General features: G+C 44.3%; 2 protein-coding genes and 1 long non-coding RNA gene across 6 annotated transcripts in view; 1 reads left to right on the forward strand and 2 right to left on the reverse strand.

The window, feature by feature from the left end:
- Positions 1-17,615: 17,615 nt before the first annotated feature.
- gas1a (growth arrest-specific 1a) lies at positions 17,616-20,031 on the reverse strand. The gene has a single exon (XM_061261076.1). The coding sequence runs from the start codon at positions 19,312-19,314 to the stop codon at positions 18,529-18,531; it is 786 nt and encodes a 261-aa protein (XP_061117060.1). The 5' UTR covers positions 19,315-20,031; the 3' UTR covers positions 17,616-18,528.
- A 1,534-nt stretch (positions 20,032-21,565) lies between these two features.
- Positions 21,566-93,023, reverse strand: LOC133141291 (uncharacterized). 4 transcript variants are annotated; one of them, XR_009710070.1, is made up of 3 exons: positions 92,884-93,023; positions 84,374-84,592; positions 21,566-21,637 (listed from the first exon to the last, which is right to left on the reverse strand). It is a non-coding gene; the product is annotated as an uncharacterized LOC133141291 (long non-coding RNA). The 4 variants fall into 4 exon arrangements; XR_009710068.1 differs by lacking the exon at positions 21,566-21,637 and adding an exon at positions 24,517-24,670; XR_009710071.1 differs by lacking the exon at positions 21,566-21,637 and adding an exon at positions 52,565-52,692.
- Positions 93,024-102,709: 9,686 nt separating this feature from the next.
- dapk1 (death-associated protein kinase 1) overlaps positions 102,710-144,179 on the forward strand; it is a 66,745-nt gene continuing 25,275 nt past the window's right edge. Inside the window, exons 1-11 of the mRNA XM_061260499.1 lie at positions 102,710-103,231; positions 103,547-103,721; positions 133,646-133,867; positions 136,166-136,304; positions 137,717-137,846; positions 138,901-138,949; positions 139,046-139,072; positions 141,182-141,334; positions 142,059-142,104; positions 142,222-142,311; positions 143,155-143,247. Coding sequence (XP_061116483.1) covers positions 103,660-103,721; positions 133,646-133,867; positions 136,166-136,304; positions 137,717-137,846; positions 138,901-138,949; positions 139,046-139,072; positions 141,182-141,334; positions 142,059-142,104; positions 142,222-142,311; positions 143,155-143,247 — 1,011 coding nt within the window. The 5' untranslated portion in view covers positions 102,710-103,231; positions 103,547-103,659. The remainder of the gene's footprint in view (positions 103,232-103,546; positions 103,722-133,645; positions 133,868-136,165; positions 136,305-137,716; positions 137,847-138,900; positions 138,950-139,045; positions 139,073-141,181; positions 141,335-142,058; positions 142,105-142,221; positions 142,312-143,154; positions 143,248-144,179) is intronic.

Raw genomic sequence — 144,179 nt, forward strand, 5'->3', positions numbered from 1 at the left:
ACATTAATTATGCTGCTAATTATGCAGTTTTCCTCTGATGAAGGAAACGCCAGTAAGATGTATTTAACTCAGAACTACACCAGACTGGGATACAGTGAGTGGGAGAATAGGCTCTATTTGAATAGCATTTAGGGGGGCGTGGACAGTGGAGAAAAATATGGTCAAATACATGCTTGTTTTTGATTCAAATATTTTTCCTGTGCTCGATAGATCTTGCCTGGTGCACTTGAGGCAACCAAGAGGACGAGAAGGCAGGGGTTTGTACTTTTTGAGAATACTTTATAGGTTTCCAATACCAGACAAGCTCAGTAAAGCATAGAAAAGTATTTGTATCTAAAATTATGACGTATTTGGACCAGGTCTGGAGCGGAGAGGTGCTCTTAGGAGCAGAAGCTCGGCTGTATTTTGGTTAGTGGCCAAACTGTAGGGCCTGTAATGGCTGCTGTGGAGGTGGGAGGGACGGGCGGCCCCAGAGGACCGTGGGTACTCGGAGGAATTGGGCTGATTCTCTGCAGCTGTTGTGGGAACAGCACATTCCTGTGCTCTACCTGTCTAGTGTTTCAGGGGCTGTGAATGAAAGGCTTTCTGTTGAAGAGAGCAGCTGCCTCTCCCCCCATCGCTGCGGTTAGACCAGCACCCTATGTCCCTCTGTCCCCTACGCCACGGCCCTTACTGCTCCCCTCTACACAAACTGTCTATTTTACACCATGACTCTTACTGTTCCCCTCAACACAAACTGTCTATTTTACACCACGGCCCTTACTGTTCCACTCAACACAAACTGTCTATTTTACACCATGACTCTTACTGTTCCACTCAACACAAACTGTCTATTTTACACCATGACTCTTACTGTTCCACTCAACACAAACTGTCTATTTTACACCATGACTCTTACTGTTCCACTCAACACAAACTGTCTATTTTACACCATGACTCTTACTGTTCCACTCAACACAAACTGTCCATTTTACACCATGACTCTTACTGTTCCACTCAACACAAACTGTCCATTTTACACCATGACTCTTACTGTTCCACTCAATACAAACTGTCTATTTTACACCATGACTCTTACTGTTCCACTCAATACAAACTGTCTATTTTACACACCATGACTCTTACTGTTCCACTCAACACAAACTGTCTATTTTACACCATGACTCTTACTGTTCCACTCAACACAAACTGTCCATTTTACACCATGACTCTTACTGTTCCACTCAACACAAACTGTCCATTTTACACCATGACTCTTACTGTTCCACTCAATACAAACTGTCTATTTTACACCATGACTCTTACTGTTCCACTCAATACAAACTGTCTATTTTACACACCATGACTCTTACTGTTCCACTCAACACAAACTGTCCATTTTACACCATGACTCTTACTGTTCCACTCAACACAAACTGTCCATTTTACACCATGACTCTTACTGTTCCACTCAATACAAACTGTCTATTTTACACCATGACTCTTACTGTTCCACTCAATACAAACTGTCTATTTTACACACCATGACTCTTACTGTTCCACTCAACACAAACTGTCTATTTTACACCATGACTCCTACTGTTCCACTCAACACAAACTGTCCATTTTACACCATGACTCTTACTGTTCCACTCAACACAAACTGTCCATTTTACACCATGACTCTTATTGTTCCACTCAATACAAACTGTCTATTTTACACCATGACTCTTACTGTTCCACTCAATACAAACTGTCTATTTTACACACCATGACTCTTACTGTTCCACTCAACACAAACTGTCTATTTTACACCATGACTCTTACTGTTCCACTCAACACAAACTGTCTATTTTACACCATGACTCTTACTGTTCCACTCAACACAAACTGTCTATTTTACACCATGACTCTTACTGTTCCACTCAACACAAACTGTCCATTTTACACCATGACTCTTACTGTTCCACTCAACACAAACTGTCCATTTTACACCATGACTCTTACTGTTCCACTCAATACAAACTGTCTATTTTACACCATGACTCTTACTGTTCCACTCAATACAAACTGTCTATTTTACACACCATGACTCTTACTGTTCCACTCAACACAAACTGTCTATTTTACACCATGACTCTTACTGTTCCACTCAACACAAACTGTCCATTTTACACCATGACTCTTACTGTTCCACTCAACACAAACTGTCCATTTTACACCATGACTCTTACTGTTCCACTCAACACAAACTGCAAGCCTGCGTGTGTACGCTCCTGTGTGTGTGCGCGCACTCCTGTGTTTGTGTGTGTGTGCGTGTGTATTTGTGGGTGTGTGCATTCTTGAGTGTGTGTGTGTTTGTGTGTGTGTGTGTGTGTGTGTGTGTGGGTGCGTGTGTGAGTGTATGTGCGTGTGTGTGTATGTGTGAGTGTGTGTGTGCGTGTGGGTGTGTGTGTGCGGGTGTGTGTGTGTGTGTGTGTGTGTGGGTGTGTGTGTGCGTGTGCGTGCGTGTGTGTGAGTGTGTGTGGGTGTGTGGGTGTGTGTGAGTGTGTGTGTGTGTGTATGTGTGTGTGAATGCGTGTGTGTTTGTGGGTGTGTGTGTGAGTGTGTGTGTGTATGTATGTGTGTGTGTGTGTGTGTGTGTGTTCTGAGAGTATACACTTGGAACTGGAACACTGGTGAGCACAGGTCGGCAACCCTGCACTGTAATCTGGACGAACCCTAAATCCCCACAAAACGAGAAACCCTCTTCCCTTTCCCTTCTCCCCCACAATCCCCCACTTCTTACCTTCTCCTTCCCCCTTCCCCCCTTCCCTCTGCTGCTGCAGGCTGGGCAGGGCTGTCCCTCAGCCTGTCCCTGCCTCCTAGGCCCAGCCCCTCCCCGGCCATGTCCACCGGCCTCTGCACTCTGATTTACAGCTGCCCCGGCTTCCACGCTTCCGCTGGAGAAAGCACTTTCCCGCAGTGTTCCCCTTTAATATGCCTCAGTACAATACACACTCAGTGTATACCTGTACACCAGCTGCTGAATGCAAATATTTAATGAGCCAATCAGGTGGAAGCAACTAAATTCATAAAAGCATACAGACATGGTCAAGAGGTTCAGCTGTTTTACATACTAAATGCCAGAATGGGGAAGAAATGTGACTTTGACTGGAATGATTGGAATGATTGTTGGTGCCAGACACAACCAAAAATATCCAGTGAGCAGCAGTTCTTGCAGGCAGAAACACCTTGTTAATGAGAGAGGTCAGTGGCCTGACTGGTCAAAGCTGACAGGAGGGTGACAGTAACGTAAATAACCACGCATTACAACAGTGGTATGCAGAAGAGCATCTCAGAGGACTTAATAAGTCTAAAAAATAAGTCTAATAAATACCTAATAAAGTGCTCACTGAGTGTATAAACATGGACTTCTTAACTAAATTATGGGTTAAGTGGAATGAGTCAGTTTGTACACCAGCTCATTTGTGACAAATCCACTTTAACAGTATCCCCTCTAATGGGAAAAACATCATGTGTAATGAATCTCATCATCTTTAAGTGTTTCACATTCGCTTAACTCCTTAAGCATGCCCAGGGTTTACTACATTCATTCCTTTTATTCACGGTGAAATTTTCAATCACTATGGTAACAAGATATACTTAATGAAAGCATTAAAACATACCCCTCTATCTGTATAATCTATTTTAAGATGCCATTTCTTTACCGACAACATCATTATTGTAACATGTGGGTGGTAAAACTACGGTGGGGGGACCTCATCTTCTCTGCATTTTGGAAATCCACATGCTCCCAAGAAATAAGGTAATGTCAGTGTCCTTTTCACAAAAAGGATCCAGCAGACCAAATGCATCATAGTTTCTCATTCTAAAAATGTGCTAACACAGAGAATGGTCAAAAAAGTTCTCTGGAGAAATTGTACAAATATGCAAACATACATTATTAATTTGAGCCTTTTTTTGCTGGGAAATTTTTTGTGGAAGTGAAGTTCTAAATTGCTGAGAGTGTATGAATGCAGTTCTGTATCACCATCATGTACGTCCTTTACTTTTGCAACTATTGCAATATTTCTTAATATTTCAGTAAAAAGGAAGTACTCTGTGTTTCCTCTTCTCTTGTTTTGTTAATCATGCTCTTCCTTTACAGCAGATTGAAGTGAACGAGCTTATCAGAGCTTAAACCAACAAAGTACCATTTGTGTTCACAGCGAGCTCAGTGTATACTCTGTCTGAGAGCATGAACTGCCTTGTTTGAGTGGGGCTCTCTGCCTTTCGTTCATGTTTGCCTTTGGGATTTATGCGTAGCCGTTTACCCGCAGACACCGCGGGAGGACGCTGGAGAATTACAGGCCGGACCGGCGCGAGCTTAACTAAGTGTGGGGTTTTCTCGGCTGATTACACAGACTAAACACAATATGAAAAATGCTCCCATGGAGATGCTGCTGCACACTACACCAGCTCTACTGAACTCCACATCCTGCACTATACCAGCTCTACTCAACTCCACATCCTGCACTATACCAGCCCTACTCAACTCCACGTCCTGCACTATACCAGCCCTACTCAACTCCACATCCTGCACTATACCAGCTCTAATCAACTCCACATCCTGCAATATACCAGCCCTACTCAACTCCACATCCTGCACTATACCAGCCCTACTCAACTCCACATCCTGCACTATACCAGCTCTACTCAACTCCACATCCTGCACTATACCAGCTCTACTCAACTCCACATCCTGCACTATACCAGCTCTACTCAACTCCACATCCTGCACTATACCAGTTCTACTCAACTCCACATCCTGCACTATACCAGCCCTACTCAACTCCACATCCTGCACTATACCAGCTCTACTCAACTCCACATCCTGCACTATACCAGCTCTACTCAACTCCACATCCTGCACTATACCAGTTCTACTCAACTCCACATCCTGCACTATACCAGCCCTACTCAACTCCACATCCTGCACTATACCAGCTCTAATCAACTCCACATCCTGCAATATACCAGCCCTACTCAACTCCACATCCTGCACTATACCAGCCCTACTCAACTCCACATCCTGCACTATACCAGCTCTACTCAACTCCACATCCTGCACTATACCAGCTCTACTCAACTCCACGTCCTGCACTATACCAGCTGGAGTAGAGCTGGTATAGTGCTGACAGTGCGACCCCCAGGACATGGAGTTGAGTAACGCTGTTCTCCAGGCCATCAAACATCAACAAAAATGACTCCACTGTGCACTCAGTGAATATCCATTTCAAACGTCAGGTATCTCTTGGTAAAATAAGAGATGACTTATGAAATCAATCAAGAAATTAAACAAAAAGAGCCATGGATTAAATGTTTAATTAGAGGGTGTTTTTGACAAGTTTCTTGACATTGATATTACGGAAATCCAAGGTAAAAAGTAAAGTGTTGCTGTATAGCACATGCAAAACCATTTGTGTTAAAGGGCTGCTAAGCACTCGATTTCAACACTTTGTTTTCCTGAGTGTAATTAACAAGTCCTTGCTAAGTCATTTCCAAGCAGATGTCAAGAAAGATTCTGCTGTGAATAGTGTTTAAAAATTGTGGCTTTTTCTTGGTGGGACATACTATGGCCATTGATCAAAATGTGTTAAGCTGAATAGGCCTATTTCGTATGAGACTTGACAAAATATTATAATAGATCTCAAATAAGTGATGTATTGTGGTTCTCTAATATTACTAAACAAAAATCAATTTAATCTTGCTTGCATTATGGAAAAAAAAAACTCAGGCATACCCACCCACACACACAAACACAGCCACATATATTTAGATATGATTTATTGAGAATCTTATTAATAACCATAAAATCTCCTCGCCTCTATAATAAACAAGTCTCTCACTCTTTTTTTGGTTTGTTATTTTGCCCCTTTCTTGTCCAGCACAATGGCTTTCATCCCACTGCTTCATATTCATTAATTACACTGAAGGTCCATTTGTGCTCCGCTTACAAAAGCCACTTAAACTCACACACCCATTTAACATATTTATGACCCCCTCGTCCGTCTTTTCCGCTCCGGGAGACTGTACAGCCATCCACAGACCTGGGCATCCCAGCATGCCGTCCTGGATGAAAGAGCGTAGCATAAAGGAGGAAGTGAATGTGTGAAGAATGAATTCCTCCGAGACAACAACTGGGTGCAATTTGGCCCCTGGCCCTGGGGTCATGTTAATAGAGTGAAGCCCCCGGCCCCTATTGAGTGAATGGGAGGCTATTAACTCTTAACAACTCCCAAAATCAGGTTCATTATTTATTTTGTTAAAGGCGTTTGCTCCTATACCCCGCACCCCCAAAGAGTAGTTGGGCTCCGTGCTTTCTTTTTTTGTTGTTGTTGTTCGTCATCGCCTGTACTGAGGAATCCGTCAGATATCTTTGATAAAATAAATACTTTTTTATCTAATTTGAGGCTTCAGTAATGTTTTGAAAATGTAGCCGTTCACAAGCTGGTATCCATGCTGTTGAAAACAGAGCTATGTGCAGTTAGTTACGGACCTGTGTTTAAACTATTCATTGAAATAATCACAAATTAAGCTTTTCAAATGCCCAATTTGTACAGGGCACTAATAGCATCGCTATTTTCTGGATCTGAGCAGAAAGTGAGACGCAGTTCAATCAAGTGAAACCAGAGACAAACGCAGCTCCTGAAAAAGGATGCATGAAATGGGTGATTACCATAACTTAAAATGCAGGGCATGGCCTGCTAGATCATATGTACAGTATATAGACTTTACAGGAACATTATTGTAATCTTAAATTTCACTCCTTAGTATAGGGTCCATGCTCAACCTCTGTCCAACACACAAATATATACTATAGGCTACTTTTAGAATGGAACTAATAATATCTGATATGTAGAACTTAAATGAAGAATACTACCAGGAAGGAGAAAGCATGCGGTACACTTCCTCATCTGTGTGCACATATGTTCCTTTTATGAGCTGCGTAGCCCATTTGGCTTTACATCGGTACACAACCCAAAACACGAAGGAGAGTCTACAGGTTATACACCACTAAACTGTAGCAACATTCAGCAGACGGCTTCACAAATATGCCCTGAAGCCATGTTGGAAAGGTTTCTTTGAAAATAGTGGCCAAATAATGAAAGAGAGATGTCCACTTGTCCATCTCAGTTACAACGTTTTACAAAAGACATAGATAGCAAGATGCCATTGTTTTTGTGTTAGTTTAATACATTCTAAATCCTAAACCAGTGATGGTGTGCTTTGATGTCTGTCCCTTCCTTCTGTGTTCAGGACCAAAATGTATGTGTGTATCTGTGTGTATATGTGTGTGTGTGTGTGTATTTGTGAGTGTGAGTGCATAAATGCAAGCACACTTGTGCGTATGAGTGTATGCACATACATGTGCGTTTGTGTGAGCATGTGAGTGTGTTTGTGTGTGTGTGTGCACACGGACATGTATGTGTGTGTGTGTGTGTGTGTGTGTGTGTGTGTGATTGTGCGTGTCTGTGTGTGTGTATGTGTGTGTGAGTGTGTGTGTGTGTGTGTGTTCTTTAAATGACTGAGCCTTTTTTCTCCACCACAGCCGTTTGTCCTTTAGAAATCAGAACACACACTCAGCTAAATGCGACATCCAGGTGAGCGACTGACCACATCCTCCATTTCATTATCCGCAAACCACCACCACTGACGAAGCTCCGCCAGGCCTGCCTGAGCAACCGAACAGCATTCACACAGTCTGCTCACAGCGCTGGACTGAACAGCATTCACACAGTCTGCACACAGCGCTGGACTGAACAGCATTCACACAGTCTGCACACAGCGCTGGACTGAACAGCATTCACACAGTCTGCACACAGCGCTGGACTGAACAGCATTCACACAGTCTGCACACAGCGCTGGACTGAACAGCATTCACACAGTCTGCACATAGCTCTCGACTGAACAGCATTCACACAGTCTGCACACAGCGCTGGACTGAACAGCATTCACACAGTCTGCACACAGCGCTGGACTGAACAGCATTCACACAGTCTGCTCACAGCGCTGGACTGAACAGCATTCACACAGTCTGCACACAGCTCTGGAGTGAACAGCATTCACACAGTCTGCACACAGCGCTGGACTGAACAGCATTCACACAGTCTGCTCACAGCGCTGGACTGAACAGCATTCACACAGTCTGCACACAGCGCTGGACTGAACAGCATTCACACAGTCTGCACACAGCGCTGGACTGAACAGCATTCACACAGTCTGCTCACAGCGCTGGACTGAACAGCATTCACACAGTCTGCACACAGCGCTGGAGTGAACAGCATTCACACAGTCTGCACACAGCGCTGGACTGAACAGCATTCACACAGTCTGCTCACTGCGCTGGACTGAACAGCATTCACAAAGTCTGCACACAGCGCTGGACTGAACAGCATTCACACAGTCTGCACACAGCGCTGGACTGAACAGCATTCACACAGTCTGCACACAGCTCTGGAGTGAACAGCATTCACACAGTCTGCACACAGCGCTGGACTGAACAGCATTCACACAGTCTGCACACAGCTCTGGACTGAAAAGCATTCACACAGTCTGCACACAGCTGTGGAGTGAACAGCATTCACACAGTCTGCACACAGCTCTGGAGCGGAGGAGGGTTATCAGTACGGAGCTGGGTTATGTGTCTTTAAGACGGGTCCTGGTGAAAGGGCCGCAGCGCGGGGCGAGCCTCTCTTCTGGGTCAGCGCTGGCATTGAGGCTCTAACGGGCCGCCACGGCGCATTACAGCACACAGCTGCCACAGCAGCGTGGAAATGAAGCTATGCCCCGTGTCAGAGGGCTTTGTCTTCTCCCCTCCTCTCTCTCTCCCTCTCTCTCTCTCTCTCCCCCTTTCCCTCGCTCTCCTCTTTCTTTTTCCCGCTCTTCTTTTCTCTGGGAAGTGCACATCCAGGAGGAAGGAGAGAGACAGAAAGACAGAGACAGAGAGAGAGGGAGAGAGAGTGAGAGAGAAAGAGTGACAGAGAGACGGAGAGAGAGAAAGTAAGAGAGAGAGAAAGTGAGAGAGAGAGAGAGAGACAGAGAGAGAGAGAGAGAGAGAGAGAGAGAGAGAGCAGCTCCAGTATTCAGTGTTGGTAAATAGAACTGAAGGTCAATGGTTTTCGCAAAGGAATCTTTGTTCTGTCCCCCTACCCCCAATCCCCCCTAACCCCCCTAACCCCCTCGTCTTTGAAAGGAGAACCTACTCTTCACTCCTGCTCAGTTCCACCCTACACCCCCCACATTATCACCAGGCTGGGGACATTGGCTGACCAAACTCACACACACACACACACACACACACACACACGTACACACATAACACTGAACACAACTCTCTGCACGTTACATACATGCACATGCACATACACACACACACACACACATAACACTGAACACAACTCTCTGGACAATACATATACACACATACACACACACACACCTGCACACATACAGGCATATCCGGACACAGAAACACACACACACACACACACACACACACACACACACCTGCACACAGGCACACATGCACACACACAAACATGCACATACCTGTGCACACACTCGCAGGAACACAGTCCCCCAGTCCTCCAATCCCCCAGTCCTCCAGTCCCCCATTCCTCTAGTCCCCTAGCCCCCCAGTCCTCCAGTCCCCTAGTCCCCCAGTCCTCCAGTCCTCCATTCCCCTAGTCCCCCAGTCCTCCAATCCTCCAGTCCCCTAGTCCCCCAGTCCCCCAGTCCTCCAGTCCTCCATTCCCCTAGTCCCCCAGTCCTCCAATCCTCCAGTCCCCTAGTCCCCCAGTCCTCCAGTCCCCCAATCCCCCAGTCCTCCAGTCCTCCAGTCCTCCATTCCTCCAGTCCCCTAGTCCCCCAGTCCTCCAGTCCTCCAGTCCCCCAGTCCTCCAGTCCTCCAGTCCTCCAGTCCCCTAGTCCCCCAGTCCTCCAGTCCTCCAATCCCCCAGTCCTCCAGTCCCCTAGTCCTCCAGTCTTCTGGTCTGGCTGCACTCAGCCTCCCCCAGGGCCCTGCTGCTATGCAGGCTGTCAGATGAATTATATGGCTGTTGCTGTAGAGAGGCCCTGCCTTCACATCGCTAAACCTTTCTCTCTTATCATCTTTTCTGTCCTGTTCTGTGTGAAAATATGCTTCTGCACCGCTGGTCCGTCCACCATTTTCCTCACCAAGCCCTGAGTATCAACCTTGTTAACTTGCCCTGTGGTAATTCAAACAGCAGTTTGAAAATAATTGTATTTTACTGAGAGAAAGATTCACGTTAAAAAGTTTACAGTGCGTAACATGAACAGCATAAGTGACCAAATCCTCTCAGCATATCTCTTTGGAAGTTAACTTATTCATTTCAGGAAAGTGCACAGAATAAAAAAAATAGTGATCTGATCTGGATCTGATAATCTGCAATACCAAACAAACAGAATATTAAATGGTGAAATCCATTCTAAAGAAGTTCTTAGAAAACCATGGAAAATATCTGCCTTGGCCTAGTATATCTGATGCTATTAGCAAGACCTGATCTCTGATCTGATCTGCACTTATCGCACTTGTGTTTAATTATTTTACTATTCGTGGTGCTCCAGCTGCCAAAACTGTGGTCACTTAGTCCGTTTATCTGATCATATGATGGTTATTAACTTGATGGTTCAAGTTTTTAATCTATTTGATCACTCCAAACTTCCCTCTGAGGTCTTCAGCACACTGATTTGACCTATTTGCCATGTATACTAGACTTCATGTTCATGGCAAGACAACCCATTGTTTTTGTACCTCATCTGACTTGTTCTGTAGTTGTTCTAAAGACCTTTAATATGCACCTATTGTATGTTGTTTATATCTGCTTATTAAATGTAATGTAATCTCATATAATGTAATGTCATTCCACTTGACGCCAGAAAAGGTTATGCACATTACATGTTTATTTTAGTTGTGCAGCACTAGCTCATGACAGTGTAATGTTTTGATTCGGTGTAAACAGTACCAACCCTACTTTCATTTTCTAATGCATGCTGTGAAGGAGTAGCCTTCACTGTAGATGGGTCATGTGTTTTTAATTTTAAAATGCCTATTATAAACTGGTAATCACCACTTTCATAAACTGACTGATTAAGAGTGTGCATGGGGTCTTGCAGGTCTTTGATTGGTTGGAATGTTCCCAGGTGCATCTCATTGTAGGCCTGTTTAAGATCGGCTGTGTTGATTAATGGGGGTTTGTTATTAGGTTCAGGCGGTATGGTAGCCAAGCATTTAGCAACCAAAATGTGTCCAAGTAATTTAAATTACTGTGTAAGTTTCACTGCCTGAATTTCTGGCTGCAAATAAACTTTAATATATTTTTCAGATCATTTCAAAAACTTTGAGTTGTCCAAAGCATTGGCCAGCTTCTTGACAGTACACAACTTACATTTGACAGAGATGGGTGCACAATATGATATCTATCACATGTTTTTTTTTTTGAGCCATGTTATGAAAACTTTAAAGGCCAATATACAGTTATTGACAACTTCAGGAAATATCAAGCTATGTAAATGGAAAATTTAAATAAAAAATGAAGAAGGAATGTGTGGAGCAACCAAATAATGTGTGCTATAAAGTCCCCTAAACTGATTTAAAAAATAATAAAATAAAAATGTTGACAATAATTCACTGAAACATTCTGGATGTGAGTGAGCCTGCTCAGTTTTATAATCCACTGATTGCCACTGAAAGACTGAAAGGCACTCTGCCAAAGAGCAGACCTTGCTTTTCCATGTACTGGGCTTACTGACCAGATGAAATGAAAACTTTGACCCACACACTGACCACAAATGGCAGACTGTGTGCTGATGGAGTTTACCCACTGAGGTTAAACCCAACAACCATCTGACCAGTAAATCTAAAGTGATCCTCCAGGCAAGGTTATTAAATTTTACATAAACCCATCCCAGCGCAGTGTGACCAATAACAGACCGCTTTGTTGACGTTCTACACGTCCAACCAAAACTTGTTTCAGGGAAAAGTGATGTATCATGTTTCCTGGTGGTGACGCAATATATATCCATGCCAAGCTGTCTTGAGAACTTGAGAGAGTTCTTTTATCTTGAATTGAGTACTTACAGCACATTATGAATGGTGATATGTCATGGAAAACTGTAATGATCTAACCTGTATAACATACCTGATTATACCTTTGGCCTACACATCCACATGCACATTTTTAAATACAATAAAAGAAGAACACCCATCCCAAATTCAGCAGTACAAAGTAAGCACAGCTACAACAATTTTGCAGATGGCAAATAACTGCAACTCTTTCAAATCAACCTGCAAGGGAGTTCTCTGCATTGTGGGGAACAAAACGGAGAATATAGAATGAACACAGACCACAGCTGGAATGTAAATCCAAAAAGAGTTATTTATGGTTTGTACTGCTGACTTTATTTCATCAGTCAGTGTTGACTTACTTATTTCACTAAATGTGTTGATGTGACACACTTTTATTACAAAATATAAACAAAATGGCAGGGATAGATGTTTAGTACTTCATGAGAGCAAAATGTTTCCCTGGAAGCATATGCTGTTTTCGGTATAAGTTTCATTGCAAATATCATAGCACGTCTGGGGCACACAGTTTGAAAAATGGCTGCTGCATTACTTTAGGTATGGCCCTCTTTGTGCAGTTTAATCCTGCTCTCTTTCAGGGTCCAAACAGCCAGACCCCAGCTGCTATAAATGGATTAAGAACCCTTTTCTCGTTTCAAAGGGTTGTGAACTCAACAAAGGTTGGATGTGATGAAATCAAAGTGGCAGCTTGGTCAGAAAAAAAAAAACGATTCGGATTTTGAAAGTCTTCAAGCGTAGACTCTGAGAATAAAAAACAAAGAGATAACTTGATTACTGAAAGCATTATCAATTCAGTGGACATCCTTAATTCAAAAACATGTGTGAAGAGTTAAGTGTTGATGAATGAGTGGCAAAAAAGAAGCAAATACTTGTTTCAATAAATACATTTAGAGTAGATACCCAGCCAAAATGTCAGGAAAAGTTGTTTTGAACTGAAAATGGCACAAACAAAAATATATATCCACTTCAGAATAACTAAACAAAGGCATGACCGAGCACCACAGGGGCTGTTCAGTCACCCACCTCTCTAACCAAATACCTTATGTTAACTTTAAAGGATTATTTTAAAATCCTTTCAAATGAGCTTTCCATTTCAATGCCTATTCCTTGGTCACAGCCATTCCAACTGTCCGACCGTTTCTTCATCACTCACCACATTACAGGTCTGATTTCCATGGTCTTAACACAAACAGGCCATGCGATGCGTGGGGGTGTGCCACACTAAACATACGGCACGTAACTGCGTTTCTGCTCCCTGTAAGGGCTAGCGTAGGCGCTTGGGCCTTTTGCCAGGGCTTGGTGAAAAAAGGGTGGGTCATTTCTCCAGGAGACGTGTGGGGAAGGTGAGGCGCTTTGCAGCCACAAAAGGGTCCCTTTTCCAAGGTCACAAACAAAATGTAAAAATTAATATCCAAGAATTCCCGCTGCCCTTTTTTGGCTCAGGTGGAGACAGGAGAGATAACGGCAGAGTCCTCTGACGATGTGAGTCTAGAGGAAAGTGCCACCTTCATCAGCCAATGGGAAATTAACAACTTCCCAGCTAGTGAAGTTGCGAGGAGTCAAGATAGAGCTGCCACCAAAAAAAACCCCAGAAGACTCACTCTAGAGAGGACATCTTTACAAATGCAACGGAAGAGTAGTATGACAGTCACACAACAGTTTACAGTAGACGCCTTTATTATGGCTAGATAGGTAACTAACTCTTTGAGGTCTGTCAGTGTATTCTGCTAAAACAATATTATTAATTGATAAACTGTGAAACTTATGGAGAAAAATTGAAATATTCCAAACTCTACATTCCATTTCTTGTTGGTTGAGAGCAAAACAGTTCCAAAATAGTAATGGTGTTATTACAACAAGCTTTCTTATGAGGCAAGAGTTCCCAAATAGAAAGAGGAAAAGCAGAAAGGATTAGTGAGAGAATATTTAAGTTCTGGCCCAGGATTTGTGTTTCTAGGCCAAGGCTTACTGGAAGAGAACGAAGAGGAGCAAGATGACAAGATAATGTGAGGAACATCCAAAGATGCTATTTTGAGCACTGTGATGAAAGGAGCATTGCTTAAAGACTGTAAAACTGCGTTGTAGCCATTTAGTTGATCTGATTGCACTGATCGATGTTTAAAAGTTTCACTCGATGTCAGCCCTGTGGATGCCCTTTTGTTTGATCTTCGTGCTGTACTGTTTGTGAGAGCCATCGCCTCTCAATGTTGCCATGGAGACGGGAACACTTTCTAATTCAATCAGTTGTTCCTTAGTTTCTTAAACTTTTAAGAGAGAAGGAAATAAATGTATGTGTGTGTACAGAGAGAGAGAGAGAGAGAGAGAGGGGGGGGGGGGGAGTATTTATTTGCTTTTAAACACTTGCCCAAGTAGAACCTCAGACCCAAAACCTTAAAAGGCCCTGCCCGAGGACAATAGCAAAGGATTTTCCCTTCGGTATATGAAATACGCAACTCTCCAGAAATTCATAAAAATGCATGTCCAGCTCTGTCCAATGAAAGCCTTTATTGAGGGCACATGAGTGGAGGAATTATGATGTGCTTGTTTTAATGAAAACCTCCTGCCGAGAAGCACCCTGCAGATTTTCCATATTTCGGCACGGGGAATGTTTGCTGCTTGTCCCCCAGCGCCAGGAAATAATTGAAAACATTTCAGGGAAAAAAAAAAAACTTTCATTTCTTTATAATTTCTTACAATAATAAAAAAATAATGGCAAAACAAATGTGCAAATTTGACTGAAATACTCAGTGTTTCTCACTCACGGCGCGTGTACATTATATACACTCCGTGAGCACTTTATTAGGTATTTATTAGACTTATTTTTTAGACTTATTTAGTCTTCTGCTATTGTAGCCTATCCAATTAGAGGTTTCCTGCATTGTGTGTTCAGAGATGCTCTTCTGTATACCACTGTTGTAATGTGTGGTTATTTGCGTTACTGTCACCTTCCTGTCAGCTTCAACCAGTCTGGCCATTCTCCTCTGACCTCTCTCATTAACAACGCGTTTCTGCATGCAGAACTGCTGCTCATTGGATGTTTTTCATTTTTGCACCATCCTCTGCACTGATACTTAAACCACCCTGTCTGTCACCAATAATTATTCCATGGTCAAAGTCTCTTAGATCACATTTCTTCCCCATTCTGACATTTGGGCTAAACAACAGCTGAACATCTTGACTGCATTTTTTCTGTAAGAATTTAGTTTCTGCACACATGATTGGCTGATTAAATATTTGCATTAACATGCTGATGTACAGGTCTACCCAATAAATTGTTCACGAAGTGTATATACGCACACACAGACATTACTCAGACTGGTACAAAACGACAGCTATGTGCGTCTTGTAGTAGCATTGCAACAAGCGCACCACAAACTTAACGAGGAGACAACGGGGCTCTTTCCCACATCATTCCCCGCAGCTCTCCACAGAAGAGGTGTCAGTGGAACTGAAAGAATGAAGTGTCTCCGCATTGTGCGGCTGAACCATTATGTGATTTACATCTCCATGACAAAAGTGCCACTCGACTTCCCCTGCGACTCATTCAGCTGGAGGACCCTTGTGCCACCTCTAATAAAACACAGCCGCAATCGCTGTTTCGAAGCCTTGCAGTGGAGAGACCGCAAAACATGCATTTAACAGCACATAGAATTGCACATACTTTGTGCAAACACATGCAGTTGAGAATAAAATACAATTATTTAATCTCAAAATCACAAATACACTTAGCGTGTGACTTGACAGATTCATATTATCCCCATATCATGGAATTACTTTTTTTCTGTGGGTTCCAAGTTGCAACCCAGTAGCTATTATTACTATTATTATTATTATTATTAGTAGTACTAGTAATAATAATAATAATAATAATAATAATAATAATAATAATAATCATCGTCATCATTATAATAATAATAATAATAATAATAATAATAATAATAATAATAACAATAATAATAATAACAATAAGTCATGACAGTTCATTCTTGCAATAAGTGCCGCGACCATGTGGATTTATTTTGTAATCGATAAGCAAGAGAGAATGCTTTTGTGATTAAGTGGTCAATGACGCTTGAATCCTATTCTGTGGTCTGTTTACTGTATAGTCAACTGTTCTGTGTTCAATGAACTGCCCCGTTGTTCGCCGGCTTTGTACCGCAGCCTTTTAACTTTTGTCCCTTGACGTAATTTCAAAGACGATGAAACTTTCAATGAACAATAGAAACGGACAAAAAAAATTTGATCGATGATCTAAATGATCGCGTAGGCCTACTAAATGAAAAAATATGAATGTAGTATGTAGCCTCAAAGCTACATTCCAGTCGGGCAACCTGTTGGTGACTGCGTCAATTAATAAAAAACGTAATCCTAACTACACATATTCGTTATGTTATCTATAGCAATACTAAGGTTAAATCTTCCCACAGATCGATCATCCCTTAATTATTTTCATCATTTATCTAAAGATGCTATTTCAATATGGATAGGACGTTATCGGACTGTATTGCATGTATTTGGATAAGATTATAACCGCCAAATTTGCATAAGGGTGATTGATGTACACTTTCAATTGTTGACTATTTGCAGGGAACTCATCCAAAGGGAATATTCCGGGTTGATTTATTAAAGACAGATGTGTTTGACAAGAGCCTGCAAAATCTTGAGCAAGTCTTGAGTTTATTGCTGCAGTTAATTGACAGTCCGACTGCCAGTTTCGACTCCTTTCAATACGTTAAGCATAATGCCCTCGTTCCTAAATGAGCCATTCTGCTCACCCAACGTAAATATTCTACCACTGAAGCAATTTGACCTTATTGGTTCTTCATCAACAAACTCATTTTAGACATTCTGCTGAAAATTCACCACGTATAAATAACCCTCATAACTACTGGCAACAATTTGGCAGGCCTCACTTTCCTCTTAAAAGGAATCACTCGTTTTTCGTATCATTCGGTTCAATCACTATCCAGATTTCCAAACATCGGTGCTTGTACAACTAAATAAACATATTCACTCAACAGAAGCAGATTCCTATAAGTGGTCGCTACCGCAACCCCTCCCCTTTTAGATTTACTTTGAGCAAACCGAGGCTTAATTGTGGCGGTGGCGCAGCCCAAGGCTGAAAAGTAAACACGATGAATAAAAGATAAATAAACTTGTCTATCTTGGCGCGATTTAAGCCCAAATCCCCCGAGCAATAAGCGCTCCCCTTTGTGTTAATGTTTAAAAAGATATCCAAATGTCAGAGTTTATTCCTTCAGCAAACATCTCTATTTACAAGGTCAAGTGTAGCGGCACTCTAGGGTTCTTAAGAGCGTAATTATTTACATAAAGGTCTTAGAACACACAGTACTAGCTGTGGTTCAGAGGTCTGGAACACTATCGATAGTCTACTTAAAAGAAGAAGAAAACCAATAACAAACGAGAGGCAAATGAAAGGCAGTTCTTGGTTTAAAATGGACACAAATAACACGAAGTCATGAACGATTTTTACTATCAATCTCTTTTATGCCTTCCTTAAAAAATACACCATCGAGGCAGCTATACAGTAGATTTAGACATTTCTACACAGTGAATAATTCATCTTAGATATAATACAATTAAAAGATTCTCTGAAAATCTATATAATACACTGTACAATATTTTTAAAAAGAAAAAAAATACATACAACTAATTTCCCTTTAAAACTGGAATTCTCACGACTGAGCAATATATAGAAACTCCGGATGTGAACATAACCTTTGTAAATAAATTACTTTTAGATGCATTTGTCCCGTTATGTACAAGTGTAGGCTACTCGCAATGAATTCCAGCATTAAATAGACTTTGTGGAGATGCTGTATCAGTCATCCTGATAACGGCAACAACACTAAACACTAGTTAATTGTTGGCAGTGCACAGCTTTTTGTTTAAAACTAGCATTGTTCAATCCAAGGAACACAATAAAACGTGTGAATATGCATTATGGAACTTTAGAATAAACGGGATTTCTGTTAAACGCAAATGCTGGCAATTCAGACTACAACAAAGCGTGTGATAAGCTATTAACGTAGCATATGTTTTAAGGCAATAGTGTTACAAAGCTTAGGTATTTGGTAGCCGTTGTTACTTCACTTTTAGACCATTCACAGTCAGAATAAATACTGAAATCTACTGACCATAGAAATGGATAACCTCGACCAAAGTAGAAACTGAAAAAATTGCATAGATGAAATCACAGCGTATAAAACGGAACAACCTTCAGGAAAAAAACTCATTTTAAAAACTCAAGTGTCATGCAAAGACATGTATATACTCTTTGGAGTCGAAAGCATTCAACTGCTGTTGCGTGGCTGGTGACAAAGGTTTATAAAAGGCGCTTATCTGACAATAGTCCGGGTAGATGATTAGCTCGAAAATTAGAGAAGAGGCACGAGAACCAAAATGGATGCCACCACAGTCAAAACACACTGGGCTCTTACAAGCCGACCTGCGCTACCCACATTGGAATATCGTGGTGTTGTCTCGAACTCCTCGTAGTAATCGGGATCTTCTTCTGAATCCGAAAATCCACTACCATCATCGTAAGAGTCAAAACAAAGAGTTTTCATGCTTATTTTTATATATTCGCAGATGGTCCTTTCTGTTCCATCACAGACGCAAGTATCCAAGAGTTGTGCTTTTGGAATCGTGCGCAAATTTGCGATTACATTCCGACAGCTTTCCGTGCACCTTATCCCACTGAACAGTTTTCCACAATGAATTAAATAGTCTCGCATTGCACTGCTGCATTGTGAGTCACTCTCGCACTGGCGTCGGGCTTCTGTGCAGCCCATAGTGCTAGTCCTGGGCATACAAGGCTCGATGGCACGTTTTGTACTTCTGCAAATGGGATCCGTGTCACAGTCGCAGTCCTCCAAAGCTGGACCGTTTTTAGTTAGGTTGAGTTGCACGAGCGACGAGATGCAATGACTGGGACACGACTTTTTATCCCCGTGGATTACAGGTCCACATGCGTACTGATACTGTCCGTATGCGTAATAGCATTCTGGCTCGACTTGACACTTCATTATTGCCTGCCAGCATATTAGCCGACGGCCGTGCGAAGGCGAAGCAATTGAGATATAGCCAAAAAGTACCAGCATACAACCAAAAGGCCAGACCAATTGACGGAGGCACTGTACCAAGCCGGTAAATCTTGCCATTATGATGGCTACAAATACACGAGAAGAACTGTCAGATCAGAACATATGGATTCTATAAACCTTCCATATTTTGGTCACAGAAAATACATTTTTAAAGTAAAAATCCCACTTGCTGTATAAAAATTCTGAGATAAATACAGCCAGTTCTTGGATTAGCTACTCCCCTTACTCCGATGTGCAACCTGTTGTCGTTGGATAAACAAGATGGTTTATTTCGTTTTGGAGTTTCCTACGGTCTGTGCTCCTGTGAAACTTCTACACGTCACGTCAGTTGACTAATAGGCTCCAGAAACTCTGCTGTTGTCCATGAATTCTGACCGAAACAAAAAAAATGCAAAAAATAAATAAATAAAAGTAGTTATAAGCAGTCCTTATGGGGTTGGAAAACTCTGTATGTAGCTTGTCATATCCCTCTCTTCTGAGTTTTGGCTCAGTAGCCAGCCCCGTGTTGTAGACTACAGGCAAGCGGTTCCCCCACTGTTCTTGAGTTTGCGGTCCAAATCCAGCGGCTCCGTTCGTGCTCCTTCACTTCCAGCAAAGAAAACTACGACCTTTTCACGTCCGTTTTCGGGTTATCAAGAGCCGAACACTGAAGAAATATATTCGCACCATGCTCTAATCATCCTTCATTAGGTATGCATACGGACGCAAACAAATACGGCAGAAAACTGCATCGCTTCTTATACGCATACTGCCTCCTCCGTCTTCTCGCTCACTTGCTCTTCTTTACTCTAAGTCGAAGTTTAGCGGTCTCTCATTGGTTAGGGCAGTTGTTGTTGTAAATCTCTACGTCGACCATGGGCGGGGGTGGAGCGAAAAATCAGGAATCGGCAAAAAAGAAGCTGTAGGCTGCCATCCTGAATGAGGGACGCGGGATTTCGGTGGAGCAGAAAACATGATGCTTATTATCTATGTTCCGAAGCATTGCTTAGACTGAATACATGTTAACGTACAATAAATTAATTGCAAGTTATGTAGATAATATCAAATGCTCATTTTTTGGCTAACAACGTTTTAATTTTAGTTCTAAAAAAGTTGCGTGCGCAATGTCCGCTAGGGGCGCTCTGACGTTGCTTTCACAGTGCCAGAACCAGGAGGAGGACAAGTGCGGAGATTATGTTTTTTGATCTTTTGAACGTTGTAGAATTGTGCCCTGAAAGGTAGCTTTTGGAAAGTTGTTAAACTGTGTTGTGCACTGGCAGATCTTTAATCATGTCTACAGCTCAGTTTGTAGCAACAAACAAACCAAGTACAGACAGGACCATTGTTAGATAGATTAGACACTGTTTTGAACCACATAATAGTATTTTCCATGGATTAACTGTTAGGAAGACTGCATTTGGTTGCCCCCAACCAGGTTTAAAAAATGTTTTCTCATGTTTTATACATATTACATAATAGAGAATTTTAGGAGAAACCTCAAACAGCTATCGATATTGCTGTTCGCTCTCATGACGAGTGCCAACTTTTCTCAAGGCATCTGCGTAAAAATTCCCTTTAGAGTATAAAAAATGTAATCAATTTTCCATGTGTGTATGGGTTGTGGGAACATCCCCGGGCCACGGCTGTTGTTTGAATGCACTCTGTGTCGTCAGGGCCAAGAGCTCTCCGCAGACCGGGCAGTCGGACGCTCCGCGGCTGGGCTCCGCTCTTGGCACCTGGTCCACCAGATGTCCAGAGGGCTTTGTGCATTGTGAGGTTGGCTGTGAGCACAGATATCCAGCCTTGAAAAATCACTCACAACACTCCGCAGGCCCTTTTCTGTGGGCATGCCTGTTTTATTTAAAAGAGCAGGACTCACGCGCTTGACATAATGTTCCCCGATTAAGGTTTAATACAAGACATTGAGTTTTAATCCAGAAAATACGCGGTTGGATTTGGTTTGATGAAGGCGTGCGACAGCCAAACACTGCCGCTGGATTAAAACTTTCATTTTGGGAGTATATCTACATACATTTCAGTATATGTGTGCAAGTCTTTCATAGTTTAAACTCTTTTGCATCCTGTGTCTCTTTGGACATGTAATTTTCTCTCCCTGGATGAGCTGGTGGCCTGGAATGGAAATGTTGATTTCTCACAAATTAGAGGCTAAATTAACAGAGATGGACCTATATCAGGTGCCTGTCCCTACAACATCCTGTTCTCAGTCCTACCTCACCTCTTAAGTGGTCAGATTTTGTACACATCACACTAGAAAGTAAGAAGAGTGGCATGATTTTGCAAGCATTTTTTCTTTTCAATGGTACCCTTACCCTAAGTCTTGATGATCACAAAGAATGGAAGCATCATGGAAAATAAATGCCAGCAGTGCTTGTCCAAGATCCTGATTTTAAAAAGAAAGAAAAAAAATCGGAATTAAACTCATGTGTAAAACGATATAGCGCAAGCTCGCATATGAATGTGTTCCTCAGATTAGTTCCGACTCCAGAGACAGTGGATGAATGGGGAAAGGGCACAAAGGGGCTTGTGTTACTATGGAATTTATCTTTAAGCCAGCCTTTGAGCCAAGGCTAAAAACAATACACTCAATGTCAGTCAGGGATGGGCAAATTTGACATTGTTGGCAGTTTGCTGACATCACAGCAGACATTACGTGATGAATGCTGGGAAACCCTATCCTCCTGATGGGAGTCGGGTGGCATTGCCGAGGCAACCAGAACAAACAGACTGTGATTAACTGCTAAAAAATGAACTTCTTCTGTCGTCTTTGTTTGAAGTGCCAGTGTAGGATGGTACCACTGTGTGTGTGTGTGTGTTAGGTAAAGTGAATTTAATTGATTAATGATGAGAATGGGTTGAAAGGAAACATAATTTACCAGTGCAGCATTGAAGAGGAAACTACACTCAGTGATCACTTTATTAGGTAGACCTGTACACCAGTTTGTAAATGCAACTATTTCATCAGCAACTATTTAATATGGTAGCAACTAAATTCATAAAAGCATGCAGATTGTTGGTGCCAGACAGGGTGGTTTGAGTATCTCAGGAACTGCTGATCTCCTGGAATTTTTACATACAACAGTCTCTAGAGATTGCAGAGAATGGTTTGAAAACAAAAAACATCCAGTGAGCAGCAGTTCTGTGGGCAGAAATGGGATGTTAATTAGAGAGGTCAGAGGAGAAGGGCCAGACTGGTCAAAGCTGATAGGAAGGGGACAGTAATGTAAATTTGCTGACACATAGTTTTACAATGGCATTGTTAGCATATACATTTGGCTGGCTCAAGAATTATTGGCACCCTTAATAAAAATTGAGAAAAAAGGCTGCATAAAATATGTGCAAACACACAGGACAACTACATGATTCTATTTCAATACATTTACTCTTGTGTTCTTCTGAAAACCACAACTGCCAAAATGATTGGCACCCATAAAACGTATTGTAAATCAAATCAAATTAATCAAGGTGAAATCGGCAATACAATTTTACTTTAATTCAGTTAATCTCTGTCCATGGGAACTATATTGTGTTATTCCATCACTTCCTGTTTCACTGGAGTATAAAAAATGAGGTAACAAGCATGCAAAATCCGTTTGTCAACCGTCAGCATGGGAAAAGCCAAAAAACTGTCAACCCAGAAGAAATAGATGGTCATTGTAATGGGTACAAAAAATACATCCCACTTAACACTCAAGGGCAATAATAACAGGTATAAAAAGCATATGGAATGGTTGGAAACTTGACGAGTAGAGGATGCAAGTGCATATTATCCCCAGGTATGGCAAGGAAGATGCTGAGGAGGGCCATAAGTAACCCAAGGATCACAGTTTAAGAATTGCAGATTGGTTGTATCTCGGGGTCACCAGAAATACTATAAAACAGCACCTCCATACCAGCAAACTCTGGGTGGCAGAAAGACAGCCCTTACTGAGCACACTAAACAAAACCAAGCCTCTTGAGTTTGCCAAACCACATTGTAAGTATGACCAAAAGAGAGTACTATGGTCAGATGAGAACAAAACTGAATGTTTTGGCCATACACACCATCAACATCTGGTTGTCTCTGCTAGGATGCTGGGTCTTGGTTGTAGGTAGATTGTCCAATAGGACAAGTACTCCAAGCATAAATCACAATCCACACAGAAATGGTAAAGTAAAAACAACAGCCATGTTCTGCAATGGCCATGTCAGTCTCCAGACTTAGATCCCATGAAAAGCATGAGGTCTGAACTGAAGAGGGAGGTATCCCAAGAATATTAATGATTCTGAAAAGTTATGCCTGGAGGAATGCTTGGAAAAAATCCCTCCAAATGTGTTCTCTAATCTTATCAGAAATTAAAGGAAAAGACTCATGGCTGTCATCTTTGCCAGGGGTTAATACTTTTTTATACAAAAATTGTGCAACCTGTTTTTGGGAAAGATATTTTTTATCAGAAAAATGTAAGACTTTGGTTGATTCCATTAAATCATTGATAAACCACACTACTTTACGCATGTTGGAAAAGAAAACCTATGTCAAGAACTGTTTTATTCTTTTAATTTACAGCACTTCTTGTGCATATTTATTGAGATAAATAGAATATAATTCTGGAGCCCACTGCACATATACCCTTACTTTATATGAATCAGATTTTTTCCCCCAAGTTCATTAATGACTTTAACTCGGCTTGAACAATGCCTTTTGAAATATGTTTAAGTATACATACTTATGGCATTCCTGTATATATGTGTGTAGTGGAGTAGGTTGTCAGTACCAGCAAAGCATACTTCAGCTATCACCTGTCCATTCCCACTAGTTTAAAACTGAAAAAAGTAACACTTTTGTTAAGATTGGTAAAAAAATATATAACATAGCCTAAACTATTTTCCTTGGCAGTGCAAACATAGTTAATAGGTAAACCAGATGTGCAAAACAAAAGTGCTGCATGCCATTACTTTCATGGTGAAATGGAACGCAGTTGTGCTTTTAAAAAAAACATTTAGTGAAAAGACAATTGGCTTCTGTGAGGTTATATTTACCCATACCAAAGTGTTGAATGTATCATAGAGGAATTATGAGTGATAAAGATTTCATATGATCTGTTTATTCTCTAGTTGTCTTTAGTGAGAAAAGCCTTTCTGTTTTGTTCAGATAATTTGTTCTAAGGATGAGGATAGGTTTGATAAAAACATATATTTTTATTTTTACATTCTCTTTGTTTGAAGGAAACACATGTCACAACAGTAAAAAGCAAAGACACACACTTTGGAAGGATTGGCTCTTCTTGTTAACAGTTTTTGCAGGTTATGGGAAATCGCTGGGAAGGGAGGGGGGAGGGGTGGTCAGCATGGATTTTGTTGTTTAAAAAGGAAATATCCAAACACAGCAAATGAGCAAACAGAAGCAATCCATTTACATCACTTCCTCTCTGGGCTTCTGGAAGAGAGATGAGAGATGCAGGAACACGATAAGTTAATTGAAATGGAATTAACAAAGATTTTGGATTGATTTCCTTCCGATGTTTTTCTCATATCTGCATCTTGCATTCTTCCCTTCGGCCCACCCCACCCCCAAAGCTATTTATTTTGTTCTTGTTTTGTGTGTTAGGAATTCCAGTTTTACCACAAACTATATCTGCTAACGGCACATATACAGGGGCGGAAAGGAGCTTTCTGATCACACAACCTTGCTGGAGGGACTCCTGACACTTAACGTGTTTGGGCAGCACAAGGTGCTTGACTGGGACCTGAAAGGTTGGTGGTTCAATCTCCAGTGTCAGCGCAATGAGATGAGTGCAGCTGTTGGGTCCTTGAGTAAAGGCCCTTAACCCTATGTTGGACAAAATATAAGAATATAAGAATCAGCTACAAAACTGTAACTATGTTTGAAGTCACTCATCCGAACAGATCAATTTGGGGAGCCGAGTCCACTTTGACACATTCTCACCGGACACATGCAGGAACAAACAAAAAAATCCCACAACATATCATGTTCTCGTTGCTTCAGGCCTGTTGGTGCAGTGAGGTCTCTCACCTCTTTTCTGCATGATCGCTCTGAAGGCTTTCAGGAGGAATGACACAGACATGCAGAACGATGATGAGCACGTCTTTGTTCGCCTAGCCTCTGACTCTGTTATTCATGGCCTACAGCTGTCGAACAAGAACCTCCCTCTCCTCAGACCCTGTAACCAAAATCAGCTCCTCCTCTTCAAACCAACCCCAGATCACCTGGGGAGCTGCTTCAGGGGGCAAGGTTCACAAAGTCAGGGAAGACCCACTAAGGCACACATAGTCCGCACAACCCTCATGATATGCAAGGTTCAAACTACCCAGTAAACAACTGGTGAACAACTAGTCACACGCACCACAATATTTTACCATGAGGAGAATCTAATTTGGAAAATGTGGTCACCGGAGCAGTGTGAATGTGAACCCCAGGGATTTAAGATACAAGCCACTGCTAATACCCCGTCTCTAAAAGAAAACCATAAACCAGTGTGTTTCTGTGTTTGTCTATGAAGTGTGGAGACGAAGTACAGGGCTATAATAACGGGCCCTCTAATCTGAGCCTGGAAATGCCAGCCCCTCCGATCCAGATCCAAGTCATAATGGGCGCCAGATTTGGGCTGGGGGGGGGCAGTGAAATGACGCTGTTGAGACATTCCTTCATCAAAGCACTGTCGCCACTGGAGAACTCAGAGCGCAGGAGATACTGTGTCAGAGCCAGCATGATTACATTAGCTATGCAGGGCTGTTGTGTGTATTTTCTGCCCTTTCCAGCTTTCCCATCATCACCATTTCCCAATTTCTCATCAACACTTTACAAAGTAGCATTATAAAAAAAATAGGTACAAAAATGTGCCAATAAAGGTACAAGCATTTGTCAATGGGGTGAAATCCCACAACATAGGCCCCTAGCTAGCAATACATAGTCATTTATAGCTTTTTTGCTTGTAAAAGGTAGTTGTTAGTACCCACATTAGCTATTGTGCTATCAGGGTACATTTTGGAAATCTGTTCCTTAAAGAAGAAAAATGTCCCTCCATTGTACCTTTATTTCTGAGATATTGATATTGACATGATTACTTTCTTTTCCAGACAGTAGTGGGAGTAAACTATACATGAGAAATATTTTTGTCTTTATTCCCTTTTCTTGTGGAGTTTTGTGGAATATTGATGTTATGAATAGTCTTGTGTGTGCATATCTTATTCTGATTATTACATTAATCCTGATTCTTTCTTTCGATACAGTATGTAATAACAACGCTTGTAACAGAATGACCTTCAGAATACATAGAAAGCACAATTAGCAGTTCACACAAATGATTGTATCATTTGAGGTACATTAAATATGAGGAGAACGTAGCCAATTAATGGTGCTATTGCATAGTTGCATAGAAAAACAATACAGTAGCTTATATAAACAAATGCATTTATACATTTGAGTAATACAGCACACAGTTATAGACACTGCATTCTCAGAGAGAAAACGTTGTTCACAGGCAGTATTAAAATGTCCGGGATGGAAAAGACAGCGACTGTACAGCCACGATGCTGGAAAAGAGAATTACGAGGGATTTCGACACGTTTTAACTACTGGGGCAAAAACATTCTTTGAGCTTTTCCCAGATCAAGTCACGGACGTGTTTTCCACAGTTCTGGTGTCCTGAGGGTCATGCTATCAACTTTTCACGCTTGTCACTCTTTGTTAGGAGACAGCTGTGACCGTGTGCAGCAGCTGCTGTGCAGGCAGTGTGGCTCTACGGGGCCGATGAAGCTGTTAAAGTCATAACGCCAGGGATGTGTACGGCGGAGGAGGAGGGTGTACGCTACACCCAGGTCAGTTCGTTTTGTGGCTCTCACCTTTAAAAGGAATGTTAGATAGCACAAGTCTTACGTTACTTTTTCCCCTCAGTTCTATGAAACTTAAACCTCCAAACACTGAGGGCCAGTTTCACAGATGCAGATTAAGTAGGGACTAAGTTCTATTTTGTGTGCAGACTCTCAATACAAAACTCAAGCTTAATCTGTGTTTGAGAAACCCACAAAAATTGCTTAAATATTCAGAAACGTCAACACATTACTGGAGAGGAACCTTTTGGTCTTACCCTATCCCTGCTCTTTGGTGCAGGTATAAATCATGCTCCCAATTGTAAATGGTAAATGGTTGGCATTCATATAGCGCCTTTATCCAAAGTGCTGTACAATTGATGCTTCTCATTCACCCATTCATACACACACTTACACACACCGACGGCGATTGGCTGCCATGCAAGGCGCCGACCAGCTCGTCGGGAGCATTTTGGGGGTTAGGTGTCTTGCTCAGGGACACTTCTACACAGCCCGGGCAGGGGATCGAACCGGCAACCCTCCGACTGTCAGACGACTGCTCTTACTGCCTGAGCCATGTCGCCCCCAATTGTGAAGTCACTGGAAGGCGATGCCACATGCTTATCACCGTGGTGATACTGCGAAAGAGGAACGTGGGAGATGAGAAATAGAAGTCATTTTACATTCATCATGGCTTATCTCAGCAGCCCTCTCTGGGGTGGGGAGGTGGGAGGGAGAGAGGGTATCAGGCACAACATTTTCATGCCGCAGATACAGGGGGCCTGGAATGGCGGACATTTTGTGGTTTGTCGCCTCAAACAGCTGTTCTGGAGCGGGACAGGCAAGGATGACAACACTCCCCAGAGTTTGTGGGCGTGTGGGAGCCCCCGCTGTTAAACCGCCAGCTGCGTGAGTCCTGCCCTCATGACGGACGCGGGGGCAGAAAGGAGGGGCACATGAGGCCGTTCGAATCCTGTATGTGTTTACTCACCAGATAGTGGCACACCAGCTATTATAACACAAGTGCCTATTTATACAGGCCCGAGGCTCCTCCATACCTTCATACCACTGCAAATGGGCAAATACTGAGCACACATGGACATGCCAATGAAGACATAACCGGATATATGACCTAAATCCCCCCTGGACATTATTATTTATTAACATTTATTTAGGGTAAGTGGACTGAGCTTGTGTGCTCTTTTGCAGCCATGCCCTGTTAATACCCCCCACCCCCAAGTAGCCTAATCTGCATGTCTTTGGACATGTAGCAGAGAAAGAAGGAATCTAACAACACCCGGAACAAAATGAACAGCAGTAAATTCCAGTTCACGTCGTGGATGTGTGTGGTAACGCCTGCATGTCTTAAGTGGGTAAGCAGGTCCCCCATCCGATTTTGAATATCCTCTCCATCTGTGATAGTCAGTTCAGTGAAACTTCTGGATATACTATCATACAGTATGCTATGTTTTTAATCTCACATTTACAGAGGTCTCGTAAGGGTCAGATTTTAAAAGGCAACAGCATACTGAAATCTCAATCTCCTTCCATTTTTGAATGGAGAGAAGTAACAGCCATTTTGTTTCTTCCATTGATCACACATTTTGGCCTATGCTGTTAGACTAAGTTTAACTTCACATAATAGATTCTGCCACTGGTGTTAATAAGGCATTTACACATGTGCACACACACTGGGTGAAAATGATAGGAGAGGAAGAGTGAAAGAGGGAGAGACAGAAATAGTTAAAATAGTCAGTTTGGCCAGAATGGCTAGATGCAGCCAAATGTCAGCTAAACTCACTGGCAAATGCAGTTCTTTTTCTGCTTCATTAATTAATTTGAAGGGTTTGTTTTGGTTGAGCGAGTGAAAATATTCAAACCTGTTTCGAAACATAAACACACCTGTCAGGCCCACTCAAATGCCAGCCTGAGCCGTGAATGTAGTTCTGAGACCAGCCAGTGCTCTAGAAGCTCCCAGGAACAAAAACCCTGATTGGCAGTTTCTGTGGCCCAGAATCACCCAGTAACGAAAACCCTGATTGGCTGTTTCTGTGTTGCTCACACATTCTCCTGCCACACATGACAGCAGTAAGGGGGCCACAGTGTACTTCCTGTACTAATGCTGTCATATCTGTATAATTCTGATTGCACAGGTTTCACAGAGGCCTCCAGTGCCCCACTTCCAATTAAGGCCTGAGAACGTAAAAACAGAGAACTCAAACGAAACAAAACACCCCCAAATTGTTCAGACCCCCATTCAGCGCTTGGACAGCCTGCTACGGCAGCAGTAGGTTGTGGAGCGAGGGGAGAGGGGGGGGGGGGGGGGGGGGGCGTGGGGATTGGGGGGCAGGGAGAGCCATGCGAAACCTTGGCATGCTCCCCACGTTTGGCACGTCCTCAGAACTCCCGTCCTGTTATGAGGCCACTTCACACGAGAGTAAACTGTGTATTTTAAAAAGCCGCCATTGTGGGCCGAGCTCTGGCTTGGAGAGCTTGTTAGAATAACTAGATGACACAATGGTTTCTTTTTTAAATAAACAGATGTGGGTAGGTTGTTAAAACTTTGCCCTTTTTCCCCCGTGCGTGTGCGTGTGCGTGTGTGTGTGTGTGCACGTGTGTATGTGTGTGTGTGTTTCCCTCTCCTCTCTCTGGCTGAGAGCCGGTCTCGCTCGCCACAGCAGCTGTTGAGCACAAGCGACCCTCTGTGCGGCTGGGCGGCTGAGATGAGATGTGTCTGCTCGCCCTCTTAATCGCTCTCCGCACAGCGGCTCTCCGAGGACTTCGGCTCTCGAAGAGACGACATCACCTCACCTCCAGACCCCTCCCGCCCCACCTTCCCCCAACGGTACTCCCCAACCAAGCACATATCCAGGGTGGCCTCTTAGTAAAGCAATGGAACATTCTGGAAAAAAACATGCCAGATAAAGTAAGCTATATATTTTGCCTCTGACCAAAAGAAAACATAGTGTGTTGAGATTCCTCGGCTACACATTTATGTGTATTTTTCTAATTCCACTCATCATTTGTGAACATGTTTTTGCCCAGAGGGAGAAATAAATTAACGGTATTCTACACTATGCAAAATAAGTGAGAAAAAGTTAAATAAAACAGTTAACTCTGAAACAGTCACGCTTTATAAGCATCTGTATCTAGCGTTTCTGCAGTCTGTTTTTCATTAAATAAACCAAGTTTTATTATGTTATGATTTTAATATTAACAAAGCAGCTCTTACATCTCTTCAGTGGGTAACGCTGATCATGGATTGGACCAATCAGAGGGGCCAAACGCACAGCTTTGGGTGTGTCTGAATAAGGCTGGTTAAGATGGGTATGCACGGGTGTTATGGGTGCAAATATAGCCCTGTGCATTCCAAAGAGCCTGGCAGTTGTTAACATAATCTAAGCTGTCCTACGCTGGCAATAGACATGCATCGGTGGAGGCACGGTCCTGTAAGAATAAAAACTGTTATTTTTCAAGCCATACATTTCCCACAATTCTGATTTGTGGGCTTGTAATTTGGGGAGAGAAGAAGTGTTTGGTGGGATGTTGTTTTTGTATGAACCAGGAGACGTTTCTAAAAGGTTTTTCCTGGACTCCCGTGTGATTCTGTAAAGCTGCTAAACACAAGTGGGGAGAAATAGAGCTAAGGAAAAACAACTGCGAGTGATAGCACAGCGTAATAATGTTGTACACTCTCCAAAAAAATGGTTCCAAGAGGAACCCTGCGATTCCATAGGAGAACCCTATCCAGTTCAAGGGTTCTTTATCAGGCAAAATTGTTCTTTGACTGGGAGCTTTCGCACTTCACACATATGATAGAGGCTTCCAAACTAAAAAGACATAAGCCAAAGAATATTTTTTTCTGATGGTGTAGATTGACAATGGGACCAGTTTAATAGTGTATGGACATGCATCTCTGCTGTTAACAATGTGAAATGACACACTGGTCTGCCCTGCCGTAGGTCGACCAAAACATTGTGCGTGACCGTAGACGTGAGGTCAACCTGCAAACCGTGGTGATATTGTACGGAAAGGGCCAGTGATCTAACCAAGACTCAAAGGGTAAGCATTGTAAAGACGAATGGTTTTAGCTCAGACAGAGGTATTAACAGTGAAAAATGATACAATGAAAACAGTCCTTAGGCAGGCCAAGGTAAAAGCCTGTATTTGCCAAAGAACCTGACAGATACTGAGGGAAGCTACATAAAATCCAGAATTTTTTGTGGTTGTATATTGAGGTTTTGGATTGATTGATTAGATTTTTTTTTTTTCAAGCAAGACTGTATGCGTGTCTTCGCCATGAGATAACTGAAACTCAGCGTTTTGCTAATAAGCATAACAGTATGTCAAAAGTGATACCTCTTGCCTCAGGCCTCTCTATACTCAGTCTAACCAAAGATCAGATGTAACTTGGAATAACAACTTTAAACAGGTGTTTTTCATGATCAGTCCAACATTATTTATGAATTTAACAAATGCTGAGCTCATATTTTCCTGCAGAAAAGACACAATGTAAGGTTTACTTGTGTTTGCTGCACTGCAGTGTTCATTTGTTTGCTGTTTTTACTCATTTTTCATGACAAGTAAATTGGGAGAGTTAATATGTCCTCTGTGATGAGATCACTTTAACTGTTCTGTTGATGCTGCCCCTCAGTATAGCGTAATGTCATGAAGTGAAACATTTCGCCTGAGGTTTGGATTGGTGCCAAACCATACAGTAACTTGCCCTTACAACAAAAATAAACAGTTGTTAACTTTTTCTATCATTTTACGTTCATTCAAATTCAGATGAATCAACGCTGCGCCCTAACATGAATACTATGAAAAGTTACAGTGAATCAAAATCCATTTAGCAAACAATCTGCTTCAAAATCTTTGGCTTGCATTATGTTTTGCTGCCTTTACCTTGGTTAGGCCCAAAGATTGTAAACAAGCGGGCCTTGTACAAACACGCGCATTAACTTACGAGTTGCAGAGCTTGTTTTGATTCGTTTTAAACTGCGCAGAGCAATTGGACCACAGAGGCCCGGGACTAGCTGCTGTTCTGGGTGCAGACCTCCAACATCCCACAAGGCTTTGTGACTGAGTGGCTCTGTAGGTCTTATTTTATCACAGCCTGCCGAGCATGCCTATCCCCTGCAAGTCTGTCAAAATGAAAGGTTGGCCGTGGGGCCCTTAAGTAAAACCCTGTGCACTCCCCCCTGGCCCCCGTGACAAATACGCCGTCAAACACGTAATTATTGTGACTCCAACAGATTTATTTGGCTAAACGCGGGGTCTCAGCTTACGCCATTAATGGGGCTCCATTAAGCAGCGGTGATTGCACCGATCGCTCTGTGGCTGGGCACTGCCCTCCCGAATACAACACTAATCACCATCGTGTTTGCTTTGGTCCTAGGACTTTTCTAAAAGCAAGGTTTTGCCATTATATTTTAACTTTCGGCGACATTGGGAAGGGGTGCAGGGTGCTTGTTCTTGCCTGACCAGACTAAAATATGCTCTGAAAAGAAAGAAATGTAGAAAAATTAATTTGTGAAGGTGAAGTAAAAGTAAATAAAGTACAAAAAAATACAAATAAACCACAATTTGCATAACTTAGAAACTGCATGTAGCTATATTATTGTCAATAAAAACTCTTTGAAACTTTCACTTATTAGACACAATATAACAACCCACCTCCATCCATCCTTCCCCCAGTCTAAGTCTATGTTTTTTTAGCATTTGTTCCCCAAACAAAATGCGAGCTTTTTTCGCAGTGAGATAGGAGTGTGGTCAATGCTTGTGAAGCGGAGCCTTGCTCTCCCCGTTCCTGCATTGTGCAGATGAAGAAAGAGAAAGCAGAGCGCGGCCATGTTGTGATTTTACAGCCTGCAGGCCTGAAATATGAGGTAATTATGAGCAGCCAGCCCCGGAGACTCACGAGTGCATTTCCAGTGACATAAATCTCGCTAAGGCAGATCTTAAGCCCGGCCTTTCTGCGTTTCTACTTCGTTAGGGAATTAATTGTCGTTCGGACAGCTTATTAATGCAAGATGTTGGCCTCCGCTCGCTTTCAGAGGGAAGGGATCCCTTGAAACGCGTCCAGGAAGCCCCTTTTCACAGAACACACGGCCGAAGTTGAAACTCGCTCATGAATGTTAAACAATAAGTGGCTCCATGCTGGTATTTTGCAATAATGCATCCCAGCGGTGTGGGCTTTCAGCGGTGATAGCGGGGTTATAACTCCAGCCCGTGCGCAGGGCCCCCGCATGTCTGCGGCTCCATGAATCACTCTTTGCCTAAAGGTCACTCTCAGGTAATCCATCAGGAAGCGAGAGTAAATCAGGAGGCTCCATTGAAAAGACATACCTCAGTCCCTCCCATAAGCCCTCGGTTCACTTCGAGGTTACAGCGCAGCGGCAAAGAATTTATGTCGCGGGAAAAGTTTTTTTTTGTTTGTTTGTTTTTGTTCCGTTTTTTGTCTTAAAGCGTAATTGAAATGGCTGATTATTTTGCGGTCACGGATAACCGTCGGGGGCGCACAGAGGTCTTTGTCCTGGGGAGGGACACACAGCATCCTTCGCTCTGAGGCGAGAGGAAGGAGATAGAAGTGGAGGAAGTCCTGTGACACCCCCCCAAAATCACTCGCAGCACCAAGTCACTTGGGAAGGGGGGGGGGGTTATGTTAAGTCACTGCCTCTCTTTGTAGCCGAGATTTACTATCAGCGGCAGTGGCGACCCAGCTGTGAGTCTGTTCTTTGGCAGTTGGGCCACCGTATAATTTAGCGAAGAAGGAAAGGGGGATCTATCTATCTGCCCATGGACTCGGTTAGACTGGCGCAAGCGGAAACGCGAAGAACAGCGCATTGTGTGATTGTAGAGGGGCAGTTTATTCACAGTCCAATCCGGAATAAATTACACAGAATATTGCCTTTTTTATTTGTTTTTGGGAAGGGGGGTGGGGAGTCTTGGGGTTTACTCAAAGCAGCCAAGTTGATAAAATGTGTGTGTGTGTGTGTGTGTGTGTGTGTGTGTGTGTGCGCGTGAGTGTGTGTTTGTGTGTGTTTGTGTATGTGTGTGTGTGTGTGTGTGTGTGTGTGTGCGCGTGAGTGTGTGTTTGTGTGTGTGTACGTGCGTGACTGCGTGTGTGTGTGTGTTTTGGGGGAGGGGGTTGTCAAAGGTTACTAAGGTTACTAAGGTTTGAATGATTGTAGTGTATTTGTTCTTAATGCAAGGCTACATGTTGCAGATGTTTTTACCAATCAAATTAACAAGCATATGAATTTCTGTTTACAATAGCAGTGCATGCTTCTCCCCATGTGTTCTCAATTAATCAAGGAGAAACCAATCAACCTGATTACTTATATATAGATGAAAACATATCCTAGATATGCCCAGCAAATAAACGTTCCTAATAATGTATTGCTCTCTGCGTAAGTGTGCCTGAAGATAGCCACTGTTGGCTCTTTTGTTCCTTATTTTGACTTTCCTTCAAGAGTTAATTTTCTAAAATGCTTTTGGGCACCTGGCATTTTCAAGCATTTCTCAATAATTTACCTCTTTCGTTCTTTCCTTTTCTTTTTTCTTTCTTTCCTTTCGCCGTACATCTATTCTGTGACAGCAAAATGTTAAGATCAGTCTAAAAAATGTTTATGCTTCTTTGAACACAGAAAGGCTGGCAATGTCACCTTCATTTTGCATCGATTTTAAATGGACACATCCTACACTAATCTTTATGGGACAAACTTTCCTGTTCTGGCAGACCCTGGTAGACCCCCTCTGACCCCCGAGAGCTGTCTCTGTGACAACAAATATTAAACTCTCGTCTCAAGAGACGCTTAAATACATTTTTAAATCCCCTCTGCCTCTATAGGCAGTTAACTAGCGAGCTAGCTGCCAGGCACTGAACACAACTATTAATCACCCCAACCCTGTACACCTTACTTGACAGTTATTTTTTGAGCAGGGGGATTGTCTCACAGTGGTAAAGTAGGCGGTGGGGGGGTCATTTGTGCTGACATATTTTGTTTATAACAATTAATTAACTGCATGAATGGCAAACATCAACATCAAAAATACAGGAAGAATCTAGTTAGAAGAATGTAAAATTCTGTCATAAGTGTAATGAAGTCATAGTGCTGGAGGAAAACTGAATTTTGTGCCTGAGAGAACCATCTGCCATCTGCACGGGTAAAGGCCCAGACAGGAACCAGCCTGAGATTTTCCCCTTCTGGATGCTTGGTAATTGGGTTTTGTTTTCAGTTTCTCAAATCTTTTCTTCTTCTTCGTAAAGCTTTTAAAGGACAACAAGTTCCTCCACAGGTCTCCCCAGGCTTGCTGTTTTTATACTGGCGTGCTGTCATTTTTATATTGCGAAAAAATGTTTTATCTGCTAATTTGGTTAGATTTAGAAGTCACACCTGAAACAACAAATACAGACACACACAGACACATACACACACATGCTCACATAGACACTCACAGACACATACACACACACACACATGCACACACATGCACACACACACACAAACACACACACACACACTCACTCACTCACTCACTCACTCACACTCTCACTCACTCACACACACACACACACACACACACACACACACGCTCACACAGCAGAGCAGCATAGCGCACGTGTGTCTTGCCATGTTTGTACACAGTGACTCGTGTCATGTGGTAATGACCCGCGCATCCGAGTGTATGTGGTGAAAATAACCCCAGCCGCAGCGTAAACACAGACTCAATGTAACCATTTCAGAGGTAGCCTGAGGATGCTCAGATGTTGCAGTGCAGAGCGCCCATGCCAAATTCATTCACTGTAGAAGGCATTCATGGACTTCCAAACTTGGTAAATAGTTGCAAAATAGGGCCAATGTAAGAGGTTGCCAAAGTCTCCCCACAGAGTTTCCCAGCTTTCCCTGCTGTTGTTTTGGTCTTGTTGTTAATGGCAACAGCTTTTAAACAAACACGCACCCACGACCCCCCACCCCCCCTCCCTGCACACACACACACACACACACACACACACACAAACACACACCAGTACATACTGTATGTACATTAGTTCAACAGCTCCAGTCATCAGAAGAGATGAGGGATAAATTCCCTGGTGATCTGGGAGCTGTTAGAGGCATCACCCTTGCTGAAAAAACAGCTCAACAGCTCAACAGCTGGTAGCTGGTTGACCAGTTCAGACCAGCTACCAGCACTAGCTGTTTGACCAGCTCATATCCAGATAGACCAGCTTTATGACCAGCTTGGCCATGCCAGCTAGACCAGCTTGAAAATTGAGCTGGTCAAGCTGGCATAGCTGGATGTTACAGCGGGGACCTGCTGACAGAGATTTTCATACCTACCTGGCCCTGAGGAGAAGGCCCATAACCTAACCACAAACCCCACATTATCACCCCACTGGAGGAAGAACGTACAGGTGGGCAAAACCCTGGGTTACATCTGAATGTCAGCACCACTTCCCCTTCCATTAAAATCATGTAAACACTGCAGGAAGCATGCCATAGCAAGGGTTTTAATCTTATAATGATACAGCCTCGCCTCACTGGCAATATTTCTGTCTTATTTAGCAAAAATAATATAAATAATAGTAACAGAAATAAGATTTTAAGTGAAGAAATGTGAGTAATATACTAGCTTCGATTGGCTTATTTCTTGGTTTTGGCAGTGAATGGGTATAGGTGCCTTCATGTTGCTCTCACATAGATATTGCATTCTTCCAGGGCTGGCAAGTAAACAGGATGTACATTAGCTTTCACTCTCCTCTGGCCATGGACCAATTGCTTGCTACTGTGAAGACCAAGAAGACTCCACCAAGTGCCGAACAGCCTTATGGGGAAGAAAATGTTTTGCCATTTGAGAAGACAGGAGAAGAGGTCATCCCAGGTCATCCCATCTACATTATGATCTCAAAGAACATCTGTGCCAAGGTCAGGTTGTGAGTTACACAAACCGTACCGCCAATCATCAACACTCATGTCTGAAACATCACCCTAAATGGATTATTTGCCCCGCTCACCTGTCAGGCCATAACCTAATTGGATTATGGGAGGGAAACACGCCCGCATAAAAGCCACATTGTCTGCGATGCTGGCACAGCCCTGGGGTTTTTATGTGCTCGTGGGCAGAGCCAAACCGGCTGGGCACACACAGTACCAGCGATCAGCCGAGCGATCAGCCGAGCCCAAGCCTGAAACACTGGCAGGGGACGGCCATTTCAGGCTCTCCATCAAACACTTGCTGGTGCGCTAAAAGAAACAGGGAAAACCCTTGTGTTTCAACCCCCGCCCCCCCCCCCTTTTTCACAGCAGTGCTGAAGACACGCAGTGAAATGTTCAGGGTGAAATTAACTCTTACAGTCTGTCCACTGAGGTCCATAAGTATTTGGACAGCGGCTGAAATTTAAAAGGGCCGTAATTCCTATACACGATAGGGATGTAGTGTACATACCCTCAAATTAAAGCTGACAAAATTTTTAAATTTGATGGCACGACACATCCATATGGAGTGAATTGTGAATTAATTACAGTTCTTTAAATTTGTGTCACAGTCCACATACTTATGGACCTCGCTGCATGAGTTGAATTAACACTGGACGTTTCACAGTGTAAATTAGGATTTTATTCTGAGCTGTTAGGTGCATTACTGCAACAAGGACATGTTCTTTAGCTTGCCTGCCCATCCAATCCCATAATGTGTGGTTTTTGTGCTGAAATTTTATCCGAAGGTCCACAGGCATGTGTAAGCTATGTGGCCCATGTCAGCCCTGCTCTCAACCTCTTCAACATTCCTTTTAATATATCTGACAGGGCCATGTGGTCTCTATTGTAGGCACAAAGCAAAAGTATAATCTGCATTTTTCATACTTCTTAGCTGTGCATGAAATATGGGAGGGGGCAGTTTAGCTGTCGCTTCTCCTCAATCCTCCATACTCCTTTCTGCCCGGCGACAGGCCGCTCCGAATCCAATCGATACGGGCCGCCGGCGACGTAACGTGAGACGCGAGCCGGCGGGTGGTCACTCGTCAGCAGCCGGGCCTCTCGGTGGAGCTATCCAATCAACGTCCCCAGTGACATATCCCCCCCGCGCACCCACTCCCTTAAAAGAGCACTGGCCACCTGCAGAGGATGATATAGATATCACTTTAAAAACTTGCACTGGGGTGGGGCTGCATGCTGAAAAATTGCCAAGAAACCTTTCGCGGTTATTTTTGGATTGTTCATGAGCAATCAACGTTTATCAAAGACAATGCTGGTGGCCGAGCTTTAAGTAACATTTGTCCTCAATTTTAGCTCTCAAGTAGACTCATGTTCATTTTTCTTCTTCAAAAACACTTCCAAAAATCAACAAATTCAACCAATCTCTGTTTTGCAGACTTGCAGAAAATATTACCATCAACAAAAGACATTTCATTCTGAGACAAAGTTAACAAAAGATGTTGATTGAATCCAGGTTAGTCCATCTTTCACATTGAAATTTTGATTGTTAACTTGTGTTGCCTTCCATACTGGAAAAAATTGCAATCAGTCTGATTATATGTGTCCTTGAGCATTGAAAAAAAAAAATGTACTACTGATTCCTGCACAGTATTTTGATCATTTAAATATAATGGCCATAGAAATAAACCATTGGATTATAGTTATTTCTGCTTTCAACTGCACCTCCAAGGGAACTCAACCTAGGGCTATCAAAATATGATTAACTCTTTGTAAGATGTGAGATCACAAATAAGTGATTCTTGACTGAACCTTCAAATGCTGATGTCATAATCTCTGCTGGTAGTCGAAAACAACTTAGTTCTAGAAGACTAACTTGGGGTTTTGAAGAAAAGATTAAAAAACCCTACTCTTCAAATGGTCAAGGAAGACTGTGACATTTTCTCATAGTGATATCAAAGCTTATTGGGAATAGACAGTCAATCAGATTGAACAGCTTAGTTCCGGCATGTCACCAAATGTATTGATACGTCAAAGTCTAGTCTCTCAACTCTATTTTACCATCACTGGAGCTATGCAGGAAGTTATGGACTCGTACTGAAGCTGTGCCAAGAATAGCCTTCTATTTTGTCACTCAGTATAGGATTTCATTGCACTGTGTTTTCAACCAAATAGTTGCTAGACATTTATCCTTTTTCATACATTCAGTTATAAATACAGTTGGGTTCCTGTATGTTTGAAACGTATCTGTTAGCAAAGGACATTCCAATTAATATTCGCACCTGAACATTCGAATGCTGATGTCACAATCACCACCGATGATTGAAAGTAATGTAGTTCTAGAACAATGACAATGAAAAAAAAGCACATTCCAAAAAACCTTCTCTACACATGGTTACTAGTTTGGGTACATGCCATTCACCCTCTGGATATTGTCTCTAGAATGTTTGGGTGGTCCTTGGTACATGATTTGAATTAGCCCGATGCTAACTGAGATCTCAGACAGGGGCATCCAACAGGCAGTGCTGTTACCTCCGGCTGTCAGTGTGAGACGTGTTAATTTGGTAAGTGTACAGCCTTACTGATATGTCAGTTTGTACATGGATAAAATAGTGTGGAAATGGAAAGAATCTCTTATGCGGCATTTATGGTGGCAGGTGGTTGGAGTGTGGTCTGACTTTCAAAGAAATCTTGCGGTAAAAATAAAAATGCTAGTTTTAAGTTGACAGCAGACAGAATTGTGTTCAGACTTCATCTGCTGCCCAGTGGTGTCAAACTTAATTCCCAGTGGGCCGCAGTGTCTGCAGGTTTATGTGGTTTCCTTTCAATCAGCAGTCAATTAAGGCCTGGAGAACAAGGTGTGTGGATTCTTTAGCCAGTCAATGACTTTAATGAACCACGGGTGAGACTGCGTCCAGGTGTTCGTGGGACAAGGCGGACGCGGGTGTTCGAGACGAGCAGGGGAGGCCTCGGCGGGAGACAGAGGCTTATGACCCCCGCTGCTGGCATTTAGAGGTGCTTCACATTGTTGGCCTCTGGACTGGACCTTTTCACCCAGGAATGTGCTGTGGATCTGCGGGGACTTGTTTGGGCTTTTACTGGTGCTGTGCTACTCCTGAGTAACGGAGGCCTGTAGGTTTTAATGGGGCTGCCGTGGGTGCAACATTTCACATGGACACACAGACATGCACGCACACACACACACACACACACACACATGCACGTCCATGCACACACACTCACACACATTTACAGAGGCACATGCATGCACGTGCATGCACACACACACACACACACACACACACACATAGGCACATGCATGCATGCACACACACACACACACACACACACACACACACACACACAGATACACACACCCATCTGTGCTTTCACAAAGGGAGACCAGATGTCCCTATATCATTGTCCCATTATGGATCTTGTTGTAGTTGGAAGATATGAATAAACCTCAACATTACTAAGAGCCTCTATCCTTCAGTGAAAAAAATGGTGTTACATCATCCACATGCAACAACAGAAATAATGGGGCAAATAGATCTCAGAAATTACACGAATCTATCACACGGTAAACAGAATGTGGAGACCACGTTAGATGGCATCTGCATTAGCCCGCAGTCCGGATGTCCAATCGGAGTCGGTCGTGAAACCAGAGACAGTCTCAGCACACAGACTTCGGATTACTTGGCAGCTTCCTAGGTCCTGAAACGCAGGCCCGGGATCTGGTCCCATCTGTGATAACACTGGAACAATCTGGGCCTTCTTTCGCTGCTCGTGGTCAGACATAGTTTCTGTCACGATTGCCCCTGGAAGGGAGATAGATGCGAATACCAGCCATGATCTGGGACGGGCCTATCTGTCAACATTGGACTATCTCAACTCGCAGGCCAGATGACTGGATAATGTCAGGCTCCCACCCGCCCCCACCTCCCCCAAACGCTACCCACCCCTATGGCAGCCTGATCTGCCTGTCGACGGAGAGGTCGTCCACTGCCAATTCTCAATTACTGGAAGGGCCCTCTGCTCCTAGCAACCGCCAAAGAGGCTATTTTTACACAGGGGTCTGCAGAGCAGGACCCAGCACTCATCAACAAACCACGGTGCTTATCTGCTAATGCTTCTCATGCCAAAGCCTGCCGTTTGAGTGGTGATTTTCTTCTGCATTTTGGTGATCGTCGCTGGAGATTAGCTTGTATCAGGGTAAAATGCGTTTGAACTTGAGCGCAATGGAAAACAAAATAATGGATATCATTCTCAACCCAAAGTTGTTTCTTCGTGAAGTGAAGTCAACCTGAGGGAATTGAGAGCTGTCATTTATAGTATAATTAATCTGGATTTTGTACATATCTGCCCCACATTAACCCTGTGAAGAGTAGGTTTTTTTGTGTGGAATGTTTTGTTATAAATTCTAAGCAAGTGTTCTAGAACTTGATTGTGTTCACAACTCCATTGTGTTCTAGAACTCCATTGCTCCATTGCTTCAGTTAAGAACATTGTAAAGGGTTTCATATGCAGCTCCCTGGCAGATGGCTGGGGTTAAAAACCCTCTTCAAATAAAAAGGCCCTTCTTTCTATCATAGGTTTAGATTGCCTGTTTTAAATATCACGTTTATGTACAATGTATTCTGTTTCAGCCATAAAATTGAATCACACCTTGTTAGTCCCACACCAATGAACTCAAACCAGGTGTCACCAAAATCTGTCCATTTTTTTTTAACACAAAACCTGCATTGCTGCCCGTGGTAACTAATATGCATAAAGGAACATTTCTATAACAATACCAGACATAAATATAGAAGCTATGTTGACCATACATACTCATTTTAGTCAGTGTTTTAGTCCAGTGCTGTAGTCAGTGTTTTAGTCACATTGCTGTTGTCACATTGTGTTAGTCAATGAGTTTTAGTGAATGTGTATTAGCTACAGTGCTTAAATCAAAGTGCTTTTAAGTCACAGTGCTGTAGCCACAGTGTTTTCATCAATGTATATTAGTCACAGTGTTTTAGTCACATTACTGTAGTCACAGTGTTTTCATCAATGTATATTAGTCACAGGGTTTTAGTCACATTACTGTAGTCACAGTGTTTTAGTCACATTACTGTAGTCACAGTGTTTTAGGTCAGGTCATTGCGGTCCATTTTGCCCACTCCAGTCAGAGGTCACCATGACCTCAGAGTGCTGCGATTAGCCCAGAGCTCTCAGCTGCTGTCCTCTCCTCTTGATCTGGCCACTCGAGAGGACGTCTGGCAGAAGGCCCCAGACTTTCAGCAGTTCATCCATCCATTGTTCTCTTATCATGAAAGCATATCCAGAGGTTGAGTAAAGCTCTTCAGGGGCAGGGGAGGTGGGGGCACGGGGGGAAAGTGCTAGGAATCTTTGCTTTGAACTTGAGATAAGATGGCTGCCACATGGTCACCATGTGTCTCCGTATGAGGATTAGGGAGAGACAGAATGTGCCTTATATAGTTAATATGAAGTGGGTGTGCCGGCTTCTAAAGCCAGCAACACTCACATGAGCTAACATTTCTAACATGATGTCACTTCTATGGTATGTGACATTGTGTTGGAGCTAAAATTTAAAATGAAAAGCCTGAAAAAAATTAAATGCTCAGTGAAGCCACCATTTCTACAGGAAATAAAGCACAGAAACAACCACAAGAGCATTGCACTGCAAAAACCAACAAATAATACAATATCAACAAGTATTTCCATACTTATATTGAGACTTAAAATCTTATTTCCTCTAAATAAGGAAAGGCAGTTTGAGTCATTTCAAGATTCGGCAACGGGATGAGGACATTTCACTTGTCAAGCAAACAGTAACTGATAGCAAGCTAATATTTTCTGCTCAAGAGCAAAAAAAAAAGATCTTAAGTCTTATTACAAGATTAATGCTTCATAAAACAGTAATTTTTTGCAGTGCAGACACACTGAATCGTAACAATCTTTGGCAACACAGCGCACGAATGTCCTCATAATGTTTGTCCTGCTAAAACACACACATTTGGACACACATGTTTCCAGTCAGTATATCAAGAAGGAACCCTGGTGCGTGACCCTTCGTGGCATGCCAGTGGTTCCGGCGATCTGACGCAGTTCTGGGTGCATGATATACAGATCTCAGCCTACCTGACAGGAGCAGCTGTGTGTCGTGAGGGATAAGCCAGGCCAATCCCAGAATTCCTCAAAGGCCTCTCACTGCCCTCAGCATTTCTGTCAACACTCAATATGATATTCTAATTTTGTCCGGACGTTATTGGGTTGGGCAGAATTACTCCGCATTCCAACACCAGAGTTTTTTTCCCCCGGTGGTGTTTGGCATATGTGCGTGCCGGGGGGGGGGGGGGGGGGGGGTGGGGGAGGGGGGTTTGGAATGGGTGGGCGGGGGCACATGCCCACCTGGAGGGCAGCTTGGTAACAAGGTCCTCCTGAGAGAAATCCATTTCCCTTGGAGCTCTTCCCAGAATGCAGTTCTACAGGGAATAGAGCAGCATTTCCGAAAAAGAGGGAAGAAGCAAACGGATACACAACGCAAATTGCAATTCCAGAATGCCTGGCTGGAAGTGGGAAATCCGTAAAAATCCACGGAGGCTGTACCACTTCACCTCGGACCGATTTTATTTTCCCAGTATCAAGGAAGGCAGTTAATTTTGTGAACATGACAACACAGGTTTTCCTGTGGGTGGGGGGGGGGGGGGGTAGAGAATGCAAAGCAATCACAGGGCTGCCTTATCTCCTCTGATATATTATCTCGGAGAAGGCAGGAATAGCTGAAATTGTGGAGGATTGCTTCAGATGTTGTTGTCTCTGGCGTATTAACTCCAGATGTTACACTGACGGCTGTGACGAGACCTCTGGGGTTTGGGGTTTGGGGGGGGTTGGGGGGGTGGATTAGTGTTACACATTTTGGGAGATGACGACCTTTTGCACCCATAAGAGAGGCTAAGAGAGGTCTGGCATGGTTCACCACACCCCAGGGTCTGAGTGCACTCTGGCAGGGTGAAATCCCTCCGCATCCCGGGAATATCCGCAGGAATAATATCTCCGGGATCCGTGTTTTTAAATCTAAACCACATATAAACAAACATGGTTTAAAAAAAACAACAAAAAAAAACATGCAGCAGACATTGTCTCCTAGCGCAATGAGCAGAGAGACTAGTTTTAGAAACTAGTTTCTTTATCGCACATGCGAGCCATATGATTCTGCGGCTCCATGCTCTCTTACACAGCAGATAAGAGATGTCACTGGATGTATAGATTGATGTTGTATAGATTGATGTCACTGGGCGTATAGATTGATGTCACTGGATGTATAGATTGATGTTGTATAGATTGATGTCACTGGGCGTATAGATTGATGTCACTGGATGTATAGATTGATGTTGTATAGATTGATGTCACTGGGCGTATAGATTGATGTTGTATAGATTGATGTCACTGGGCGTATAGATTGATGTCACTGGGCGTATAGTTTGATGTCACTGGGCGTATAGTTTGATGTCACTGGGTGTATAGATTGATGTCACTGGGCGTATAGATTGATGTCACTGGGCGTATGGATTGATGTCACTGGGCATATGGATTGATGTCACTGGCCGTATAGATTGATGTCACTGGGTGTATAGATTGATGTCACTGGGTGTATGGATTGATGTCACTGGCTGTAAAGATTGATGTCACTGGGCGTATAGATTGATGTCACTGGGTGTAGATACCCCTCCGAGGAATCGCCACCTTAACGTGGTGGAGGGGTTTGTGCGTCCCGGTGATCCTGGGAGCTAGGTTGTCGGGGGCACTGTTAGCCCCCAGTAGGGTCTCCCAAGGCAAATTGGTCCCGGGGGAGGGGCCGGACTAAGAGCGATTCAAAGACTCCCATGACACGGCCACACAAAGACCCAGTTACCTCGCCCGGAAAAGGGAAACCGGGGCCCCCTGCTGGAGCCAGACCCGGGAGGGGAGCTCGTCGGCGAGCGTCTGGTGGCCGGGCCTTATCCCATGGGGCCCGGCCGGGCACAGCCCGAACTGGTCACGTGGGGTCGCCGCCCTGTGGGCTCACCACCTGCAGGGGTCGGCATCGGAGTCGGGTGCTTTGCCCAACGGGCAGTAGGCAAAGGCGGGGATCCGGGCGTGCTGATCCTCGGCGTCGTAGACTGGTTCTGGGGACGTGGAACGTCACCTCTCTGGTGGGGAAGGAACCGGAGCTAGTGCGGGAGGCGGAGCGGTACCAACTAGATATAGTTGGGCTCACCTCCACGCACAGTACTGGTTCCGGAACCAAACTCCTGGAGAGGGGCTGGACTCTGTTCTTTTCTGGAGTTGCTCAAGGTGAGAGGCGCCGGGCGGGTGTGGGGATACTCACAAGCCACCGGCTGAGCGCCACTGTGTTGGAGTTCCACCCGGGGAACGAGAGGGTCGCTTCTCTGCGACTACGTGTCGCTGGGGGGAAGGCTCTGACTGTCATTTGTGCGTATGCACCAAATGGCAGTTCAGAGTATCCGGCCTTCTTGGAGTCACTGGGTGGCATCCTGGAAAGGGTGCCACCCGGAGACTCCATAGTTCTGCTGGGCGACTTCAACGCTCACGTGGGCAATGACGGAGAAACCTGGAGGGGGGTGATTGGGAGGAACGGCCTGCCTGATCTGAACCCAAGCGGTGTTTTGTTATTGGACTTCTGTGCTGGCCATGGATTGTCGATAACAAACACCATGTTCGAGCATAGGGTAGCTCATAAGTGTACTTGGTACCAGAGCACCTTAGGCCAAAGATCGATGATCGACTTTGTGGTCGTATCATCAGACCTGCGGCCGTATGTCTTGGACACTCGGGTGAAGAGAGGAGCAGAGCTGTCAACTGATCACCACCTGGTGGTGAGTTGGATCAAGTGGCCGGGGAGGCTGCCTGACAGACCCGGTAAACCCAAACGTGTAGTGAGGGTGAACTGGGAACGTCTGGCGGAGGCCCCTGTTCGCGAGGTCTTCAACTCCCACCTCCGGAAGAACTTCTCACGCATCCCGGGGGAAGCTGGGGACATGGAGTCCGAGTGGGCCATGTTCAAAGCCTCCATTGCAGAGGCGGCAAGCAGGAGCTGTGGCCAGAAGGTCATCGGTGCCTGTCGGGGCGGCAACCCAAGAACCCGCTGGTGGACACCAGCGGTGAGGGAGGCCGTCAAGCTGAAGAAGGAGGCCTTTCGGGCTTGGCTGGCCCGGGGGTCTCCTGAAGCAGCAGACAGGTACCGGGTGGCCAGAAGGGCTGCAGCTTCGGCAGTCGCTGAAGCAAAAACCCGGGTATGGGAGGAGTTCGGGGAGGCTATGGAGAAGGACTTTCGGTTGGCCTCGAGGAAGTTCTGGCAAACCATCCGACGACTCAGAAAGGGAAAGCAGGGCTTGTCTCAGGCTGTTTTCAGCAGGGGAGGAGAACTGCTGACCCGGACTGGGGATATTGTCGGGCGGTGGAAAGAGCACTTCGAGGAGCTCCTGAACCCGAACAACACGTCCTCTGTGGAAGAGGCAGAGCCTGAAGACTCGGGGGAATCTGCACCTATATCCCTGGCGGAAGTTGCTGAGGTAGTCAAAAAGCTCCTCAGTGGCAAGTCGCCGGGTGTAGATGAGATTCGCCCTGAGATGCTGAAGGCTCTGGACATTGTTGGGCTGTCTTGGCTGACACGCCTCTTCAGTGTCGCGTGGAGATCGGGGACAGTACCTGTAGAGTGGCAGACCGGGGTGGTGGTCCCCATTTTCAAGAAGGGGGACCGGAGGGTGTGCTCCAATTACCGGGGTATCACACTCCTCAGCCTCCCTGGGAAAGCTTACTCTAGGGTACTGGAAAGGAGGCTCCGACCGACGGTCGAACCTCGGATTCAGGAGGAGCAATGTGGCTTCCGTCCTGGCCGTGGAACAGTGGACCAGCTCTTTACCTTGGCAGGGTTGCTGGCGGGGTCATGGGAGTTTGCCCATCCAGTCCACATGTGCTTTGTGGACTTGGAGAAGGCTTTCGACCGTGTCCCCCGGGGAACCCTGTGGGGTGTACTGCGGGAGTATGGGGTACCGGGGCCGTTGTTACGAGCCATCAGGTCCCTGTATAACCAAAGTGAGAGCTGTGTCCGCATTCTCGGCACAAAGTCAAGCACGTTTCCGGTGGGTGTTGGACTCCGCCAAGGTTGCCCCTTGTCACCGGTCCTGTTTGTGGTATTCATGGACAGGATCTCAAGGCGCAGCCGAGGTGAGGAGAGTGTCCGGTTTGGTGACCTCAGAATCGCATCTCTGCTTTTTGCGGATGATGTGGTTCTGCTGGCTTCATCGGACCGTGACCTTCAGCACGCACTGGAGCGGTTTGCAGCCGAGTGTGAAGCAGCCGGGATGAGAGTCAGCACCTCCAAGTCCGAGGCCATGGTTCTCTGCCGGAAAACGGTGGATTGCTCCCTCCGGGTTGGGAACGAGTCTTTGCCCCAAGTGAAGGAGTTCAAGTATCTCGGGGTCTTGTTCACGAGTGAGGGTAGAAGGGAGCGTGAGATCGACAGGCGGATCGGTGCAGCGTCAGCAGTAATGCGGGCGTTGCACCGGACCGTTGTGGTGAAGAAGGAGCTGAGCCGGAAGGCGAAGCTCTCGATTTACTGGTCGATCTACGTCCCAACCCTCACCTATGGTCACGAGCTTTGGGTAGTGACCGAAAGAACGAGATCGCGTATACAAGCGGCCGAAATGAGCTTCCTCCGTAGGGTGGCCGGGCTCAGCCTTAGAGATAGGGTGAGGAGCTCGGACATCCGGAGGGAGCTCGGAGTAGAGCCGCTGCTCCTTCGCATCGAAAGGAGCCAATTGAGGTGGTTCGGGCATCTCATCAGGATGCCTCCCGGGCGCCTCCCTTTGGAGGTTTTCCGGGCTCGTCCAACTGGGCGGAGACCCCGAGGGAGACCCAGAGCCCGCTGGAGAGATTATATATCTCTCCTGGCCAGGGAACGCCTCGGGATCCCCCAGGAGGAGCTAGAATGCATTGCTGGGGAGAGGGACGCCTGGAATACCCGGCTTTGCCTACTGCCCCCGCGACCCGACTCCGGATAAGCGGGTGACGATGGATGGATGGATGGATGGATGGATGGGTGTAGATAGATTGATGTCACTGGGCGTATGGATTGATGTCAGATTGATATCACTGGCCGTACAGATTGATGTCACTGGGCGTATGAAACATAGCAAAACTTTGATCGAAACAGAAACAGTGGCACATTGAACACATTGCTCCTATGACGTCTGAGAAGTTGTTCTCTGGGCTTCAAAGCATTGGCCTACGTCATTATTGATTCAGGCTACACCTCCAGAACACCCAACCCAACCCAACAGGAGCAAACAGACCTCAAAACATGTTGCAAAACACTGTTGTGAGGGAACATATCGTAAACTGTAGCAAACCGTAGCAAAACTATTTCCAAAAGAACATGCTCCAGATACCATTCTATCAATCGGCCAATCAGTCACCCAGAAGGCCAGCCCAGGGCAGTCTGGTGACTGAAAGGAAGTGGCCGAGGTGAGCACAGCTTTCCCACACAGCAGCTGGCAGACTCTGAGTCGGGAGCTCTGCAGCTCTGTGAGAAGGCCTCGTTGTTAGCGTTAGCGTGGTATTTGTTAGCGAAGGGGCAAAAGAAGGCCAGCCGCTATAGGAAGACATCCCTCACGCGGGGTAATTAGCAGAGGCAGGCAGAGGCCACTGGCTGTTTATTAATAGAGCTTATTTTCCAGCAGCGCGTCTGCCTGAGCACAGGCCTCCAGAACACAGGCCCGACGGTGACAGTTATTAACGACATTAGCGCTTTCTTTCCGAGCTTGGTTTCAGCGTTCCCTGAACGGGCTCCCTCTCTGTCCATGAGTAGCTTTCATGAACACATTGAAACTCAAACTAAAAAATTAAAATACACTTCTGTTTACACTTTCAAGTAAACAGATCCTTTTTGTTTTGTTTTTTTGCTGTGATATGTAGAAGCTTGTTGATGCAATCCCTTGTCAGACGAATTCCCCAATAAACAAAAAGTGTAAAATAAAATATTAATAAAAGGTAAATTAAGGGACTTTTCAAAACCATTTTCACAGTAACAAATGGTGGAAAGTGTTTTTACTTTCACCCATTAAACAACCAACTTGTTTAAGCATGGTTATGAAGATACTTCAATAAAACATTAACAGATGATTCCATTTTTCCATGTTCACTATCACGGTTATAATTATAGTTGCCGATGCAGGGCCAAATCCACTCAAAAGGTATTTTCAGTCCAATAAAGTCAAAAGGTGAAGTAAACCCATTATTAAATGTTTAAATTCTTTCTTCTACAATGCTGACAAAAATGCTAATTCTATACGGAAATGTCTGGTATGTGCATTATAACACAACTCTTCTGAAAAGCCTTGTTAAGGTTTTGCAGTTTCTGGGCTATTTTTGTAGAGACCATATGGGACTAATTAAACCTGAACTTTTGGCATAAGACCCCTGCATATTTCATATTCTACCCGTAAAAGGACCCATTTAAGAAGAAAATTAATATTTCAAATCACCTACTTTGCCCTCCTGAATTCACTTGGAGTGGATAAAGACTGAATTGTACTACATGCAATTTCGAGAGGGGCATACATGTTATCATGCGTATATGAATCAAGATCAACTGTGCTGAAGTATGACTAAATAAAGGCGAAATAAAGTTATAACAAAACATGCCATAAAGAAAACAATCAGTTGGAATAGAGCTCAATTAGAATATGCAGTTAAAAATGAATATTGCTCATTTAATTCATTAAATTATTACTGATATTTACTTGATTGATTTTACAGACCACTAGATGGATTAATGTTTGTAGAAATGCATTTTTTGACCCTCCAAAAATCTTACATTATTCAATTTTATGTGTTAAAGAAACTTTCCTTCATTTTCACAAACCATTTTATTAATCTGGACATGTTCGACCGTAGTTTATTTAATAACGCTTCATAAAAGTAAAGTATACTTCTAACAACTCTTTTTATTTACATTTTTAAATGTTTTTCCTTACTGTGTGCCAATTACAGAGAGGCCAGTTTTGGGGAACGAACTATGAGCATGTGTGTGTGTGTGTGTGTGTGTTATAAGCAGACAGTGTGTGTGTGTGTGTGTGTGTGTGTGTGTGTGTGTGAGAATGCGTGTGTGTATGCGCTCACATGTGTGTGTGCTTGTGCGTGTGTGTATGCTCAAACCAGTGGCACACTACCAAAAGCATTAATTTCGAGGTGTAACCCACTGCCAAGTTACGAGCATGATTTATGCATTAGAAATTCTCTGTTCCGTTTCAAGAGAAAATAAATATTCTAACAGTGAAAGCTCAAGCTCAAGAATGATAAAACACAGTACAGTACAAATGAGTAAATTATATTTTAATTACTGCAAAACTGACTAAGTTGTAGTCATATTAACATCACTTTTATTTTTTAAATCATCTGTTGTGGTCAAGACATTTCGTCTCACAAATACCAGACATTGAGGCTACTGGCACTCCGTCAACTGGCTCCCATTTTGCAAAGGCATTTCTACATTACCATAGAAACGCATCATTTCTCCAAGCATACAAAATGCACATCATTGATCTCTGCTACTCCATTCTCCCTAAAATGACAAAAACAGCACAGTGGAGGCAGCCAAAATCATTGAAAATTTCTCCCCATTTGTTGATTTTCCCATGGAGCTGGTGATTGTTCCACCATTACGTGGTTTAAGTTCAGATTCAGGGTTAAGCGCAGGCCTGCAATCCCAAAGTGGGCAAATTAATGAGCTAGTGGTCTGAGCCCGAGCCCTTGAGATGGCTTATCGTTCCCCGTGGCCTCAAGTATGTGTTGGCATGGCAGATTTGAATCACTGATGTCTGTCATATTTCCCTTGAAATGTGAGCATATGGGCAGTCTCTCATAACAGACCCGGCCCTCACATTTGCAGAAGTCCCTCGATTAGGATCTTAAGAGCTTTCAGAATTCCACTCACTAGCAGAAGACTTGCTGGGAAACTCACTTTAAAGCAAGAGAAATGGAATAAAATAATTCATTCGAAGATAAGCGCTCCGTATAAACATGAATATTAAACGCAATCTCCGGATAAATCTTCTTCCCTCCCTGACTCTGACATCTGAAACCACTTCCACGACGGCCCAAGCCCTTTTCAGTACCCTTGCCGAACGGCCGCATTTGACTGGTGTTAGGGCGTGTGAGAGCACGATGGACAGAGCCAAAGAACCGACCCTGACCCAGGTCAGCCTGGCAGAATACTGTGATAACTGCAATGTACTTTTAATCATTTACAATGTACATTTTAGTCATCTAACGGATTCCCATTCACATCACAACACGTTCTGATGTAGACAAGAGATATCCATTATTATAGTTATGGAAAAATACCGATCATAGATCATTGCATTTATATAGCACTTTATAGCCACTATACTTTTATATTCAAAGAACTGTAATCATACAACCCATTCTAAACACCATAATCTTGAGTATCATTAGTATATGCTCATCAGACGATGTTGAAAAATTCTTGGCATCTTCAGTATGCCAGCAGGACTGTTTGCCACAGTTCTTGTCTCAGGTATGTGTGTCTGCAGTTAACTTCTCACTTCAAGGAACATCTGTTTCTGCTTTGAGGCCTAAAATTCATGGGGTTTCATAGGAGGCAAACTGGCTTCTCCTTGTCACTTCTGATTTTGGGCCAGCTCTTCAGGAAACATGCGGATATGGCTGTCACTTCCCAAATTTCCCATGGGCCCATAATTCTCCAGGCCCCCAAGAAGAGTCACAATGAAGTCCCGCCCCTTTTCTTAAGCCCCACCTTCTGGGTGTCTGCTCCTCCATTATTCACAGAGCTCACAAACACAGGAAAACTGTATGGGTTCTGTTCAGACCTAGGTCAAAATCAAGCACTAATGTCATTCATTATTTTGGATTCAAATACTTTTCTGTGCTCACCTAATCTTGCCTGGAGCAACTGAGCCAACAATGAGGACCAGAAGGCAAGGTTTACACTTTACAGTATTTCATAGGTATCCAATACACCAGACCAGTATTTCACCCAGGTCTAGTTCTGTTAAACTGGGTGTAGAATTGCTGAGTTTTGGATTATTACTTACACATCTGTCAGCATATTTAATTTCCCATCTGGGCAATTAATACTAATATTAAGAACAGAAGAACAGACCGTTCAGCCCATCAATAATAACAATAATAATAATAATAATAGTTTTTTGTTGCTGTTTCCAGATCTTCTAAACCAGGTTGCAGTCACAGCCGTTCAGTGTGGAAATGAACAGACGGGTGAGCGTGGCATTGAGAGAGAGCGCAGCGTGGCTTTGATGTCCCACGCCTGTAACCTAACCCAACCAGCAGCTGCTCGCCCGCATTGTATGTAGATTTGCGTGCAGTGCATTCTGGGCCGGCTCGGGGTAGGCCGTGTTGACTATGATGGAGTGGGTCGGGGCGGCCTTGGATATGGGAGCGGCTCATAGTGGGGACATTCAGACTTGTGTATCAATTTGGAATGGGGGGGGGGACCTGACTCCTTCAGCTGTGGTAATGGCTCTTTGTCCCTCAGGAAATACCTGCCTCCATCGAGGAGGGGTGCAGGACACCCCTGGACAGACAGGCCATTGTTCCAGTAGGCAAGGTGCATAGGGGCAGCCTGAGGAGAGGAAATACAAGTGCATCTGAGACAGAGGACGAGCCAGAAGAGAAGGAACAGGAGGAGGATGAGGAAGAGGAAGAGGAGGAGGAAGTGTGTGAATGAGTGCGGCCCTGCCTGGTGTAATGTCGGGCATAAAGGAGGAGAAGGGAAGAAGATTACAGCGCTGTGTGTTCTCAGGAACTGTATGCACACACACTCATACACTCATACATACACAAACACACTCACATACACACACGAACGCACGCACGCACACTCAGATACACCCACACAAACGCACACAGACACTCACACTCACACTCACACTCACACACACATAGATTGCACCTGGAATACTTGCCCTTATGTAATTGATAGTGTTGATGATAATAATAATAGTAATAATACTAATACATGAAATGTATAATGTGCCGTTCTTTTAAAATAAAATCTCAAGCCGCTACATGAGAAGAAAAGATATAAAATGTACACACAGAATAAAAAGACAGTGTGTTACCATTGGGATTTCATGAGAGAAATCAATATCACTGCTTCAATAAATCTAGTCGATGGTTTTAAAAGACCTGTAATATTTATGTAAAAAGCTTTCCAAAACATCTTTGTACATTTGATCTACATGCTCAAGTTTGTCTTTTAACTAGGTATTCCAGTGAATCTTTAATGATGTCCCAAAAGCGTTCAATGTCTAAAATCTGAAAGTCCTCTGCCTTGAAAAAAACAGGAAACTGTAAATCTACCTTCCAGACTGTCGACAATGTATAAAAAGAAAGAAGCAGCACTTGACCTCCAGACAAAAAGTAAAATTACTTGTGATGTCTTGTACCGGTGATCTAGGCTGTCCAATTTAGCTGTTATAACCTAACTGTTGGTTTTGTAAACGATACATCCTAATTAGGGCTCTGATTATTACAAATTGTGCTTGCACCTGCAATTGATGTCGCTGGTGACATGATGTTAATGAATTGCGTGCCTGTGAGCTTGTGATCTGTGGGCTGACTGATGTTTTAAAGAGACGTCTGCGTTAAAGCCATGTCGTTTGGGTAAAACAGCCATGTTGGATAATGAGAGGGTTGATGTGGCTGAGGACAGGGGGTGAGAGAAACAGCTGCTAAACCACACATTCTGTCAGCCATTTACAGCACCATACGCTTGTCAGCAGAAGACATTATTTAGACAGAGTGGTCTTTAATTTCACAGTTTTCTTCCCAAAAAGTGAAATGAAGACTGCAACTGATTCAGTTTGTTGGGGGTTGGGGCCCACTATTTCCGTTTGGTCACCCACTTTTGCACCCACTCATGACTGATACAACTTGTTCAAAGCTGGTTTAGGGGAAGAAGCTAGCACAGAAAAGCGCCTCTCGCTTTGTGCCAGTGCCTGTGTTGCGAAGGCTGAAGCTGATCTCCAGGCGGTGATTGGTAAAAGAGAAAATGGCGGAAAGGGTGGGACCCTCACAGCGTGAGTCTGTGGAAGAGGGATGGCTCAGGATGTGAGTCTGAGAGGCAGGTTCTCTGCCCCAGGCCAAACGCGATCCCCTCCTCTTCCTCTTCCTCTTCTGCTGCTGACAGCTGGTGGGGAAGGGGGGCTGCAGCTGGCGTGAGTGTGTGTGTGTGTGTGTGTGTGAGAGAGTGTGTGTGTGTGTGTGTGTGTGAGTGTGAGTGTGTGTGTGTGTGTGTGTGTGTGTGTGAGTGTGTGAGAGAGTGTGTGTGTGTGTGTGTGTGTGTGTGAGTGTGTGTGTGTGTGTGTGTGAGTGTGTGTGAGAGTGTGTGTGTGTGTGTGTGTGAGTGTGTGTGTGTGTGTGTGAGTGTGTGTGTGTGTGTGAGTGTGTGAGTGTGTGTGTGAGAGTGTGTGAGTGTGTGTGTGTGTGTGTGAGAGAGTGTGTGTGTGTGTGTGTGTGTGAGAGTGTGTGTGAGAGTGTGTGTGTGAGAGTGTGTGTGTGTGTGTGTGTGAGTGTGTGTGTGTGAGAGTGCGTGTGTGTGTGTGTGTGAGTGTGTGTGTGTGTGTGTGAGAATGTGAGTGTGAGTGTGAGTGTGTGTGTGTGTGTGTGTGCATGAATGTGAGTGTGAGTGTGTGTATAAATGTGAGTGCGTGTTTGTGTATGTGTGTATGTGTGAGTGAGTGTGCATGAATGTGTGTGTGTGTGTGTGTGTGTGTGTGTGTGTTTTAGAGAACAGATTTCTCAAGTTCTAGAAATGGTATGAGATAAGGAATGAAGAGAAAACAATAAACCCCCAAAAAATCCCCTCTCTATAAATGTTAGTTTTAGATTAAATCACTGCTTCTGATTAAAATGCTGATCTTTATTATGTCATTTTAGAATTTAGACGAATATAGAACCTACCAAAAACTGCACACACTCTCACACACACACTTGCATATACACACAGAAACACCTCATGGACAGAGTTGACAGAGACAAAGACAAAGACAAGAGACAGAGACAAAGTTTTCAAAACTTTTACCACTAGACTGCAATCCTGACCCCAAACAGCCTTTCTTCCCTTTGGACATAAAAACTTTTTGAATCCATTACTTTATCACACACATTTTATTTTATTTAGTATTTTTTTTGGGCTGAACCGTCTGCACTTTCCAGAGGCGTAAAACAGAGGAATTTGTGGGAAGTCTTTCCCGGGAGTGTAACTGAATCCCGGGCCAGATGAGGGTCTGGCAGCTCTCCAGACGGAGCGGGGAGAATTTACGGAGCGTCGTTACGGCGATGTTCGGAGACGCCGGAGCCGAGCGGTGACCCCGTGACCCCGCGACCCCGCGACCCGGCCGTATGCGGGCGCACACTGGAACCGCCCCTGGCCAAGGTGCCATATCCACATGGTTCCCGTGCCAACCGGTAATCCACGCGGGGCAGGTCAGGTGACAGCGGCGAGATTCCAGGTGGATCACTCGTAAGAACACGGGAAGCCTGTGTGCAGACCAGACCTGGGTTCAAATAGTATTTGTTTTGGATTCAAATACTGTGCTTCTGTGCTCTATTGATCTTGCCTGCTGTATTTAAACATGCAAGGAGGAGCAGATGGGCGGGGCTTACACTTTTGGGATCATTTCATTTGTTCCAATGCATCAGGCAAGCTTCGTCAAACGTAGAAAAGGATTTTAATCCAGAACAAATATTATTTGAACCCAGGTCTGGTGCTGACGGATGCGCTCTCTCACTTGGGTTCTCTTTGATGTACCTGACTGATAAGCACCCTGGCTGATATTGGTATGTACCTAAAGAAAAATCATTTCCACATGAACTTCTCAGGGAGCACATTTCTTCCATAGTTTGCCACACAAGATGTTGACCTCTTCAGTAATTCTACAGATACTGTATAATGAGTAATCAATCTGTATTACTATGTTTGTATATTCAACTATAATTCCATATTGTAACCTTTGATAACATCAATCCTTTTTTTTTTTTTTTTTTTTTTTTTTTACAGAGACACCATTTCCAGACTCAAGTGCAGGCAGGGCCGTAGCTAGAGGGGCCCACAGGGGCCCACAGCTGGAGAGGGCCAAACAAAAGTTCCACTAGGATGGAGGCCCCTTATGGGCCAGGTGGGGGGGGGGGGGGGGGCAGAATTCCTAGCTACGCCCCTAAGTACCAGTCTTGTGAGTGTGAGCAGAAGCATATTTCCTCACAGATATTTCATCATTCAGACATGTTACAGTTTGATCTGCAGATGCCCAGCTCCAATGTCTGTTTACAGCAACGCAGCTGGATCACTTCTGAGGTCGCATCTGAGGCAGCTTGTCCTCCTGCAGCCTCACAGCGAGATTTAAACCTGCAACCATTTTTTTTAAATCGCCCAACATTACGGCAAACTGCAATCTACCCGCTTGTTTTCGAGTGTCTTTCAAGACAACATGCCGTTCCATTCAATGCAGACACAAAAAAAATAAAAAATAAAGTCGCTTGCTAGTCAGTTGAGAAAAGACATGGTCCCATCGATGCAATCCAAGCATGCCAGAGAGCTAGCCAAAGAGGGGTCTGGGCCCTGGAAATAGAGACCTCATTGCCCCAGAGACAGCAGAAGTCTTCTCCCACAGGGGGGGTGGGGTGGGGGGCGGGGGTGATAACAGACCAGAGGCCAGCCCCCAGAGAAAAAGCCTCAATCCTGAGGGTTTGGCTCGTCTTCCCTAGCCCGCTTTGATACCAGTTATTAATCTCTCGCGACGCGCTGGACATCTCTGGGAAAAGGGAAGGGAACATGGCCGGGATGGAATAGCACAGATTCCACTGCAGCTCCCACTGTGAGAAGTGCGTCCTTCCAGCTATGACCGTCTCTAACCGCCCGGCCATTATGTCTTCTGATCAGATGTTTTATTTATTTTAAGAACTTTTAATACAACGATGGCTACGCCCACCCTGTGGGCTATGGAACATAATTAAGAAAATACACAAAACAAATACCTGAAATTATAATAAAAACTTTACTTTAGCAGCTGCTGACTGCCACACATCTCATTTTCTATGGTGAGCTCCACCCGGGCGGCCATTTTGATATCCAAGCGCACACTCATATTTCCTCAAAGGGCCCCAGAGCTACGCAGAGTCTTCCCAGTGACAGCTCACTGAGCTCAGGCCTGCAGGCGAACATCCCAGGGTCTGCTTTTCCGCAACATCGTAAAAAAAAAAAAAAAGACTGGAATTGCAGAAGTTCCAAACTGCTATTTGTCAAATTTATGGCCGATCGCTAGACCAATGCATCACACTGCTCCCTTGAGACTGTAGCTGTTGAGATTAATTCATTTAGCAGAATACCAGCAACCAGACTGACAATTCAGCATTTTAGTTTAGAATTATTATTATTCATATTAATTATTATTTTCCATGGATGATGTGCAGAGTGCATGGATACATAAATGCATCTTCCTGAAAAACATATACAGTATTTATGATCCTGTAATAGCACATGACTTCTAACAGGAAGCCTCACAGACAACCAGCTTGCATTAGAAGTGCACTCAATAGGAACGATCTCCGAAACACATTTCTGGTTGCTGTCCTGATAATTTCACTTCTATATATAATTCCATTTGAAAATGGAAGTTTTCCCAAGTCAAGCATTATTTATACATGACCTTACAGAATACGATTCCTCAGCTTTGTTCCAAAATGGGAACAGCCAATCAGGACTGTGGGACTGCTCCCCTGGTGCAACATACTCATCCGAAAAAGCTTGTCCTCAAAATACATGAAATAAGTTCTGTCCCCTGTAGGGTTAGGGTTATCCTAAGGTTGATCCCAATGTCTGTGACTGTTTTTTTTCCCCCTCTTATTACTCAGCCTCACAGTGGCTTCCTTGGCTTTCATTGGCAAATTTTCATCTTGGTCTCTGGTTGACAAATGCCAATAGCAGACTCCAAAGGCAATCAAAAGCCACAAATCAAGACTAGACACTGAAAGCTCTTATAAACCTGCACTAAGGAAGTAAATTAACACATCAGACTAATCGAAACACCTACAAAGCCATTTGCCAAAATGTTATGATGCCCTAAAACGGGGGAACTATGTATAAAAATATGAATCTAAAGGCCCTCAAATTAAATGTCCAAATGCTTACAGACTGCACTGTATGTTCATTTCGGAACAGCAATGACAAAATAAAGATTCTAAGTTGTCTATTCTGTGTTTCGCTTTTAACAGCAGTGATAAAAGTTGTGCTGCAGAAATGAAGTCATATATATGTAACAAACAGGTCTGCTATGTCCTCCATGACGGAGTGAGTGTGTGTGTGTCTGTGTGAGTGAGTGAATATTTGTGTGTGTGTGTGTGTTTGTGTGTGCGCGTGTGTGTGTGTGTGTGTGTGTGTGTGTGTGAGTGTGAAGGAGAAGCGCCCCGCAGTGGCAGTGTGAAACAGTGTGCAGAATGTAGAGTTTATGAAGGGCTGCAGGGCAGTAGGAGGTGTTTTAACAGCGCTGTTTAAATGACCAGGCCGTTAAACATCAAGCAGCCCGTCTGGCCGCAGAGCGAGCCTGGATTCGGGGCAGCACGCTGGATACTTTCACCCCGACCACCACTGTATCCGCCACCACCGCGTGCAGACAAGCCTGTTTCGAGAGACAATAATCAGACTCTTAACTTTTACTTGAAACAAAATATTCCAAGCTTGAGACCCGCCACTGGTGGTGGTCCAAGGCAAATATCTCACTTCATAGAGCCAGCACTGGGGGAGGGGGCCCAGCAGCCCTGAGACCTCAAAGGCCTTCTACACTTATTTAACAACCGTACGCACTCATACTGTGCACACACACGCATACACACAAATACACACAGACATGCGCAAATACAGACATGCACACACAAAAAAGCATGGGAAAATACCAACCCACACACACACACACACACACACAGATACGCACACACGCGTACTTGTACAACTACACATAAGTAATCACACATACAAATGCAAATACACATACATACACATGCATGCACACACAGAAATGCATTGAAACATACCAACACACACAACACACTAAATAAAAAAGTTGTTTTGTTGTTGTGTTGTATTGTTTTGTTATTTTGTTGTTTTTTATTGTTATTGTTGTTGTTTTGTTGCCATATTGTTGTTTTGTTGTTGTTTTTTTTTTTTTTTTATTGCTGTAGTTGTTGTTTTGTTGCTATTTTGATGTTGTGCTGTTGTTTTGTTGTTGTGTTGTTTTGTTGTTTTGTTATTTTGTTGTTTATTATTGTTATTGTTGTTGTTTTGTTGCCGCTTTGTTGGTTCGTTGTTGTTTTGTTGTTTTTTTTATTGCTGTAGTTGTTTTTTTTGCTATTTTGATGTTGTGCTGTTGTTGTGTTGTTGTGTTGTTGTGTTGTTGTAGCCAAGAGAGTGAGTATGTGCGCAGAGAAGGAAAAAGACAGAATGCGTCCCCTGATATTTGAAATTCGCTCATGGAAAATGTGAGCTCCGATCCCTGGCTTTTCATGATTTTAACACGGATGTGACACTAAGGACAGGAACGTTTCAGAGGCCAAAACAAAGACAGCTTTCCACATTAAACATGAATGCCATTTAATGTCTCTTTCCTGCACAGGCCAATTAAAAAACTGTGAGGCTATAGAATGTAATGTGACCTCATTCCAAAGACAAAGGGAATAACCAGCAACCAAAGCATTACACAGAACTGAAACCCTATTCTGGAAATCATGACATCAGCATCATAAAAACCCTTTTTGGAACCACTTTAACTGTTATTACTGGTGAAAGGTAACAGGTCGTATAAATACTAAGAGTCGAATGAAGAAATTACATCATGGGTATTTGTGTAGACTTAATTTGCTTCTCCGTAACTACATAAACAGTAACTTAGTAAAACATAGGATTTGTGCATGTATAGAAGAGTGTGAACACACAGGATTTGTGCATGTATAGAAGAGTGTGAACACACAGGATTTGTGCATGTATAGAAGTGTGTGAACACACAGGATTTGTGCATGTATAGAAGTGTGTGAACACACAGGATTTGCTGCTCTTTAAACGCATACATGGACCGGTTTGCTCATGCAATCGGTGCAGCCTATCTTTGCTGTATATGAGATAAAAATCAGGAGAGGAAAAATGCAACAAAAAAAACAAAAAAACAAATCGTATCATCGCGTTCCTTGCGGCGCTCCGGGGAGATTCTGGGAAATTAAAGGACAGGAAAGTCTCATCTGCCTGCTCCGCGGGAGAGACATTCCCAGTTTTCCGACATTTTGGCTGCCAGGAGGTTACATATTTCCTTGTGTGCTCCTCAACAAGTGGTATGAAATAAAGCCTTTTCACCAAATGGCAAAGCAGTTAGCATATCCCCACTGGACACAAGGTCACGAGGCTGGAACCCTCCCCCCTAACAGAGCGGAATCAATTTAGATGTTCTCTCAGGCAGAGCTGCTTCCTGTCTAGGGTGGGAGAGAACCCTGAACAACTACTATTAAAACAAAAACTGTGCGTGTGCGTGTGTTTGTGGATGCATGTGAGTATATGTGTATCTGTGTGCATTTTTGTGTGTCCACATGTGTGTCTATGTGAGTCTGTGAGCATGTGCTTGTGTGTGTGTGTGTGTGTGTGTGAGAGAGAGAGAGAGAGAGAGAGAGAGAGAAATGAGGGTGAATGAGTACATGCGTGTGAACGTTTGTCTCTGTGTATGTGGAGAATGTTGTGTGTATCTCTACATGTGTGTGCGTACTTGTCTGTGCATATGCATGTGCGTCTGAGAAAGAATCCCAGGGGTGGGGAGGGGTCTGGGTCTGGTTTATAGGATAATTTAGGCTGGGGTGATGAGGGAGGGTAACATTTATCCAAATCAAGGCCCTGTCCCATGGTATCTGGGCCCCAGCGAGAAGCAGCCAAAATCCCCCTGTCCAAAATGAACCAGTGTGACATTTCTACAGAAAAAGGCTGAAATTTCATTTCAGGGAGGAAATGATACCAGTCTAGACAGGATGTAGCACAGCATTATGACATCATCTGGAGGAATAAAGTAGGCATTCTGCACCTGTTCCCCCAGGGCGTCGCTGATGCGTTTCCTGTCCATGCCAGGTCGGTTAAACGGCATTTGAAGCACTGAACCATGGGAACAGTGTTGGGACTGTCCTCACATTCTGAAATAAGCTATTTAAAATCAGAGCTTAACCTTTTAAGGCATAAGATCACAAACACGAGTTTAGAATGCTCTTAACTGAATATTCTAATGCTGATGTCATAATTCCCACTGGTAACTAAAAGCAATGGAGTTCTAGAACACTGACTTAAAACTTCAAAGGGTTAATCAACAGGACAAACTTCACGGCACATTTTCCCTGCTTCATATTTAATTTATTTGCAGAGAGAGGAATTAAGGGATGCCATTGCTTCAGTGGTGTTGAAGTAAAGGAGGAGGACTTAAGATGATGTCATATTCAAGGGTTACCAGTCTCTGGTGTGGATGCCAAATGGAAAGTTTCAGCAACGATGTTGGTGTAACGCAGATTAGAAGTTTATTATTTCTGTATACAGACAGGTACACATTTGTAAATATGCTATTCTTTTGTAAGCAAACCCAGGTCTTGGCTGGTTGAATTTCCCATTGTGAATAATTACCTGTTAGGCAGTGGACGCAGACTTACTCTGTGTCACTCTGGGCAAACCCTTTACGGTTGGCATAGACGTATTGCGTAGAAGGCTAGGGGGAACATCGGTGACTGCTAACACACAATCGTAATTTCAGCGCTTTCAAAAAACGGTTCCACCAACCAGCTGTTGTTGTTGTGTTCTGCTCGATCATGAACGCTGATTGCGGTTTGGTTTAGTTTTTTGTCCTGACGTTTATTTTGATTTATGGCGCTACATTTTTTTTCCCTGCTAACAATTATGTAAATGTGCGTTTTCCTGCCTGAGGGAGGGGGAACATTTGGGAAAGGTTTAAAGCGAAGGGCTGAGCCCGGGCCTGCTTTCTAAGGCCCATTGAGTTGTCAGGACTTATTGGGGGGCAGTTCCGGTGAGGGAAAGCACACCATTACTGCCTGCTCCAAATAACGCCACGGAGACAGAGAGCCTTTCCTAAAGAAAACCCTGGAAAACACATCTTCCCACCAGAACGTGTCGTTCAGAAGCAAATGCCGGGATTATATGAATCAATTATTCATTTACGGTTTACAATTCAGACAATTCGCAAATGCTTTTAACCAAAGAGCCCAAATTCGACATATACAGCCACCGCGCTAGAGAAAAGTGAAGCTTCAGTCAGCAGTGCCACAAAACATGCAGAATCAAAAGGAAAGAATGTCGTTTTTTTTTAACGGAACACTAATTGCGGTGCAGCGTGAAAATGTGGCGTGTAATATTTATTTTTATGTTTATTCATCAGTAAATTGAGATCTTATCCCCCGCCGGTTTGATTCGGAGCAGATGCCGGGGCTTGTCGACCGGTGATATTTCCTCAGGCGTGCCGTCACAGGAGAGGCTGTGTGACTGCGGTCTGTGGACGCATCGCTGGGGGACGCCACAGCTGCGGAACCGCACCGCGTCAGAAACCCCACGCAACCCGCCGGGCCAGACGGGCGTGATCGCCGGCGGCTGCACGGAACACTCCGCCCCCGCAGAGCGGCTTTTTCCCCATTTTTTATTCCCAAATTTGAGGCGGGCAGACTTACCGATTTTCCCACTCACAGTCTGAAGATGGAAAGATAAAAAGAGCCGTACAACTGAAAGTGAATTGAAGTGAATGCAGTGTGAGTCACAGCGGGTTTTTGGGATGTCATTTAAGCCTGATGAGGACCCACCACGTGTACAAGGCTCTTCTACTGCAGCAACATGGCCCTGACTCCTCTTTTAACTCATCCTGTCCGCTGAGATCTCCTGAGACACCAGGTACCCACTTTCCCCACACCTCCCTGCCCTTTCCTGTGAAGCCTAGAAGATTCTCTGAACCCCCCCGCCCGGAAATCACCCCAAAAACAGGAGCAGGAACACAGCTTTCAGCATGTGTGAACACGTGAGGGCCAGGAGGCTGCTCACAGATAAACTGAAGCCCACAGTCTCAGGATCAGTGTTAAATAATACGTCAGAGAAAACAACATCATGAATGAGTGTGTTTATTCACTCAGTGAGCACTTTGTTAGGTAGACCTGTACACCAGCTTGTGAATGCAAATATCTAATCATGGTCAAGAGGTTCAGCTGTTTTTCAGAACGAATGTCAGAATGGGGAAGAAATATGATCTAAGTGACTTTGACTGTGGAATGATTGGTGGTGCCAGACAGGGTGGTTTGTGCATCTCAGAAACTGCTGATCTCCCGGGATTTTCACACACAATGGTCTCTTTGCAGAGAATGTTGCGAATTAAAAAAAAAAAAAAACATCCATTGAGCAGCGGTTCTGCAGACGGAAACACCTTGTTAATGAGAGAGGTCAGAGAAGGGCCAGACTGGTCAAAGCTGACGGGAAGGTGACAGTCACGCAAAATGTATACAGAAGAGCATCTCTGAACACACAACGCATCAAACCTCTAAGGTTACAACAGACCAATAAGACCTAATGAAGGGCTCACTGAGTGTATATGCATACTGGATAATGTTATTCACAATAATATTTAGACATGCATTAAAAAATTGACATATTTACGCATGGGGAAAAAGTTTTAGGTCTGTGGTTTTGAAAGTTAAGATAAAAAGTGATTTGGTGATCTTAATAAAATCAAACCATTGTCAAGCATTAACACTAACCCACCCAAAAGCAATTTTCTGTCTGAGTAAATCAGGAACATTTCTTAACAGTCACTGTCGAAGCACCCTTGTGTTACCCCTTCACCAAACATAATTAATATGCAAGATAAATTCTGTCAAGGAATACATTACTCTTCTGACAACCGAGGTGCTGTTTTACAATCTGGACTCGGTAAAGGATATTATGTTTATTGTAGGCCTTGACGTGCCAAAGAATTCCTGAAAGCAGCAAGCTCGCTCTCCGTCCCAAATATAGGTAAATACGATGTGGGGAGGCAGCGGGTGAGGAAGGGAGGGCAAGCTCTGGATTGTATTATGGTATTTCCAGCAGGGTGGTCCGGGGAGCTTGCGTGGAGCAGTAAATTTTAAAACCCCACTCCTCTCTCCAAAACAACTCGCCTTGCTCCCTGACGCAGTGGCCAAGCGAGCCCATTAACCATTTATGGGAGAAGGCAACACGGGCCCTGTACAGCTGATAGAGACCGTCTCCTGTTTTATACTGTACAGCTGATAGAGACCGTCTCCTGTTTTATACTGTACAGCTGATAGAGACCGTCTCCTGTTTTATACTGTACAGCTGATAGAGACCGTCTCCTGTTTTATACTGTACAGCTGATAGAGACCGTCTCCTGTTTTACACTGTACAGCTGATAGAGACCATCTCCTGTTTTACACTGTACAGCTGATAGAGACCATCTCCTGTTTTACACTGTACAGCTGATAGAGACCGTCTCATGTTTTACACTGTGCAGCTGATAGAGACCGTCTCCTGTTTTACACTGTACAGCTAAGAGACCGTCTCCTGTTTTACACTGTGCAGCTGATAGAGACCGTGTCCTGTTTTACACTGTGCAGCTGATAGAGACCGCCTCCTGTTTTACACTGTACAGCTGATAGAGACCGTCTCCTGTTTTACACTGTGCAGCTGATAGAGACCGCCTCCTGTTTTACACTGTACAGCTGATAGAGACCATCTCCTGTTTTACACTGTACAGCTGATAGAGACCGTCTCCTGTTTTACACTGTACAGCTGATAGAGACCGTCTCCTGTTTTACACTGTGCAGCTGATAGAGACCGTCTCCTGTTTTACACTGTGCAGCTGATAGAGACCGTCTCCTGTTTTACACTGTGCAGCTGATAGAGACCGTCTCTTTTTTTACACTAATAAATGTGCTCACACATGCTTTTTTGCGAGGCCTTCCAGGTTTTTTTACACTGCCAAGAAAACTGCGTAGTTGCTGATGCACTCTTGGTGAAAGTCCAACAAAGGGGAACAAAGCCAGCCACTACAGGCCCTTAATTGGAGGCTGTGGGCCTAATTTCGCCAAGCAGGGCAGGCGCAAAAGCAATTTAGCACAAGCAGGTTTGTTTTTCTTTGAGGCCGTGCAGTAGTCCACTTGCACTATGGCTGACATTTTCAGCTCTTTTTCTGTGATCACATCACTTTCCCCCAACCGGATATGTTTACATTGTGGTATTTTATTTATTTACTTTTGCAGCAGGGATTCCTATTTGAGATCTTGTCTGAAAGATTTAAATAGTTTTTCGGTAAAACCTGCAAATCATTACTCCAATTATTCTGTTCCCTCTGTTCTGTTACTGAGAATGCATCACTCCTAGGGAATGTGCGGTGTTCTGTTCTGGCATTGCCTCGTTGAATTCGTCTCACCGTTGTTTGGCTGTTCTTTCGCACTCATCATCGGCAATCGCCCTGAAGCCCATTAGCTCCAGCACAGCTATCTACGGTTACTCCACTCCATTTAGTGAAATATCATAGTGCACCAACACTGGCAAAAGTATCCCACGGTGCATTGCGCTTGGTCACAACCCAAGCAACCAGGAGGGCGTGTTCAAACAAAAGCGCCGAAAGAGATGAACGATATCTTATTTTATCAATGAGCTGGTGTCATGGAAGCACACCGTGCTTCAAGTGGCGGTGTTCTGAGGAAGCAGTATGTCCGCCGCGGTGATTAGCACGTATGAGGGGAACAGAACGTCTGTAATTAACGTGCTGCAGTGGACCGCGCTCGTCCGTGATGCCAGGGCAGAGCCGTATGAAACTCTACTCCTCATTACGGGCCGGACAAAGCCGCGGTGACCGCCATCTCTCTCCGCAGGGCAGTAAATGAGAGGGGCTGTTGTCTTTGTTTCTGCTGATCATTCGAGATGGGAAGTTCCCACGATCCCCCCCTTCCCCCCGCACCCTCCTGCCAATCATGAGTGACGGAGTGATATGAATGACCTATTGTCCGCAGGAGGGGTGGCGAGCCGCAGCCAGCGCAGTGCCTGTGGCCTACATTCACTCGAACCGCAAAGCCGTTTCGTCTTTAACTCTTGAGTTGGGGGGAAATAAACATAATAGCGATAACAAAAAGTTCAATTCAGTTTCTGGCATCGCTTATAAAAAATTATCAATTCATTTCTGAAGTTACATTAAATAATGTATCAATAATCGCTGGCTTTGGTTTGGTTCTCATAGTTAAGGACAGTGCTGGCGCTTTGTGGCTAGATTTAATGAGGTTGAATCTCCTCAAGCTAAGGTCGGATTTCTCCTCTTCCTGTGAGAACTCTGTGGGTGACAGTCTCGGGGAAACAAGAAATGCTGAGACTCGAAGAACAAGATGAGGTCCGCTTCAAACCGAAGATCTTTTGGTTAGAGAATAACTTGGCTTCCTGTTTGTTAAATAAAAATCTTTTTTTAAATCATATTGTACTAATTTTCCCCTTGGAGATTGATGTCAATCTAGCCTATCTATCTGAGGATGTTATGGTACTGACATAGTGATTCTATACAGACACTTCTGTGTCTAATCAGAAGATAGACACGTATGAGACACTGGTTGATGATAGACACGTCATCAATCTACAAGGGGCCTTTGTCTACATATCCACCCCATAAAACACAGGAACATCTAAATGTGTTTTTATTTGCCATTCTAAATATGTTAGCGGTGGAGTCAAGCAAATACGGCTCAGGCAACTGCTATCTAAGAAATGGTTTAGTCTGCGTTTGTTTTCTTCTGTGGATTGTATTTTATCAGGTTAGCATTAGATTTCATGGTGGTCCCGACCCTCCGTGATTCATACAATGTTTCCAAATGAAAAGGAATTGACTTAAACAGTCCTCGGAGGTAGCACGATTAAGAACAGCTCTATGTATACAAACACAGACTGCCAAAACCTATTCCTGCTACTCTGGAGTTTGCAATTGTCACAGGTCTAAAAGCAGAGCTACGTGGCGCACTTGAAGAGTTTATAAAAGTATGACGTTTCCCGTATGATCTGTAATGGTTTGGTCGGCGCTGGGGCAGCACAGTTCAGCTGAATCATGAGGGTTACTCTCCCAAGAGCTCAGGAATGAGCAGAAGAAAAAAAAAAACAGGGAAACAGAGACCGTGGAACTGGAGACATATTTTTTAATGTGTAATTTCAGGACACGTAGCAGGACTGAGCCAACCAGAAAGCCGTGGCCTTTATTTATTTATTATTTTTAGCCATTTAGCAGAGTTACTCTGAAGGAGGAATGGCTGAAAGGCTGTTTGCGCTCGATGAATCCTGTCGGGTCTCTGTCTGCCGGACAGGCTGCGGTGCGTATTTCAAGGCGGAAAGAATGAAAGCTGTGGCTCCTGGTTCAGGGTCATCTGAAGAGTCAAGAACAAGAATCCCTCACGGACTCGCAACAGGAAGTCATCGTAAGAGCGGCAATTAGAGTGCCGGCGAGGGAGAGCCTCTTCCCTTCAGACGCGAAGCGCTCTCCCCGCCGCCCGCTGTGTTGTGGCAACAGCCACGTCGCCACAACACGCCGGCGATGCTGGAAGAATGCCTAATTAAAAAACGGCTAAGTCAACACGCCCAGAACTTGCCCTCATGCTGAAAATTAATTGGACTGGACTGGCAGCCTTTGAACTGGTCTGTGTGGGCGTACAAAGATCCTAGAGGGATAAAGATCCTGCTTGACGAATCATATCTAGAAAAGAGGACTCAGTTCCTGACCATAAAGAGCTCTTTATTAAATAACCTCATTGCAACACCGCTTTCCCTTCTTATCAATGAACATTAATTCATGTTTTTTTTTTTTTCCTTTGAAGTTTCGTCATCATTCATAAAGTTTAAGATCTAAATTTAACATGTGAAGCTCACTAACAATAACAACACAACACAGACACCGGTCCGAGCGGCCCTGGTGTGAGTCACAGGGCAGTGGGCAGACCGTGACGTTCTGAGCTCCGAGTGGCTCTGTGGGGGGGAGGTTTACACTTCATCGTCTCCGCGCGGCGAGGCCTGGAGATTTACGCTGGCGGCGCGGCTAGCTGGCCTCGCGCGCCCGTTCCCCGGCCGGCTCTGTTTACACCGGCGTCCCTCCGGCGGCCATGTTTGTTTAAACTCACACGTCAGGCCACCGCCGCCGCGTAACGACCGCCCCCATCTAACGGGGGGGGGGGGACCTAAACCCAGCCCGCATGCCCATTCTTACTGTAAATATTTCCACAGACACGCATTTATTTTACGCCGGCTTTCAAGTGGTTCCCCCTCCCCCCCTCTCCCTCTCCCTCTCCCTCCCTCTCCCTCTCCCTCTCCCCGCCGCTCCTCAGGCTGGGGAGAGAAGGGTTCAGACATCCCCGGCGTTGTCGTGCATTCGGCGCTGTTGTTCGAGGGTGTGTGAGTGTGCGTGCAGCGCCCTGCTGCAACCACAGCCAACGTTCCTGTATCAGTTTTTAAAAAAGGCTGCTGACAGGAATGTTTCTATAACCGCTAAGATACAGTATCAACCGCCGAGTTTCCTTGTGCCTTTGGGCGACAGAACGACATCGCTTCTTTCTGGAAGAGAGCCGCCACCACCAGGCTTTAGCATCCACTCACACTTTCTCCATTTTCATGTGTACACATTATCAAAAACGTGTAGCACATTCCTAAGTAATGGAAACACACGAGATATGTTCATCTGAAGGCGCTAGGCAATCGTGACTGCACAAGCTCGCTGTGTGTTGTATGCAGACATACTGTACTCTCTCACACACACTCACACACACACACACACACACGTTCCTACCTCTAATCAGACGTCTTATTTCCCAGCTTTTCTGGGAGGATGACCAGGGAGCGGACGGATTTGGGATGTACAGTCCCAAGCGTCTGCCCCCGTGCTGACTGACGGGGGGAAGCAGAGGGTGGGGGAGGAGAGGGAATCACCGTGTCTGAGGGAGGCGTTCAGCTCTCATTAGCCAGCGGGCTTGATCGCAGCGACCCTGACAGGCTCCAGATGGTTCTGTGGATGCGCATTCCACGCCGTGACTTACGGGAAACCTCCGACCGAGGAGGCCAACTCGACGGGGTCCGCTCCCCTCCGGAGGAGCCACGGCCCTGGCCTCTGCCCAGAGGGCCCGGAGGAGCCAAAAACTACCGCCACATACGTGCTTCTTATCTCCTCCACCTGGGCTGGATGTGTGGAACACTAACTCTCATACACAGAGTTAGTATGTTACTATGGTAGGTGTGTTGGGAACCTGGAAGAAGTACATTTTGTTGTGTATTTGCAGATTTGAACAAATTGGCAAAACCTGAAAACCTATCTCCAGGTTCCATTTTCTTTTCCTCAAAACTCTGGACGTACTGCACTGTTACTGTACAACTTCACTGGACAAACTGTGCACACTGGTCCCAGGACTGTGGCAACTACATCACTAAATTTAGCAACTTTTCAGGAGCAAATGAAAATGTAACGGATACAGAAGACTCCACAAACCAGACCCTGTGCATATATTATGTGAAAAACCAGACATTCTGGTCCGAAACCAAAAATCAGACAGCAGTACTCCCCGTAGAGAACGTGTGCAGCACCTCTCCTTCATCTCTCTGGCCTGTTTCACCTCTAAGGGCTACTCCAGCAATTGAGTTCATGCCAGTTCTGGGTTCAAATCGTATTTGTTTTGGATTAAAATACTTTTCTGTGCTCTATTGATCTTGCCTGGTGCATTTGAGCCGATGGGTGGGGTTTACACTTTTGGGTTTTCATTTTTCCAAATACAGCAGGCTTGACTGAATTCGAATCCGGAGCGCATACTATTTGAACCCGGGTCTGGTTGAGGTTGGAGTGCGTTCCCACGGTCAGAGCGGACGACCTCTCTCCCCTGGCCTGCGTCTCGCCGTGTGGTGTGAACGGGAGGTGTTCGGGCGTGGCAGGCCCGTGACGCGGCAGAATCCACACTCGCTACCATCCTGCAGTGGCTCGGGCAGCGTAAACACCACTTTCATAGATTTCGCTCCGTGTGGTGTTTAACAAATGCACGGCAATGTTTTCAGGGGGAGAAAGAGGGAGTTTTTCTTCTTTGGTTTTGAACGCTGTGAGACCGTGGCAGAGGGCTTTCGGTGCCCAGAGCTGAGTGACATTTTATGAGAGGTTCTGGGGAAACCGCTAAAGCTACACACATTCTTGAGGTCTTAAAAAAATATGACAGCTACAATATGATACGTGTGTGAATTGTAGCCTGCAGCAAGATGAAAGAGAAGGAACACCCTTCCCTTAACTGTGTGTGTGTGTGTGTGTGTGTGTGTGTGTGTGTTTTCGTGTGTGTTTGTGTGAGTTTGAATGTGTATGTGCATGCGCGTGTGTGTGCAGCAGAAGATGTTACTATATATGCAGTCATGAGAAAGGAATAGCCATGTATGGTTCTCATTTCCTCATTTCGGTCCGTTTAGATTATGAAGAGATTATGAAAGATTATCCAGGAAATAGAGGTGGAGGCACTATTTTATTAATAATATATGGCGGTGCTAAAGGTTACCCCTCCCCACCCCGTCTTCACTTCAAAGTACATTTAGATTATGATGCACAAATTATTATAAACCAATTATTATTATTGTTGTTGTTGTTGTTGTTGTTGTTGTTGTTTTTTAAGTGAAATAGTTCTCCTGGAATTCAGCTATGTTTACCTCAACCTGGTTATTATTATTTTCTTATTTCTGTTATTTCAGACACACCCAACAGGGTCTTAATGAGAAACACATGAGCACTCTGGCAGTTACCTTACATCATGTCAAACGTGGGGAAGAAATACGAGCCCTGCATTCTAGAACAAAGTCAGTAGCATTTGTCATGGGGAGGGGGTGGGGGGAAGGGGGGGGGGGGGCAACGCTCCAAAACACATTTTTCCTCATTCTGGAATGTTTCGAGTCTGCAAACGAAGGACCTCCTCACTCTCGGGAGTCATTGTGGCTGGGAATGTCCACTCCAAACCGGGACACGGTTAAAAAGGAGAACCCCGAATGCAGGACTTGAACCACGAGATTTCATTCTTTATCTTTATTAATATGATTTCAAAACAGTCGAGCGCAAACAAGCCATTCATCTCCACTGCGCAGTCAGGGAAATTCTGATGTTCCAGCTTTGGCATTTTCTTGTCTTGCCAAAACAGAGAGAAAGATGGAAACACTTATCAGCACAACTGCACAAGAGAGCGGCTAATAATTTACTTAAAGAAAGCACATCTGGTTTGCCTTCTCAGAGCCAGGGCTAAGAGTCTGTCACATGACCTTATGGACTCAGCCAGGCAGTGGCTGACAGTAGGCCAGTTAAAGAAGAATCTTACAGGAAACAAAGCCATTGGCTACCATTCAGTGTCACACATTAAAAGACTTGTTTACTATTTTTTAATAAGGCCAAAGTTTGTTTATGAATACACTGCAAGCCCCTTGCAAGCAGCTAATGTCTGCATGTTTGTTTCCGGTGTCTTGCATGGATGAAGCAAGTAAAAAATTATGAGTTTGTTTCAGGTGTTACAGGCTGTTTTTGGAGGCAGGGTTGATAATCTCCCAAATTCAGCACTCTGAGGCATGCGTGTGTGTGTGTGTCTGTGACCTATGGGTGTATGTGTGTCTATGTATGTGCATGTGTGTGTGCGCGTGTGTATACACACAGTGTATTTAAGGTATTCAGTCGGCGAGCTCCACGCTGTGTTGCCTCAAACGGAGCAGCTGCCATTGCTGTTATTGTACCTCACAGTAATGGCTCCCACTCTAGTCACAGGCAGCAGTCCCCCCAGGCTAACATGCGATGTTTCTTCAGTTACTCCATTCTGCAAAAATGGGGCTAAAGTGCAAACTGAACGTGAGCTTTGTCTCGGACTGGGAATGGGAACGCCACGACGGCACGTCGCAATTCCTTGGACAGACTCAAGCAGGGCTTCAAACTTGAGCACCCCCACCAAGGTTTCATTCCTGTTGGAATTCCAGGAAAACGGCTAACATGACCATGAAAAGGACCCACGTACTGTAGGCTTAAGACAGGGGTGCACAACTCCCGGTCCTGAAGGGATAGTCTGCGTGCTGGTCTTTGTTCCAACCGATTACCTTAGTTTTAGTTTTCTGGCAGCTCCATAAACTATACTGGTTCACTCCAGTACTTGAGCGCAGTAGAATTCTTTAGCACTGCACATTAGCAGTCAGCAGCTGTAGCTGGTGCTTATACAAATGTCAGAGCAAGATAGGATTGAGCTGATTAAATAATTAGAAGTTGGCAGAAAACCCTGAAACGGAGCGGCCCAGGTTCAAGCCAATAGTAAGTACCTGTGAGCACGGTAACAGCTGAGAGAACTCTCCAGCCGATCCGCCTCAAATCAATACTCTCTCTGGCAGCTGGCTGGCTGGAGGCTGCCATATCAGACAAGGTCTTTGTCTTTAGTTCTCTCAGCGCAGGGAGCTTTTCATCTAAAGGTGAAAGCAGAATTCATAAGCTGAACTGAGTCTTTATGACCGTGGAGCCAGGGGCTTGGCCGCGTACACTGCCAGGCTGATCTCTAATGTCATAACTAATAAAGCGTAGGCCCCTCGGTCGGGCCTGCACCCTCCTCAGGACTGGATCTCGCAGAGTGAGAGGCTTATGTAACGGCCCGGCAGCTGGGAACACTTAAACCGAGCAGGGAAATTAAACTATAGAAAAAAAAAAAACAACATCAAGGTTTCCTGCATTTCAGATTCTAATGGTATAAGACTGACGTCTTTTTCTAAGCCTATTTCTGCTGGGAGCTTGTTTAATATTTTGTCTGCCAGCGTTTTCCGTGTTTCTGTTAAAGTTCCCAGGGAAGAATGCGAAACACAGCCACTAATGAAGGACTCCAAAACCAACAACGGCCACGCCACTCCAGCGTCCGCACAGAAATTCTCCACAACTTCCGAGAATCAGGCTCCGCTCAAAATTACACCATTTAGCTTTATCTCAGACTTTGTAAAGCTTTGATGCATAATGGTACAACGATTTGCAGAGTTTTAGATAATGGTATGCAGATTATAATGGCGACTGGAACCTTAGTTTCTTTCCAATTTCCTTTTCTTATCCATTAGACTAAATGTGATGGTTCAAGCTCTCAAGTAGCATTCAGCTTTAAAGATCAAAAAAACTCTTGAAAACAACCTTTTTCTTTATCTAATCACTGTAATGACCCTCCAGGCACATAACTGAACTAGTCAGACTCCAAGATAAAAACATAAAATGCTCGCTATTAAAACTCTTACTTCATAAAGAATTTACATTTAGCATTTGTTTAAAAGTCATGACTTCAGAACCACAAATGAACACAGTCATTATCACCAGCTTTAGTGAATAAGATTATTACCTATAACTAATAAACAATCCAGCTACATTGGGCATGTCCACGAGTTTTGCTCAGAAAAGCAAAATGCATCTCTATTCTGTGACCACATAGTCCTGTGGTTTAATGGGGGTACTTAGTAAATCATGTTTCAGTCCTCATGGTCTACAAACCTTTAAAGCTTGAAAATCAGAAACCCACTCTTGCAGCCATATATTATATTCTTAAACTGAAATGGTGACTATGGGCCTGGTTTTCCTCAGTCTCTATACAATTTCCTTCAGTGTTACAACACAGTAGAGCCTCTGAAGCTTATTGAATGTATGTTTTTATAAATCTACTGATAGAGCGCCGTTGTGAGAATTCAGCCTTTCGTCTGGATCCCTGTTATTGTATTATTTGTGTGGCGCAGCAACAACAACAAAAGCAAAAAGAACCCGTGACATATTTTCAATATGGAGGCGAGCGGGATACTTCTGCGCGCTGAGCGATCTGGCCATGGGAGGAAATGCGTGTCAGGGGACGGACCCCTGTCTGCATGCTTTATCCATGCCTCATTTTTGAGGCCAATGAATTCCAGATGTGCGCGCTGGAAAGTAAGTGAAATTGAGTTGGGGCGCAGTACATGTACTTCCTGCAGGCTGACCCTTTATCGATCACCTAGGACACGCTGTTGCCAAGAGACGACAGCGGACTAATACTGACACCTACCCCGCCACCTCCTGCCCGCCCCCCCCCGCCCAGAACCCGGGCTACCCCCGCCATCCCCATAAAGAAAAGCTTAAGGGTGATATGAATACAGTTTTCCAGATATGCCTGTCTGTTTTTTTTCCCAGGTATCCTATTTCCTCCATGGAAAATACACTCTCAGCAGAAAGACATTGTCTGCAGAAATACAAGAAGAAATGCAGGAACTTCCTCTCTTCTCCTCTGGAGACTTTGGTTGTCATGGCTACTTAAAGACACCTTAACTTGTTTTATGAAATGCCAGCACTGCGTGACCATACTTCTATGATTTCTTGCTAGGGAAACTCACCATGATTGAAGATAAATATTGATTCTAAGCTTGCTATAAATGGAAAATTAGCATTTGCGAAGCTAATTCTCACTTGTCTCGTGAGTTGAGCAATAGAGTGTGTGCTTGGGTGCGTGTGGTCTGCTTATAAAATATAACCAAGGTAATGAAGCCGTGGCTGAAAGACAAATTCTGGTTTCTCTTTTTAATAAACAGCCACCCCTGACAGAGGGGGGGGAAGAGGGGGAAAGAGAGGATTTCTCCACGGTGTTGAAATGAAATTTCCTCTCCTGGTCTGTATTTTCATCAGAGGGGAATGCGTGAGTAAATTCCTTAACGTGCAGAGGTTTTTTCCCCTGCTCTCTTACGTTTCTCTAGATTCAGCTAATCTCTACATGAGGTCAAAGGTGTACATATATTGGGCTCTTTTTATTGTGTGATTTCAGCATGTATCAACAGTAGGCTCATTATTTGGCATTATCCCAGTTAACAAAATGTTCTCACAATGTGACAGGGATGGTGTGTCGATGTTATAACATTACCACTAAGTGGCATCGACGTTGTGAGACAGAGTGTCGCAGTGGATGCCATGGAACAAATGTTGCTGGTCACAGTGATATTAGGTTTTTACTCCGGGCAACCTGAGTGCATTTACATTTTTTTGCTTTGGACAAAGACCAGCATCTGCGTCGGGCAACAACAGAACATTCACAAACGGTGTGTGATTTCAGTCGAGTGACCCCCCTGTAGCTGGAATATAAACTGGCCTTTAGCTGGGTCGTTAGCATTGGCTACAGATGGAGGTGAATGAGATCAGGTGCTGTGGAGATTCCTCCCAAATGCAATGGACACAAATGAAACTACAAAGAGAGATGAATAATGGTACAGATGTTGCAAACTCTTCATTTAAACCTTAGAGAAAACAATACAGTCAATCTAATAAAATTGCTTGAGGCAATTAAGATAGGATAAACCACTGCGTAAAATCGTTTTGTCTTGGCAACTATTTTGTATACAAAATTCAGCATGTTTTGGCTTTGAGGATTTGATTAAAGCTAACTAGCAGATGTGTTTGTGGGACAAACATACATCTATTCTCAGACTGTTTCTGCCACTGTGAAATCTGTCCCAGGAGAAAGTAAGGAAACATAAATACACAGACATATCAGCTGCAGTCAAGATTAGCTCTGTTTTGTTTTGCTTTGTTGACAAATGGATTCATTCACACATTTCTCTCAGAAGGAATTTCCAGGCTCGAGCAAACAACATCCTGTCTACTTCCTCCATGCGGAGTCAGCGCTGTATCCCAGTTTTGCATAAAAAGTTGCAAAACACTTCAGGTTTGCCACACCTCGGAGTCGCAACATAAAATGCTGAAATTGCAGAGTGATGATTTTCCCTCTCTGCAACGCTGATGGATAAGGACTACAAGGAACATAACAGAACATGGGTTATATAAAGCATGATTACAACTCCCCTCTTCAGCACAAATGCATTTAATTTTTATTTCTTACTCGATTAAAGTCTCCTTTCATCTGGATGTGAAATCACTTGACAAATCTGGTCTGACTCACCTTTTGGTTAACCGGCACATGCCAATGTAATGACCAATTAAACAATTAGGGCCAAAAAAATGGCTGACTCAGCATTTCAGTCTACAATACCAGTATATATTGCTTACTTCTCTTCCCTTCTCAAAGCTCCCACAAGCCAACAGGAGAGCGGCTAATCTCACACCAGCTACCAGCCCCCGTATCTTACACACACGTGAGAATGACTAGGCGGTAAGCGCAGGGCACGTCACTCACGAGCCGCGGAACCTGAGAGTGGTTTCTGCGCGAGACGAACAAGGCGGCCCGGTGTTTGTTTTCGTTTCGCGCGGCACACGACGGCGGCGTGTTCAAGCCACGTCCGCTTCCACGGAGGACATTGGCAGCAGATGTAGAGTCGCCAAAGAAAATAAACGGCCCCGCTGCAATCCATCCGCGAGAAGCTAAATATTGACTCAGTGACCTGTAATCAGATTCACACACATGACAGAATGGAAATAAACACCAACACGCGCGAGTCGCCACCGTCAGACCCGCACACGGAACAGAAGCCAAGCTCACTTAGGAGAAGGGAGCTGCCTGGAGCCGTCAGCGCGGGTAATCTGCTACTGCGCGCACTTTGAAGCCGTTCTTCGGCCATTTTGAAGCCGGGGGCAGGAGAAACATTTTTATTTTATCAGAGATGGAAATTAAATCTGCACACCGCACAAGGTTCTGGGAAGATTTTGAGGTTGCCTATTTCCACCCAACTTGTTTCACGCTCTTAAAGACTCCAAATGCAGAATTTCCTTTGAGTACACAAAAATATTGGCTGGAGAGTGAACGCTTGTGTCTCTTTCACCAAAATAACGTTTGGAATGTGTTACACCAGCTTTTGAGTAGGAGGAAATGGCTCCTACAAGACTGGAACTGGAACAAAAAGAAACATGAAACTGCATTCTTTCATATGTATTGTAAATAAATAAAATGAACACAGACGCAAACACAGAATACCTGAACAATGACTTCATCACAAAGCATTGCTATTTATGATAATAATTTGTTATTTAGCTGATGCTTTTATCCAAAGCCAGTAACAGTTGGTTAGACTAAGCAGGGGTCAATCCCCCCTGTAGCAATGTGGGGTTAAAGGCCATGCTCAGGGGCCCAACAGCTGTGCGGAAGGTAACCGCCAAACGTCCGGGTTCCAGTCATGTGGCACTAAGATACAGGCTGCCCCAGTCATGTACCTTAGCCACTAGCTACAGGCTGCCCCAGTCATGTGCCTTAGGCACTAGGCTACAGGCTGCCCCAGTCATGTGCCTTAGGCACTAGGCTACAGGCTGCCTCAGTCATGTGCCTTAGGCACTAGGCTACAGGCTGCCCCAGTCATGTGCCTTAGGCACTAGGCTACAGGCTGCTCCAGTCATGTGCCTTAGGCACTAGGCTACAGGCTGCTCCAGTCATGTACCTTAGGCACTAGGCTACTGGCTGCGCCAGTCATGTGCCTTAGGCACTAGGCTACAGGCTGCCCCAGTCATGCACCTTAGCCACTAAGCTACAGGCTGCCCCAGTCATGTACCTTAGGCACTAGGCTACAGGCTGCCCCAGTCATGTGCCTTAGGCACTAGGCTACAGGCTGCCCCAGTCATGTGCCTTAGGCACTAGGCTACAGGCTGCTCCAGTCATGTGCCTTAGGCACTAGGCTACAGGCTGCCCCAGTCATGTGCCTTAGGCACTAGGCTACAGGCTGCCCCAGTCATGTGCCTTAGGCACTAGGCTACAGGCTGCTCCAGTCATGTGCCTTAGGCACTAGGCTACAGGCTGCTCCAGTCATGTGCCTTAGGCACTAGGCTACAGGCTGCTCCAGTCATGTGCCTTAGGCACTAGGCTACAGGCTGCTCCAGTCATGTGCCTTAGGCACTAGGCTACAGGCTGCTCCAGTCATGTACCTTAGGCACTAGGCTACAGGCTGCCCCAGTCATGTGCCTTAGGCACTAGGCTACAGGCTGCTCCAGTCATGTGCCTTAGGCACTAGGCTACAGGCTGCTCCAGTCATGTGCCTTAGGCACTAGGCTACAGGCTGCTCCAGTCATGTGCCTTAGGCACTAGGCTACAGGCTGCTCCAGTCATGTACCTTAGGCACTAGGCTACAGGCTGCCCCAGTCATGTGCCTTAGGCACTAGGCTACAGGCTGCTCCAGTCATGTACCTTAGGCACTAGGCTACAGGCTGCGATTTATGCTCACTATGAGCACCGGGTGGTTCTGGAGCAGTGGGCATAGTCAGGGCCGATGTAAGTGGGGAGGAAGGTGGTCATAATTCTGGGGCCCCAAAGCCGGGGGGTTGGGGGGCCTGGGGGGACACAAATTATTCACAATATACTTTGTGCCTACTAAGGGGCCCAGCACATTTTTCTTCCAGGGGGCCCAGAATTCCTGGCTACTCACCTGGGTATAGTATTTAATTTGGAGAATACTCAATTTGCATGTTATAACAGATCAGTAGAAAGCTTTTAACCCCGGCACACCTAGATATAGATTTAACTGAAATGATTAAGGATTTCTCAATCTCTGAATTATTGTTGAATTAATAAATGGTTATATGGCCTTCTACAACCTATTAATTGCATAATCGAATGACACATTCGTTCAGCCTTTTGTTTAAACAAAACACGTTTATATAACATTTATAAAAGATTCGGTTCACAAAAGGCTTAAGGTGACTAAGATTGTAGATTTACAAGATAAGTCAAAGTCAGCGTAATGGCCAATAGAGGCACATTTAATTAAAATAACTGAAGGGGTCCCCAAGTGTTTGGATAGCAGAACCTAATGCAGAAAACATACTGTAGCAATGGAGGTCTGTCTGAACAGCGAGTGAGCATTCTCCCTCTCCTCCACTCCACTACACACTTCACAGTCCTAAACAAGACATTTACAGGAAAAATAATCCACAAGCCTTCAGTCCATCTGGCAATTCACAAAGGATTCCATCAACCCAATTCAGAGGGCTCTGTGAATGTGTATATAATTGACGGCTGACTTTTATAATGCTTTCAAATCTTGTTTTTGCCAATTGGGCCCTGGTCCACCGAAGAATTACTGCGATAATGACTTTACTGTGAGGGAGGGGTAATCTTTCACAGGTGTACGGAGAGATCCGTACGGGTCTAATATGTGTGTACTCGTTCAAGTCACGTCACCCAGGCCTCCATTTTAATTACACACAGACAGAGATGTCAGCATCGTCAGGAACTGGAGTTTAAACAACGTCCATAAATCTACTTCAAAATAAATCATAAATCTCCCTTTTTTCATTTCTCCCTCTAAAGTCTGTGTGTCAGCAGCTAAGCCTGCAGGAGACAGCCAGGTTCATGACTGCTACTCCACGGGGAGCTCTGAGCAAGAAAACTGGACAGGACCGTGCAATAGGAATGTTTTAATTATGAATGTGCAAGTGGTCTGATAAACATCTGACCTCCAATAATGTAGCGCACTGTTTACAACCCCCCTGCAAAGCATGCATGGTCACATGAATTATTATGAGTAAAGCAATCTCCCCTCCAGCATTGTAATATAAATTATTGTTACGTAATTTAGGTTAGCCTTCGTGGTTTCGCACAGTCTGTGAAATATGTTCTGTGGAGTATGCTTCATCAACACACTCCCTAACATCTCTGTGGGACATTGAATCAAAAATGAAAAGTGAATCATTTTATTTTATTGTTGGTGGAATTTGGTTGTCTGTAGGCTGAGTATTATACAATTCCGCAACCAATACAAATAAAAAATACATTTTCTACAGATGTTTCCAAATTTTCCAGCTGTTTGTGCATGTTGTGCCAACATCATGCACACAAGCATCTGCTATCAATTCCGCTTCTCTTTTGTCTCTTGTGACTTGTGCACCCCAAAAACTGTTTCAAAATCTTTTATCACTTGCCAGAAATGAAAAGCAAAAAAACCTCCACTTTTAGCCAGTTTTTGTATTCGTGAAATTAAGTCTCAGAACACTAGTTAAAACTTACATCATAATAAAGCTATCAGCCTTTTGTGTGTGTGTGTTGCATTTGAAAACACTACACATTTGTGCTACATCTAAGTTCACCATTGGGAGCCCAGATAAGCTTAGCAGAGTCAACTTTGAGTCATGTGACACCTTTCGGCCAATCGGCAGCGCACTCTCGCGGTCTGGAACTGTTTTGCGGAACCACAGAACTTGGCTCGTTCCCTCGGCCCGATTGTTCCCCCTTCTAGGGACGAGAAAAGAAAGAGAGAAAATGATAAACCCCGGCTCAGAACGCTGTCATCTCTCAGCCTTTGTTCAGGAGAATGTAATTGCTGGTGCCTGAATAAACTGTCAGGGCAACGGGTTTTTATACACGGCCGTCCAGTCTGTGCGTTTATGGCCCATTAGCCTTCTGCCCATGCTAGCACATTTTTGGCCCCGCTACACAGAATGGGAGATAGCGCGCAGCTGACGCCAGGCGCAATCAGGGGAGCTTTCTCCACACCCCGCCGCTGGCACGGCCCGCGGAGTGGCAGAGGAAAATAAGGGCTTGTGAAGGCACTTGGGCTTTCTCGAGGGCTGCAGCTGAAACAGGCCTCCATTCAGCGGCTCTCCGACGCAGTTTCGAGGGTTAGCCGCGAACCAGCTCCTCTGTGTTTTAACGAAAGTGGCTGGCGCTTTACAAGGGTTCTCGACCCCAGTCATCAAACGCGCTCTCGTGAATACGCAGACTACACGAGGCCAAACGCAAACAAAAAAGCCCCTAAAACAGCCTTCACGGATTTTGACTCTTTAAGGGAGCGACCAAAGAGAGAGAGGAAAAAGAAACACACCACATCTTGTTAAAAGTAATCATGGCAGTTAGTTTGAGGGGTTTCGTCTGTGTGTTTGTTTTGTCTGTTTGTTGTTTGCTTAACCAGCTTGTGTTGTCATAGGTTTCTCTGTTCCTAATGAGCAGCCCTTGTATTAATCAATTAGTCCAAGGCACGAATAATGAAAGCAGGGTTCGACTGGGCCGCTGCCAGAAAAAAGGACGTCCGATCTTTTCAGTCGGTGAGAAGCTTTGAGCTTGGATGCAGCATTTCCCCTTGGACTGAGATGGAGGGTGGGAGTACATCCGTCACTATCATTCACCGCAGTCCAAGGACTGTTGCTCTATACTGTGAGTCATGTCGCACTTAGTATGTAAATGGTGAATGTCTGTGATTTAATCCGTTCTTCCACTGTACTGTTGGCGAATGCATCCCTGGTGTAAAATCCAGCTATGACCAGCTTGGAATGCCAGAAACCATATTGCTTCAGCTGGTGAAACCATGTTGAGTATAGAGCAGGTCTAACTGGTCAACCAGCTACCAACTGTTTAAAAACTCCAACTGTTTTTTTTTGTAGTTTTTTTTTTTTTTACATTGCCCCTAATTGTAAAAGCTGATCTCTACCAATTCATGCACAGGCATTTCCTGAAAAGGACACTAAATTAATCTAAATGCCTCCCAATGTGCAGCAAAAATAGTTGTTTTTACAGGATACTAGAAACTCCTCTTAGAAATATCATTGTCTAAAATACTTTCTATTGGGCTTGTTCTCTCTTCTGTTCTAGGAAAATATCTACCCGGTTGAAGGCACTTGCAGCTATTGATTCTAGTTTAAAATAATAATGATATATTCTGCATCGAAGCTTGAGAGTGCAGCAGCTCCCCTGCTCTCACTCGCAAAATAACTGTCCAAAATGGATGCCATGAAAACTAATGCTAAATTGGCTGCTGAGGTCTCTGTTCCGATGACTGCCTCACCGTCAGCCAACTGCCAGGAAAAACAGCACACCATTAAAGACCCAACTGATCCTACTGAAGGGCTTCTCTGTAGTGCAGCAAGGCATTACTGACATAATGCCACGAGACAGCCTCTCCTAGCACAACAGTTTTCTAACACGTTTGTTTGTTTTGCAGTGTTTAGCCATACTCCATTACTCTGTAAAGCAGTTCTGAGATCGTATCTGATAGCTTACGCTACACTGGTATGTTTCACTGGTTCTGAAAGCCTTCTTGGCTTCATTTTCATCAAGTGTCGACTGTGTGAAGAAACAACTCGATTTCCTGCGGTCACACCTTTTGCAAGCGAGAGTGTACACAAATGGGTTTCAAGAGGAGCTTATAGAAATCGTATTTCTTTTCAATTTATCAATTTCTAAAAAATAAATAAAAAAAGGATTTCTGCCATAAGTATATAACTATATTCTATAAATTGTATTAGCATACGATTTTCTGTTACTATTGTTATTGTTATTATTATTATTATTATTATTTGTGTGGAGACACAGAGGGGCCTTTTGGAACCCTTCTGAAACTGTTAACACTGCTACGTCATGGCATGTTTTCAAGTATTCCTGTGATTGTTTTTTAAAGCTCACATTTTCACTGAGCGTGGATATACTGTAGTCCGTCAGTGCTGGAGTTTGATACACTGTTTTAATCAGGAAGCAGACCTGATCTCCAAGGGCATATTTGCTCCACAAAAAAACACCCAGAGCCCAGAACACATTTTGGGAGCCAGAAAAGAGCCATTATGTGCCCTGGATCTCCCACAGGTTCAGGGCGAGACTCATATTTGACAGAGTGGGCCGACAGCGTTGGGCTGAAAGATTACTGTAATTAAATTTGAAGTGGGGGTTTGGGAGGGGGGTGAGTTGAGTCAAAGGACCCACACAGCAAGTCGGCAGTTAACACAGTGAGTCAGTTTACCAACAGTAATTGCATTTATATGCAATTTATACTGATTTCAGCTGCGTGGGTTGTTATTTTTCGATATCTGGTTTCACCTTAATATCAACACCCTGCTAAGGCTCAGAACACTGCCGGATAATTGATGTGAGGATTTATTTTGTAAATGTTCATGGACGTCTGAAGAATCCTTTCATGGGAAAGGGCTCCGTACCATGAAGATCTTCATGAAATTATGCTTTTTATTTTCTGTGGTTACATTTCACCAAGTCATTCCAACTAGGATATAAATGGTTTGGAACATGATTTACTGAACAATAAATTCACATTTTATGGGCAAATTTCACTATCAGCAGTAATTGTGAGTGGTGTTTTCTGGTGGCAGTGACAAATTAATGATGAAATTGATTTGTGGTTCACATATCAAATGTGAATTCAAAGTGCAACATAATCTGCATTCAAATGCAAAGTGCAACAAATTACAGAAGGTTCCGGGCAGGGAGAAGTAGCGATCATCAATAATCTGAGCCTTTCTAAGTCTGTCAAGTGGGAAGGCAATGATTTTATTCCCAAAATGAAAGCTTTAGCTTTTCTGACTACAGACAAGCAGTTCAAAACTGACCAGCGGAGCTAGGACCTAAGGCAGAACAATTACGATCCTCAAATAATTCCCTCAACGCTGAAAAATTTGAAGGAAAAAATAACTGTCTGTTGCCACAGCAACGTTATGTGTTATTGGCTGCCACATTCCACGCCAAAACTGAGCACTCTGCCACAGGCGATTAGTAGTTTGTCTTGGCACAATTGAGGAATCTTCTATATTCCATTTTTTAAAATGAAGGCATCTATAAAACATTGGTCCTTTTCTCTTATTTTGCCAAAATTCACATACTTCATGGGCCATTCAGACAGGGCTGTGGCTTGTGGGATTCTAACATGTAAACAGTTGTGTTTTGCCACAGTCTCTCGGAAAACCTCAAAATTTGTCAGTTGCACAAGTAATTTAGTGTTTCTGGGCTGCAAGGTGCAGTTGAAGGTACTTGGAGGATAACCTCAATCCCAGGATGAAGGATGAATGAGCTGTGGTTGGTGGCTTTTGGCTCTGAAATCACACAGCTGTGAACTGCCACTGCTGATCAGGAGAAGCAAAGAGGTCTTGCAAAAACCTTAATCTTCACGCTAAAATCCAAACTTGTATCGACTGTTTCACAGGGTATTGAAAATTGTTTTTTCCTCCTCCGGTTCTAGACCGATAGTCTGTATATTCGATTATATTAAGGAGTTACAGATCCGACAACACAGAGCTGCACTTTGGTATGAAATCAGAGTAACAGATATGTGTTCTGAGTAAGACATACACAAGAATGCTTTTCAGTCTGTTGGACCGGACCGGACTGCAAACTCAGGTCTTCCCCACACAATGTAATCTCTGCACTCTCAAAATAAAGGTACAAAACGTGCGTAAAAAAGGTACAAATGCTTGTCACTGGGACAATGCCCTATACAGTAGATTTTGCTTCTTTTTTTTTTTTTTTTTTTTTTGCTTGGGAAACACTCATTTGTAAAGAGTACATTTCTGTACTTTCAGGGTACATTTGAGGAATTTGATCCTTGAAGAACCAAAACATACCTCCACTATCACAGTACCTCTGAGAGTGTACGTGCATACGGATGACTTTCAGGTGCAGTGATTCTCCCAGACCTCCCTTTGCCCAGAGGGGAACAGGACCTCTCGCAGCCGAGCCCGCTATCTTCAAAGCTCCTTGCGCTTGGCAGATGGTCCAGTGTGGGCCCCGGAGACGTGGAGAGGAGGGGAGGGGACGAGTGGCGATACTCTGAGGAGAGATATCTGAGAAGGAGGGAAGAGAGGGAGATAGAGACGTGTGCGTGAGAGATGAGCCGCGTCTGTTCCCCGCCGCTCGGGAGTGGAGGGGTCAGATGGCGGAAAACACGCGCCCGCCGGCCGACCTCTGATATCTGTGTTAGCTCCGGGGCCGTCTCCGCAGGGCCTGTCCTCCCCCCCGGCCCCCGGCCCCCGGCCCCCGGCCCCCGGCCCCGGCCCCAGCTAACAGGTTTGGGGGACACTGCAAAAAAATGACTGTCTTCACAAGGGTTTCACAGTTTGTAAAAAGACATAAGATGAGCGAAAAAAAAAAAATTCTCAAGCAGAAAATATTAGTTTGTCTAAAGTTTATCTGCTTGAAAAAATGAGCTTGTTTTCAAGTCAAAGTTAATGTTTGCTTGACAAGTGAAATTTTCTTATTTCATTCCAATTCCGAGTCAAACTGGCTCCAATCATTGACAATATTTTCATCTTATGTTGCAAAAAAGAAATAAGATTTTCAGCCTCAATATAAGACTAAAACTCTTGTTGAGACAGACTCTTCTGCCGGGTGCTGTAGTGGATGGTGTCGTGGCTGACTGACACGTCAGATATATGGAGCGTTGCGGCGCTAACGGCTAACGGGCTAGGTGGGGGTCCACCCTTAACACGACGCCCCGGACTTAGGAGCACCCCGAAAATTCCAGGAATGCAGTGAATTTCCACTCCCGACGCAGTGCAAACAAATAAACAGCGGCAGGGCGCATACGAAGCGCTCTCTGGCCTGCTGACGGCACTTAAAACCAGACGCCGCGCGCTAACCTGTCTGATTACGCTCTGAGAGGAGGGTGTGTAAGAACCAGGGGCTGAACTACTGCAGGCTCACGTACCACCCGTGTGTGCACACTCCTCACAGAGATCCTACGATCCAGGGCTTTAACAGCTCACCAACTGCAAGACCAAAAATGCCTGGGATTTAGTATTATCAGTGCTTCAGTAAGAGACTTAACGACGGCCCAGGTCAGATCTGGGTCAAGTAAACAAGACACCTCTGACATCAGTACAATTCCTGCTTATAGTCAAAAAAGAGTTTTAACATTCACCAATATTCAGAACAAGATCATTTTTGTCAGTAATGGGTTTTGCTGAAAATACTCAGAAATCTGCTCTTGTGTTTTGAAATCTTTATCTAGAATCTAATCTAATGCGGTCAGGTTTGACCCAGGCTCTGAATGGCGCTGATGATGCTGTACCACGGTGGAGGTGGCCTTGAAAGTGAAGGTCAACACAAAGGACACTCCAGTTCAGTATTCTCAGTCCTTTGACGTGTTCAGTCAGGGACTGACGTCAATTTAAAACTAACTGGAAAATCAATAAGGAAACTGCCAAGTTGGATGTGCCAAGCATAAGTCTTGGTACAAGCATACAGTTTGGTCCATCCGAAACAAACAACCCTTTTCCGGTGTTTAATTTGCTCATGAAACACAAGGTACCCTTTAACGCAACAACTGAGCTCTATGCAAACTGCCAACATGCCAAGATGAAAGAAGTAAACGGAACGAAAAGCGTAAAAGCGGAGCTATTTTTGCCATTTCCTTTCAAACTCTAGAATGAAAAGCATTCCTTTAAACACAAATAGACTTTTGTTTTTAAAGAAGAAAGTGATCAGCGCAGGTTTGTAGTACGTAACTCGACAGGAAGTCTCACTCTCTCCGGTCTCTCATCTTTTATGTTAGCTCACTGAGTTGCCTCCTCGACAGAGTAAAATATTCTGCCCAAGGCTTTAACACCCCAGCCCCTCTGACACCAGCTGTCAGGAACTCGTTCACCCCCCCCCCCCCCCCCCCCACACCCCCTTACCGCCCGGCCCTCCAGGCTACAGATTGGGCCTGCCTTACCGAAACAGCTGCCCATCCCCAAGTTGTGTCAGCGAGAACAACAAGATTATTTTAAAATCTTTGAAGCAGTGTCACTCAGCCTGTAAGCGAATACTTTCCGGAGTCCGGGAGTGATTTATGTGTCACTCTCCTCTGGGCTCATAACTCTGTTAATGCACAAACCCAGCGATGCTCCCACAGCACATATGGCAGAGCGTGCACAACTAAAGCAGTCCTATTACATCAGCATATGCCCTTATTTCAGAAAATACTCTGAAATTATCTTGGTTATGTTGCCTTTTTCATAGTAAGTGAAAGTTAGAATCTTCTTATTTATATTTATATTTTATATTACAAAGGAGACCTTAAAAAAAGAGAGAATTAAAATTGTTGCAGAAAATTATAGTTAATTTATTTCCCTAAAATGCAGAATGAATTTCTTATAAAGACAATTAATCCCTGATGAAGTTTTGAAAATTACATTTTAATCTTGTTTCACATGTCTTCTTTAAAGACACAAATAATAAGTGCAGTTAATTTAAGTATGCTTTGTATGCTTGCTGTGTGTGTGTTCTGTGTGAAATGGTGCCTTTCACAGACCATTTTAATTGGGTATGTACTGTAGAATATTTCGACAGCATACGCCCCATGAACAGAATATTCAAGTGGGAGTTCCTAAAAATAGAAATAATTATAATTGCGCATAAGTTCAACAGACAAATATGCATCAGATTTCCTCTTGGCGGTATACGAATGCATTTTAACAGTTTAATCAGTTCACTACACGACTGAGAGAGGGCGCCCTCCAGTGGCCAAATGAGTGACAAACTAAGCAGAGGTTACTGTAAATGTAGTTTATGCAGAACTGTGTGATAGGGATTCCGCTCAATACCTCCGATTTGCATAAGAAAATAGACAGGTAAACTCAAAACAGGTCTCCGTATGAGTTCTACAACCCTGGCATATATTCCCACACAAAATAACTACTTGTCAACTGGTTAATGGTGTGTTGGGGGTCCCAGGAATGAACAGTCCTGAAATGGTTCCTGACGGGAATTTTTTGGACCCCAGGCGTCCCTGTAGGGTGCGGGGACCACACCACATCGCTGACTCGCCAGTCTAATCACCCAATCCCCTTTCGCTCCCCTTTCCACTGCTCGCCGATGTTTTCGCACACAAGTACAGCAATTAGCCGAATCCCCCAAAGAGTCCTTTGTACAAAAAAAACTCACAGAAGAAACCAAAAAAACAACAATTCTGGGCCTGTGTGAGAGCTCAATTAGAGCAATAATTGAACTGTACTTAAAGGCCATTATTTCAATGAGAGCACAGGTTGATGACATACACCCTGGGCAGAGGTCCCACTCCAGGGTGTATGTGCGTGCGTGTGTGTGTGTGTGTGTGTGTGTATGAGCATGTGTGTGTGAGTGTGTGTGTGTACGTGCGTGCGTGTGTGTGTTTGTGATTGTGTGTGAGCGTGTGCATGCGTGCGTGTGCGTGTGTGCGTGAGTGTGTGTGCGTGTGTGTTTGTGTGTGAGTGTGTGTGGGGGGGGGGGGTTAATTTGCTGACTCAAACCCATTCCCAGCAGCCCTGACCGCACAGCTTGAAGACAAAATTCCTAATAAAATTAATTGGCCCTTTTTTTTTGGGCTTCATCCGTGTTGGAAACAGCAGGTTCTCCCACAGGGCTCTAAGTTCAGGTCACTCAAAAACATAACAACATGGCCGAATGAGCAAAAGTTTAGAAAAACAGGAAACAAACAGAAGACTGAAATTCCTGTCATCCTAGAAACAGAATCATATCAGAAAGAGTCACGGCAGGACTTGTGTTTGATTTGGTAGAATTCCATGAACACAGATTGAGTGGATAACAGTGGCTCCAAAATGAATAAATTTAATAATTTTAAACAATAATTCAATATGACTGACATGAAGCCAAAGTAATTAGTGAAATCATTTTTAACATGCAGTTGGAGGTTTTCTGCTCTAAGATGTTTATGGTGCATTGTTCAAATATCCATCTATTCTCAATTTATCATTGAATTGTACTACTTGTGCTGTTATATTAGGCCTATTAAAAATTATTGGTGACATTTTTGCTTTGAATGAACATAATAATAATAATAAAAATAATAATAATAATAATAATAATAATCATAATAATAATAATAATAATAATAATAATAATAATAATAATAATAATAGCCATTGTCATTATTGCTTAGTATTATTATTATTATTATTATTATTATTATTATTATTACTGGTATAATACAAAATCAATTTACAAGAAAAGGTCTTCCATCAATCTGCAATTTGAGATTGGAGGTATTGAAACATTAAAGTTTGTGTACGACATTCACCCTGAAGGCACTTAGCAGATGCTCATATCCATAGCAACATACACATACTGCATTACTTTTACATATAATTAATTTACAGAGCTGGATCTTTAATGAAGCTGATCAGGTTAAGTACCATGCTCAATGCATGTACCCCACCTGGGACTCAAACTCGCAATTTTAGAGCTGCAAGCCACGGTAACTAACCATTAGCGTATGCTACACTGCCACCCTGATCATGGATATTACATTTCAGCAATGGATACGAAGTCTTAGCAACACTCACTGCCCACTCACTGTAAATCTTTCAGATTTTCAGAAATAAAGAAAAACCCACACCCTCTGAAAATTACATAGTTGTGTTTTCAGTGAAGCAGAACTTCTTACAGAAATAAGTAAACAAACAAAGCCAAAGCATAGCTAAGGTCTTTAAATTGCTATGCGTAAAACCATTAAATTACAAGTTGACATAATCATTTATACAGCAATAAAACCGTAATTATGTACTGTGGGTTCATAAATACAGCGCTTCTGGAGGACTTAAATCGAAACTGAAAAGCTAAGTACCTTTCTGTTAATTTGATCCTTCTCTTGCTCTCTTTGAAATATCTGCTGTGGTAAGATAAACATTTAAAAATAATAGCCTTCGAGATTGAAACATGCTTCGAATAAACGCAGCCATATCTGGGGAAATGAGCGCTCGTTAGTCTGGAATATTCGGTTATTCAACGTCTTTGATTACGGGGGAAATATCGTGAAACCCAAGATGGGTATAACAGAAGTGTTCTGACCGCAGCACAATTAGAAATCGCTTAGCCTAACATTTATCCTTTCATTTGTTTTTAATACCCACGTTTTATGTCTTCAAAGTAGCTTTCCCTGGGAAAATATGATGTTCTTAACATGCGCATGACACAAAGCTGGGCCACTGATCACTAATTGGTCAAATCGCACACCAACTGATGTGATCAGTCTGATTCCGTCCCAAGACTACACTGCGAGCAGCGGCCGTGACTACACAGTCGCTGGAGGCGACCTACCTTTCTGCCTACACAAATATGCCGCTTCATCCCGAGAGATTATGGAATTTATGAAAGCAGAGTCAAATCCTATTAGCGTTAACGGTAATTTTGTGCATCAGAATCACTGACAGTGGCAGAATGAAGTTAATTAGATAGAGGAGTGCCCCAGCTGAGAGTTCAGTGAACTGTAGTTTATTGCTCAAATCCCTCTCCAAAACCCTTCACTCTGATCACAGGCTCTGGCCCAAGGACACCGGCCCCATGATGCGACTGACTTAACCCGCTTTACTGCTGCGACGGGTTATCCTATATTCTGAGAAGAGAAACAGCTTTTAGTTCTATGGAGTTACTCTAGATACACATGTGCACACACATACATGCAAACACACACATTTATACATAAATATATATATTTGATAGAGAGACTCACAGAGTGAGATGGAGAGAGATGAGAGGGAGAGAGAGAGAGAGACTAACAATGAATCTTCCTGCTGCAGCAGCAGAATTACATTAATACTGAATGTACTGTACTACTAGTAAGGTAATGCACAAAAATCGTACCTAATATATAGTTAACTTTCGTCTCTTTATTTTCCAAAAACACTATAAAGAAGAATACATCTATGGCTTCAGGAATGAGGAGGCTCTTATTCCACATATAATTACAGAAAAAGACACCTTGGTGAATCTCGCTCAGGTGAACATGTTAGTGAATAACACAGCTGTCTTTTTACACACTGGTCCAACCCGGCCACACACGAGACGGAGTCAGCGGTCATGTGCTCATGAAGGCTGTTGCCGTCAGACAGTGGTGTGTGTGTGTCTGTGTGTGTGCGTGTGTCTGTGCGTGTATATGTGTGAGTGTGTGAGACAGTGTGTGTGTGGGGGGGGGGGGGGGGGGTTACATGTGGCTCTAATGGGGGCTGACAGCCTGTCAGGTTAAGGTGGGCGGGGGTGCAGGGCAATGATGTCACATGACAGGAAGCCAGTGGAAGACGGGGGAGAGGGTGGAGTGGGAATCGCACTCCAGGCGTTCCTGCTGGGAATCATTATCCCAGGAATTCATACGTCTGAGCCTGCTGAAAAAACAACATGCCAAAAAAATTAAATAATATAAAATACCTGCACTCAGAGACTGCTCTGTCTCCAAGGTTCTCTCTCCTTCACATTTTCTCGCACCTCTTTGGCGATAAGTATAAATTGGGTATGGTTTTAATTACACACTGCTGAATGTTCTGTTACCACACAGTAAAACGTCCAGTGTTAACTAACAGAGTTTATACGAGTCCACTCTGGCCATAGTTGACTCATATGAACTCTGTATGAGTTGATTCAACACAGAACGTATGGATGACTGCATTCCGTATGCTTACTCGCTCTACTCCATAACTGCGCCACCCAAACCTGCACTTGATTAGGATGATATATTTTTCTATCATTTTCTGTCATTTTCTAAACCCTCTGGGTTTTTACCTCACCAGCACAAGCTCCTGTTCCGTATTGTTATTGTTGTTGATTGTATGTGTGGCACAAATAAATAGAAATTAAAATGTTCATGCAATAGTCACAAATTGGATATCACAGTATACTGAAAAAGTATGTAGGCTCCATTAACTAGAACTCATTTACCAATAATATATAACACATCACAAAGAAGTGACTGAATGCAGAGTGGAAGGACATCCATCACACAGCTTGTGCTATTGCGGTTTAGGGCACGTTAATTTGGAGGGGAGCATTATTTTCTTGTGTATAGTAGTGTCTTATGGCTATGACATTTTAAAGAAGACAACAACATAGTTTTAGAAATTATAAAAGCTAAATGTAAACAAATGTGCAATTCCAACTCCTCCTTCGTTGCTACTGGTCAGGACTGAACCTTGTGAAACAGCCTGCATCCAGAGGGCGTTTCAGACAAAGTTGCTTTTCCGATCATGTCTAAGTCATCTCTTCCATGCGGGGCCCACACAGTGCTACAGTGTGTCGTTAAAAGAGCACGACCGGAGTAATTAATTCTTTCATTGCAGCAAATTACACAGGTGCGCAACTGAATCCGCCCGGAGCAGACAAAGGGGCCAGTGTGTGCTGGCGCTAGCCGGTATTCCGAGTCGCCTCGAGAAAAAAAAGCCGCTGCCTGCAATGAAGACTGCGAGGAAATAAATCATCGCAAATGCCCGCAACGTTGATTTCGCAAACAAAGCAGCTGTTAGAAAGCATCGTAAAATCCGGGTGTCTTATACCTATCATTTTGTTGTCAGGGTGAGGAGGAACATTTGCCCGGGGGCACCGGGGCGAGAATTAGAGAAAGGCCCCGATGTTTCTGCGTCACCTGTGTTTTGAAAGGGGCTGATTTTGTTGTTAGGAGCAGCTAGGTAAACAATCATGATTTATGGCCGCACCTGCAGCCCGTTAATGAGGTGAATGACGCCAGAACCTGATGCTGTAGTTTTAACGTTGTGCACAGTATCTGTGAATGACAACACAGTCGGGAGTGGGACACACATGCGCGTCAGAGTGTTGGTGATCCATGAGCATTGTAGGGCACAACCTAGAAAATAAACCTTTGCCAGAAGTGCGCACGCACGCACGCACACACGCACACACACACACACACAGATACTCGCTCACTCACACACACCTTTTTTTGTTTGTTGCCACCTTTTACAACATGTTGTCTTTTACACTTCCTGCAGCACTGGTTTCCAAATAGGCTAGGTTTGAAAGTGTGTGTGTGCGTGCGTGTGGTGGCAGGGCAAGCACATAAACATTAACTGTCAATAGGCCCAAATACCGAACCTCCACCAGAACAGCTACATCAACAGCTCAATTCTGTCTGCGATTTAAGAAAACACCCTCTCGCATGTGCCTTGACATGAAAAAGATTAATGACAGTATAAACTAAATTTAAATATTGGCTATATCAGAATCTGAGGCAGAGGCAGAGACTGCGAATTGCACCCTTGCACAGTGTCCCATTCAGTTGCTTAAAAAGGCCAGACGGTGGCAAGAATAGGGGGGAAATCCCCCCCAGTCTTGATAACAGTCCCAGAAAAACAGAGTGAGCAATGATGCTTACCGCAGGACAGACTAGCTAAACAGGCGAGAGCTTGAGCAGGTGCGCGTCTCAGACTCCCCAGGATAATAAAGAAGGCAACGTGGAGACCACACACAGAAGCCCTGGCAGCAACGAGCCCCAGTGCATGCTGGGTACTCGGGGGAGTTCACGTTTGTCAGCCAAGCATAGGGAGGAAACCCAAATGCGCTAACAGCAGCGAAATGTCAAGACCTGGCAGAGCCAGAGCGGGAGGAGAGTGGTTTCTGTTCAGGCACAAGTCTCTGTAGGACTGAAATCGCAGGTGAAATAGTCTAAAACCCTTTCTGTATTACCAGATAAATGGTTTCATTGAACCATCGCAACATTATGTTCTTAAGAGATTAAGTGAAGTAAAAAAGATTTTGTCATGTAATTTTATCGAACATAAATGTATAATTTTGTAACAACTTAACATTGTATTAATTTCCTTGGCTTCCACAAAGTCCGCCTCTATTAGTATTAACACGGATACTTTTTTGAAAATTGCTTTGTCAACATAACGCATGACTACATAGTGTAGTAATTCAACTTATAAGCACTAGATGGAGCCATCGCACTGAAGCAAAATTTACAAGTTTGGTCGGTGTTCAAAATCACTGCAGCAAATACAATATTTGCAGCTTTTCAGTCATATATGAATATAATAATGTATGCAGTTTGACCAGCAAAAGTAGCCCAGAGAGAGAGAAAGAGCCTAAGGCGAGAAGAAGCAACACTAAATAACAGCAATCAGCATGACAGAATCAGTTGAGGACAGAATCTAAGAATCCAGACTGACCTGGTATGGGATGATGTTTAATTTACAAAATATCTGGGATTTAGATTTTTCCTTTTATCATGTGTTAAAAAGTATCCTGATTGAAGACAAAGCAGTGCTGCGATTGAAATACTGAAAATAATTTACATAAGATTATAAACGTGTTTCAGGAAAAAATATTACAACAAGATCTATTGCCGGCTTTCATCTCCGGTAACCTCAGAAAGCCATTATGTTGTATATAAGAGGAACTCTGAGGCCAGGTGTGTATGACAGGTACCTGAATGCCGCCAGTCATAGAAAGAGTGGGCGGTTCTTTGTCTCCAACCAGCCCAGCTTTACAGATGGAAATGACGTAATGGATGTGAGATCACATTATACCCAGACGCACACCTTTTATAGATGATAAGCACTAAGCACACTACCGCTGTCAAATTTAGCTCTGTTCTCCTTCGTAGCGACAAGGTGACTGAAGTGCATGTTGTAGGCCAACCTGCAATCTATCCCACAAGCTTCGGTCACGTGACAGGACACCTGCAGTATCGATGTCAGTTGCCGAATGGAAAACGAGGCAGCCCTACATGTCTTTTAATGGCGATCTGTGGTGACGATAACAGCGCGAAGACACGGTTTCATGTGCGTTTTCTCAAGCGTGTTTTCCAAATTTTCAAGCAGATATTTTACTACTGGAAAAATCATTAATTATCAGAGATATATTAAAATAATAAAATGATTAAAATAAACTGATATTTTAATTATTTTAATAGATCTCTAATAATTCATGTTCCTTCCACGTCCTTTACGCCAAGCACAGTTACATTTAATCATGTTTCTTTCTTTGCTTTTATTCATTTTATAACATTAAAGTGTCATAATCAATGGTCTCAGCAGCATGTGTAGTCATACAAATGTGAGCAGACAGATGGCGCCAACTCAACGGTTTCCACGAACCTCTGCCTCCTCTCCAGTCTTGTATTGTGTAGTAGGTCTAACCCGATTTAGTGTAATTAAAGAGCTCAGTCTCTTGTCCCCCGTTGAGATTTGGTTAAAAAACGTTATCTTCAGCGACATAGTATCGGCTAGTGGTTCATCTGTTCATGGGATTACTTATAATATATGTGAACATACACTATCAAAATATATAATATCACCATTTTTAAATAGCATTTTTAAATGGACCTAGACAGCTGTTCTTTGAACAGAAACAGCAGAGTAGCTAACAGTAAAAAGTCACATTATCCAAAATCCTTTGTGTGGATTTTACCCCTCTGGTTACAGAGCACTCCGGTTCCCTTTGCGCTCACTTTAGCATTATGCATTTTCTTAAAAGAAGAGTATGTGGGGCACCAGCCTCCCACGCTGTATTTAAACAGATGCATCTGCAGAAATGCTAGCTATTGCTGCCAGTAAGAAAACAATTCCTTGCATAGTCACAGGAACACACAGCCCTTTACCATGATCTTTACTAATGGTGGTAATAATAATCGCTAATTTTCTTCTTTTCAAATGAGACTTCCTCTGCTGGGAAGAAAGGGAACAATTTCTGCTATAAATCTATATCAGACAGTGCTAGAAAATGGCCCTCCAACTCATTTAATCTGGGCAGGTATGCTGCAGGACAGGCCCTGGGCAAGCTGGAGCCTGTAAACAACCTCTGTGTACAGAACAGCTTTTAATTAAAAGATCCAGTCAGCTATTGTATAGGAAACTATTAAGAGACCACCCCCAGAAGAATCAGGGGTTACTCCACCAAATATTGATTGCTGAACCCTTCCCAAGTGAAGACATTCTTATTTTTTTATTTGTTTGTTATACATTTGATTTGTTTGCATTATTCAATGTATAACAACACAGTGTATTTTTTTTTGTTGTATTTTTGCAGTTGTTATTTTCTGCAAATAAATCTTCTGAACAACTATTTTATTTGTAATTGTGTAACAAATTTGCTGAACAGTTCATGAAAGAGTATCAAAATGTCAGAAGACACATACCCATAAGCTAAACTGGAAATTTAATGTTTAATTTTATTTGCAGAGCCTTATGTTCCCATTGGGAATGCATGGTAGGTGTCTAGGATTGCCAACGTCATTTGTCTGTTTTTGTGGTGGTCACCCATGTGAACAGATGAATATTAAGCCGTGTGCAATAGGGGTACCTTGGACAAGCCAGTAGGCTATCCCCCTGCATTTATTTGTCAGTGACCTCTTCAGTATCGTGTTGTTTCATTGGTGGATGGCTTCAGGCCAGTGTCGTGCTCATTTGCTATCATACCAGTATTACTTGTTGGAGATCCTTGGGTGCAGCAGTCAGACCTCTCGTGATTTTGTAGCGTCTAATTAAAGGGCCAGACTGCACCCTCTTACGCACTCACATCAAAACAAACGACTGTATTTTGTAGCAACAACAGCCACGAGGGATGATGTCAGTAAGTTCACCCAGCAAGAGAGTATTAGCCTACCCAGAGCACTGCTTATGCCCAGGATCAGGCACACACACAAACACAGAAAAAGGGCACTTACATATCCACTCACTGAGCACTTTATTAGGAACACCTGTACACCTACTTATTCATGTGATTATCTAATAAGTCAATCGTGTGGCAGCAGTGCAATGCATAAAAACATGTAGAAACAGGTAAAGAGCTCTGGTTAATATTCACATCAACCATCAGAGTGGATGAATGACATGCATGATTGTATGAATGCATACAATCATGCAGATACGGGTCAGGAGCTTCAGTTAATGTTCACATCAAGACATCAGAATGGGGGAAAAAAATTGATCTCAGTGATTTTGACCATGGCATGATTGATGGTGCCAGATGGGCTGCTTTGAGTATTTCTGTAACTGCTGATATCCTGGGATTTTCATGAACAACAATCAGAATGGTGCGAAAAACAAAAAACATCCGGTGAATGGCAGTTCTGCAGACAGAAACGCCTTGTTAATGAGAGATGTCAGAGGAGAATGGTCAGACTGGTCAAAGCTGACAGGAAGGTGACAGTAACACAAATAACCACACATTAGTGTGGTATGCAGAAGAGCATCTCTAAACACACAACGCGTTAAGCCTCTTAGGTGGATAGGCTACAGCAGCACATGACAAATAAGTCTAATTAATAAAGTGCTCATTGAGTTTATATATGTATACTTTCACACAACCCACTTCACTCACTCACAACATTTTTTTAAATTAATATTTTTCATTGGGTTTGTGTAAACAGGTGTGTGTGTGTGAGAGAGAGACCGTGTGATCCATGTGTTAGGGTAAGAGGATGAAGGAGTTTGGTTTTTTCCTTTTTGGTCTGATTTTAAGTCTTTTGTAATTACGTAAGTGTTTTTATTAAAGAACATCAAAAGTCTCTCTCTCACACATACACACATGCACACTGTATGTGCACACACAAACCCATGCAGAAGCACACACACACACACACACAAACCCATGCAGAAGCACTCATACACACACACACAAACCCATGCAGAAGCACATATACACACACAGAATGCAAGCAGTAGTCACACATGCATACACACTGAAGATCACATCAGACTTCTGGTTACTCTTGCAGTAGATGACCCTGTCAACACGGTGCATAGCTGTACAGAGCTGCATTTGCTCAGTCAAGCTGAAATGCTACATTGTCACTGCACTGCTCAAAGGGAATCTGTGCAACAGGTTATGTAATGTTCTGCCGGGGCAAAGGAGGTGTCGGAGCAGCTGAGGGGCCTGCTGGACTGGTGCGCGGGAAGACAAAGCCAAAGGCATCTTCCCAGAATCCTGCCTGCTCTGAACCTGTGACCCAGCGGGGGAGTCCAGCACACAGCTTTCATAATCCGAGCGGGTTTGCACAGGGCTCCGCCCCCGAACAAAGACTGTCTTCCCTTTTTTGCAAGACTCATAATGCATCCCATAATTTCTTGGACAGCAGAAATGCTGAGTCATTTAACCCTTTGAAGGGTAGGTCCTTATTTTCTTTTTTGTCTGTGTTCTAGAACTCCTTACTGCTTCCAATTGGCATTGATCGTTCCATCAGCCTTAGAATGTTCAGTTCAGAACATTCTAATCACATATTTGTGATCTCAAATCTTAAAGGGTTAAAAGGAATAACCTACCCTTTCAGTTAACTTTAATTTCAGTCCAGTTACTCCTGCAATTTTGGCACCTATGGACAGCATTTTTTAATTATACTGTAAAGTTAAATAAATGTTAAAGCGAAATAAATATGACTGCTGAAAAACATGGCAAATGCTCTCTGGTCATGCCAGAGGTGAGCAACAAGGGCTGTATCTGTTTCTGGGTTTCATGCCAACTTCTGGCCTGAATGACTCAAATAACGTAGACATTTACACCGTCTGACATTTTAGCTACATTTCTTGATGAGCACATGAATGGCAGCCACAGACTGTTCTGGTGTCCCTATATGAACGGTTTTGCTGTGATCTAATCTACGAGTGAACCAGTGTTGGTGTACACAGATAATAAACTCAATTAGCCAGGGTAATTGGTGGAAACAAAAACCTGCATACACACCAGCTCTCCAGGCCCAGAATTGCCCATCCCGGGGACATCATAATTTAAACAAAAATCCAGCTAAGGTTGTTTAGCGGAACACAAATAAGCAGTGGGAAAAACACACTGTGTCTCTGTTCTTGGATGAATCATATTTGGTTGATAAAATAACCATCATTACCCAGACAACCATTTTGGGAATAATAGCCACCATAGCCAGTATATTTTCAGATGTAGAATACAATTAGAGAACGCTTACGGTTTTCAATATCCCCAAGTCAATTTTCTTTCTGTTTCCATTTGCACGAAACATGGGAACTGTATATTGAATATCATATCTGATATTAGTCAGCACTGTGAACGACCATTATGAATTGAGTAGCTGTTTTTCTGTCTGCATTGATATTTTGCACAGACAAATTTCCCTTGGGGGGAGATTTATTCAATCCCATCCTATCAAATCTTTGCATGCAATACTTACTCACAAACTGCATATATTCTGAGTATTAATTTAGGTCAGTAGCCACCTGTTAAGAGCATATATTATGAAAGTTATATGTATAAACACATGAGAAAAATGGGTTTGGGTATTACCGATGAGGCTAGACTAATATTGAATGCATATTATGGCACAAAACACAGTTAGGTGGGGAGATTGTTCAATATTGGCGGCACGGATGGTGCAGTGGGTAGCACTGCCACCTCACAGCAAGGAGGTCCTGGGCTCGAATCCCCGTCGGCCGGGGCCTCTCTGTGTGGAGTTTGTATGTTCTCCCCGTGTTCGCGTGGGTTTCTTCCGGGTACTCCGGTTTCCTCCCACAGTCCAAAGACATGCAGGTTAGGCTGATTGGAGAGTCTAAATTGCCCATAGGTATGAGTGTGTGAGTCGCGGACGCAGAGTGTCTGTGGCCTGTATAGCCTACAATGATAGTAATGACTTAGTATGTATCTTGTGACGGCACTGGTGTATAGGCGAGTGACTACGGGGTGCAAGTATCCTAGGTTGTCTATGTCTAGTAGGACTCTAAACTGCTAAGTGTGCAGTGGTGCAAGTCAAGAGGATGCAGGTTCAAATTAATACAATTTATTCAACAATGTGCATTGCAGAAATAGAATGAAAATGTGTTACAAGAATTGCAAGGTATAATATGAATGGCTATATGCAAATAGTGCACAGGAGAACGTATTAGCGAGTCTCCTCGAACCATTCCAAGTTCCCCTCCATATACCCCGGGTTTACAGGAAAACAACAAATCATCAAATAAAGAGTCACAAGATGGTCCTGCTGATGTTATCTCTGTATGTCCAACAAACCTGGTAAACATTTGTATCACAGCTGGATGCTGACTCACAGGTAACTTGCATTACCTGTGGTTTATTCCTACAAGATCTTTATTCATCAACCAGTGTACTACATCACCAATGACACCAAACTATTTCCCACATCATTAGCTATCTAAAGACACCAAACACTGTATGTGGAAAACCCATGGTTTATACAGTGCTATTTCAACTCATCAGTTCTGGGAGCATTCCACTGAGGTGGCAGAATTGCGCAGAGGCAGCACAATGATGGGAGCAATAGTCTTGTATTGACGAGCATTGTTTTTTCATCAAACCTTGCTGACCCTGTGTCAACATGGTCAACACAGTCTGTTTCCTTTTGGGGGTCTGCAGAGAGGCACACTTATATAAAAAGCCTTACACCTAAAACATCATCCACAGGTTTTTTTAGGATGGAGGTCTTTCAGTATCTCCTGTTCTGTCCATTTGTATATTTGTACACATATATCACATATATAATAGTGTGAATAATTTTACTGTAGAGATTCTCAAAGTAATTGCTTCACATTTGCCCATCTTGGAAAGCCAGTTCGTCATGATGAGGTATCTTGGAATATTCTGTTTCTCTATCCTATCTTTCCTATCTTTCTCTCTCTCCCTCTGTTGACTATATAGTGAAAATACAGTACCTTTTGTTGTTCTTTATACCTGATTGGACAATCCATAGATGGTACTGTACTGGTTCAGCCTTCAGGAGACCCACACATTTGAGTAGGAGTGAGCTTTGGGTGAAGTACATGACCACAGCTACATTTATCCTATGTATACTTTGTCTATATAAACTCAGTGCAATTATGACCATCTCCAACACTATTCTCTTTAATGGGCAAATCATATACACTGTAAAAATGTCTTAATAAGGGTTTTAGTCTTGTAACGAGTCAATGTAATTGTAATTTTTATTATCTCATTGTTGTTCGCTCAAGTATGAAATATTAGCTTGTTTTAAGTTTAAGCTTATGAACTGAAATTGTCCTACCCTATTGGCAAATTAGAAAATGAATCAATCTTTCTCAACTCATTGGCCATCTTTTTGTATTATGTAGCAAAAAATGGAAGATATATAAGATGTTAAGTCTAATATAAGATTAAAGTATCTGTTGAGGTAGAATTTTCTTTGTTTTTGTTTTTCCATCCATCCATTATCCTAACCCGCTTATCCTGAACAGGGTCGCAGGGCGGCTGGAGCCTATCCCAGCATACATTGGGTGAAAGGCAGGAATACACCCTGGACAGGTCGCCAGTCCATCGCAGGGCACACACACCATTCACGCACACATACCTATGGGCAATTTAGACTCTCCAATCAGCCTAACCTGCATGTTTTTGGACTGTGGGAGGAAACCGGAGTACCCAGAGGAAACCCACGCGAACACGGGGAGAACATGCAAACTCCACACAGAGAGGCCCCAGCCGACCGGGATTCGAACCCAGGACCTCCTTGCTGTGAGGCGGCAGTGCTACCCACTGCACCATCCGTGCCGCCTGTTTTTGTTTTTGCAGCACCTAATTTGAAGGGAACCTGCTCACTTTCTCCCTCTGGATCCTGATATCGGACCAATCTGAAAGGCAAATGAATAGTTCTAATTGTCCTCTTTCATGTTACTATAGCAACAACGTGACCCTCCAGTGTATCTTACATTTAATACTGACCTCATGAGGCATTATAGCAGCCTCCTGTTGTCAAATAAATCATTGTATTTTTCTGGTCCATTAACAGAATTTCTTTTTCCCAGGTAAAGTTGACAGATATCCGTGTCCTTTGTTCCCAAGATGTTTGCAAGACAAATATTTTGAATGTTGAATGTTGTGTTATCAACAGTCCGACACAAAGACATCAGCATTTTACAGAGCAGACCACTTACTTATTCCCTAAGTGACTGATAAAAAGATTAAACAATGCTCACACTGCACTCTGTTTAAAAGCTACCACACCCTAAAATGGTACCCCTGTTTATACCTCTTACTTCAGTAGGGGGTGGGAGGACTAAAACATAGCTACTGTTTGACTTTATGGGGGTCAAAAATCCCACCCACTCTGTATTACAGGGAAGAACCATGGAAATGGCACAAAACACGTCTTTCCGACAGCAGAGGGCCGAACATGTGGTCACCATATTGAGGTGTCATGGCAGGGCGCTTAACCGCCAGAGTCCTCCGCTCCGCTGCAGAGCTCATGGTGCCGCTAACATCACTTATACCTGGAAGGCCATCTGAGGACTTCCTGGGGAAGAAAGCCAGTTAGGGACTGGGGAGTGGGAACCAATTTGGGAATTTTCTCAGGACACATGGGATAAACACTTTTGCTATTCTGATAAGTTACATGAGATCTCTAATGTGAGATAGATAACCTGTTTAACATCTTTAAAAAAATAAATAATAAATAAATAAATCAATAAATAAATACAGTGATTCCCACAGTGTGGTATCTGGGTTGCGGCACCACTGCATATCTACTAATACTGCTCCGTTCAGGCCCACTAGCGTCACCTATAGCAGCAAACTAGTATTCCCAGGAGGTTACCAATCCAAGTGCACCCAACCAGGCCTAGCCTCAGTTAGCTTCAGCTGTCAGGCAGGAAAACATTACATTGTGGTACAGCGATTAGCAAGGCACAACAGTTGTTTATTAACCATAGTCTTACCACAGAGTCTGCACTCTCAATATTAATGTCATGGCAGAGCCAAGATCACAGCTCTCATAAGCCACATTTCACCTGAGTCAATTTGGCTTCAGATTAGTTTTACTGGAGGTGATATCAGGCGTATGAGTTTGGCAGACTCAGAAACTTAAGTGTCCCAAATTACCTGAATTCACGCTACTGACAAATAATAATTCGCATGTGTGTGTGTGTGTGTGTGTGTGTGAGAGAGAGAGAGAGAGAGAGAGGTATATTTTTTGCGTAATTGCTACCTAATCTGTACACACCAGTACACGTTGTAGTGTATTATTTTGGTTTTGATATGAACAGTCCTGTTAACAAAACAAACAATGACAGCGCTATTGAAATGGCTAAGCCGGTTTTTCGAGATGTGTTTTGTTTTGATTAACGCGAGGGTCCGACACTTCCGATTAAGTTCACGAATACTCTTTTGAATGACTTGAAATCCAAAGAAGCTAGATCGTTTTCAAAGAAATTCCTATTGGTTTAGCCAAAGTATTTCCTCATGGGTAACCGCGCTTTGCTGCCTCCTTGAGACCAGAAACACTCCAGCGCCGTGTAGGCTATAGCATTACATTGAACACACACCAAGAACACCACACACCACCCGTAGTACATTGTTACAATGCTCGTATTTCCTGCAACATTGCTTTTTAATGTCTTCGCCGAAAAACCGTCGTCCTTTTAATGCGTTGTGAGCTGGGAGTACCCCGCTAAGTGGAAACTGACGGATGTGGAGAGTCGAAGGTACTTCTGTTTTTCTGTTGTTGTCGGGTTCCTGTGTTCTTGTGCGTTTATGTTAGTTCTTTACGTGAAATTAAAGAAAAGGCCGACGCCGATTAATCAGTCTGTTTGGCAAAAGTACAGCTGCTTGTTTTTAATAAGAAGAGAGAGTGTATATTTCATGCGCTTTATGCACTAATGGAAAAGGTTACACCTGCCTGGCTCCAGGAAATTCAGCAGATTTCGGTGCGTTACCAACAATTCGTATTTCACTGGTAACGTAAGAACTGCACTCCCGAACACATCTCTAGGCAACGCGGAGCGTTTATGGTGAGTCTATTTGCTTTCCTGGTTTTGGTTAAAGGCTATTCTGCGAATGTCTAGAGTTTCCTGATTCCTGTTGTGGAAAGGCTGAAACTGTTTGTGATGTTCCTCAAAATTATCGTTGTTGTCGGTGTAACTGTATCGTGACAGCGCTGAAGAAGATGCGTGTGTGAGAGGCGATAGAAGTGTATTGTAAAGAAAAGTAAATGCACAAATAAATGAAACCGTTGTTATTACCCGTGGCTTATTCGAGGGTGGCTGTGTGTGCTTTTGGCTACAATTTTATGTCTGACGCTCTCCTCTTATCTTTCCTTTGTATAGCAAATATGAGAGGGGTTCGCCGTAAAATGTCAAGAGGTTGACATAAATGGATTGCTAAGAGAGAGCGCCTGGCGCTGATTTGGGATTTTCTGGAGCAGGTCGCGCCTATCACCATGACCGTATTCAACCAGGAGAATGTTGAGGACTATTACGAAATCGGAGATGATCTTGGAAGGTAGGTGCTGTTGGTTTTTTTCTTTCTTTCAACAGCTGAATTGGGTGTGGTATTGAATGGTTTGACTGGTATCGTGGATCTCCTGTATAGAATAGCGTCTACCTTAAAGCATTTGTATGTAGCTAGCTAATAACGTGTCTTGAGCAAATTGGTCTTGGTCTATTCCCGTAAAACTCCCATCTGGAGACTTATCACGTTAGTCCAATATTTTTCTGTCAACCAGAGTTGATCCTGCATATGATTTCAGTGTCATTTCAAGAGAGGGAATTTAAACAACGGCCACTATGTTGGTTCATGTCCATTTGAACTACGTTGTGATACAAACAGTCATTGCGGCTACCCTTTGATGTTGTGCTGTGGCAACAAATGTTGGCTTATTGTTAGTATTTTGATGGTCACTATCAACGTTAAATTACTCGACAGTAAACGGCAGGTAACTGCCCTATGAACATCGCATTGATGTACATAAGGGTTACTCAGCGCCTCGTCATGGCACTGTAGTGCTTGCATGGATGCATGTATTTGGTCGATGTACTGGACCAAACCGTTTTTTTTTTGTTGTTGCTCTAAATGGGTAGAAGTAATGCGCTTGTTTTCTTTTGTATTAACTGAAATATTGTATTTTTCTTATCTTTTCCCCATGCATGTTAAGAAGATAACCGTCAATATAAGCACACTGTAATCTAACATTATATTAGGATATTTGGGTTAATCCACAGCTATGTAAATAATACCCTAAATTCCGGATGATGGAAAGAGACCATTATGTCACAGTGAATCTGTGGTGCATAGTATATTAGTGTACAGCATGGTTCTGTTTCATCCAGTGAGGATAGTGTGTAATGGTCTGGTCATCCCCAGCAGATAATAGAAGGACTACCTCTGGGTGCGGAGTGCAGTCACAACTGTTCTTGCTCATTTCTGTACAATTTTTTGGTGAAAATATGACAATATGGCACTATCTGCTACAAGGACTTATTTTCATTGCATTGTTACAAGGATGAACATTGGCATGATAGTGTAGAAATTGTTGTGCACTTTTTTTGAATATATTGAATGTTGGACATACATCAAATTCACTGGAGTATCCGTGTCTCACAGCCTAGTGGAAAAGACATCTGGTAGAAATATTGCCTGAAAGCCTGACTGTGTGCCAGGAAGAGATAAATTAAATCATTTTTCTGTGAGTGCTTGGTTAACAGGTAGCATACAGCCAGAGAATAGATGTATTGCATTATGTAATGTTACATAATGTGTGGAGAGATCTGCGCGTCTTCTCGGATGTCAGCGGTCTGAAATAATTCAGAAAGCCTTGCAGATGCTTTTGTTGTCGATCCAGGGGGACGCATGTACTGGAGTTGTGCTCGCCAGGCTGTGTTGTTGTCTCTGCCGGTACTTTGTTTGTAAGTAGTACCCCAGTTGTTGTTGTGCTCTGCGTAGGCTGCAAGGTGTTTCAAGGCCGTCAATCGGGCTGGCTTTCTAATGTAACTCTGAAACGGTGTCGTGTTACCGAGAGGAAACAGAACTCCGAGAGAGCCACGAAACTAGACGTGTGAAGCCTGGGACGGCAGGGGATCAATTAAAATGAGGATTGATCCACTGCTGGGTGTCTGTCTGCGACGCCATTTCCATAAGTTCATCGATTATGGGCAGTTGGTACACCACTTTGTGGCTTCCGTTCTGAGTGATTTCACTAGATTAATCTGCAGTTAAAGGGGTCATTATGGTCCTTTAAAGAGTGACTTTTGTGTGTGCGTCTGTGTGTGTGTGTGTGTGTGTGCATCTGTGTGTGCGTCTGCGTGTGTGTCTGTCTGTGTGTGTCTGTATGTGTTTGTGTGTGTGCGTCTGTGTCTGTGTGTTTGTGTGTGTGTGTGTGTGTGTGTGTGTGTGTGCGTCTGTGTCTGTCTGTGTGTGTGTGTGTGGGGCTGACAGTGCTGTTGAAATCAGTTCCTCGGTGCAGTGCTGTTGTAATGCGCTCTTTGTTCAGTCAATGTTGCAGATCAAAGCCGGTGTTTATGATCACTCAAAACCCTTTTAGCGCCAACGAAAGTAAGGCACAGCTCGTTCCTGTTCAATGACTGGATTATGCTAATGAGACATCATACACCACCCTTCAAACCAATAATCTGTTCACTTTCATTGATTCCCCCACCCCCATTTCATTGCTTCTCTTGCAGTTTCCACACTCTGTCTTTGGTCTGTCTGAGGCCTTAAAGAGGAGCTGTCAACACACCAGCATTGACCCATACCCTGTGATGTTGTTTTAGCTGGCAACCACAATATACCCACAAATTAATCAGAAATGATTGGCTCTTAAACTCACATGGAATATTTATGCATGCACATTCCTTGAATTTCAGGATCTTTATTGATGTTCAGTCTTATCTCTTGTTCATAGTTCGTAGTTATGGTTGTAAAAACATCTATTTGCACCTAGCAACTATCGCTACACAAAAATATGTACTCTCTGGGAAATATGTATTTCTTATATATTTTTTGTATTGTACATCTAATTGGAAGTTGAAACTGTTTTAAATGTATTGGAAAATCGAATACCCCCCCCAAAAAATACAATAAAAAATACACGCCAGCAGTTGAAAAATACGCAATTACATTGTGAGACTTTCTCTTTTTCCTGATGCTATTACTCCCCAATTTGTTGTTGCTACAAAAAAAAAACAACACAACGTAATATGAGAAAGTATTTGTCGCCATCAGGCACTCACAAGTAAATGGCATGAAAATGGTAGATTGATACTGACCTGGCACTTGACACACTCCTTCTGCATTCAGTAAGCGGACAGTATGTTCACATTCATAAGCGCTTTCTCCATTACCTTCCACATTCCTTCCTGCTCCCTTTGGACCTTACGGAGCAGTTATTATCTGCCATTGAAATGCAGGCCTTATTCTTATTGATAGGGCTGAACCCAATGCGAGTCGATGCTGGCATATGCACAATCACGTTGCTGCAAAGCAGGTCTTCGTCCTGTCTAATCAAAAGCCCATCAGTCTTTCAGTACTGTCGCGCCGTGCTGTATTGTGTCTGTTAAACATCTGGTCATTCAGCTCTTGGAAAAGTCATGTTTCCGCTGCGTGGTGTGAATGGCAGGCCCCGGCTTTCCCAGGGAATGCTGTAAGTAGCTGGCAGGGGCTTCATGGGCGGGAGTTATCGGTGGCCGGCTCCGGATCATTGTAAGTGCGTTCTGATTAATGTCTGGGATAATGACTTGAATCTTCACCAAGCGTGCAGATTTGAGAGATGATTGTTAGATTATATTTAATTACTCTTCTGCTTTCAGTAGAGCAGGAGGAAGGGAGGTACAGTCTGAATCCCTCGTGCTTAAAATTGATCCTGGGTCATTTTTCTTCTGCTGTTTGTTACATAAGCAGCAAGAACCAGGGAGGAACGTATCACTATGGCGTCTCAACCCATGGTATTTATTCGGCCGTTGCAGGTTTTAATAGATGCAGGTTGGTGTCGAACATTCTCTGCACATTCGTACTGGAAGGACTCCAACTGCTTTGTGTTAAGAGCTGTGCCTTTTCCATGTCTGTGAATTAGCATGGTGTCTGTGCTCTTAAGCTTGAGTAGCTGAAAGGAACATTCTGGCAAAGATTCATCAGCACTGATAAGGCACTTAATTGTTTAAGCAAGCATTCTCACAAAATATTTTTTTCGTTAATCGCAGCCATCGGCGGACTTCAGACCGATGTTTCTATCCCAAAATAAAGTAAAGCTATCTTTAGAGCTGTTCCTCAAAGTTAATTAATTCCTTGCATTTATATAGTGCTTTTCTCACACTCTACGCACTTTACCCTGTTGAGAGGAAGACTTTCCTCAAACCACCACCGATGTGTAGCACCTACCTGGGTGATGCACTGCGGCCATTTTGTGCCACAGTGCATCACCGCACTAGTTGAGGACAAAACAGCCTGGCTACAAGTGTTGTATAATTTCTTGTGATTTACGCTCGTCCTGATGCCATCTATAAGCGGCAGGCTTTTCCCCGGCTCTTTTTCAGATGAGGATGCGTTAACAGCCACACATCTGAGCAGCGATGTGTGGGACACTGGCCTCGGGGTTAAACACATATAGCTCCCCTTTGATTGGGCCTTTGAGCTGGTGGCCAGAGAAGGTTCCAAGTTGAGGGGGACTCTTTCTTTTCACGGACCCTGTTCCCGGGTGGTCCCTATAAAGGAGCGGGACTCTTGAATGAGCCTCAGAGCCTTCGCTTGCTTGCCAGTCACAATCAGGCCCAGTGTACAGAACTCGATAAGACTAGCCTAGCTGGCACCGCAAACCGTAGAATCCAGTCATTTAAAAGAACATCACACATGCTTCCATTTTCGCTCGCACTACCACAGTGGATCGCAGAATAACGCTTTAAAAATGTTTTATCACTCTCTTATAGCCACACTGTCAGGAGGAGCTGGGGTTGTGTTTTAATGGTCTTTTACTTTTAGAAGTTATGTGAAGCTCTATCATAAATCTGTCTACGTTGTGAGATTGTACCGTTTTCATGAATGGACTATTTCTTGTCTCGTAAAGGAGATTCTGTCCTTCGCCTTTGGAGAAATTCTTTATGTCTACCCCCGTAGAGGGATATTGTATAGTGTTTATATATGCATTATAACATACTGTATGTTTTACTCATTATTGTTCATGTCCTGTGTAAGAAGCTAAGTCCATTAATATGGTTGGAGTTAACCATATTCAGGGTATCCGTTGAGATTCAGAACCACAAAGCTCCACATTCCACAGTGTTGCCCATTTTCTCAAGGCGATGAAAAGTGGAACCGCCTAGGGCTCTTAAGAGCTCTTGAGTGATGTTTCCATATTTAACGACGTTCTACGAATGTTAGTGACTTTTTTTGAAACTTCAAAAAGGACGTTTGTGGTTGCCACCAACCTCTGGTAAATAACATCTGTTAGTTAGTGGTTCATCTGCCTTCCTGTTTGAAAAAGGAAGTGTTGGAACAAAGTAAGTGAAAAACTGTTCTTGCAAAGTGATAAACTGCTCCATGGATGAATGTTTTTGCACATATTGTACTTTTTCAGTGCGAGTGTCAAATGCGCAATAACAGTTTCACAGTGTTTTAATTGGTGAAAATCACACGGACGGATTAGGCCAAGGCTACTGTGAACCATCCATCGCCTTCGCCGACAGACTTTTTTATTTTTTATTTTAATCTTGTTCCGTGTACATTTTGTAAGTTCTTTAATCTTGCAGGAAGAAGCTGTCCACTGGAGCGTAGATGGGTTAATGATGGCAGCGCATCGTTGCAGTGGAGTTTAAGGCAGGGCTGCCCATTAAAAGTACAGACATGGCTGTCGGGGTTCTGCGGAGTCACGGCCATGAAAGCGGCCCTGAGAGGGAGCCGCGCCGTGATGTCAGCAGTAATAACGTGGCTGTGGAGATCCCTTTCATGCTGAGTGGGGTACAGTGATATCTGTGTCAGCACCGCTGTCCATCACACTGCTGCTGACGGGCTGTGGGGAAGACTGGCCGCCTCCATTGTCTCTCCACACTAATTGGTCCTCTTTCACATCTCTGGAGTGTTTCTTTCAGTGTGTGTCCATCTGTGTCCGTCCGTGTGTGTGTGTCCGTGTGTGTACATGTGTATGTGTGTGTGTGTGTGTGTGTGTGTGTGTGTGTGTGTGTGCCCATGTGTTTATGTATGTGTGTGCGTGTGTGTGTGTGTCTGTGTGTGTGCCCGTGTGTCTGCCTGTGTGTGTGTGCGTGCGTGCATGCCTGTGTGTGCGTGCACATGTATGTGTTTCTATGGACTAAGGGGGGCGGTACAGGATGGTGCATGCCTCTAGTAGTGTCTGCCCACTCATTGTTAATATTTTTTTTTATTACAATTTAATTTTTTTTCTGTAAATGGATTTGGTAACTAATGTCCCTCACAAAAGAAAGTGGTACACAAGAGAAACTAATGTAGCGAACATCAGCGCTCGTGCGTGAGGTCCAACGCGAAAAGGCAGCGCACAACTGTGGAATGCGACGCGTAACAGGCAGAACATTTCCCACAGGGTGACCTAGATTTGTCTTCACACTGTGTGGGAGGGTTTGAGGACTGTGAAGACGGACACAGGGAAGTGAAATTCACCCACTGCTTTGGGCTGAGAGAAGAGCTGGATGTCATATCTGATGCTCTTCTCCTCGTGGGGTGGTCACAGCAGCCATGGACCCTGCTGCACGACTGAACTGGTGCTGGGGTTTTGTAGACTTGTTATACCTACCTGTTCTTTGCTCTCGGGAGATGCGCTGGGTGGTAAAGTGTGTGAACGTGGCTGTGTTCTTTGCTCTTGGGAGATGCACTGGGTGGTAAAGTGTGTGAACGTGGCTGTGTTCTTTGCTCTTGGGAGATGCACTGGGTGGTAAAGTGTGTGAACGTGGCTGTGTTCTTTGCTCTTGGGAGATGCGCTGGCTGGTAAAGTGTGTGAAAGTGGTGCTCTGATGCTGGGGAGCGTGGGCGGGAGGAGGCTGTGGAGCAGGCCGGGCCTGAGTCTCGGTGTCTTAGCTGGTCTAATGAGATCGCCTGGAGGAGCTGCAGCAGGAGGCCACTGGAGTTAGTGGGCGGGGGGGGAGCTGCGGCTGTCCATGCATGTTAGCACTAACGGCGGACCAGGGTGGGGGCAGGAATGCATTTGCTATATAGCTGGGATCATCAATTCACAGTCCTCGAGAGCTGGGAACTGCTGGTTCTCCACCCTCCCTTTACCTGGGAGTCAGGTGTGAAGACAGTCCGGACAGTCAGTAGCAGTAATTACCAGGACGGGATTTGGATTCTTTGAAAGGACGGCCAGATTTAATGATCCCTGCTGTACAGTGTACGGAGGAAGCTGGCTTCTCCAAGTGCCGAACATCCCAAATTTGTTGGTATTATCCAACACTGGATTTGCACATCCTGATATTTATGTGGGGTGGACAAGGTTCTGATCCGCCAGGACCCAAATCCGGCTTGCCTCCTGAACCACAGTGTTTAAAACTTCACCTGTTTTCCCCCCAGGTCCGGCATGTTCTGTGCGTCTAGGCCAGGATCCCGGCAACCCTTGTTCTGGAGAGCTGCAGGGTGTGCTGGCTTTTGTACTAACATGATTGATGGAAGCAGCTGATTACACAGTTAACTCACCTCACCTTGTTTCTTGGGTTGGAATCGGGTGCTGGTTTTAAGGTAAAACAAAAACCAGCACGCCCTGCGGCCCTCCAGGACCAGGGCTGGGGACCCCAGCACACCCTGCGGCTCTCCAGGACCAGGGCTGGGGACCCCAGCACACCCTGCGACCCTCCAGGACCAGGGCTGGGGACCCCAGCACACCCTGCGACCCTCCAGGACCAGGGCTGCAAACCACTGCTATAGGCCCAAGCTGCGGGGGGAAACCCTAGCCGGCAGTCAATCCTCCATCGTCTGCTCGTTGTTATGGACTCAGATGGCGTGATTAATGGGAAGTCTGATACAAAGGGTAGAGCGAGGGAGGAAGTAATCATGGGTAATGCATCACGCATGTTGACTTGGCCGTCTAGAGGGGCGGTGAATTGAGCTTCGTGCTCCCCCCACCCCCACAGCCCCCGATTGAGGCTCCAGTCAGACGTGGACTACCTCAGAGGGGCTGAGAGAATCGGCGGTGCCAGGAACAAGCCGACCCGGTAATCACACTGGACACGCAGGAGAAGGGTGTCACATACCAGCCGCTTCTTTGTGAGGGAGTGACAGCCCGCGGTAATCCCCTGTCCCCGACTGCATCGAACACAAGGCGGGGCGCATCACGTGCTTTAGCCATGCAGCTTGAATTATGTACTAGAGACAGGGCCAATTTAACTCCTCAGTCTCTTGATTACTAGATTGTTGCCATTTTGTTACTCTGATCATCTTTTAGAATCCTTGTTAATTAAGAAGAATGAAGAAGAATCCATAGTTTAACCGTTTCTCATCTTTATTCATGAAGAGGAGCCTAGGAACTTTGCATAAATTAAAATGGGTAATTTATTGGTTTGTCTGAGTAAAGTGTAAGGGAATACAGATGTCGTTGCATAAATTCATTATTTTGTGCAGTACTGGCAGGAGGGGGGTAGGGTGGTAATTTCAATATTTGATCCATGGAAGCTATGAAGCATCCAAATACTGGATGAATGCACATCCTTACTGTTCAAAGATGGGGATTTGGTTGTTGAGATGGGGATTGGGGTTTTACTGTAGGCACAGTCTAGTCTAGTCAGGCATTCGTTTTGGATTGCCGGAGTCAGCTGTGTCATGGAATCTTCATTAATAAATGCATGGGGTTGTACTTGGCTCTTGAACGTCATATACTGTAAATTGACGAGTGCTTTTTTTGTGGCTGGTCTAGTCCGATTCTTGATCATTGACATTGATCTCCAGTTCTGTGATTCAACTTCATTCTAAATAGCCCCTTACCTGTATTTTGTCTTATTTTTATTTCGAGCTTAACTGGGACAATAGGGGAGCAGTTTTCAAAACAGATTAAGTCAGGGGTGGGCAGTTCCAGTCCTGGAGGGCTGGTGTGTCTGCAGGTTTTTGTTTCCATCATTTACCCTGGCTAAATGAGCTAATTGGCTTCATGCACAAATACTGGTTAGCAGTAAAACATTTCATATAGACACAAGATCACTCATTCATGGGTTTATGAAGAAATCTAGCTAAAATGTCAGATGGCATGATGTTATGGCTAATCAATAACATTGAGTGTAGGGCAGACATTAACGGCAGAAGTTGGCATGAAACCCAGAAACGGATATGGCCCTTGTTGTTCACCTCTGCGCCACACATAACTTAATCTGTGTCTGGGAAACTGGCTGTTGGTCTTTCAAGATAAATCCCAGTCTGAATACTCTATTCCAGGGGTCACCTTCCTTGTTCCTAGAGATCTACCATCCTGTAGGCTTTCTTTTCAACCCAAAGAAAGCACATCTCATTTCACAGCTATAGCAGGGATGCCCAACCCTGTTCCTGGAGATCTACCATCCTGTAGGTTTTCATTTCAACCCTAACAGAGCACATCTCATTTCACAGCTATAGCAGGGATGCCCAACCCTGTTCCTGGAGATCTACCATCCTGTAGGTTTTCATTTCAACCCGAACAAAGAACTCTTCATTCAACAACTTGAGCAGGGCTACTCAACCCTGTTCCTGGAGATCTACCATCCTGTAGGATTTCATTTCAACCCTAATTTGGTACACCTGATTCTACTAATTAGCAACTCGATGAGATCTCTAGCTGTTGAATGAGGTGTGCTTTGATAGGATTAGATCTACAGGATGGTACTGTAGATCATTGTGACCATCGCTCTTCTATTAATGAACCCTTATTGACAGGTCATCTCATGGCATAAGTAAATACAATCTCTAGATTATGGAAGGGCATTTTACCATGACCTCCAATCAAAATGCAGGGAGATTAGTAATTAAGAATAATTTTCATCTGATACTCTGTTTGCTCATTATATTTGAAAAGCCTGAGGCCTATTTATGAACACAATGGTGCAAAGCGCACTGGGACTGTCATGCGAGAGATATTCATAATTTTCCTTTCTCAAGTAATTTTACCATTTGTGCTGTGTTCCACTGGAGATTCGTCTCAAGGATGACGGCCATTTTCCACACAAATGGGGAATAAACCAAAGACAAAATGTACTAAAATGTAATACAATCCAGCTAATTTCCCGAGACACATTGGACACATGAACAAATAATACTGAGTATATATATTTTTCTCCGCCATAATTTCTGATGGAGATTGTATGTTTTCCAGGGACAGTGGCAGTAAAAGCTCAATCCCCTGTTGACCCTTTTTTCTGGCATTCTCGCTGGTATGAGGTGAATTCTCAGAGCTAAAGCTGTGTCAGTGTACAAAGGTTGGTTATTACCCTGGCAGCTGTGTTGGTTATCAGTAATAAATTCATGCTCTGCTCCACACTCCCTCGGTGAGTGCATTTCTAGGCAGCTTATGAGTTCTATCATTTAACTTTGTTCACTACTCCAGACTGCCAGCTCTGCTGTTGCTTGGTTACAGCTACTGATATCTTGAAATGAATTCTGGGAATTTCTCTGAAGGCATGCGGAATGCTCTTAAGCCATTTCAGTTCCCACTCCGTTTCCAAGGAATTCCTGCACTGGTCAATCATTGCAATTGCATGTTCACTAATAATACTTCAACATAATTTGAATAATTGAATACTTGAGTGTTCTTACTCCAAGGAAAAGAGAAAATGCATCAATGGCATGAAAAGGCACGATCAAGACAAAACCGAACCAAGGGGCAAAAGAAGTCACAAACACTTAACATTTTATCACTTTAACCTGTCAGTCATTTCTGAGAGCTGTTTCCTAGGATACATTTACTCAATTCATTTAAGGTCAGGAAGTCTTCATTTCTGTCATTGCTGTCATTTTTCAAGTAAACAAATGAATTGGAAGGTTGTAAAAGAAACACTCAAGCCAACATTGAGTAATGTTGTGCACCCATAATAAAGGATTCTCTGTTTGTTGTGACACATTGCCTCAGCATTATGTTTGTGGGGGAGAGAAATGGCAACTAGAGTAAAATGAGACAAGATATAAAAATCCACAGTCATGAAACTCAATATCACTTAGGCCCAGCTGTCTGTACAAAGAGCTCCTCAGATGTGGAGTTTAAAGCGTGACTGTTTCATTTAAGTAGAGACTCCTCGAGTAGGAGGAGAGGAGGGAGAGGGAGAGGGAAGGCAGTAACCTCGTAACGGGAGGTGTCCTCTCGTACAGGCACAAAGACTGCCTCCCTGATACCAGGTAAAGGTTAGTTTCTGTATACATTGGACAGGGAGTGATGGGTCTCCTCTGTGTTATTTGACATCAGCATATGCTTGTTGACATAATCCTTTCTGCTGGCGCCTTCATACATTGACTCGTCATGGAGGAAACACAGAAGTTCTGGTGTGTTCAGACATATGGACGCTCTTGCCCTGGTGTGTTCAGACACACAGACACTCTCTCGGTCTGCCCTGTGGCAGTGCTGTTCGATGCGTAAACGCCCGGCAGGGTTTGGGTTGATTTGATGGAAGCCTGGGGGATTGGTGGTGTTTGCACGTCACCTACTCGAGAGTCGCGTTTGCCTTTCTCGCCGACACACACAATGTGCTCTTTGTTGCCTTAAATCCACAGAAACTGACTAAATTACATCCTAATGACATGTTCAACGACTTTCCCTAGTAATTAAAGAAAAATGCATACTTGCGAAACCTGCTATACATTTATCATGTATGTGATGGATATTACAATGTGTCTTATGAATGGCATAAGCATAGAAACATCAACATGGCAACAAATGTACATGACTAGCCACCCTTTAGTTACTGTACAAATCTGAGCATGCCTATACCCGGGCTGCCCAACCCTGTTTTTGGAGATCTACTGGCCTGTAGGTTTTCACTGCAACCCTAACAAAGCACACCTCATTCAACAGCTATAGCAGGGCTGCCTAACCTGGAGATCTACCGGCCTGTAGGTTAACAAAGCACAGCTCATTCAACAGCTCGAGATTTAATCAAACTACTCATTAGTAGAATCAGGTGTGCCAAATTAGGGTTGAAATACCTACAGGACAGTAGATTTCCAGGAACAGGGTTTGGCAGTTAAGTATAGCAAGACAGAAACAGACTTCTGCATCCAGGGACCCAGTAGTGCTTGGAAAAATGAAGGCAGACGGAAATGAGTTGCTTGTGTTTGGAGAGGATGGACGGGGGCACATGGACACCCTGTGGACAATATCACCCCTACACAAACAGTACTGGCACAGAAACAAAATTCACACCGCTGCCATTAATTAAATTTTACAGGGCAAATTTTAGTTTTGGGGAACGATGCCTTTTTCCTTTTTTTTCTCCCAGTCTGGAGTGCGCAAAATGCATTAACAATCACAAGTTTCGCTTAAGGCTACAACCTTCGCTATCTAGTCGTGCACGTACTGCAACCACCAGAATGTGATCAGCTGCTTTTCTTCTCACCGCAAACCACAAGTCGAGCGCTGTCGTGAGTCGGAGCGAGACGGTTCCTTGTGCAGTTTGAGGAAGCGTGTTTGCCTGTGCAGCAAGGGTTTACACTGAGGTCATTGCAGCCAACTGAATCCTGAATCCCTGGATGTTGCTACGGAAAACACATCTTTCTCTGGGGTCGCTAGTCTCAGCTAACACTAGCCCAGTTCAGACTGAACAGAGGTGTGTGGGACTGATCCACATGCTGTCACATCGGCTGTGATTACATGCACACCCATACCCTGATTATTGGGGGTAATCAGTTTCTGTCAGTATTTAGATGATTGCATACACATGGATATAAGTAATCTGATTACACCAATAGTCATGTTTACATAATTCTTTCCATAATTGGTGTACACTCACGGTAGTCATGTTTCTTTTCATCTGGGATCTTCGTGGTTTCAAAGGAATTGTGATGCTTAATCCTGCTTTGAAGACATCAATTATGACCATACAAAGATAAAGATAATCTTAATCACATAAAGGCACTGACATGACCATTTCTGTAATCTTGAGTATTGCTATGATCAGAGTAATGCTGCGTATGTAAATGCACTCTTACCACACAGGGATGAGTGAACAATGTGTTTTACTGGATCTGCTCTGAGCATAGAGGCCTAAGACATCAGGCGGCGATGGAGAGTGAGCATTTATCTGCTGCATTAACACAGCTATGCCTTTCTACAGGTGAAAAAATAGACTTAAGATCAGCTGCGCAACAAGGAACGTATAACCAGAATGGCTCTGAAATTGGAGTGGTTGTGATAGTGGAACCGGTCTATGTCATTGGGTGGGGGGACCCATCAGTGAAGGAAGGAAATGCGTGGTGGGTGGGGCGGGTATGAGCAGGGTGGAGATCTTTTGAAACCGCAGTGAATTCAGATGTTCAGTAACGGCCGTGCATTGCATGCTTTTGTGTTCTCAAATGACAAGCTGATGTGGACATCTTTCAGCATTAAACCTTTGAAGAGTAGTTTTTATGGAATGTTTCTTTTTAGAATTCAGAACACTAACAAAAAACAAGTTTTCAATTGTTTTCAATTGCCAATCATGATTGTGACATCAGCATTAGAATGTTTGGTTGAAAGCATTCTAATCACACATCTGTGACCTCTTAAAGGGTTAATGCCCGGCTGCAGGAGGAATGAAAGCACCTATATGGCATCTCCTTTAAGTAGTATTTGTGGATTAATTAATTTGTGGATTAATACTACTGATCTTGCATACACCGTAGACAGGCACTGGCTTCAGAGTTTTCCCTTTTAGATCCCAATATCCTGAGCTTAAACCTTGAAGCATGTCTTCCCTCCTGCTAATGTGGTTTCCTTGGTTACTCCACTGCAGCTCAGTGGTGTGTGGCGGTTGCATAATTTGCAAGGTTTTGGGCGATGCAGATTAGCGCGCTTAGAAATGAACTATCCTCCCACGTACACTTCCACTAATGAATTGTGTGACTCAGGCAGTGATTAGGTAAAACCATGCACATTCAAATGAGCCAATGTGGCTGTGTGTAAAAGCCAAAATGCATGTACAAGAGGGCAAGGTGTACCCACACTGTGACCTTGGAGTTCACTGTACAGCAAGATTGGCTGAGCTGTATTAGTAACAATATCACCTGGTCCTCTAAATGGAAGTGAATGCACTGTGGAATTTATGGCACCTATTATGTGTGGTGAAAAAACCCTTAAGATGCAGATTCATAAATGCTTAGAACACTCAGCCAAATTATTTTCTTGGGGTTATTTGACAAAAGATAATTTCTCGTGTCCTTCTGAAGCACCACATTGTCTGACTGATGGAGTTTGTGAATAGGTCACTCAGTCCCTATCTTTCCCTATCTCTTTATCTGTGTAGTGGTTAAGCTTTGAGTCATACGCACACACACACACACTCACACACACACACATACCAGTTTGATCTTCTGGTGGAAGATGCTGCAGGGAATTGCATTTTTTTCTGTGCAATGTTTGCAATGTTTTTTTAAAGAGCTGTGCCTGCAGCAGAAGTGAACTGGTTGTGTTCCTGCTGGTGTTAGTGGGGCGGACCGTCATCGTCTGTGCTGAAAACCCGTTCTGATCGTCAGTGGAAAAAGTGCAGTCCAACTGGAGTTCGCTTTATCGAGCAGCTTTGCCAGATGGCTCCACACTGAACGCCTGTGACATTTTAACAGATTCAGAAATCCAGGTTCAGAAAGTAAAAATATTTTCTCTAATCACCTGGATTCGCTAATTAGCACAATTCTTCAGTCAGGTAGGACTAATTAGTGAAATCAGCTGGTTGAGTTCATGGGTGGAAGAAACACACGGCAGGACTTTCTGACCCCTGGACCTCCGCTTTTTAACAGACCGTTCAGATGTTTGCATGTTCTCTTGTGTTTGCGTGAGGTTCCTCTGGGTACTCCGGTTTCCTCCTGCACTGTAAATACCTTCCAGAGAGAAAAGAATGGTGCCAGAATTGTCCCCCAATTCACAAACAGTAGTATCAATTCAGTAATCAGAGAAATTATTATTTTTAAAGGCACAAAATGGAATGGTGGAGGACAAAATATTATAGGAGATGACATCACGATTTACACTTATAGAAAATGACACCACAATAACTGTTATTGAGAGTGATATAACAGTGATGACATCATGGTGGTGATGCACTTACTCATACGGGATGCTTCTGAAAACAATGTGGTCCAACAGGGTTATCTGCTCTGCCAGCTCCATAGCCGACAGAGACTCGAAGCACTCCGTTTTGGGGCACTCAGCCTGGGAAAGAGAGGCACACACAGAGGTTAGCAGAAGAGGTTAGCAGCCCTGTTTTCTTATGAAAACAGGGCTCACAGGGAACTTTCTTTCTTAAAGTAAAACAGGGCTCACACATTTCCCTCTCTGGGAAAACAATAGAAACGGTAAAGACTCACTCCCAAACATTCTGAAAGTGTAGGTCTGACACATTGTCTCAGCTTTCACTGAGAAGAAGGAAACTTCCTGAGCGTGCTAATGAGTTTTAACATGGAGTTCATGCAGAGCCAGTACAGCTGGAATTAAACACACAATTACTGAAGGTGTGCCAATTAACGAAGGCTATGGGGCCATGCCTGCACCCATCAAACCACATTTTCAATTAACACAGGGGGTGAGGAGATGTAATTAAAAAGAGAGAGGTGCAGCCCTGTAGAGCTTACAGAGAGACACATTACACTGAGATGCTTACAGCTGGGTCTGTGTGCACACACAGGCACACACACACACTCATCAAGCATACACACATGCACACACACACCTACACACACATGTATGCACTCACACTTGTGCACACACATACACGAGCATGCAAACATACTCATCAAGCATACAAACATGCATGCACACACACACACCTACACCTACATGCATGCACACACACGCATGCACACACAAGCATGCATACACACACAGCTGTACACTGTACAGCAAGATTGGCTGAGCTGTATTAGTAACAATATCATCTGGTCCTCTAAATGGAAGTGAATGCACTGTGGAATTTATGGCACCTATTATGTGTGGTAAAAAAACCCTTAAGATGCAGATTCATAAATGCTTAGAACACTCAGCCAAATTATTTTCTTGGGGTTATTTGACAAAAGATAATTTCTTGTGTCCTTCTGAAGCACCACATTGTCTGACTGATGGAGTTTGTGAATAGGTCACTCAGTCCCTATCTTTCCCTATCTCTTTATCTGTGTAGTGGTTAAGCTTTGAGTCATACGCACACACACACACACACACACTCACACACACACATACCAGTTTGATCTTCTGGTGGAAGATGCTGCAGGGAATTGCATTTTTTTCTGTGCAATGTTTTTTTAAAGAGCTGTGCCTGCAGCAGAAGTGAACTGGTTGTGTTCCTGCTGGTGTTAGTGGGGCGGACCGTCATCGTCTGTGCTGAAAACCCGTTCTGATCGTCAGTGGAAAAAGTGCAGTCCAACTGGAGTTCGCTTTATCGAGCAGCTTTGCCAGATGGCTCCACACTGAACGCCTGTGACATTTTAACAGATTCAGAAATCCAGGTTCAGAAAGTAAAAATATTTTCTCTAATCACCTGGATTCGCTAATTAGCACAATTCTTCAGTCAGGTAGGACTAATTAGTGAAATCAGCTGGTTGAGTTCATGGGTGGAAGAAACACACGGCAGGACTTTCTGACCCCTGGACCTCCGCTTTTTAACAGACCGTTCAGATGTTTGCATGTTCTCTTGTGTTTGCGTGAGGTTCCTCTGGGTACTCCGGTTTCCTCCCACTAAATGTCCAAAGACATTTAGTCTCCTAGACTCCTGTGACTACCCTGGCATTTTGAATAAAAGATTTTAGTTTTCGTACAGTATGTGCTTTGAATCTGCTTTAATCAATTGGCCAAATCTACTTAAAATGTGGACATTTCCTCCACCTAGTTAAACAGAATATCATGCTGCTGGTTCCTTTTTTCTACCTGAACAATGTAGCATGATGACAAGAACAGGCCATTCGGCCCAGCAATGCTTGCCTACCACAAAAGTGTACCGACTGCTTAGTTTGCCTGTGTGTGTGTGAAAACATCCTTCCTTATATCTGTGCAGAATTTATCCTGTGCTAATTTCCATTTATGGCCCCTTGTTCTGCTAACCAAACTCACCCTGAAGACTCGCCTCGGCTTTTAACTTCATTAAAGGGATTAAGAATCAAATCACCCCTAAGTCTCCTTTTACTAAGAAGGAAGATATTAAGCATCTTAAGTCTTTCCTTGGAATCAATGGAATAAATCTGGTTGCCCTTCTTTGAACCTTTTCCACCACTTCTATATCTTTCTTGTTGTTCGGTCCCCAGAACTGCACGCAATGCAATTTTCTGCAAACTGCGGAGCCCTAATTCTATGCTTAATGAAATTGCAAAACCAACTAAGCTTTCACAAGGGTAAATTTACAGTGATTAGTCCCAAGTGCCTGCTCTTTTAAACACGCTGGTTGGTGGAAGGAAGTTGGGGATTGTCTCCGGTCATTACTGTTGGGATCAATGTAGTTTTATAACCCTTACCACATGGAAATAAGTAATAGTGCACAAACATTGAATATACAAAACAAGGCTAATGATTTATTTTATTTATGTAAATGACGTATCACTATGGTGTCATCGCATGGTGCTTGGAATCGGCTTTATTAGTAGTGCGCTGTCAGACTTTTACTGTCTATTGATTTTTCTTTTTTAATCCAAATAATGGGCATGTGACCAAGTAGGCATTTGATTTGTGTCTGATGGAAAGTGCACGTCTCTAAAGACGCACAGAGAGGTGTGGAGCTGTGGATATGAGAAATCTCTGTAATTACTTCATTTCGCCATCTTCATGATGAAACGGAAAGATACCTGCACCATACACCATAGTAAACATACAGCACTACACAGGGTGAGCGTATCGATTTTAACATGGCCTTGGCAAGCCTTTCATCAACCTTCCAATCACTCACTCACACATGTACACAGTCATATATACAGTATATATATACCCACACACAGACTCACAGACACACATATAACAGACATGCACACAGACATGCGCACACACACACACAGACACACACAGACATACGCACGCGCACACACACACACACACAGACACGCACACACACACACACACACACACACACACACACACACAGACACGCATGTACACACACACACAGACATACGCACGCACACACACACCAGTTTGATCTTCTGGTGGAAGATGCTGCAGGGAATTGTGAATGAATAAATGATGTGAGGGTGGAGGTGTGTGGACAGGTCTGGCCCTATCTATCTATCAGTCCTGCCGCAGGGAATCATTACAGTGCTTTCAGCCGCATCTGACCAAAGTCCACCTCCCTCTCTTTTCCCTCAGAAGATAAGCCAGGTCGGTCCACTCACCCAAAAGTGAATAACAGAGCAAACCATGCCACGCTCTGATTTCGCGCATGAATTTTCGTGTTTCAATTAAGGAAATTTTCCGGATATTCACGCTTGGGTCTGTGTTGTCGCGGACGCCTCCCTGTTCTCTGCGTCTGTGGCGTTACGGCCGGTCTGCTCGCCGGTTTCCCAGCGCGTGAGATTATTTATTATTCCACTCCTGGCTTCTTCTCCGCAAACCGTCACAATTAATATTCAACCACCGCGGTGGAGGCCAGAGATCCTGATTTATCATCCGCGCTCGCTGTGCGTAGTCGGGCCTTTCCCATTGGCCGCTGGGCCTGCTAGAAACCTGGAACCTGGAATATGACCGGGGTGTGGGGGCTGGAGCTCAGGCCTGTGTGTGGGCGCTCATATACGTGTTTTGATTGTTCAGGTGTGCGTGTGTTCAGTTGGGTATATGCACAAGTGCATCACTTTGAAATAAACAGATTAATTTAATGTGTTTTCAATCTTTACATCTGCTCAGTCCACAGACTTATTGTCCGGAGCAAGCGAGATTAAAATATGGAGTGCACTTAACGCGTGGACACGCACACGCACACACACATGCGCACGCACAGATACTGTATACGCACACACACATGTACGTGCGCACACACACACATACTGTATACACACACACACACACGCCATAAATCAATATGGCACTGTGGTTAAGCAGCCCCAGCACCCTTTGGGATGGTAAATGCACCAATCGAAGAGCCACACAAAAGCAGTTCTATCACAAACCTCACAGGGGCCATAACGTAGTCGCCCAGTTTATGCAGGGAGTTTAATATCGGATTCTCCAGAGACATCTCAAATGCATATCCTCATTTTCCATGGCTTCCAGGCGGACTGCAGGGGATTTTATCAATGAATGAATTTTTTATAAATGAATCCGAAAAGACTGAATTGCATATCGACCACATTCCAGATTAGATCTAAAATCGGGAAAATAAAATGCATTATTTCACACTTGGCTGGAAAGTATTGGGCACTTTGACTCTTTACAAGGCAGGATGTTGACAGTTAAATTACTGTTTTTGTTTATAGAGGTTATATACAGGTGGGGAAAAGTTACTTGGCGCTAGATTATGAAATCAGCTTGTATTAGACCAATGTGTCCTTCACACAAACTGCGTTTCACGTCATTAATTACCACACCCTCAGTGTCTCCACAGGGCAGCAGAGTAGCAGAACTGAACCTGTAACTCAAAGGTTGTGTGTTTGATTCTCTGCCAGCATACAGTCATTTTACCTTTGAATTGCTCCAGTAAAATACCCAGCCGTATAAATACGATCGGGGTACATCCCTCTGGATAAAAACGATAATGTGTGGAGTGATCTATCGCTGGCTCCTGTTTGGATGAATATTCACACGCAGGTCAGTGTGCTTTCAGTGTGCTGTCCGTGTCTCAGGAAGTGGCATTCAGGCCTTTGTTCCTGTGACATCAGAGCGACCTCAGAACAAGCCCTTGGGGCCCCGTAGCAGAACTAGTTTTCTGTTCACGTTGAGAATGAGCAGGCCCGCGTTGGCCGGGTGGAGGACATTTTATCTGCGAGCCTGCGTCTCTGGAGATTGTCTTTACTGAAGGGTCTGGGTTGCAGCGAGGTGAATGGGCTTCACTCTCTCTCTGTGAATGCAAATAAAAACTCTCCACGTGACTGGCAGGCAGAGTGCTCATTTAAGATAGTTCAAAACTATTGTTCCTTCTGGATTGTGATTTGCCGTAATACAAATTTGTACAATAAAGATTGTGGATGCTCGGTGCATGTGTTCAGTCTTTTAATATCAGGTTTTAAATTACAGCTCAGAACCACTTCCCTTTTCACTCTGTTTCGGTCTAATGATCTACACATATCTGGGGGGAAACATAGGTATTAAAACTTAATATTATAATATGATCCAATTTTACCCATTATTAACCTTTTTTACGTTCTAAACTATTGTGGTAAAAGTCGGCAAACTCATGAATTTTAAACATGACTGGGTGGATTGAAGTGTGAAGTTTGTCCCTACAGTTTGAAATGCCTTACAGATTCTCATTTGTAGGTTTTCTGCGCTCTGCGTTTTTTCAATTATGCACTTGAAGGAACGGAACAAGCTGACGGAATTGAAGCTCCTCAAGACGAGCTGAGTCTGCAGCCTCCGGTACCGAACGTCAGATTAAAAACCGCAGCTGTTCCATCAGCCTGTGTGAAAATGACAAGCAGCCTCAATTCCCCAGGAACAAGAGAAGATAGAGATGGCATTATTAATAGGCCAGTTTCCAGAGCATTCCATTTTCACATCGGTGGAGAATATCTGGATGAAGACTGCTGATAGCATGCTCCTGAACCTGTGATAACACAGAGAGAGGAAGTTTCCAGAACATTCCATTTTCACATCGGTGGAGAAGATCTGGATAAAGACTGCTGATAGCATGCTCCTGTTTAAGGAAACTTCCTCTCTCTCTGCGTTATCACTGGCTCTAATTTCACCACAGAATGACACCAGTTCTGCTTATTGCTACAGCAGGACCATCACAACCGTGACTCTCTGACATTTTAGGCTGCATTACGGAGGTTTTTCATAGGTCATACTTTTAGATGGATTAGTGATGGATTAAGGTCAAAGATTAGGAGGCTGGCCCTCTCCTCGGGTAGCTGCCCCGGTCTCTGATCCGGCGAGCGGGCCTTTCCTCAGGCAGCCCGGGCAGAGTGGCAGGCTCTGGAGGTGGAGGTCTGAACAGGTGTCTTTCAGAGCGGAGCTTTTAGTGTGATGAGTCATCGGCTCTCCGCTGCTTCTACAGAAAGCACCGGGGCCATGTACAGTGAGTCCTTCAGGGGAAGTTTAATGCTAAAGCCTTTATATAAAAAAATAAACCTTACTTCCTTGCAAATTCCCCTTTTTTGTACCCTCCTTATTTGCGTTTAAGCTGCAGGACTGGTGCTACCTGTTGTTACAGGGCCATGAATCGGCCTGTGTAGTACTATCAGCTCCTCAGTATTCCGAGTGAATACTCGTCGACGTGCGTCATGCTGATTTGATCATCCCAGCGATGTGTTCCTGCGGTAATGTGTCTTTATGATGAGTAGGCCCTTTATTTGGAAGGTTTTAGATTTTTCTGTCATTACTCATGTGCTCTGTGATTCACAGGTGGACAGAGAAGAGGAGTTGTACTCTTTCATTATTCATAAAGGGAGTAGAGGTTCTATCACTTGGGGATTTTCAGCGTAGATGCCCAGAGAAAACGAAGAGGTCAAAGATTATCCAGTTGGAGCATTCCATTCCCCAGACATCTTTGGTTTAACTGTGGAACTGACTGTGAGGTTAACCTCAGGCTGGGTTGTATTTACAGTAGATTAAGGCCGAAGCCATGCTTTGTGTTTATATTCTGTGGTGCTTCCCCCTCCTCTAGCAGCCATGACAGTGCTGATCACTCTGATGTCGGTTAGAGAGACTGACTCAGGGCCCGGCTGCCCAGAACGTAATCTCCCTGTGAAAGCAGTGCATTCCTAACCGTTTAGAGTGTGGAGCTCCCTCAGCCTGCTCATATTGACCCACTGATACGAGCGTGCTAAGTACCCAAGGCCTACGGTCATCAAGCGGTACGGTCAGTTGCCAACACAGAATATTGATGATAAGTCTGCCTCTCGCTGTGCTAACAGACACGTCCTGTCCTTGCCCCCCCCTCATGCTAGTGTGTCTCTGAAATAATCTGCCCACCTTGTCAATCTTCATTTCTTGGTCAACGGCGAGGGATTGGGCGTGTTTGGCAAAGGCGGAAATTGTGGCCAAATGGAGTTGTAGTTTGGGAAACCTGCTCCTGAGCCTTTTTACTCAGCTGGGCTCCGTCCCGGGTGAAATGCCCCCCAGGGAGACTGTAAAAGGCCACAAAAGCTTGTCTGAAAGAGACGCCTGTGCCCCCACCCCGCTTTTCTGGTGATATGCATGGATTGAATACAGACTTGCCTCGCGGATAATTCTGCTGCTCAACTTTGTCTTGTTGAATTGGCTCTGCTTGTGTCTGAAATTTCAACCAAAAACAGAAAGCAGCGTCTGGTTGGAGATGTCGAGCGTTGACTTTCAAGCGCTCATTTATTTTGTGCCTCAGAGCAGCTTTTTAGGAACTGTGGCCCTTCTCTGCGCTGACCTGTTCCAGACAGGAAATGATTCATGCGTCCAATTGAAAACTTAATTGGTTGTGAACCATGTTGTTTGTTCAGGAGTCCCACTTGAGGGCGGGGCAGCAAAGGGGTACACACATTCCCAGTACAGAAACAGGGAAGCCCTCTTCCCCTGCTAAACCAAACAAAGAGTTTTTAAAAGCAGTCTACCCCTTATCACCAGCCAGCAATTAAGGGCCCCTGTTTTTTAATGAATAAATACCAGGCCTATAGTCCGAACACCGCGAGAATCGTCAGACGCCATTATCTGTAGAATTTGAAGCCCTTTCACGAATCTGAAATGACACCTCCCAAGTGGCAGGTACCATAAAACCATAAAAACGTTGGCTTCTTTAACAGGAAAACAAGGCGTACACCCCCCAAGTAAGCTCTCTCAGATACACCCTCCCACCCACTTCTCGCTGTGTGATGTAAATCCGTGTTGTACTTCTTTGTGGGTGAGGACCTCTCGAGCCGGACCACGATGGATACAAAGAAAACAACAAGGAATAGGGGCCGGTTGTTCGCATAGTTCTTTCGCCACCCGATTCCTGGCCGCTCTCAAACAAATGAGCGGAGACTGTAGAAGGAATAATTAAAATGGCGAGAGGGGTCTGCTTGCTCGTGATCATCAATGCAAGAAAATAAATAAACGTAAAACAAATGGAGAAGTATTTGGGAAGCGGTCCACCGAGCCTTCTGTTTATAATCTGTGTGGAACCAGCATGTGTTTTTGATAATATGTGCTGAAGAAATCATGAATATTTTTGGGGGAGGTGGGGAACCCCCCCCTTTCCTCTTTGTTTATTCAGAGTGTTTCCCAATGTTGGAGCATTTGCAGTTTCCCTGAAGGGTCCCGTGGGTGTAATTAGGATGAGCGAATCTTTGGTTAGTGCTGCCGTCTCTCCTGCATGCCTGCGAGCTGACTCCCCTGTTGATTTTAAAAGTATAATAAACGCCGGCTTAATGAAATGGGGGGCTCGACTGCATAGTCTGATTTCGCCATGACGGGACACATTCGCATGGACACAGGTCTCGCTGCTATCTGCTGCGGCCTCTGGGAGGTGTAGTTTCTCCTCACCCGTCAGGCCCAGTCCAACGGCGGCCATTTTAACCCCCGCATTTCTGTCTGTGTACAGCTGGCTTCATGAGTGTACAGTGGGGGTGTCCAATCTTATTCAATAAGGGCCTGTGCTTTAGCTCAGCACAATGACACCTGATTCAACTAATTAAATAATCTTGGTAGAGGCACCCTGTAGCCTTGTGGCTAAGGTAAGTTACTGGACCCGGAAGGTTGGTGGTTCAAGCCCCTGGTGTAGCCCTGATAAGATCCATGCAGCTCTTGGACCCTTGAGCAAGGCTTTTAACTGCGCATTGTTCCAGGGATCCCCTGCTTAGTCTGATCAATGGTAAGTCACTATATAACAAAATTCTAATTTATAAACCAGGACCATAATAGTGCTGGGCTAAATCATTTGTGTTAACGCTGGGTTAAAACAAAAAGCTGCCCCCATGCCGGCCCTTTTTGGGTAAGATTGGACGTTCAGGGCGGGTCTTTTTCCCTTACTTCTCCATGGCTGGCTGATGCGCTTGTGAAACAGCAGAGGGGCGGAGGAGTGTTAGCCAAGCCCTGTGTGGGAAGTGCGCACCGCCTAGCGCTAGCCATGGGGCTAATGACGTCGTTAACCTCTTCACCCCCCCCCCCCCCCCCCCCCCGTCTCTGAATTTCTGCAGCCTCCACGAGCCCATCCTTTTCCAGCAACTAAATGCATAAAAGCATGCAGACGTGGTCAAGAGGTTCAGCTGTTTTTCTGACCGAATGTCAGAATGGGGAAGAAATGTGATCTGAGTGACTTCGACTGTGGAATGACTTTTGGGGCTAGACATGGTGGTAGAGTTTGCAGAGAATGCTGCGGAAAACAAAAATACATCCAGTGAGCAGCAGTTCTGTAGACAAAAATGCATTGTTAATGAGAAATGTCAGTGGAGACAGGTCAGACTGGTCGAAACTGACAGGGAGGTGACAGTAGTGCAAATAACTAGACATTACAACAGTGGTATGCAGAATAGCATTTTAACACACAACGTGTCAAACCTCTAAGTGGATAGGCTACAGCAGCAGAAGACCAATAAGTCAAAAAAGAGGTCTAATAAATACCTCATAAAGTGTTGAAGAAGTTTGGGTTCGCTGACTGGCAGGGTGTCGGTACCGATTGTGGACAGGGCAGAGGGTGAAAGGTGATGTCTGAAATCAGTCCAAGACCAGCTGTCTGGCAACCTCACATGGCTATAAGTGGCACTTTTGCACTCTATTTAACATCAAATCTGCCCATTGCCATTTGTGCCCTTACACACAGCGGTGGAGTTTCAATTGTCACTTCAGTTTAAAATGCAGGGCGGTTGTGGAAAAAGCTTGTGTCCCTTTTTAAGAGTAAGAGGGATTGGCTGGAGTCTCACTGACAAAATTCGAACAGTTTGTGAGTGAAATGCAGAAACCACTTTTCTGAGAAAACATGCAAAAAACAACAACAACATGCACATTTGTTCTCTTTGCTGCAAACCTGAGCAGTCTACCCCATTCTTACAGTACCTGCAGGCAGAGTCTGCACCAGAGAAAGGCATCTTAGAAAGGTATCAGGATTCAGCTCTCAAGTTGCTGGGTCGCAACAACCGAGGGATTGTTCTGACTCGGGGGGGAGACTTTGAAGAGTGGGCTTCCCTCTGCGATTTAGCTGCCCGAAAGCCTTCTAGAATGTGCCATTGGCTCGAACGGTCAGGGGGTGAGCTGTGTAAGAGTTGCCATTCATATCTAATTACAGGTTCAATTGATATGGGAAATGTGGAAATGGATTTGAAAAATTACTTGGTTAAGTGGACCAAGCTGGGCTAAGTTCAGTGTTAATTTACAGAGGTTCATTTCTGAAAGCCTCACCTGTGTAGCCAAATGCGTTCTCTGCGATGGGATTCATATTAGAACAGGTCAATGCTCTTAGATGTACTGTGAGGTCCGTAAGTATTAGGACAATGACACCATTTTAAAGGGCTGTAATTGGACTGCAATGGATATGGATGTACATACTCTCCATATAGCATTAACATCCATATGGAGTGAATCATGGAGGAATTACAGGCCGTTAAAATTGTGTCACTGTCCAAATACTTATGGACCTCACTGTAGTTTCTGGGGAACCATAACAGCAGGTGTAAGTAGTCTGGTCGAGGAGCTGCTGTGGCTCGATTTTGGCTGCTACGGAAACTCCCACAATGCCAGATTTAGGAGGGCTGCTATTAGCCCCGGCAATTAAATTGCCAGAGCGGTTATTAGGGCACTCTGTCACCATGGCGCTGGAGACTCGGGGAGGGGGTTTGGGGGGTTTGGGCAGAGGGGCGGGGCTGCCACCCTCATGACACTCATGACGTCTTGGCATGAATAGAAATTGGCAAAGGACAAATTCGGCACAGATATTAGCAATTATTTTCCCACAGAGCGGTCACTGTGTGGAATAGCTTGCCAGGACATGTAGTGGAGGCAGAAACACAGAGGGCTTTCAAGACCAGGCTTGATACGGTGCTAGATACTATTTAGCTTTTAGCCAAACTAAGCTGTAGGCACGCTTTAGTGGTAGGAAAAGGCGAGCATTGCTGGGATGTTCTCTGCATTATGTTGTGTTGTGTTGTTGTGTTATTTTATGATGCGTGTGCAGGCAGCGCCCGCTTAGCATGCAGACGGCACCCTGAGCAGTGGTGAATAGCATCATCCCCCCCCCCCCCCCCGCGCTTTCTTGGCGGCTCCAAAGGCCCAAATTCACATGACCAGTCAGCTCCTTTGTAAGCCTGGGGGGCTGGCCTGACTGTGATGTCATTTACACCGCTCGATGGACCATGGCTCTCCACGGGGGCCTGCTGTGGGGTGGGGGGGTCAACGAGGGGGTTGGGGGGGCGAGGGGGCGAGAGGGGAGGTTGGCCGGGGGTTTGGGGGGAGGGAATACAGATCCCACTCAATTCTGTCATGGAAAGGAACAGAGAACAGGGCTCCCGCTCACCTCTTCCTTATGAGTACGATGGACAGAACTGCCTTCAGAACGCTCCCGTAGGCACAGGCTGCAGCTACACAGGCTAGCGGAGGCCTTGGCCTTTCCTTCTTTTTTGAAGAGGCACAAATTAACAAGCTTTTCAGCACTTCAGTGGGAGTGTCGAGAAGAAGCTCATCTAAAACAGGAGCAGGTATGTGGCTGGACCCCCTTGGTGGTCAGTTATGTGAATCTGGTCAGTAAGTCAGGTAGGTGAGTCCCAAGATTGATCGAGCACAGAAAAGTTTTTGAATCCAAAACAATTACATATTTGACCCAACCCAATTCCAGTGGTTCTTTGACCCACGTCTGCTGCACATATCCCCTCCCCCCCCCGCTCCGTTTGCGGGGCGCAGTGTCGGTCTCCGTGCGGCAGATGGTTCCCAGGGTGGGGGGGAGGGTGGGTTCCTCCATCTTGCGGGGCGTTATCGCTGAGATCTCCCAGCTCCCGCTCCCTGGCCTGTGAGTCACAGAGAGGGTTTGCGGAGCGCTGGAACTCAGATAAAATGCAAATGCGGGTCTTTATCAGCTCGGTCAGCGTCGGTAATGGCTGAGCACACTGAGGCCTATAGCGCGGATTAGCATGAGAAAAAGCCCTCTCTCCTTCCTGCGCTTATCGGGCCTTTGTGCGTGTCATCCTCAGGAAGCCTGGAAGCCCTGTCCTCGGCTCAACTTTACACCGCAGCCCTCTCTTCCCTGCCATGCCAGCCGCAATTACGCTCAAAGCCCCGTCCCTCCCCCGTGCCGCCTCGCGGAGAAAAACGCGGATGTTTGACGAACACTTCAGAGCGGTTGTGGATCACAGATTCTGTTCCGTCCCCCCCTTTACTTCTCCTCACCGTTTGCTTGCATGTGGGCGTTTGCAAGCCTGGGAACATGGCGACAACTGCTGTCAATTTAGAAAAGCTGGGGCATTACATTACAGTACATTCCATACCATTATATTCGCTCTCGTCCGTTGACGTGCAGTGTAGGAGAACATAAGCACATTACATCATTCGCCTGATTCGTGTGAGTCACGCTGCTGGACTAGGATAACTTCCCCAGGCGAGTATGTGTAACACCACTAAAGGACTAATGCAGATTAGCTACTCTTTGCAAAAACCAAAATACAGATGCTGACTACATACATGTTATGTTCATCACAAGAACAACGCAAAACCATAAAGAATGGCATGACCTGAATTCAGTGAGGTGGTGTTGTCGGGGTGGTGGTGTGAGGGCAAACAAGATCTGACCTATAGAGGGCGGGGCTGAAGATGGATGACAGTTCTGCTGTCCCCACCTTTCAGTAGTGACAGCCCTGGTCCTGGGCACCATGGGAATTTGTTCCAGCATTGGGGGATTGAGTGGAATTGGATTGATCTTTGGAGGGAGGGGATAGCCAATCACGGAGCAGAGATCTGGATAGGGTGTTGGGTCTGAAGATTGACCACATGGTGGAACTACCCTGTAAGCTATTACACGATAAAAGGTTCAGTGTTCAATCAACACCAACATAGTTTATCTGAGTCCATGGTGGCTAGATTGTATTCACATTAACCATTTTGCTGCGTACCAACATTTCAAACTGGGGTTCAACCAGGCATCCTCCAAAATAACATGCACCCGAGTCAATGTATCTTTTCAGTTCTTCAGAGGAAAATTCCTAATTGAAACCCATCTTCATCTGGTAACAGTTTGTAGTCAGTTGTGTGCTGCTCAGTCTGTATTGACACAGTCAGGATTCAGTTCTGGACTGTAGGCTACATTACAGCGCTGAGAAATATGGCACTTCCTTTTATGCTGTTGTTATGGCAGTGTTATTGTTATTTGCTGACTGCTGCTATTGGTTGTGACACTGATGGCTTGGCATCGTCTCTGCTGATTGCGTAAACCTTTGTCTATGCACTTACTGAAGTCACTCTGGATCGAATCTGATGCTTGAACGCGTGGACAATATACGTACATCTCAGAAGTGTTTTGTCTGGTCTGTTTTTTCTGTTTACTTTCCTGGTCTCATGACGGAGACTGCCCTTCGTCGAGTCTGCGTTTTGTCGCCATGAATTTGCAGACGGACCTCTCAGTTAACAGTTAGAAGATCTACATTAACTGTAACAGTTTGCCAATGGCTCTCTGTGATCCGGTGTAGACCCGGCTATTCTGCCAGGCCTGACAGTTGATGGGCTCTTGTCTGTACAGCCTCTCATAATGAAAAAAGGCTGTCTTCTTTCTGTGTTTATTAGCATAGCTCTTTTTTTAACCAGCAGTGGTGACTGTCAAAGTTACACGGGCCTGCTACCTTTGTGTGAGGAGGGGTTTTGACTGTGTAGAAGTTAGTGCTGCCCCAGCCGGTGGTGTAGGGTGAACGCTTCGATAACCTAAAAAAAGGAGGACACTTTGCAAGATTCAGTGGTGCCAGATTATGACCCATAATATGTCATAATCTGTAGTATAGGCTACTCGTTTTATAGATGAATATCCACAGGCTATGCTATACTTACCAGTAGCCTATGTGACTCTGCATGCATTAAAGTAAGGGACCAATGTGGGTGATTTGTTCCCATTTAGTATTTAACCAGTGACCACTTTCAGCCAATACTTTCTAGGACAACAAGTATTAAAGAAATGAAGATGCAGTAAAAAAATATGGATGATCTCAAAAGGAGGAAAAATGGTAAATGGTACATGGACTGCATTTATCTGGCGCTTTTATCCAAAGCACTTTAGAATTGATGCTTCTCATTCACCTACTCCCACACTCACTCACACGACAGCGGAGACAGGCTTCCATGCAAGGAACCAATCAGCTTGTCAGGACCTATAGCAGTGTCTTGCTCAGGTACACCTCGACACACCCAGAGCGGGATCGAACCGGCAGCAATCTGCTCTTACCTCCTGAATGTCACCCCCACATTAAAAATGAGCGTCCAGACTGCTGGGCCTAAAACCGGACAGATGGCCATCTAGGCGGTGTAAAACGCTGCTGCCGGAAGCGTGTACAGGGAATTGCCGGGAGCGCTGGTTCTCTGTGTGCTGGCTGAAGGAGAACATGTGGGAGGTCTGGTGAATCTCCGGGCTCCCGCTGCCGGTTACGTCCCCCCCCCCCCCGCCGCAAACAGAGCCCGTCTGACTCATGTTAAGAGCACGGCGTGGAGGACTGGAGCATTCGCCGCGGGTTTTTGCTGTTCGCCCGGTCGTGGGCAACGCAGCGTTCACAACCTGGACCCGGTTCAGTTTGCGAGTCGTGACTCACCAGAGCCACAGAGCTGCGATGTGTCAGGGGAACTGAACACTGCGGCTGATCACATGGTCAGAAATCCACATACTGGTTTCCTGTGTCTCTGCTGGAGCTACGCTCTCGGCTCCACCGATGCAGGCCTTGCAGTTCTTTCCTTTGGTTGGGTAAAAGTCATGTTTTTATAAAAATATACATGAAACTTAGAAGGGCCCAGTGGGGTGCCTGAATGCAAATAAATAGTTTGTATTTCAGATATTTAAAGACCATATAGCTGGTAAGATGTGATGTGTCCAATCCAATGTATTCCTTGAAATTGAGATTGTTCTAGAAGTGGATCTCTAAAAAGAGAAGGCTTCAGGGCTGTGCTTTTAAATTACATAGATGTGAATTTCTTCTTATAGTTTAACGCCCACATGCAGAAATGGCAACACTTAAGAGACACGATGCAGACACGGTTTTGATTTGGTTTTCGTAATTTCCTGAATTACGACACGGCTGCTCTCTTGTCTTCGCAGTGGGCAGTTCGCCTTGGTCAAAAAGTGCCGTGAGAAGAGCTCAGGCCTGGAGTACGCCGCCAAATTCATCAAGAAGAGGCGAACCAAGGCCAGCCGGCGCGGGGTGACCAAGGAGGACATCGAGCGGGAGGTCAGCATCCTGAAGGACATCCAGCACCCCAACGTCATCACGCTGCACAACGTGTTCGAGAACAAGGCCGAGGTCATCCTCATTCTGGAGCTGTGAGTGCCCCTTCACTTCTTCATCATCATCATCGTCGTCGTTTCTGTCTTCGTCATGCTCATTTCAGCTACGCTAGGCTGGAGCAGGTTTTGGTTTAAGGGCCTTGCTCTTGGGCCCAGTGGCAGGGTTCTTTTCTCATGTTAGGGACCCGGCTTCATCTCTCCAGATGCAGGTCAGCATCCCTATATGCCTACAGGGGGCTCGAACCAGCAATTCTAGTCTTGCCGGTCAGGCAGCCTTCCAGCAGGCCTGCTGCTCAGGGCTACACTTCAATTACGGATAATATTTCACACGCTACCTGTACTCATATTATTGTGTTATTGGTTTCCTTTTGGCAGGGAATTCGATAACTTTTCCTTGGGCTTCAGAATCCAAGTGCACAGAAGCAAAGTTTTGAAGTAATTAATTTATCATCGAGATCACATTTCAGTTGATACACACAAAATAAACTGCAGTTTCAGGCAGTGTAAAAGGGCAAGCTCATGTCATTGCTCATTTCGTTATTCATTCACCTGTTGCTTGTTAGGCTTACCCCAGCTCACCTGTGCCGTCACGTGCAGTGCATTAATCAGTCCGCTGGCTTCACCGAGTGTTTAACCGCCTGAGGGGAAACCCACCAGGCCGGTTCTCTGAGCCCAACCGGTCGAGCCTGTTACCACAAACACACAGACCTGCCACCTCGCCCGCACGCCTCTGAAAAACACACGCCTTTCATGTGCATCGACTGCACCCTCTGCCAACAGACACGGTGAATGACTCGCTTCAGCCGCTTAAAGAACGACAAGAATTTGGTGATCTTCTTTCACCGCATCCTGGAGGAAGCCTTTACCAAATGCGGTTAATATTTGTTTAGCAGCCACATAGAGACCATGGTGAAAATTGTTTTTCGAAATTGTTTTGGATTCAAATATGCTTCTGTGCTCCATTGATCTTGTCTGGTGAGATGGAGTCAACCAAGAGGACGAGATGGCGGGGCTTGCCCTTTTTGAGAGTATTTCATAGGTTTTAATACACCAGACTGAAGCGGGGAAATGTATTTAAATCCAAAACAACAATTTCGTATTTGAACCGGGTCCTGTCACATATTTGTACTGCATTAGCCTCACAGAGTGCGGTTCACTCTAAAACCTCCTCAGTGGTGACTGGCAAAACCCAGTGACCTTTGACCTTTGTAATTACAAGGGGCTCCCTGAATCGCTCCCTGGCAAATCTCTTCTAAATTGCGTTTGGTCCCAGGCGTGTAGAATCCGGTTGGCAGTGTGTTAATCGGCTGCCAGCTGCGTGCGTATGAGGCGCGTGCGCTATTGTGAGCCTTCCTGTCGCGATGTCGGGGCGGCTATGTTATTTCCTAAAGCAATGAAAGGACATTCAAAATCAGGGAATACATCACACTGGGGGTGAAAAGTTGATTATAAAAGTGTTTTTTAAACGTGCGGTATAATGCTGGCCTTTTACTCAGCCTGGCAGATTTATGATCTGAAGCCTCCTGTGCGTTTGACTCTGAGGTTAGCGGGGAGCAGGTGGGCAGGGGAGCCTCGGCGTTAGCGGCTGTTGTTTCAGCTGGGGTCCTGTTTGTTGTGACCAGGCAGTCACTCTCTGGGCTCTATTATCAAGCCATATTATCTTGTCACAGCCCGCAGCTGTTCCTCTGTCTCTCCCACCCCCCCCCCCCCCAACCGTGAAATGAAAACAGGCGTGGATCGTGTCACATCGCTCAACCGCGTGCACTGAGCTGTAATTATAACCATCGTCAAAGATCAAAAAATCCCAAATCAAAACTGCTGCCAAAATGAGGGGGGTTGTTATTTCACAGCGATTGTGCTGCTTTGAATATTCAATTAAGTGTCACGGCCTTTTCTGTGTGCAGAAGAAAAAAGGGAAAAAAAGCCTGACAGCAGTGAAAGCTGTGATTTATAAATTAAGGGTTTGCTTCAAGTGCAGAACTCTGAGCTGTTTGCTGGTTTCAGGTACATTTTGCCGGAGTGGAAAATGATCGCCGTCGTTGCTGGGAGTTGTAGTTCTCAGGGGTTGTAGTCCCAAGGCTTTGTTGCCGTACAGGGATATGATGTATGCGGCTGCATGCTTCCTGCCTCTCCCCTGTGTTTAAGGGGATAAATCCTCTCGGCCTACGCCTGACATCCACAATAACCAGTGAGATGCTTCAGCGTCTTGATCTGTCACATACGTCAGATTAAGTGCCGTGTAGAATTTAGCGGACCTAGGCACAGCGGGCCTGAGCGTCTCTGTCAGACGGCAGCGTCTAACGCTCCCCAACCCCCACCTTTCCTCTTCCACAGAGTCGCCGGGGGAGAACTCTTCGACTTCCTGGCGGAGAAAGAGTCCCTGACTGAGGAGGAGGCGACTGAATTCCTCAAACAGATCCTGGACGGCGTCTTCTACCTGCACTCAAAACGCATCGCCCACTTCGACCTGAAGGTGCGATCCCGCAGGAGCGACAAACAGCCCGTTTCACTACCAGTGTGCTTTGTTCATTTCCAGCTCTTCCTGTAGCTTTAGAGCAGAGGTGGGCAACGAGGGCCTGTTTCTGGGTTTCTTTCTTCTGGCCTTAACGACTTAATTAGCCCTCACATTAAGGCCATCTGACATTTTAGCTACATTTCATAAGCACATGAATAACAACCGAAGACTGTTCTTGTGCCCCTGTATGAAATGTTTTACTGTGGTCTGATCTTTGAGTGAATCAGTGTTGGTGTGTATAGCCAGTAAGCTCATTTAGCCAGGGTAATTGCTGGAAACAGAAACCTGCGTGTACACTGGCCCTCCAGGACCGGAATTGCCCACTCCTACTTCAGAGCCTACTTACCATGTGTACGGTACAGCAGAGAGAGGGGTAGAGAGCTGAACAGAGAGAGAGAGGGGTAGAGAGCTGAACACAGAGAGAGGGGTAGAGAGCTGAACAGAGAGAGAGAGGGGTAGAGAGCTGAACACAGAGAGGGGTAGAGAGCTGAACACAGAGAGAGGGGTAGAGAGCTGAACACAGAGAGATGGGTAGAGCTGAACACAGAGAGAGGGGTAGAGAGCTGAACACAGGCGTTGCAACTGTGCAGGCAGGGAAAAAAATTACAGGTACATACACGTCTCTCTTGGGATATTTATTAACCTCTGTTCTTGAAATGACTTTAGTCATTAGTGCTAAAATAACTAGGCTAGGTGCCAGGTGTTTACCTTACCACATTACATTTACATTTAACATTTACATCTAGCAAGGTGCTTAACTTAAATTGTGTTCCTGCATTATTTAAAGGATAGCATGTAAAAAAGCAAGCTGTTAAATGCCTCAGATAAAAATATCTGCTGTCTGTATAAATTATTCTAAAATAATTGTCATGGTATCAGTTTTCTTAGTAAGGCTTAAGTAAAACAGCTCTGCTGTCTGTTGGCACACATCAGCTCTGTTACCATGGGAATTCAGTTCTGGACTGTGTTATGGCTCGGCTCCGCTTTCCAGCAATGACTTCTTCTGGCTTTGCATGTGATTTCCATCTGTGATGGCTCTTTCCTACCTCTCTTTTCTCAACAACAATACTCTCTCTCTCTTTCACTCTCTCTCTCTCTCTCTCTCTCTCTCTCTCTCACACACACACACACACACACACACACACATACCCTCTCTCACATACGCACTCACACACACTGTCCCTGATGTTTACACACTCTCTCTCTCATGCACACGCACATGCACACATGGTCACACACACACTCTCCCATTCACACACACACACACACACACACTCTCTGTCTTCCTCTCACACACACACTTCCTGTCTCTCTCTCACACACACACGCATACACACTCATTTTCACGCTCTCACTCTCTCCCTCCCCAGCCGGAGAACATCATGTTGCTGAACAGGAAGGTGCCTCACCCGCGTATTAAGCTCATTGACTTTGGCCTGGCTCACAAGATCGACTTCGGCAACGATTTCAAAAACATCTTCGGGACCCCGGAATTTGTAGGTCAGTCCCACACACAGCTCCCCAGCCAGGTCACTCACACACACAGATACCCCGCCCCGGAATCAGGGCACGGTAGCAGGGCGCTGGGCATGACCGCTCTGTTTCTGACAGGAGCCCCTTAAAGATTCACTGTGAGGGGGAGTGACAGAGACACAGCTGGCATGGAGCTGCCAACACTTCTTGTCACTTTCCCATTCCCCCCTCCACCGTTCCCCAAGTGCTGCCACATGGAAGCCGGCAGGGCCCCGTTCTGATCAGTCCGGAAACGGTCCGAACTGACCCAGTCTTCGCCAAATCTAGGGCTGCCCACCCCTGTTCTAGGAGATCTACCATCCTGTTGGTTTTCGCTCCAAGTCTAATAAAGCACACCACACTCGACAGCTAGAGCAGGGCTGCCCAACTTTGTTATGATCTATCCTGTTGGTTAACACGTCTCCCTCATGGTTGCCAGCTCTCATGCTTTTGGCATGAGGCACATGCTTTCAGGCTGTATCACATGCTCTCACACTGCCAAAACACATCTCTCACCAAATAACAAGACCGCAACTCAAAAACAGCCACTCCCTGATTAGAGAAATTATATATGTTTGCAGGTTCGTACAGAGACACTGTTGATTAACAACCTATCTTTGCCACAACGGCACCCTCCCTCCCCCCATGATCTCAATAAATCTATCTGGTCATTTGTCTGTCAATACACTGCAAAAACCAAAAATAAAAACGATTTTAGTCTTATATTCAAAATCCTATTTATTTTACTAAGAAAAAAATATGAGGTAAGACAATTTGAACTTATTTCAAGATTTTCCAGTTGAATACCAGCTTTTACTCGTCAAGCAACTTTAACTTAAAATAAGCAAATATTTTCTACTTGAGAGACCTTATTACAGGACTAAAATAGTTGTTAAGACTGGAGTATTTGTTTTTGCAGTGTGAGTAAAAGACATGATGTTGATTTAAAGGGCATGTGTACAGTGTATATGGATTCATTTAATAGGCACATTGCATAACTCTTGTATGTTCTTCATTTTTTTTCTTTGTGTTCCTCTTGCAGCTCCAGAGGTGGTGAATTATGAGCCTCTGGGCCTGGAAGCAGACATGTGGTGAGAAGGTTTAGCCCGATTTATAAACCACATCTGAATCAAATCATCTGCATTTCTCCATGTATGTTCCATAATACTTCTCTTTTCCAATTTCAGGAGTGTTGGGGTGATAACATACATACTGTAAGTATTAATAATTATCATGACAATTATAATTATTAGTGTATTTGATGCAGAGTGGTTAATATTATACGCGTATACACCTAGTATGGTTCATCCATGCCTAGAGTAGCGCCTGAATGCATTGTTACAAGTCTTTGTTTATTAATAAAAGTGCATTTGATATTATGTGCATTCACATACAATAAATCAGTGGGGAAATTTTGAGCGTAGACATAACAATTTGTTTTGCATGAATCATATTAGATGTACTGCTTTTATGAGGTTGACATGCTTTGGCTTGTTTGTAGTTGTCATTGTGTTGCCTCCAGAGTTATTATGACAATGCAGCCGTGAGAATGTGAAATAGTTATTAGTGGTTGTGTATCTCTTTATTGGTACGAGTGGCAGTTTGCGCGGAGCGATCACGGTTATTTTCCCAGGCTCCTGTGCCAGGCGCCAGCTGGTTCTGGGTGCTGCGTGAACGTGTCTTTAATGAAAACGACATGTTTCTGCTTCGGTAGATAAGCGCATCGAAGGAGGCTCCGGCCCTGACAAAAAAACCAATCCTCCTACTCCCAAATTGAAATGCAAATCATGAACCGGCGTTGAGAGCCTCACTCCGCCACCGCCCCGCCCTCGTAGCCCCCCCCCCCCCCCCGTTGGCTTTTCCCCTCTCCCCCCGCGCGGACGCAGGAATTGGTCACGGGATTAGCAATTCTCCCGCAAACGAGGAGGGGAGATCCTCTCCCTCAACCCCCAACACACCCCGCCCCCATCCCATCGTCTCTCTCCCCCCTGCCTCCCACGTTCCTGTCACGGCCGGGTAAGAATAGATGCGAAATCGCAAATCGTTAACGCAACCTGTCTCCTGTTTCCCAGGTCGCTAGCTGCTAGCTGCTGCGTCTCCCTTTGTCAATTTCTTTCCCCCCCGGTTTATTTCACTTCTGGCTCTTTGTTGTAGCTTCTGTTCACTTCGGAGTTATGTCTGTGGAAAACCGCAAAGTTTGGAACGGCTTACTGTATGATGTAGCAATAACAAAATCTGGGTGTGCGTATTTACACAAGAGTCTCCTTTCTTGAAATGTCACTACCTGTTGTGCAGTGATACTAAAATGGAACACTTTTGAAAGCAATCTTCCCTTTCCCTTCAGGCACAAACAGAGATCTGTGTTCTGAAGTGCCCTGTCATCTTGTTTCTTAAGTTAAGGGTGGGTGTAGGCCTGTGTATGAAATGGATGCTGCTCGTGCAATTGTGAGCTGAGTGTGACTGCATGCTTTATTTCAGGACTCGAGCACAGGAGTGAAAGACTCTTCTGAGCTGTGTAGACAGGCCTAGGCCAGTTAAACCCGCAGACACACTGCAAAAAAACGTCCTTTAGGCTTCAGTCTTGTAATGAGACTTAAAAATGTATTTTTCTCTGAAGTAGATAATGATAAGGTTGTTTTTAGTTACTTTTTGCTTGACAAGTGAAAGTTCAAGGCAAACCTTCTAATTAATAAAACTGGATCACCTCATTGGCAGTTTTCTTTGGCAAAAACAGTTATAGAAATATTTATGTCGAAATATAAACCTGAAATACTAAAGATTGAGTACATATTTGTCTTATGCAATGCTCCCTCCTCCCGTTTGCGTGTGTGCACGTGTGCATGTGTGACCACATAGCCCTAGTATATGGCTCCACAGTTCTGCAGCTCAATTTATTTAGACGGGAATCACCAGTTTAAGGTTTTTACATTGAATAGCATTGCCATGTGACTTAAGCACTGTATCTGCTCAGATGCTCCTCTATTACCAGCCTCTCATACTTCAAGTCATTTTCAATGGTTTGTGTGTCCTGGTTTATAATGAGCACCGCATACAGTATGAAATGGGTTCTGAGTCACTGTGACTTACTCCTGTGTACAGTAAACAGCAGTAGCAGTGAGCAGATCTGGCAGCAGTCCGGTTGTCTGTTGTCTTGACTGTGTCCAGCCGGTCGATGTTCAGTCGTGGGCACTGCGTGTGCGGCCTTTCGTGTTTCCGGAGGGGCTGAAGGCAGCCGGATGGATTCTTTGCATCCCTTCATCCCCGGGCTAACACGCTCTGTCCCGCTCAACCACCACTTTGTGTTTTTCCGCCCGGTGCCACAGATTGAGCGGCGCCTCCCCGTTCCTCGGAGACAACAAGCAGGAGACCCTGGCCAACGTGTCCGCTGTCAACTACGAGTTCGACGAGGAGTTCTTCAGCAACACCAGCGCCCTGGCCAAAGACTTCATCACTCGGCTGCTCATCAAAGATCCAAAGTACGCTAATCCACCTCTACAGAACAGATACAGATAAGCTGGACAGATCTCTATAACGGTTTAGTTCATAATATTTATCTACCATGAGAAGGTCCTATATTCATTAACCAGTGTTTAGTGTAAAGGCCAGTTCTGTCCTGACCCAGGCCACGGCTGATGTTTTAAGTTGGAGTTCCACTTTTATTATATTGTTTACAGGAAGCGGAAGCTGAAACAGGCAATGCACACAGGGCTCTGTCATACTGTTTTTTTCCATCTGTGGTGTCAGTTGTGGTCCCCTTCAGCCTATTTTCATGGCCCCGGAATGCATAAATATTTTGGCAATAACACATCCTATTGTTTGCCTGTGCGTTCCAACCACAGACTGAGTCTCGTTAGGCTATAGTTCTCTATCCCTCTGGCAATGTGTTCCCATTTCACTTTTATTGTGTTCATGGTGTAGCCTAATTCAGCTCTTCTGGAGGACTGAGTGAGAACTAAAAAGCTGTCGGACAGAGAAGCTATTATCTGCGTTAGTTCCGCTGGAGTTCCACAGTGATCTTCAATAATGTGACACTGTTTAAAACAGTAAACACCCCAGGCATTCCAAATTCATGGCCATGGTGTAGTTATCATAGCCGCCTGCAACAGGCTAACTGCTCCTAAGTCAACAGTGCACTAGAACCTTCCAGCTTTTGTTAATACTTTAGTCTCAGGCTCTCTCTTATTCTTTTTGCTCCTGCAGAAAAAGAATGACCATTCAGGACAGCCTCCAACATCCTTGGATCAAGGTTTGTCCGCCAGTTTTTTGTGTCGGATGAGAATAGATTGTTCTGAAATGCTTGAATGTTATTGCTGAATTGCAGAAAAGGGAGCCTGGTGTTTAATATGCCTCTCTGTTCCCTCAGCCAAAGGACACGCAGCAAGCACTGAGCAGGAAAGAGTCCGCAGTCAACATGGAAAAGTTTAAGAAGTTTGCTGCCAGGAAAAAATGGAAGGTAATGTGATAGATTGTGTCTTTTTTTAAACCCTCCGTTTTTTCCTCTGTGACTTGGAATTGCCAATTAGCAAGTCACATTCCCACACAAGAAATCATGCAGCGGAATCATGGACACTCTCCTGATTAGAGGAAAGAACTCACTTTCACCAATGACAAATTGAACCATTTTGTCTTCCCTTTCACAAAGGAACAAAACTTTATTGAAAATGACATCATAATTTATTTTGAGTAATGTTTGCATATGTGTAAACAGTCTGTGAGTAATAAATGTTTGCTGTTGAGTTTAATGTTCAGGGATGGATTAGTCATAACCTTGATCCAGCTGCCAGTCCCTGATTAAAAAAAGCAAAAAAAAACATTCATAACAGGTGGAGATTAGGAGGGACTTAAATGGCTTCCCAAGAACTAATGAAAACATATGATGGTGTCCACACTATTGGCGTGTTTCATTTAAACAAGGTCCCTTTACTTTGTGTTGGTGTTTGATTAAACCGTGTCCGAAACCACAACAGTAAGGCGATTGTCTCCGAGAAAGAGGGGTCATTTCACAGAACCTGTGATTTATTGCCTTTCCAGCCATACACAAAGAAATCCGAATGAAAGTTCAAAAAGATTAATTTTGCAGTTCAGTAAGTTTACTCCACGTGATTGTATCCAAAGAAATCTGAACGGCAGTTCTAAAACGATTAAGTTTGCAGTTTTTTGTACTCAAACAGTACCTGTAATCAGAGCAGTAGGGCAGCTGTCTTTTAGAGAAAGTTGACAGTGATTGATTTGGCAGTTCAGTCTGAATTGACAGTTGATTGTGATGAAGTGACTCTGTCCCTCTCTGTCTCTACAGCAATCTGTGCGGCTCATCTCTCTCTGTAACCGCCTCTCCCGCTCATTCCTGTCCAGGAGCAACATGAGCGTCGCCCGTAGCGACGACACCTTGGTGAGCCACCTGTAATTAACCTGAGAGAGGAGGGGGGGGGGGGGCGTTCCCCCCTCAATTGTACCAATGAATGACCTACACTGAACACTAAATACGCCTTCCTGTTTTAGTCCTGTAACGACACTTAGTCTTATTTCTTTCTCTCACATAGAAAATAGCTTGGTTTTTGCTTGACAAGTGGAATTTTCTTACCCTGTTGGCAAAACGTGGAATGAGTCAAACTCACCATGACAGTTTTGTCACTTTTCACAAAAGAGTGATAGAAATAAGATTCTAAGTCTAAATATAAGACTGAAATGCTTGTTGAGACGGGCTTATTTTTATTTTTTCGTGGTGTGTTTTCTGTTTTGCATGCTGTCGTGCTGGTACCTCTCATCGCTCAAAGGCCCCAGTCTATGTTTGCTTTAGCAGTGCGCTAATAGCACCACAAGGTGTGTTTGCTTTAGCAGTGCGCTAATAGCACCACAAGGTGTGTTTGCTTTAGCAGTGCGCTAATAGCACCACAAGGTGTGTTTGCTTTAGCAGTGCGCTAATAGCACCACAAGGTGTGTTTGCTTTAGCAGTGCGCTAATAGCACCACAAGGTGTGTTTGCTTTAGCAGTGCGCTAATAGCACCACAAGGTGTGTTTGCTTTAGCAGTGCGCTAATAGCACCACAAGGTGTGTTTGCTTCAGCAGTGCGCTAATAGCACCACAAGTTGTGTTTGCTTCAGCAGTGCGCTAATAGCACCACAAGGTGTGTTTGCTTTAGCAGTGCGCTAATAGCACTGTGAGGTGTGTTTGCTTTAGCAGTGCGCTAATAGCACTGTGAGGTGTGTTTGCTTTAGCAGTGCGCTAAATGCGCTAACAGCGCCGTCAGGTGTGTTTGCTCAGTCACATCCGTCATGTGAGCGGAGCCCCCAGGACAGGGTGAGCCTGTGGCAGCGGCCCGCA

The sequence above is a fragment of the Conger conger genome, chromosome 11 (genome assembly GCF_963514075.1).
Source record: "Conger conger chromosome 11, fConCon1.1, whole genome shotgun sequence".
In the NCBI taxonomy this organism is placed as follows: Eukaryota; Metazoa; Chordata; class Actinopteri; order Anguilliformes; family Congridae; genus Conger; species Conger conger.

Coding starts and splice junctions, on each gene's coding strand:
- gas1a (XM_061261076.1), bottom strand. CDS start 19,314: ATGGCAAGATTTACCGGCTTGGTACAGTGCCTCCGTCAATTGGTCTGG.